The sequence below is a fragment of the Pelophylax lessonae genome (genome assembly GCF_965119305.1).
Source record: "Pelophylax lessonae genome assembly, chromosome: 2".
In the NCBI taxonomy this organism is placed as follows: Eukaryota; Metazoa; Chordata; class Amphibia; order Anura; family Ranidae; genus Pelophylax; species Pelophylax lessonae.
Window position 1 is genome coordinate 336675508 of NC_138769.1, and position 144179 is coordinate 336819686.

The following is a 144179-nucleotide window of genomic DNA, read 5'->3' on the forward strand; positions in this document are numbered from 1 at the left end:
AAGTAATGCCTTCAACTGTACATAAAGGCAACATCACTAATAAAAGTAAAATGCCTATTTATTGGAAACCAAGAGGAATTATTGTGTTCTTCCACCCCCATGGTTACATTTACCACTGACAAAACAACATGCATTCATCATGTCTTCATACAAGTACCATGTCCTCAACATTAGCTAGCTACAAACAAAACATGAATTGCTCACTTTTAGATTCGGACATACACACATATCTTACATTACTGCAATCTGAGCATCAGCTCATTGTTTTCAAACCAAAAAAAGCTCATTGTTCTGAAACTTGCCTACAGTCCAGAGTCCAACGCTTTTTACTTTTACAAATTAAAGCTTCCTGATAAAACAACCTTTCCACTTTTATATCAGTCTCTCTCCCAATTTATTAAACTAAAACAAAATCACAAGTCAACTCAGAATAGGCTTGCACAGGCATCTCAATTTAGCCAGCTTTGTATCTGATACATTTTCTACACTTTCTGAATGTGCTATGGCTTAGAATACACAAACACATCATTAAACCCAGCACAAACAATCTAGCATGATTCCGCATCGTTATTTGTATCTCTTTGCTTACACATATTGTATCCCATCCTCATCATTATTTGTTGTATCATGGTCATGTGATAGTTAGCGTTTTTGGGGTTGTATTCGATATGTGCAAAAAGAGATCACACAAATTCTTATAAGTATAACATTTATTCAAAGTAATGACATATACAGACAAAGATAATGAAAATAGGGCGCCCTCAGTTGAAGTCCGTGATGATGAAACGCGTTAGTGCGTGAGCACGCGGTTACCTTGGTTACCGACATACCTCAGGCGTCACACCCGGAAGTCATCCGCCTTGGTACCCAGCGGTCTGTAACGAATGGTGTTGGACGATCGACAGTGCGGTAACTTCTGAATACAGTTTGTCACAACGTTTGTCATTATATTTAAGCATGTGAGTGTAATTCCTAGGAGCTTTGTGTTTTCCTTTTATCTTTGAAAATAAATGAAAAACGGGGTTACGCTATGTGCTTGTGACATTCATTTTTGCATGTACGTCTTGGTGAGTGGTCAAGCAGTCCATGTTTCTGTTGGAGAGGATACCATACTGACTCCGGTTTTGAGGACCTTGCAGTGATTTTTATTTGAGCCACTGTCGGTAAGTGCCAGTATTTCCATTTGGGCGTGCACTGTGGTGAGGTGGAGGTCTTGAATCCTGTTACCTGCATGTGGTTGTGCTGCACTTCAACGGACTTTCATTAGGACTGTTGTCACCTGGATCATATTTAGAAACAATAGTGGTTCACTTACCAACGATTGTATTTATTTACATGCGTTATCGGTGTATGTACAATATGCACCTTGAGCGCCGCTAGTGGACTCATGGGGAGTTTTATTCACATTTAAAACTTTTAAAGAGTGCACCTGTTTTTTATGTTTTTACACAGTATACAAGTGATCCATATAATTCAATACCACTATAACATAGCACCCGTCACGATTGGTCTTCACCTCCAGCACCCGCACCGGGCAGGCCCTGGAGATCAAGGTCGAGATGCCCCTTGAATAGGTGGAATAGGTAGCATGAAATGCATGAGCAATAAGTGGCCGTTTTAACACCCTTGTTTTGGGATCCATCAAATGTGTCTCCTGCAAAAGAAGGACGTCTGCCTTGGAGCGTTTATAATAGTCAAATACCAGAGACCTCTTAATCTTGGAGTTCATACCCCGCACATTCCAAGTCAAAAGTTTTAATGACATGTGGAAACGTAAAAGGGCACGAAGGAGCGAAGCCCCCCAAGAGGGGATTCCCCTCTAGGACTGTCCAATACCTAAAGAACGTGTAGGCAAGGAAAACCCCCGGGGGGCCCGCCTGGTCCACACCACCGCTGAAGTTTAACCAGAAGAAGATCCGACCACCATTGCTGAAAAGAAGACGATGCTGAGAAAATAAAAACAGTACAAAATGACCACAAAATCCCACCAAAAACAATTCCCCACCCAGCTCTCCGTCATAAAAAAGGGGCAGAGAGCTTTAGCCCAAAAACAATAACAGCCCAAAAAGGCATAACTATGCCAAAATGTCTCCGTCAGTTCAGAGTCCTAGTAAGAAAAAATGCCGGGGACACAAAAAAAAGAGAAAAAAACACAAAAAGAAAAAGTTCCAAAGCGGCGGCGCCAACACATAGGATATTAATGCAGGGACAGGAAAAAAAAAGGGGAAAAACTTCTTAGAAAACCACCCAGTCCATCATCAAGCTGTCAGGTCATCAGGCCAGCGACGACCCAGGAAAAGGATCACCAGTTACAAAGTCCAAACAGCTGTAGATAAAGGCATGGGTAAGCCCCGAACACAATCAGAAAATAGGTACTCCAGCCAGAACACATTCAGACAGGTCGTCCCAAGCCATCAAGCCAAGTGGAAGCCTCCTGAGGCGAGAGAAAAAAATTAGCTTTTCCTTCATGGATCACACGAAGTTTAGCAGGATAAAGCATGCTGTAACCAAACTGCCCGTCTCTGAGCCTGCGCTTACTGCATTAAAGGCCATGCGTAACTTCTGGGTTGCAGCTGAATAATCAGGATAGATAGAGATTTTTACTCCATTATATTGAAGGTCAGGAATAGTGCGTGCAGCTCGTAGAATATTTTCCTTATCCCTGAAGTGAAGGAATTTTGCCAGCATAGATCTTGGAGGGGCCCCCGGAGGGAGAGGGCGCATAGGAACCCAATGCGCTCTTTCTATGGCAAACAGGGGGGAGAGGTGATCCGCACCTATAGCAGACTTAATCCAAGTTTCCAAAAAATCATGTCTCCCCTCAGATTTTTCAGGAAAGCCAACAAAACGAAGATTATTTCTGCGCATCCTGTCCTCTAGATCCCCCAATTTGTCAGCATGGTCCTTCAGATCCTGCGGTTGCGTGCAAACCTCAGCCTGCAAGGGGTTAACCGTATCCTCAACATCACTAATACGCTGCTCAGCAGTAGAGATCCTAGCACAAATCTTCTGGACTTCATGTTTAACTATAGATAAGTCCAGCCGGACAGTCTCTATTTGAGTGGTCAGGGAAGTTTGACAAGTTTGAATAGCTTCCATTATATGTTGCAATGTAAGACCCTCAGTAACAGAGTCCCCCATCTCTGCAGCCCCATCCTGAGCCCCACCATTGTGAGAGACCCCCACATCCTATGTCCCCTCCGCATCCCAGGGATCCGGTCCCTCAAGCAGCCCAGGAGAGGGAGCAGAATGTCCCCTAGTCGACACAGAAGAGTCAGCAAAATGTTCCCATATGGTGGCGGGGGGTCGGGACTTCGGGGGGCGGATTGCCGGGCTTACTCGATGGTGCGGGGATCCCTGAGGACGGCAGTCCGGTGGGCCCCGACTTCTCCCTGGGTGGAAGCCCGGGCTGTGAAGAAGGTCCGGCGCCATCTTGGGAGGCCTCGTGGCCCGGGCTAGGCCGAAAGACCGCGGCCGATTTTGAGCCCTGAGGGCCAATTTTGACCATGGCGGTCAGTGCAGGACGTGGTAGGCAGGTGGTACCGGCAGAATAGAGGGTTCAATCGCCAGGATCTGTGCCAGGATCAGTGAAGGATCAACAGGTGCCGCCGGAGCTCCGGAGCCGCGCTGTTCACATCTCGGCCGCTAGCCACGTCCCCCACTTATGCATTTATACATGTTGTTGATCATATCCCCCCTTAATCTCCTCTTTTCAAGAGAAAATAAATTCAGTTTCTCTAATCTTTCCCCATAGCTGAGCTCACCCATGCCTCATATCAGTTTGGTTGCCTTTCTCTGCACTTTCTCCAGCTTCCCACTATCCTTTTTGTGAACTGGTGGCCAAAACTGAAGTGTGTATTCCAGATGAGGTCTTACTAATGATTTGTACAGGGGCAAAATTATATCTATCTTTCTCTCTGGAGTCTATACTCTTTATTCATTGTTCACATGCACCTGTGAGACTTTAGCTATAGCGCTTGGAATACAGGTGTGTTTTTTCCAGTCCATAAAGTGTCCCTAAAAATTAGAAACAATCATTTTAAAATTACAGAGCTCAATTCTTTTAGGATCCGTCAGTGTATGCTATCTTGTCCATGTGCTTTATTCACCTTTATAAACATTTCTGCACAATATAAGTTTTGAGCCATTGTGCATCATTTGGGGCTGTGTCAATACCATCCCCAATTTGAACATGAGTTCCCCCATGCTCCTTTGTATACACAGAGCTGAAGAAAGTATTTATTAAATGTCTTTGTCCCCAGTCACCCACTCTAGATTATTTTGTAAAGGGCCAACATGCTCAGACCTGACCTATTTACTAAAAATACATTTGAAGAATTTTTGGGGGATAGTCCTACTATCTTTTGCACTCTGTCTTTTGTTTTGAATTTTTGCAGCCTTGATTTTTAATTTACATATTCTGTTAAATTAGTTGTAACATTTAAACGATGATAGTGTTCCTTAATTTTGTGTCATGATTGTCCCCATTGGCATAATTCCAATCAAAGCGTATTCTGATGACAACCCAAATTTGGGATTTTCTTTCACTTTCCCTCTCGGTGATAACAGCAAGCAGGACAAATAGGGGGAATCTGCCAAACCAGAGCACACAGTAACAAAAACTTGACAAGTGTTTCAATAGTATTCTTTATGTACTCTATATACACTTTGTTATATTTTAAGAAGCCTGCACAGCCTGGGACACAGAGTAAAGATGCATTGTGTAAGTCTCCTTGTTAACAACTGTTTAGCTTGTTCAATGTAAATGCTGCTGTCTTTCCCTTGACCTGGGAAGCCTAGTTGCAGCATACAGCCTCCCAGAGACATGAAGGGGTGTGCACTGCTGTACTCAGCCATGTACCAGCACGCTGCTGCTATCACAAACACAAGCATAATATATGGGCGTAAAAAAATAACATTTGTGCGTAATTACATAATTAAAAACCGCTGGTCCATTAATCTGTCAGACCACATCCCCCATGATTTAAAATAAGAAAGAACATTTTTATTACTGTGACTTTTAAGGCATTAATTCAAACACAAAGAACAACATTCTCTAACATGTCAAACAATTTATTCACAATATTTAAAAAAAAAAAAAAACATTTTAGAACATCATAAAATACATATACATTCATACCATGCCCATTCATATGCAGGGGTATTATCCAAAGGGTATACAATGTTTGAGAGGGGGAACCAAGGGAGTAGGAACCTTCCATGTTGGATACCCTCTGAATAGAAATATTGTGTACCAATGTGTATGGTGAAGGCAGAAAAAACTGTTCTTGACCACACTTTGTAGGAGTCCCAAGTTGAGTGAGCTTATTTTCACCATGGATTTGGGTCTGAAGGTCAGTACTGTCTATTCTGATCACCAGAGAGTAAAAAGAAAGACATCTGTGGTCGACTAATAGATTATCTGGACTCCTTTGAGTTTTCTTGCAGTGTATATGTGTAATATTAAATCCTCAATAAGTTAATTCTCAATAAGTATAGATCTGCTATCACAGATACCTGGTAGGAGGGTCTTATAATCCACAAAATGCATTATATATATTTCTCTATCATCCATTGACAGAAGCAGCCTCATCTTCATGAGCTGTGTGGGGTTATGCTGCCACCTGCAGGAGTAGTCTAGGCAGTACGTTAGTACAAAGTTTTTACATATACATGCCCACGGGGCTGTCCCTCCAGACATAACCCTCACAGACACAGCCCAGCACATCAGTTTGTTTCTGCCTAGAGAAGGAGTAGGACCTAGGTTTCTTCCTGGGACTCCAGTCTCAGTTTTTTGTGTTCTTTTCAGAATATTTTTCTTTTATTTCTCTTTACTCACTTGCTAGCTAGTGTTAAGGGAAGACTTTCCTGGTGATCTACAAGCAACGATGCCGGCTGGGGCTTCGCACTGGAGATACTTATGGTCCCTATAGCCTGGCCAATAAGCGTGTGCAGGTTATAGTTCCTCACTAGGCCTTGCCATGACGGTGCCCCTTTTCCGGATGGGGACGAATCTGCGAGTGGATGCCTCGCCGGGACGCGACGACCTGGAACGCCCTGAGTCGCAGAGTATCCCTCGGTTGGCAGTACCCCCACTTCCAGTGGGAGGCAGTCTGCCTGGAGCAGAGCCCACCCGGTCCATAGTATGGTGAGTAAATGTGCCCCCCTTGCTCCTGCTGGCCTTTGGGCCTTGGGGGGGATAATGCGAATTGTAACTCCTGAAAGATCCCTCTGGCCTGCCCGGTGCCCAGTCTGTGTGTCTACCCCCCCTTCCCTGTTCCTGCGGGGGGGGCTATGTGTCTGGGGTGCTTGGTGCCTTGGGGGGGGTGGCATGGTACCTTGGGCTTGCTGGTTCCTGTTGTGGATCCTGAGGCCTTCATAGTGTCGGTTCCTGGCCACATGGCTCGCCGCGGGCGCCACCATCTTAAGTGTCTTTGGGGGGAAGCAGAGTCCTAGGAGAAACGGTACGGCTGTCTCTCCTCCTGTCAGAAGGATCGGGTGTCTCGGGTGAGAGAGAGAGCTGAGCTGAGCTGCAGAGAGGATCCGGTGTGCCAAGGACCAGTGGAGATAGAGGGGCTCAGTTCCAGGAAAGCATGCCAAGTTCGTGAGTACTGTGAATTGCCCCTGTGGGTCTGCCTGAAGTGTAGAGGGGACCACTCCGGTGAAGGTCCTAGGGATCCAGGAGCCAGCTAGTGTCAGAGGGGGTGCCTAGCGAGAGGACTCTGAAGTGTTAGGGTGCCTAGCGAGAGGACCCTGAAGTGTCAGAGGGGGGGCCTAGCGAGAGGACCCTGAAGTGTCAGAGGGGGTGCCTAGCGAGAGGACCCTGAAGTGTTAGAGAGGGTGCCTAGCTAGAGGACCCTGAAGTGTCAGAGGGGATGCCTAGCGAGAGGACCCTGAAGTGTAGAGGGAGCGCCAGCGGTTGGGCCCTGAAGAGTTAAGTGTACAGTGTTAAGAGTTGCAGCAGCACAAGCAGTTACAAGGAGCTACCTCAGTCAGTGAAGGGCTGGAGGGAGCTGTTCACCGGACTATTGAGCTAAACAGTGTCAGGAGTCAAATGTCTTACCGTCCTGGATCTTCTGAGTTAATCTGAGTATTAAAGTCGAAGTTTCAGCACAGTTCAGCAGAACATTTCTGGGAGAGCGTTTGTTTGGCGACTCATTGGATGAGTTGATCAAGGGTTTGACTGGGGGGAAGAGTACTCTTCTTCTTTAATCCTCCAAGGGTAAGACTCCTCGTACTAAGCAGGGTCCCTCTTTTTCTGCTCACAAGTGTTTTTTTCGTGCCTCCGGGGCGCAAGAAAAAGGTAAGCTATTCAGAGCTTCTGGAGGGGCTAAAAAGCATTGGGGCAAGCCCAAGGCTGGTCAGTCCGGTGCTGCTGACAAGTCCTCTTCAGCATGAAGGGGCGCACTCACCCGGGTCAGGGGTGGGGGGGATGTTTGCACTTCTTCCAGGAACCCTGGACCTCCTTCATTCAGGCCGTAGTTTGGGAATCCCTGCTTTAGACAATCAGACTCTCTCTTTGTCCTTACGGACGGTACTCTCAATGGTTTGGCTGTGTCCCTGGCCCATTTTGAGATGAATCAGGCAGACGGTTGTTCAGGTTTATTCACTCAAGGGTCAGGTTCCTCCGTTCCCTGTGAAGGCTCATTCTACTAGTGCGCTGAGTGCCTCTTGGGCATTTCACCATGAGGCCTTGGTCGTACAGGTTTGTAAGGCAGCGACTTGGTCGTCTGTGCACACCTTTACCAAATTTTTCAAGGTGGATTTGTTGGTTTCTTTGAATGCCTCTTTTGGCCGCAAGATTTTGCAGGCTGCTGTTTCCTAAGAGAATGTTTTTTTTCTTATTCTCTTAGGGGTCTTTTACCTGGGTGAGTTTATGTTGTTTTGGTTGAGCTTCATGTTACCCAGTTGGCTAGGTTTAGCCTTTGGAGTTTACATTACTTTCTGGTTGCGTTTTTTCCACCCCTCATGCCTATACTGCTTTGGGACATCCCACACAGCTCATGAAGATGAGGCTGCATCTGTCAATGGACGATAGAGAAAACACGATTTTTGTAAGATCTTACAGTAAAATCATTTTATCTGATGTCCATTGACAGACGCAGCACCCGTCCCTCTAATGGGGATGGCTTTTTTGTCTTCACTGCTTGCAACTAAACTGATGTACTGGGCTATGTCTGTGAGGGTTATGTCAGGAGGGACAGCCCCGTGGACATGTATATGTAAAAACTTTGTACTAACGTACTGCCTAGACTACTCCTGCAGGTGGCAGCATAACCCCACACAGCTTATGAAGATGAGGCTGCGTCTGTCAATGGACTTTAGAGAAAAAGATTTTATGGGAAGATCTTACAAAAATCATATTTTATATACATATACATACAGTGGGGGTCGAAAGTTTGGGCACCCCAGGTAAAAATGTGTATTAATGTGCATAAAGAAGCCAAGGAAAGATGGAAAAATCTTCAAAAGGCATCAAATTACAGATTAGACATTCTAATAATATGTCAACAAAAGTTAGATTTTATTTCCATCATTTACACTTTCAAAATAACAGAAAACAAAAAAAAATGGCTTCTGCAAATGTTTGGGCACCCTGCAGAGTTAATATCTTGTACTGCCCACTTTGGCAAGTATCACAGCTTGTAAACGCTTTTTGTAGCCAGCCAAGAGTCTTTCAATTCTTGTTTGAGGTATCTTTGCCCATTCTTCCTTACAAAAGTCTTCCAGTTCTTTGAGATTTCTGGGCTGTCTGTCACTCACTGCTCTTTTAAGGTCTATCCATAGATTTTCAATTATGTTGAGGTCAGGAGATTGTGAAGGCCATGGCAAAACCTTCAGTTTATGCCTCTTGATGTAATCCCCCTTGGATTTCGAGGTGTGTTTAGGATCATTATCCATTTGTAGAAGCCATCCTCTTTTTAACTTTTAGCTTTTTCACAGATGGCATCAAGTTACCATCCAAAATTTTCTGAAATTTTACTGAATCCATTTTTCCTTCTACTCGTGAGATGTTCCCTGTGCCACTGGCTGCAATACAACCCCAAAGCATGATTGATCCACCCCCATGCTTAACAGTTGGACAGAGGTTCTTTTCATTAAATTCTGTGCCCCTTCTTCTCCAAACGTACCTTTGCTCATTCCGGCCAAAAAAGTTAAATTTTAACCTCATCGGTCCACAGAACTTGTTTCCAAAATGCATCAGGCTTGTCTATATATTCATTTGCAAAGTTCAAATGCTGATTTTTGTGGTGAGGACGTAGAAGAGGGTTTCTTCTGATGACTCTTCCATGAAGACCATATTTGTACAAGTATCTCTTTATAGTGGAATAGTGTACCACAACTCCAGTGTCTGCCAGATCTTTCCCGAGGGATCGTGCAGTCAAACTTGGGGTTTGAATTGTTTTTCTCACAATCCTACGAGCTGTTCTGTCTGATATTTTTCTTGGTCTTACAGATCTTGCTTTAACTTCCACTGTTCCTGATGACTGCCATTTCTTAATTACATTCCGAACAGAGGATATTGACATCTGAAAACGCTTTGCTATCTTCTTATAGCCTTCTCCAGCTTTGTGAGTGTCAACTATTTTTAGTTTCAGTTTTCTAGACAACTGCTTAGAAGATCCCATGGTGCTGATTGTTGGGGCAAGGTCAGATGAGTCTGGGCATTTAAAACCTTTGAGATTGACATCACCTGGTCTTCCCAGATGATGATTGAGAACAATCCATGACACTGGCAGGTCTCAGCAAAGGGGGCAGTGCATGCTATAAATTCTGCATGGTGCCCAAACTTTTGCAGATGCCATTTTTTTGTTTTCTGTAATTTTGAAAGTGTCAATGATGGAAATAAAATCTAACTTTTGTTGACATATTATAAGAATGTCTAATCTGTAAATTGATGCCTTTTGGAGATTTTTCCATCTTTCCTTGGCTTCTTTATGCACATTAATACAAATTTTTACCTGGGGTGCCCAAACTTTCGATCCCCACTGTATATGTATATATATATATATATATATATATATATATATATATATATATATATGCAGGGGCCACACAGCATGAATGAATGACACCAGAGGAAAATAATTAAGATCCGCATTGATGAGGAATGGTTATGGTCTTTGCTCAACCAAGCCACTGTGTAGACAAATTGGTATTTAATGGTGATGTTACTGGTTCTGTAGTTAAATAAATACCAAAACAGCCTTTAGGAGGTTAAGTATGTATATATATTTTATGATGTTTTAGAATTGATTATTTTAACCACTTTACCACCAGAGGATTTTGCTGTCTTACGTCCAGGCCACTTTTTGCGATTCGGCACTGTGCGACTTTAACTGACATTTGCGTGGTCATGTAACGCTGTACCCAAGCAAAATTTACGTCCTTTTTATCCCACAAACAGAGCTTTCTTTTGGTGGTATTTGATCACCTGTGCGATTTTTAATTTTTGCGCTATAAACAAAAAAAGAGCGACAATTTTTAAAAAATAACAATATTTTTCAAATTTTCTTATATGAAATCCCCCCCCAAAAATGTAAAAATCAAAATTTTTTATCATTTTAGGCCAATTTGTTTTCTGCTACATATTTTTGGTAAAAAAAATTGCAATAAGCGTATTTTGATTGGTTTGCGCAAAAGTTATTGCGTTTACTATCTAAGGGAAAGATTTCTGTAATTTTTGGTGTTTTTTTTTTTTAACGAGTAATGGCGGCAATCTGCGATTTCTTTTGCAGGACTGCGACATTGCGGCGGACAGATCGGACCCTTGACTGACATTTTTGACACTTTTGGGGGTACCAGTGACATTACTACAGTAATCAGTGCTATACATATGCACTGTTACTGTAAAAATGACACTGGCAAGGAAGGGGTTAATTTTTATTGGTGATCAAGGGGTTAATGTATGTCTGGTGCTTACTGACGTGTGTGGGGGGAGGGGACTGAGTGACACAGAGACAGATCGCGGGTTCAGCTATGTTGAACCCTAAAATCTGACCCTGTCTGTCACTTAGGAGATCCACCCGCTTGTGTTTACACAAGCGGGCGGATCTCCACACTCGATTCCCTGACGATCGGGGAAGAGCGGCGGTGATCACCGCCGCTCCTCCCCTGGCCCGGCTCCCGCAGTAACTGAATACAGCGGGAGCGAGCCTCCGGCGCCGCGCGCGTGCCGCCGAGACAGGGGAATGTCTGGTGACGTAGGTCTACGTCGCCAGATGATAACGAACCACTTTGCCGCAGTACAGTCAACGTGACTGGTCGGCAAGTGGTAAAAAATGTGAAATATTGTTTGACATTCTAGAGAATTGTTGTTCTCTGTGTTTGAATTATTGCCTTCAAAGCGTCAGTAATTAAAGAGTTCTGTCTATATATTTTTTTGCATAAGCCCTTAGGTTATACAGTAAACCCTCCTCCATTGCGGAGGTTACGTTCCAGACCCAGCCGCGAAAAGTGAAATTCCGCGAAATAGAAAAACCCTATTAAAATGCATTGTAGGCATGTTTATTTTACTGTCACTGTACGTGTAGAAGCATTTTAAGGTCTTTAAGCACACTTAAAACAATAGAAACTCATTTAAACACATAAAAGATACTAAGAGACAGAGCAAGAGCTATGGAAAACACAAAAATATTTCATTTTTAATGATTTATATAGTAAAATAACATTACAAAAAAAAACGTGAATTACCGGGACCGCAAAAACTGAACCGCGATGGAGCGGGGGATTACTGTACTTGTGTTCACTGTAACACTGGCATATAGGCCCATACAGAATGGCACAGACATTATTATCTAGAGAGGCTGTAAGCTGCACCTGGACTTACTGGGTGGGGTAAAGACACTGGCTTTTATGTTAAACAGACTCATTCCCCTGTGTGCAAGAGCCCCATAAGAGGCAGATATCAGCTTAAGTGTGTAATAGAGAGGGCATGAGGCAATGTATTTTATATAGAGGTATGAAGTAATGCATAAAAAAGAGGCTTTGTGCATTGTTAATAAATACTGTATGCAATAGGGAGGTTCGTTGTATTTGAGTAATATGGATGTATGAAGCATTGTGTGTAAGAGAGGCATGAAACACAGTGTTAAATAAAGTGTCATGTGGGACTGGATAAACCAGGTTGTTATCACACCCTGTGTATTCTAGAAGTGTGAGGTGCTGCATGTAATTTAGAAACAAGAAGCAAAACATGCCATATGGAGACATGAGACAATGCATTGCATGAGACACTGCACATACTGACCTACCCACGAGAAACATGGGTAAAGAAGTCCCAGACCTTTTTTCAAAATTGCACTGAATTGCACGTTTGCATAATTGCGCCGCAGTTGCTGATACGTGGTGGTGTCATTAAGAATTTATGGCCTCCTGGCCTCTGCTAAAGTGCACCGTATTTATCCGTGGGTTGGCAATGCGTGTTTGTAGGCAGGTTGAAACAGGTGCTGTCCTGGCTGGGAAGTTAGGGTTTAACTCCATTCATTTCTTCCTCTTTTTTTGGTGAGTTTTTGTCTGGGTTCGCCCACTGGTCCCATGTGAGGTATAAATTGGGTCAGTGGTCTGGTTCGGAGAGTTCCTTTCTTTCCTGTATGAGCAGAGGATTGGAGAGAGTTCTAGTGCAGCTGTGGGTTGTGAGACCCGTAAGAGGTTGAGACGGAGAAGGAAAACCCAGAGCAGCAGAAGGATATCATGCTTTACTGTCCACATGTAGAGACTTTTAACTTGCCATTCGCCCTGAAGACACCAGCACTGGAGCATGCCTCCAAAGGATTTACACTCGGCTACTGGGGAATTGTACTGTAAAATGCTGGACAGGTGGATGTGGACATTGGCTCAGTGCGTCCCTGCTAAATGCAGATTACAGAAAAGGTGTATATTGTTATGGAACCAGAGAGTTAACGGGTGAACAGTTGGGGAGTCAGTGTACATGGTGTATGTTCATCTTTCAGAGTAGAGGTCTGCCTTAAGGTTAAGTGTTCCCCCACGGCAGCCTTGTCCTTTTTCCAGAGAATTAATGAAGATGTCACAAAACAAAGGTACCCTATGTGTGCAGTAAACTGACCCTGTAAACAAAGTGCCTAGCATATATCCCAGAAGAACCCACCCCGGGGTAGGCCTCTCATGTGACCCACACTCGATGCCCAATGAGGTAATGGGGAACATAAAGGACATGACAAACAACAACCGCCCTACCCTTACACACTATTTTAAGCATCCCGCCCCCCCCCCCCCCCCGCAGAGATGTGAACCTAGCATCACTGTTGGTGCTTGCACCAGGTTTGAGCCATGTTAACTGAAGTGCAGATACTACTGATGCCATACATACTGAAGATTGAGCCATGCATGCTTGAGTGGAGATACCACTGGTTACTCAGATGTTGGGGAAATTAACTTTTTGTGCTAGGGGCAAATCCAATAGGTCTCTCCTGCTGCACTTTACTTAATTTATGTGCAGGAAATATGTAATTTATTGAAATGTAAGTACTATGACCTGCATGCAAAATATGTTAGCAAATTCTGGAGGTATTATTCTGCATTTTAATGTTTTAATTTGATTTGCATTAATCAGTATATTCACATGAAATTACATTATTCATCGATATAATCCTTTAGCAAGCAGCATACAAAAGCAAATTAACCCTGTTTTAGTCAAGCATGGCATGCCATTGGAAAAAAGAGCCTTTCTGATGCACTGGCAAGGGTGAAGCAATGTTTTGTTTGTGTAGCACTACCCCCATAGGAGCTTCTGAGTATGGACCTATGTTGGGTCTCCCCCTGATCATCCTGTTGCCAAATACCGGGTATTTTCATACACTGCCAGGTGCACGCACACACTTTCGCTCACTGTCAAAAATGACCAGTCTAGGGAATTTGTTTTTGGTGTTTTATTTGGAGAACTTGGATAGGAGAAGGGATTAGTGGGATACTCCAAATTCAACTATGTATAGGTGAGGACAACTCTCACTTGGCCTCATTTAGTGGAACTGAACAGCAGATCTTCTGCTTAACCATACATCACTTGCATGGGAACAGTAAGTAATTTGCTTGTGTTAGCAGCAGACTCAATAAACTCTGTGTCTTCAGGACACTAGCCAGTATCCCCTTTAGCTTACCTAGCCAGCTGACTTTCTAGCACCAAGAGGGGGGTTTTAACAGCAACAGTCTCTAGGATCCCTGTGGGAAGTCTGTACTCACAAGGCCCTGTCCGCAGGTCACCTTCCTCTGTGATACCAGATGAGATCTATGGACATCTTCCCTCAGTCAGCCCTTAAATGAGTCTATGAGTTTCAGCATCTCTGTTTCTGGCCCTCAGGTTGACCACCTGAGGCCGCATGGCAGCCTGTGCTGGGGAGAGGTGACAGCCCCTTCCACACCTGGACCCCACTCTGCAGCCGAAGACCAGGAGCCCACATGCATCTCAGATATAAGTACAGTCACCCAGCATGCACCAGGGCACCTCCCATGCCTATTGGCCAGGGAATCCCTGCTTTGATCTGCATGGTTTCCTCCCACCGTCCAATACACTGTATTACTATTGGATCAGTGTGAAACATCAAGCAATGAGATTGCCTTCATAGGTATGCACAAAACACCTGTGCATTCTTGTGTGGATAAACACGGCCTTGCACAGGCGTACACTATTGTACACCCAATGTGAACAAGGCCTTACAGAACAATTCTTGGGAGAGTTCCTTTGTTAATAGGAACTGACCTCCCAGCAGCCACCCCTGAAAGACTTTTACAAGCCTGGTGATGACGTAACAGAAAGAATTATATGCTTTTCCTTGCTACAAGTACAAGATAAAGGAAAATATGAATGCTGGGACCTGCTTGAGGATGGGTACTGAGGTAAATTTGGGTAATGCCCAGATATACACTTTAATGTAACATAAACTGTCCCTCATTTTGGTAAATCTGATTGTATAACTATATTACAACGTGTATGACAAGGTTTGTAGAAGCACTAAAAAGTACCAGTAGGCTAGTGCCTACCTTTTTAGGTCTAATCAGGTAGAATTTACAGTATGCCGATGCAGTAAATAGTCAGGTATATCATCCTACAGAAAAAAAGGCAGTTTTAAATCACTGATTTGCCAAACCATGTAGCTCTCATATTTCTTGCAGACTTGTAGGCATTTTGAGAACAGACAGTAATTCCTACACTATTACCCCCCACCTCCACCATTGGTTCTGGACCACAAGCCCACGCCGACCCACTGCTGTAGTTACTAGCAACTGTTGATATGTATGGAATCTCCCTTTGTACTCTACAATCAATATCTCACCATGTGATTGCTTAATTAGCCTATGTAACAATACTCCCCGGAAGAAGCGCATGCAGCGCGAAACATGTAGAGAATGTTAACGTAAATAGAGATGATTACCATATTACTGTGATTTAGTGACCCCACCACCAAAGTTGGAACTCATTGCTTTACCAGCCTGCAACCTAGAGGCTCTTTCTGAGTATACACGGTCTAATTACTTTCGTAGTGTCTGTATATTCAACTGTGTGGTAGTGTGGGTTGTCACACATATTGGTTCTTATACCATCAGCAATGATTTTAAATTTATGCTATTGTATATGTCTGTCTTAAATATCTATATTTTTCTATAATTTCAAATAAAACATAATTTTTTATGACGTATTGTCCTGTTGTTGTGCCAACAAAGTCCAACTATCCATACCCTTTTCATTCTGATACTTATTTAGACAATTCAAAAACTTAAAAAGCGAATGACAATCCATGAAGCTTGTATTTATGCCCTTAAAAAAATCCACCAAGGTGATCAACCAAACATGCAACCCCTCCTCAAATTGTTATCCAACTCCATGCAAATGCCTGAAACCTCACACACCAGATTTCCTCTTTTTTCTAAGTAGGTCAAAATGTGCTCCCCATGTAGGTAACTTTTTGTTTGTTGCTTCAATAATCACAGCTCAACTTGCTCCTCATCACTTTTCTATGACCACTTATTGCTAACTAGATCTAAATGAACTCTGCATACAGGCATTGAATCCGCAGGAGAGGGACACAGAGGAAGGTGATGCTGCTTGGAGATATATGACGCTTGCAAAGGCGTTAAAATCAATAGGTTAGCCGCAGTCTGATTGACAATGTCAGTGTACACCTTGCCTGTTGGAAGCCATGAGGGTCTGTTTTGCAAAAGTGCTCTGTCTGTGAAGCATTTTGTGGCCATATTTCAGCATAAGCCTCTACCTTACTTGGACTTCAGTTGTCCATATTGGGGGACACCTGGTTGGCTTCATCTTCTGCTATACCATCAACCTTTACCATCTGGCATACAACCTATACCTCCATGACAAGTGGGACATTGTCAATCAGACTGCGGCTAACCTATTGATTTTAACGTCTTTGCAAGCGTCATATATCTCATACACAGTCAACCTTAATATTATTCAGAACCACCCCTGAGGAAGAAGATTCCCAGTCTTCGAAACGCGTTGGGTTTTGGTTTCTATACTATATGGTTGGATACTGTGTTGTCATTTGCTGCTTGCATCCATCTTTTAATCTTATATTTCTTGCATATTTGTTTAATAAAATATGAGTATTTTTCATTATATTTAGTCTTTTGTGCCTATAAAATCCCACTCTAGGGGAATTTCCCAACAGCTATAAACATTGATTTTATATTTTGAAATTTCTATGTACCATTTCTTCCCCCCTTGGTGAGATAATCCCTTTTTTTTGTTAAATATTTTAAATTTGTATAATAAAATTTTGTAATTTTATTGAACATGTCTCCTCCCTGTGGACACTACAGTCATTGTAGAATATCAGGGTTTTCACCCCGGTATTTACCTAACATTTTTATCTGTATTTCTTTGGATGAGTCCCAAGCCCATTTTGTCTATTTAGTTTATAGCTTTCTATTGCTAAACACAATTACTTAATATCTCCCACATCAGCAGCATAATACCTCCTGAAACTAGCAGTGTTACACAGAGATGTGAACCTAAAAGATAAAGGCATTAGGGCAATATAGAATTGGTGCACAAAGTTCAGCGTGCCAAAGGCTGGACAATGGTTATTGAGAGGTGGGGTAGCTAAGTAAGCATCATAATTCTAATGCCCCTAGTGAGCTTCTAACTTCAGCTTGTGGTTGGGTTTTTAAGGCCAGCTTTGGAGTGGCGGTCACAAAGACAGTTTGGGACTCATCCTGCAGTACATTATACCCAGCACAACTTATGAACATTGTACCTAGAACACCCCATAGTACCAAACAACAATGCACCAGGCAAATCACACACCAGGTGGATCTGGTACATTACACTGCAGAATACTGCACCAAACATACAATATTGCAGAACTTTGTACACACATAATCTCAATCTTCAGAACATTCTGCCCAGCACATCCTAAATCAAAAAATGATACAAGATACAAACATCCTGTGGAACATTGCACCCAGTACACTTCACAGCGCAGAACATTTCACATCAAGCTCTCAAAATGGAAGGACATTGCATACAGAACATTTTGAACTAGAGAATATTGTGACCAGCATATCTCATGATGCAGAACATAACAGTCACTATCCCTGACACCCCAGCGCATTATGCACTGCAAAATTATGCTTCCACAAACTCATTCCACAAACATTGCACCCAACAAAGTATTGCATTCAGTATATCACACAACAGAACATTGCATAGCGTGCACAGCATTCAGCAGAACACTGCGCTTATAATAGGGACCCTTTTGCAGTTGAGCCATGCCTTTTCAAATGACCACTTGCCTAAATCTATGTGCACCCTAAGTTTTCCTTGGGTCTGCCCCACAATGTATCATGTTTAATAGAGTGGATGTAAGGATTAACATATATAAGATAAAAAAGGTATAATGAGCACATTGGGCCCACTGCATCAATTCCAAGAGCTAACCGCATTTTTCTAAGCCCACAGCATGGCCATTACATGTGCATAGCTCCATCTGGTGTTTGTTTGAGAGATGTTCAATACAACAACCTTAATGCAAACATACTGAGATTTGCCAAACAACCAAACGCAATTACTTACATTTATTGTGTAAATGCACTTTTTATAATGAAAGCATTGGTGGTTTTGTGTATCGTTTGTGTATTCTTGCATCACCTTCACTTACAGTCCTGGGCAATCAGCTGCAGTTTTGCAGAGATCTGACAGTAATCTACTCTAAACAAACAAACAAAAAAAGGAGTGGTTAGTGCATATCTCCCAACTATCCCTGATTTCGAGGGATTGTCCCTCATTCGGAACAAAGTCCCTCTGTCCCTCTTTCCTCCTCATTTTGGTCTGATCTATATAGTTGTATATAAAATGCACTACTTATCTATCAAAAAATGTTTTACAGTGCTAGACATCTTTAGTGCTAGAGACTTGTGCTAGACACTTTAGCACTGTGCTAGACATTTCATTCAATTTCCAAATTGCCACAATAAAGGAATAGTAGTGGTTAAAAAAAGCAATTCTGGGTTTAACCAATCTTTTTTTTTTTTTTAATCAATCCTAAAGTCCCAACTTGTTATCTAAAACTCCAGTCACATGACATGAATCTAAGATCGTCTTCCTTCTGCTCCATAGAACGGAGGGGTCTGGCCTCCAGTGCCCTCATCTCTTCTTGCCTATTGGCTGCCACTAGGGATGAACTGACGTTCAGACTGGACCTTAGCTTTTTGGGCCTTCGGATGAAATGAATGTCATGTATAATAAGGGTATTACTACTGCTATTATACATGACAGCTACCCACAGGCAACACAGAATCCCTAAAGCAGAACTTAACTGTATCTGAGCATCACAAACCAAAAACACTATTTATTGCATTTATAAAATTAAAAGCAAACTCCCCCATCCATGTCTCCATCCTTGTTTTTGTTGAGAAATCACTTTGAAAAATACTACTATGGTATTTCTAGCTGCAGTCATCTTGAGTAAGGGCAAAAGATTTATGTAGCATTTACTTCTTGGAATCCATCTGCAGTTAGCTCAGGGATGCAGGCAAGAGGGTGTGCTTAGTTGAGAAAGCCCTTCCTCCAGATGAAAGAAAAAAATGTCCATGAAGACTCCTGGAATGTATGGCATCCTTTTGGGCTTGACCAGAAACCAGGAAACAGCCTAAAAAATGTAAAAAAGCTTAAAACAAGTAAATAAAATATACTTCCCTTTATACTTGCTAAGGCTAGCCGCATAAGAATTAAAAATAGTCTGCGGGTAGGTTTGCTTATGGGAATCTGGAAGCCCCTTTTAATGATATGGTGACCCCCTGTATACTGCCCTCCTATGTGAATAAGTAAAGGGTACATAATAACCCTATTCACTCACAAAAAAAAAAAAATGTAAACAGGAAAAAAAAAACTCCACGGGGATAGTTTTTTTATAAAAAAAAAATATCCCATGATGTACATCCACTATCAATTATGTCGCTCAGCCATATAGATCCACCTTAATCATGATGCCTGACTGCTGATGACTCGCTAAAAGAAAAAAAATAGTCTATTGAGTAGAGATAAGGGGCAACAGGAATTTTCTTGGCGCCAACAAGAACATCACAACAGAAATAAAAACATGTAATCTTTATTTCAAATATCATAAAATATATTTTGTTTATATAAAGGATATATGAATAAAAATTCCCTCCTAATTGGCTGTTCTATAACCACAAATGTGATGCCAACTCGCATCAAAATTATGTTGTTACTTGATGAAGGTGGATATATAGTTAACCAGTTATCAACATTTTTCATGGCTTGTCCGATTCTTCAGGAGTATAATAAGAGACTAAAATTCTGTAACAAGAGACAAAGAACAAAATATTACTGATAGCAACTAATTTATGTATAACCATAGCTCAAAAGAGAAGATAAAGATATGCAATTGCTGGAAATTGTGGTTAATCAGGCACCCACCCCATCCAGCACCTTGGGGTGAGTGGCTGACTAACTACTATTTCTAGCAATTATATATCTATAACTTCTCTTTTGAGCTATGTACAGTATATGTATTAATTAGTTATCAGTACTATTTTGTTCTTTTTCTCTTGTTACAGAAAATGAGTCCCACCTTACACTCCTGAAGAAGCTGGCAATCTGTGAAACATGTCAAGAACTGGTTTGCTATATGTCCACCTTCATAAAGTAATAACTCCATTTTGATGGTAGTTGGCATCAATATTGTGGTTATAGAATAACCAATTAAGAGGGAATTTTTATTCATATAGTATGTCCTTTTTTACAAAAAAGTTTTTCTTTCATGATATTTGCAATAAAGAGTACATTATTTTAATTCTGTTGTAAGGTCCTCGTTGGTACCAAGAAGAATCCTGTTGCCCCCTTACCTCTACCTAATATGTTTTAGGATGTAGGTACCACAGTTCTGGGTCAACACCCACTAGTATAGAACACTTGTCTTTTGTAGAAAGAAAAAAAAAATGCAGACTGCTGGCATGTTCTGTCCCATTGCTTTACTTTTGCTTAATGACATAATGGTTTGGTGGATGACAGGTGGTGACATCATTGACCATATATGGTCATATATGGCCATATCTATATATGCTCCCTGACATCACACAAAAGCCCTCACCCCTTTGTATATATCAGCTATCATTTACCGGAACAGTTTTTTAGCAGGAGTGAAGTGACGGAACTTTATGTCTGTCAGAGGGCACTATATTTTTCTTTTTATAGTGTTGGTAATAGTGTTTGGCATTGTCATTGAGGTGCATCTGCATCACAACCATGCTGGACAACAATTGGCAGTGGATGTACATTGTGGGACTTTTTTTTGTAAGAAAAAAAAAACTGTCTATTTTTTCTTACTTTATTTTTTTTGAATTAGCAGGGATACTTTGTACCCCTTCCTTATTTACTGGTGGCCCCCTTATTTTTACAAGAGAATTCCAGATTCCGATAAGCCCCCTGTCTTGCAGACCGCCCACAACCACCAAGTCAGGGTTGTGAAGAAAAGGCCATTTTCCTCATCAACGTGGAACTAAGGTACCCCCTAAATTGAGGGCATGTAGCCTGTTATTGTTTAGTAGAGGAGGGTAACATGTTCCCTGCACTTTCCTGACTTGATTTCTTTTTGCATGGTCTTCCTCCTTAATATTCATGCCAGACATGAAGCATTTGGTATAGAATTTGGGGGGACCTCACTTGCTTTTTTTTTTTCTTTTGCAAGAGGTCTCCCTTAAAATGTATCCAAGACCTGAAGGGCCTGGTATGAACTAGGGTTGAATGCCATGCCATTTTTTTTTTCTTGTGTAGGGGCCTGCCATTGACAAGGAGTAGGTGAGGCTTAAAGAAAATCTAAACTCTAACTGGATGAATGTATCACGAACAACTGCAAAATAAAGAAATAGGAACAAATGTAATAAATAAATAAATAAAAAAAAGATGTATTTTTTTTTTATTGCTTGTCAGGTTGTTATAACCAGGGGTGGACTGACCATTTGGACATTGCCTGAGGGCCCAGGGCAGGTAGGGGGGCCCATGTAATTAGCCCTGTTACAATGTAATGTGCCCTGCTCTCATGGAATGTTTCCATTGCCCATGTAATGTGCCCCGCTCTCATGGAATGTTCTCTGTGCCCATGTAATCTGAACATTAGGCAGATAGAGAGACTGTACAGGACAGGAATTATAGGGCCATTGTTTCCACAGCCAACCCATGCTAGTCCAAATTATATTGGTAACTTTAATAATGCTGGGACTCTGATATTGCAACAGTAACGGACAGTGAGCAGATTCTGATTTCACGTGACTGGTGGTAAACTGGCCCAATAATTCCTGCCCTGTACCTGATGAACTATCAGAGTTACTATCCCAGAAGGTTTTGCCCTATATCCTATTGATATTTTTTATATGCTCAATTAGCTTATTGGGATGAGCATGTTATTTGTTTGATGTAAGCGCGGTGTCCGGCTTACCTTTTTGCACAGTGAAGACAACGTTGTCTTTTTTATTGGTGATGGTGGGTGGTTCAATATTCAAACATTCTCTTGTCTTATGTTTTTTTCTGCCCATGTAATCTGCCCTGCTCTCCTGAAATGTGTCCAATGCCCATATACAGTGCCCTGCTCTCATGGAATGTGCTCTATGCCCATGTAATGTGCCATGTGCCCTGCTCTCATGGAATGTGCCCTATGTCCATGGAATGTGCCCTGTTCCATTGTGATGTGCCCTGCTCTCATGGAATGTTCCCTGTGCCTATGTAATGTGCCCTGCTCACATGGAATGTTCCCTGTGCTGATGTTATGTGCCCTGATCTCTTGGAATGTGCCCTGTTTCCATGGAATGTGCCCTGCTCTCATGGAATGCTCCCTGTGCCCATGTAATGTGCCCTGCTCGCATGGAATGTTCCCTGTGCCTATGTAATCTTCCCTGCTCAAATTAAATGTGCCCTATGCCCCTATAATGTGTCCTGCTCTCATAGAATGTGCTCTGTGCCAATGTATGTTACCCTTTGCCAATGGAATGTGCCCTGCTCTCATGGGACGTGCCATGTGCTCATGGAATGTACCCTGTTGCAATGTAATGTGCCCTGTGCCCATGGAATATGCCCTGCTCTCATGGATTGTGCCCTTTGTCCTTATAATGTGTCCTGTTACAATGTATTGTGCCCTGCTCTCATGGAATGTTCCCTGTGCCCATGTAATGTGCCCTGCTCTCATGGAATGTGCTCTGTGTCCATGTAATGTGCCTTGTGTCCTGAAATGTGCCCTTCTCTCATGGAATGTGCGCTGTTCCCATGTAATGTGCACTTTTCCCTTATAATGTGTCCTGTTACAATGTATTGTGCCCTGCTCTCATGGAATGTTCCCTGTGCTCATGTAATGTGCCCTGCTCTCATGGAATGTGCTCTGTGTCCATGTAATGTGCTTGTGCCCTGAAATGTGCCTTGCTCTCATGGAATGTGCGCTGTTCCCATGTAATGTGCAATTTTCCCATATAATGTGCCCTGTTCCATTGTAATGTTCCCTGCTCTCATGGAATGTTACCTGTGCCTATGCAATGTGCCCTGCTCTCATGGAATGTTCCCTGGGCCCATTTAATGTGCTCTGCTCTCCTGGAATTTGCCCTATGCCCATGAAATGTACCCTGCTCTCATGGAATGTGCCCTGTGCCCATATAATGTGCCCTGTTATCCTGAAATGTGCCCTGTGCCCATGTATTGTGCCCTCCTCTCCTGAAATGTGCCCTGTGCCTATGTAACATGCCCTGCTTTCATATAATGTGTTGTGTGCCCACGTAATGTGTCTTTTTCTCAAGGAATGTGCCCATGTAATGTTCCCTGCTCTCAAAGAATGTGCCCTGCTCTCATGGAATGTGCCTTACTCTCATGTAATGTGCCCTGTGCCCATGTAATGTGCCCTGCTCTCCTGAAATGTGCCCTGTGCCCATGATATATCCCTGGCTCACCTGAAAAGTGCCCTGTGCCCATGTATTATGGCCAGCTCTCAAAAGAATGGGCCCTGTGCTCATGTAATGTGTCCTGCTCTCCTGAAATGTGCCATGAGCCCATGTAACATGCCTTGCTCTCATAGAATGTGCCCCGTGCCCATGTAATGTGCCCCACTCTCATGGAATGTGCCCTGTGCCCATTTAATGTTCCCTGCTCTCCTGAAATGTGCCCTGCCCTTATGTAACGTGCCCTGCTCTCATGTTATGTGCCTTGTGTCCTCTGCCCTGATCTCATGTATTGTATCCTAATCTCATGTAATGTGCCCTGTGTCAATGTAATGTGTCCTGCTCTAATGTAATGTGCCCTGTGCCAAGGAATTGTGCCCCGCTCCCATGTAATGTACCCTCTACATTTTAATATATATGCTATTGTCTAATGCTATTTCTAACAATACATGTTACATCAGCAGGTTGATGATCACACCAATGTTCCATGACCTGTAGGTCTGAATATTATTTCAGAGGTTCCTGAGATCCTAAACTTTTTGGCAAGGGTTCCTTAAAGGTAAAACGGTTGAGAAACCCTGCTTTATTGGGTCACAAGCTTTAAGTCTCCGCCTCTCTGGACACACTTGGCCTCCTTAGCCTCGCCCCTTTTTCCTCAGCCTATAGCAAATTGCCCAGTTTTGGTCCCTTGGAGGAAGTGCACACTGGGAGCAGCCAATATGGCAGCGCCCATAGATTCTCTGGGAGGAGAGGCAGCAGAGTTTTCAGGGTGGGATGGAGCTACAGAGCCAGATAGTGGCAGGACACTAAGCTCCGTGAATGGAGCCTCCCGGCTGCCTTCAGTAGGAGGAGACACACCAAGAAGATCGAAGGCTGCAAAATCCTGACCCAGAAACAGGGTGGGGCAGATCAGGACTACCTGGGAGAAGGAGGGGTGGAAATATATAGGTGGAGTTTTGTGTGGCTGTGGCTTGAGTGTGGGCAGGACACAGGGGGCCCCATGATCTCCTATTGCCCGGGGGCCCCCATGAGTGGTCATTCCCCCCCTGGCTATAACTGATATCATAGGAAGATCAAAGCTCATCCCTTTGATCTGCAGATAAATGAAATAGAAAAATAATGTTACTTAGTATCACTCTCACATCTAAACAGTGTTTAAAAACACTTTCACAGACAGTTCATTTCTTGACAGCAGCAGCATTTTACAGCTATTACAGCTGCTGTATTTTCCCAGCAACTCCTGAATGTCAAAATGATGGTCAAGTCACTTTGAACTGTAGCATAAAGGCAATATAAAGCTAGGCACAATCAGTTTATTTTATAATTGTAAAAAATAATAAATAAGGATTCGTTCCCACAGGTAGCCGGGGGTGGAAAACAAGTGGTTGATCCATGATTTACCATTCCCAAACTGTCCACCTGAAAGTGGACATGGTGTTGCTTTGTGCAATACACATTGACATACCAATTTAACCACTTAAGCCCCGGAAGATTTTACCCCCTTCCTGACCAGGGCCTATTTTGCGATTCGGCACTGCGTGATTTTAACGGACAATTGCGCGGTCGTGCAACGCTGTACCTAAACGAATTTGATGTCCTTTTTTTCCTGCAAACAGAGCTTTCTTTTGGTGGTATTTGATCACCTGTGCGATTTTTTGATCATGCGCTATAAACAAAAAAAGAGCGTCAATTTTGCAAAAATAACAATATTTTTCACATTTTTTTATATGAAATTACCCCAAAAAAAATGTAAAAATCAAAATTTTTTAACATTTTTGGCCAATTTGTTTTCTGCTACATATGTTTGGTAAAAAAAATCGCAAAAAGCGTATTTTGATTGGTTTGCGCAAAAGTTATCGCGTTTACTAACTAAGATTTTTGTCATTTTTGTTGTTTTTTTTTAACGCATAATGGCGGCGATCTGCAATTTTTCTGCGGTACTGTGACATTGCGTCGGACAGATTGGACCCTTGACTGACATTTTTGACACTTTTTGGGTTACCAGTGACATTTCTACAGTAATCAGTGCTATACATATGCACTGTTACTGTAAAATTACACTGGCAGTGAAGGGTTTAACTTTTTTTGAGAGGGAGGGGTGGTGTGTGTCCCTAGGGGCGTGATTCTAACTGTGATTGGCTGTGGCTTGAGGTGTAGGAACAGTGATCAACGGTCCTACTTAGTAGAACCGTATGATCACTGTTTCTACACAGGGGAGAATGACAGGCGGCTTGTTTACATCAGCCGCCTGCCTTTCTCCCTCTGCACCGACGATTGCCGAGTGATCGGCGGACATCGGGTCCGCTGGTCACACGCGCGGAGGGGTCCGTGACCACGCGGGAGCACGCGCTCGCTCCCTAGACCCTCACAGGCTAGCGACGTAGATCTACGTCACTTTGCCTGTGAGGGGCTGACTGCCGACGTAAATAGTCGTGTGGCAGTCGGCAAGTGGTTAACACTATATGCAGAATTTCAGAGGTGGCATCGCCTGTCAAAATCACCCATGTAAGTAAGTAAAGAAAAAACACAAACAGGCACCAGGAGGAGGCAGTATAGCCTCTTAAGCATCTACTTACCTCCTTTTAAAGTCCTCTGAAAAGAAATCCACTATGGATCACTTTTCAGGGGAGCAGCAAATGATACTGCTACTGTGAAAGGAGCCCTGTTTTGAAAATTATAAACACACATATTTGACAAACTCCAATAAAATAATGCATGGTTAAATATACATAATAAGTATATATCTTTTTTTGAATGGCCATCTAGGCTTCCAAATAATGTGTAAATGTATGGGTAATATCCCAATTCAGAATAAGGGCGGCTCACGCATTTCATAAAACAAATCCACTTCTTCAGGACCTGAAGTGAAAGTGTTACTGGATGACAAAGTATTGTATTGTACATGTGTTATGAAAATGTATTTCATCAACAATGATATAGTGATCTGTGTTTTAAAGTAGTACATTATAAAAGTTAAAATAGTTCTTGTAAATAATATAATTAGAAAAACCTTGAATATTGTTTCCAACAACAAAAAGAAATAGACATTGATCCCCAGAAGTCCCTATAACCTTCAGTTTACAATGGCATATGCCATTTTTCAATTCTCATTTCTTGATGTGAGCAGTTTAAAAGATGAGAACAATGTGCTGGGTATTAAATTATTTACAAAACCCACCGAGGGTAAGACTATTCAACACGCAGCAAGCTCTCATCCTGCTTATTTAATTCAAGGTATCCCGATGGGCCAATGATTATGCATTAAACATAATTGTATGATTGACTTTTTTTCGAATATGAAGCAAGCAAATTGCAAAATTGTCTCATTAGAGGGGGTTACCATAATAAATGTTTAAAAAAAGCATGCCATCATGCAAATGGTATGACACATGACCTGTTACTATTAAAAAAGGGTCTATGTGAGGTCAAAAAGGTCCACATAATCACGCAATATAACAATCAGGCTATTTTAATGAAAAGTCTGTTCAGTAAACAATAGCAAATCCTGTTTAAAGGGAAGTTGGTAAAATGTTGTTTAACAATTCATTTATATACACAATTATTTGGTTCCTTTCCATTTTACTTCAATGTATAGTGATGGTCCCTGTACCCTTTTACTTCATGGTACTCTCAGATGTGGTTTATACCCTTTTTGCCAATATAGTGATGTTCATAAACCTGTTATTCTTCCTAATATAAGTGTAGTACCCTGCACTAGGCTTGGTAAATGTCGTTTTTGGCTCTGCAGCAATTTGGAGCAGCAATTTATTTTTGAGATCTGGTCACATCTATCCCCAAACCTGGGGGTTGATTGCCTCTGCCTGCCTCTGGAAAAAGCTTCCAAAAATAGAGTAGAAGGGTCAGCCACTGGGTTATGAATATTTTCCGACCTCAGCCAATCCCTAGGAGGGGGCACTCAGAAGGTGGCTGGGGAGAAAATAAATGTTTGGGAAGGTCTATTCAGGAAGTTTCTGTCTTGGGCCCCTGGCATGGGGGGCAACTGTGTTACTGAAGAGCTGTGATGCTGGAGGACACTACTCTTGAATGCTGGGCCCCTTTTGACTGAAGAGTGTCAAATGGATACTGCCTGGAGACAGCTGTCCTTGGACACTGTGAGTAGGACCATTTTGCCAAGGACACCAGGTGTGCCTGTGCTTTGGGGGTCAGATGCCAGAGGTTGTTACAAGGACTGTGACTGCTTTCACAGAGTCTCTTACTAAGCATACGCTACAATTAGAGGGAGGGTACATGATGCCATGTGTTTATCTCAGCCTGGGACGCACATTATTTGTGGCGGGAAAGATTGCTTCCACCAAAAATAAGTGATATAACCAGTGGGGCAGACACAACAAAGGATTTAAATGATGGTGGGGAGGTGGCACTGGGCAATCTCTTTAGACAGTGATTGAGGGAGGAGATGACTCCTACCTCATTATATAACAGGACATCTCTTTGTCGGGTAAGTACTCTGTGTTCTCTCCATGTAGAGAATTTAACTTTTTCACCAATACCTTTTTTTTGTTTTGGAGATGTATTTACCCTGATTCTGCTGCCTTTTTTCTTTGTAGGATACTTCACTTGTTGGCCAAACACAGCACTTTTTCATCTATGCATAAAGAGTGGTCATCTACTATTTGATGTTATCTTTTTGGATACTTGTTGCCATATGCATGGTGCTGGCAGCTGGCTGTAAGTAAATAATGGGGGACGGGAGACCCGGGCGAGCCGCGGAAGACGACCGGTGGGACATTGTCAGGAGTCAGCTGAGAGAGCTTGGGATGGATCAAGTTACAGTTATTCCTTTTGTATCTGTTTTCCTGGATTATGGTGACAAAGTACAAGAAAGGGCACTGAGGAAGGGGAAGTGTGCTTGACCCCTAAAATACATTGGATTTATTCTGCCAAGCATCAATTTTATCTTTAAATTACATTTGACTCTTGGACATTTGTTTGTACTTTTTTGCTGCAGGCAGGGTTAAACATTTCTTTAGTCAACCCTTCCCAAATGCTCACTCATTCAGGTTATGTACTGTAGGGAGATGAGAGGTTGTATTCAGAGGTGAAAAACTGAGAGTAGAACGTAAAGGCTACTTGGAGTTATATACCTATGCCATCCCTAGACCACCATCAGTAAATCAGGTCAAAGGTAAGATTTTTCATGGGGAGTTTTCAGCCTTGAGCATGTAAAAAACACATCCCTCTTTAACCACTTTAGGACCGGAGGATTTTCCTGCTTTACGTCCAGGCCACTTTTTGCGATTCGGCACTGTGCGACTTTAACTGACAATAGCGCGGTCATGCAGCGCCATACCCAAACAAAATGTACGTTCTTTTTTTCCCACAAACAGAGCTTTCTTTTGGTGGTATTTGATCACCTCTGCTTATTTCATTTTTTGCGATATTAATAAAAAAAAGCAACAATTTTGAAAAAACAACAATATTTTTCTACTTTGACAGTTAAAAAATATCCAATATATTCAATTTTTGTCATATATTTAGGCCAAAATGTATTTAGCTACATGTCTTTGACAAAAAAATTCTCAATGAGCGTATTTTTAACCGCTTTAAGGCCGGAAGATTTTACCCCATACCTGACCAGGCCATATTTTGCGATTCTGCACTGCGTTTTTTAACGGTCAATTGCGCGGTCGTGCAAAGCTGTACCCAAATTAAATTTATGTCCTTTTTTCCCCACAAATAGAGCTTTCTTTTGGTGGAATTTGATCACCTGTGCAATTTATACTTTTTGCGCTATAAACAAAAAAAGAGCGACAATTTAAACAAAAAATACCAATATTTTTCACATTTTTTTTTATATGAAATTCCCCCCAAAAAATGTAAAAATCAAATTTTTTTTACATTTTAGGCCAATTTGTTTTCTGCTACATATGTTTGGTAAAAAATATCTCAATAAGCGTATTTTGATTGGTTTGCACAAAAGTTATTGCAGCTACTAACTACGGGAAATTTATGTCATTTTTATTTTTTTTTTAACTAGTGATGGCGGTGATCTGCGATTTTTTTTGCGGGACTGCGACATTGTGGCGGCCAGATCGGACCCCTAACTGACATTTTTGACACTTTTGGGGGTACCAGTGACATTACTACAGTAATCAGTGCTATAAATATGCACTGTAAGTAAGAATAGGGGGTGATATGTGCGCTGTCACTTGGGTATCCAAATAGGAGGAATTCCTATAGTGTGTTGCAGCTGATGAAGACTATGAGATTAGGATCAAATCCTATCCCACATGCAGCCAGCTCTAGTATTTTCACTAAATACCAATATCAATATTAAATTGCAAAATGAGTGGGCGCTAGTGGGAGGAAATCTCAAAGGGGCTCAAGCTGAGCTCCCCAATATCACACGTTCAGTGAGAACTCCTCTGATAGGATATAACAGGAATCACCATGTAAAAAATTCCATAAAATATATTAGGTTAAGTTGTATAAAACTACTACTTGAAGAGCGATAAAAGACATAAGAAGATCAGTTAGACTGTAACGAAAATATTGTAAAATCCGAATCCTAAAAAGTCAATCCAAATCCTAAAACAAATAGTGTGTCTGTCTTCAATATAAAATGGTCTAAAATAGCTGCTCCAATATATATCCAACTTCTATTCACGGATAAAGCTGCATTGACAAAGTATCACGGAAAAAATGCCAAATAGCCACATCAAGCGATTAAAGTCGCAGTATCAAGCGATCGCTATAAGAGCTAATTCAAGTAATCCAATTTCACAGTTCCCAAAATCAAAGTAAAATTCAATGTAGACTAATTCAGAATGATTGGTTATCACATTAGTCTACATTGAATTTTACTTTGATTTTGGGAACTGTGAAATTGGATTACTTGAATTAGCTCTTATAGGGATCGCTTGATACTGCGACTTTAATCTCTTGATGCGGCTATTTGGCATTTTTTCCGTGATACTTTGTCAATGCGGCTTTATCCGTGAATAGAAGTTGGATATATATTGGAGCAGCTATTTTAGACCATTTTATATTGAAGACAGACACATTATTTGTTTTAGGATTTGGATTGACTTTTTAGGATTCGGATTTTACAATATTTTCGTTACAGTCTAACTGATCTTCTTATATCTTTTATCGCTCTTCAAGTAGTAGTTTTATACAATTTATCCTAATATATTTTATGGAATTTTTTACATGGTGATTCCCGTTATATCCTATCAGAGGAGTTCTCACTGAACGTGTGATATTGGGGAGCTCAGCTTGAGCCCCTTTGTGATTTCCTCCCACTACCTCCGACTCACTTTGCAATTTTTTTTTTTTTAAATCAGAAACAAAGTTTATTGAACAAAACAGAAAATTCACAGGCTTCACATAACAAGCTCTCTTGCAAAGAGAGCATAAACAGTCAAATATAATGGACAGAACATCCCCACAAGAATGCATTCCCAGCAAAACATAGCATATCTATGCACCCAGGCATGGTTACACAACAGAGCATACAATTCCCACCCCATATCCACAATCAAAACACATAGGGCACTATTGCAATAAGCGATCCATGATGAGATCTACAGGGGCCAGGCCCGGTTGTGCCAACCACCCAGCCCAGATTTTGTCATACCTCAGTGGGACACCTCTATGCTGATAAATTAGGTGTTCACACCGTAGAGTAGTGCCAACGGCCCTCACCTACATCACCAGCGAGGGAGGGGACGGAGACGTCCAGTGCTGCAAAATAAGTTTCCGAGCCTGAAAAAAAGACCTCGACAACGCCAATCGCACGTTGACATCAGGCAAGTAGTCCTCCACCATGCCAAGGAGGCACGGCTTTGGATCCACCGGCACAGATAATGAAAATGCAGCGTTAACAGTCTGGACCACCACCGTCCAATACCTGGGGAGCTTGGGGCAACGCCACAGAAGGTGAATGAGGTCTCCACAATCCCTACTACACCTGGTGCACAAGGAGTCCGTTCTAAGACCCATCCTATAGAGACGGAGGGGGGTGCGGTGCACATGGAGGAGTATGTAAAGTTGGGAGAGACGCTGCGCAACGCTAAGGGAACATGTACGCACCGAAATTTCTCCAAGTAGTCAGTCAGCAACATAGAATAGCATTCCGAGATAAACCCTTTAGTCGTAATGCAGCGCCTCATCATAGTAAAAACTGGAGTCGGGGACAGTTCCGGGCACAGCAAGAAGGGCTGTGCTTGGATTGCGTGCTTCAGCTGTAAATATGAATACAGCATGCTCGGAGGTAAGTCATAGTCTGCACTAAGCTGGGCAAAATCCAGCAAGCGTCCCCGGAGGAACACCTGCTTAAGGTGAGTAACTCCCCGTGTCCGCCAGCGCGCCGCACATGGCAGCTTGGCCAGCTCTGGATAAGTCAAGTTATCCCAAAGTAAGCTATATTCAGTAAAGCCAGTAGCCCCCTGCAACTGTTTCGCCTTAGTCCATATTTTGTGCATTAATCTATAGGTGGGAAATAGTTTGTTAGATTTCAAGAAGAGCTGTGACTCTAGGGCCTCCCGAACCCCACGCGCTGCAACCTCATGGAGCACAACCCGAACTGTAGAGTCCCCATCGCCTTGGTCCCCCCCACGGAGGGCCCTCACCAAATGCTGCAGCTGTGCCGCCAAATAATAGATCCAAGGGTTGGGAAAGGCCAGGCCCCCCCTATCCTTGGGCCTGTACAATTGTTCAAGGCGTATTCTGGCGATACCCGACCTCCACAACAAGGAGCAGAAGATGGAGTTCACCAAACGGAACAGCCTCAAAGGGATAACTACCGGGGAATTATGAAGAAAATACAAAAGTTGGGGCATCAAAATCATCTTCACCAGATTAGCTTGACCAGCCACCGAAAGCCAGAGTTTGGACCAAATGGCCACCTTGTCCCTGAATCTCGTCAGAAGTGGGAGAGAGAGTCAGGCGACAGTAATCGGTGATGACAGCGGAGATCACTACCCCTAGGTATTTGAACTGCTGCACTACCTGCATCGGACAAAAAGTAGGCAACTGGGGATCCACCCCCTGGTCCAGCGGCAACAAGGCCGACTTGGACCAGTTGATGGTCAGACCCGAGAAGCCGCCAAACTCAGTAATGATGCGCATCGCCGCTCGAAGGGACGGTCCCGTGTCACCCAGGAGCAGCAACATGTCATCAGCATACAAAAGTATCTTTTCCTGCAGATTCCCGTACTGAAAGCCCACCACCGAGGCGCTGGCCCGAAGTCTTGCCGCCAGGGGCTCTATGGCCAGGGCAAACAGTAAGGGGGACAGAGGACATCTCTGCCTAGTCCCCCTCTCCAGGAGAAATGGTGCCGACTGTCTGCCCCCCTCTCTTATTACCGCTCGCGGAGCTCGGTAAAGAAGCCGGACCCACGCTATGAATGTAGGACCGAAACCGAACTTCTCCAGCACTGCCCAAAGATACCCCCACTCGACACTGTCGAAGGCTTTATTAGCATCAAGGGACAAGAGGGTTCGAGAGCCCACATTGTCCGCTCTACTCTGTATATTAACATATAGCCTACGGAGATTGACAGCCGTAGATTTGTTAGGCATAATCCCCGCCTGGTCATCATGAACAATGGTGGCTACCACCAGGTTCAAGAGACGAGCGAGCACCTTGGCCAGAATCTTGACGTCAGATTGTAACAAAGAGATGCGTCTATAAGAGCCGGGATCTACCGGAGGCTTATCCGGCTTCAAGATTAACGTGATACTGGCACCAGACATGGACGAGGGCAGACGACCGCTGCGCAGAGCCTCATTAAAGACCCGCAACAGTCGTGGCAGTAAGGTGTCAGGGAAGGTCTGGTAGACTTCCATGGGCAACCCATCATCCCCCGGAGCCTTAAAGGTGGGAAAAGAGCTAGCCGCCTCCCAAAGCTCCTCCAATGTAATAGGAGCATTCAATTGGATCCTATGCGCCGCCGATAAAGCGGGGAGATCAACCCCCTGAAGGTACTCAGTTAGTTCCGAGTCAGTATATGACACTCTAGAGGAGTAGAGCTCGGTATAGAAGCGAACCAACTCTGCCATAACCTGCTCCGAAGAATTAACCAGGGTGCCCGAAGGCAACCTAAGGGCCCCTATATCAGGAGCCGCAGGGCACACATTAACAAGTTTTTCCAGGAGACGGCCAGTCTGCTCCCCCTCTTCATAAAAAGTGACCTTGGAAAAAAAACGCTTGCGCTCCGCCCTATGTGAGACAAAGCTAGTCAGCGCATCCTGAGCAGACAACCAAGCTGCCCGGGACGCCTCAGTGGGTTGGCCAATATACTCCTCCTCCCGATCCCTCACATGCGCAGTCAGGTGAGCCTCCCATTCTCTAGTAGAAGATTTAACTTTGTTAATGATATCGATAAACACCCCCCTTAGATAGCACTTAAACGCGTCCCATTGAACCAGCACATCAGGGTATAAATCATTATCCAAAAAGAAGCGGGACATAGCTCTAGGTAAATCACTATCAGTGGGAAAAAGTTTTAACCAGGAGGCATTGAGACGCCCGAGACGCGAGACAGGGACGATTGAGGTCTCAACTCCAGCCAGCATATCAGGGGGGAGTGGTCAGAAACACCCCTAGGGGCATACTGTATTTTAGACACCGTTGCCAAGGACAAAGGGGTACCCACACACAAATCTATACGGGACAAGGAACCATGCGTTTTAGAGTAACATGAAAACTGGGTAGCAGCAGGGTGTCGGGTCCACCACATATCCACCCAAGACATCTCTCCCAGAAAACGGGCCAACGGGGTACCATGGGTGCCCGGCCCTACACTAGGAGGTGGGTGTCTATCTTTGGAAGGATCCAGCACCCCATTGAAGTCCCCCAGCACATACAGCAGCGCATGGGGCTTGTCCAAAGTAAATCTCACCAGCTCCCTCAGCACATGAAGCGAAAGGGGGGCGGGAAATAAACCACAGCAATAACACAGGTACGGGAACATATGGTACAGTACAAGAATATAAATCTACCCTCCAAGTCACAAAATTTGGAGATTTCCTGGTAGTCCACCGATCTATGAACCAAAATACACCCCCCCCTAGAAAAGGAGGTATGCGTGGAATGGTAGATCTGTTGGGCCCAAGCATACCATACACAGCCGATTGTGTCCACAGTAAGATGCGTCTCCTGAAGGCCAACAATCGCCAGGTGATACTTGCGCAGAACAGAGCTCACCATAGCCCTCTTCAGGGGAATCTCCCAAGCCCTGGACATTCCAGGACACTAGAGGTACACTAGACATATTCCATAGAGTATATAAGTACAGTCAGGGTAAGGAATACAATAAAAAGAGCAGCAAGCACGGGTGCAGTAGGACCCAGCACCCCGGGTCGCTCGCAGAGCAGGAAGCAGTCCCCCTCCGGAAGATGCCATCAGAAAAACATGAAGCAAAGCCTGTGTGAAAAAAAAGGGTAAAAAAACTTGTCCCAGAGTCCAGACATCCGGGCCAGAAAAAAACAAAGGAAAAGAAAAACGAAACGGTGCCAACACGGCACAGGAGTTATCCATGGAGTAGGCAACGTGCAAACACACTCCGTAAGACAGCACAGTAGGTGTCGCATACCAGTTGTATACATCACTGTCATAGGGAATGTAGAGCCATCCAGCCTTAACAGGCCAACGGTAAAAGGCAAAGGCAAAGAAAATCTCCTCCAACAGGGGAGACACAGGAAAGCATCCAAACAGCTAAGGCATCCTCAAGGATCCGCTCCCTCTCGCTGTCGGACCCGCAAGGACGGTTCGTTGACATCCAGCCACTCCGCAGCCTCACCCACGGTCTGGAAGAAGTAGGTTTGACCCCCGGCGGTCACTCTCAACCGGGCAGGGTAAAGCACCGCATATGGCAGGTGCACCTTCTGCAGGCGTTGTTTGACCTCGTGGAATTTAGCACGCTTCTTTTGCACCTCCGCCGAGAAGTCCGGATAGAGAGACACCCGGACCCCATTAAACTTAATGATGGCCTTCTCCCTTGCCAATCTGAGGGCCTTTTCACGGTCATGATAGTGTAGTAAGCGTGCCAGCATGGGACGCGGTGCGTTGCCCGGGATGGCCCGGGATGGAGTACGGTGGGCCCGCTCCACAACAAATAAAGGGGAGAAGGCATCTCTGCCAAAGGTCTCCAGAAGCCATTGTTCCACAAACTCCGTGGGGTCCCTGCCCTCCACCTTCTCCGGGAGCCCCACGATCCTGATGTTGTTACGCCTTAGGCGGTTCTCAATATCATACGTTTTATCTTGAACTGCCCGGGCTAGTGATGAAGTCGCCCGGGTCTCAGTAATAATGGAGGGTAACTTGTCTTCCACTTCACTGATGCGCCCTTCCATAGCAGTAGTCCGTTCCTGCATTTTTTAAGGTCATGCCGCAGCAGGGAAACCTCCTCAGTGAGCCCCCCTAGCCTCTCCTCAACCTTGCCAAAGGAGGCTGTGCACTGCTGCACCGCCAGCAGTATCTGGCCCAGGGTGGGCTGAGAATCGCCATCCACCACGTCCCCATCCATCCCCGGGTCTATGTCAGCAGGGGGTAAACGTGAAGCAGGGTCTACAGCTAAGTCAGTCTCCAGCATCAGGGCCGCCCCCCCTCACCACCAGCCTGGGAGCCCATCGCCTGAGCATAGGTAAGTTTATGGGTGAAATACAGCATGTCCTTGGTACCCTCTTTGCGGGGCTTGCCCTGCTTACCCCCGGGATCCTTGCCCTTGTCCGTGGTGCGCGGTGTCCCCTTCTGCGTGGAGGCCGCAGCGCCATGTTGGATCTCCAGGCCGGCAGTGTCTTCCAGGTTTTTGCGGGTCAGCATGGTGCGGAGCAAGGCACAAAAGATACCGGAGGAGTCCCCAGGGGGAGAGGAGATCGTTCGTAGCGGGTATAGAGGAGGTATGTACCGGAGGAAGGATCGATGATCAGGATATCAGCGGGAGCTCCATGATGCGTGTCCGCTCACATGCCTTGCTTGGCCACTCATTTTGCAATTTAATATAAATATGCACTGTTACTGTAAAAATGACACTGGCAGGGAAGGGGTTAACTTTAATTGGTGATCAAGGGGTTAATGTATGCCTGGTGCTTACTGACGTGTGTGGGGGAGGGGACTGTGTGACACAGGCACAGATCGCAGGTTCAGCTATGCTGAATCCTGTAATCTGTGACTGCCTGTCACATAGGAGATCCGCCCGCTTTGTTTACACAAGCAGGCGGATCTCCTCACTCGATCGCCGATGATCGGGGAAGAGCGGCGGTGATCACTGCCTCTCATCCCCTGGCCCGACTCCCGCTGTGTCTGAATACAGCAGGAGCGAGCCTCCGTCGGTGCACATGCGCCGCCCACATGGGGAGGAGTCCAGCGTCGTATACCTACGTCGCTGGACTATAACGAGCCAATTTGCCGCAGTGCGCTCCATGTGAGCGGTCGGCAAGTGGTTAAGCTCATCCCTCAGTACAGTTCTGCCTTAACTACAAATTTTCTCCGCTACAGAGCTGTCAATACAGCTAATACAGCTGTCTCCAGTAAAGAGCTACCCCCGTACAGGTCAGTAGACAGAGTGCAACAAAACTTACCTCCCTCCCCAAGCTCTTTCCTGGTACAGCTCTCCTGCAAGTACATATAGCCCCCCAGTACAGATCCCCCCTTAGTACAGCTGCCCCAGTAAAGATCTCCCCCAGTACAGTTCTTCCCCAGTGCAGCTATCCCTTAGTACAGATCTCCCTCAGTACAGATCTCCCCCAGTACAGTTCTCTCCAGTACAGATCTCTCCAGTGAAGCTCTACTCCACATGCCTTGCTTGGCCACTCATTTTGCAATTTAATATAAATATGCACTGTTACTGTAAAAATGACACTGGCAGGGAAGGGATTAACTTTAATTGGCGATCAAGGGGTTAATGTATGCCTGGTGCTTACTGACGTGTGTGGGGGAGGGGACTGTGTGACACAGGCACAGATCGCAGGTTCAGCTATGCTGAATCCTGTAATTGGTGACTGCCTGTCACATAGGAGATCCGCCCGCTTTGTGTACACAAGCGGGCGGATCTCCTCACTCGATCGCCGATGATCGGGGAAGAGCGGCGGTGATCACTTCCTCTCCTCCCCTGGCCCGACTCCCGCTGTGTCTGAATACAGCAGGAGCGAGCCTCCGGCGGTGCGTGCGCGCCGCCCACAAGGGGAGGAGTCAAGCGTCATATACCTACGACGCTGGACGATAACGAGCCAATTTGCCGCAGTGCGCTCCATGTGAGCGGTCGGCAAGTGGTTAACCTCATCCCTCAGTACAGTTCTGCCTTAACTACAAATTTTCTCCGCTACAGAGCTGTCAATATAGCTAATACAGCTGTCTCCAGTAAAGAGCTACCCCCGTACAGGTCAGTAGACAGAGTGCAACAAAACTTACCTCCCTCCCCAAGCTCTTTCCTGGTACAGCTCTCCTGCAAGTACATATAGCCCCCCAGTACAGATCCCCCCTTAGTAAAGCTGCCCCAGTAAAGATCTCCCCCAGTACAGTTCTTCCCCAGTGCAGCTATCCCTTAGTACAGATCTCCCTCAGTACAGATCTCCCCCAGTACAGTTCTCTCCAGTACAGATCTCTCCAGTGAAGCTCTACTCCACATGCCTTGCTTGGCCACTCATTTTGCAATTTAATATAAATATGCACTGTTACTGTAAAAATGACACTGGCAGGGAAGGGGTTAACTTTAATTGGTGATCAAGGGGTTAATGTATGCCTGGTGCTTACTGACGTGTGTGGGGGAGGGGACTGTGTGACACAGGCACAGATCGCAGGTTCAGCTATGCTGAATCCTGTAATCTGTGACTGCCTGTCACATAGGAGATCCGCCCGCTTTGTTTACACAAGCGGGCGGATCTCCTCACTCGATCGCCGATGATCGGGGAAGAGCGGCGGTGATCACTTCCTCTCCTCCCCTGGCCCGACTCCCGCTGTGTCTGAATACAGCGGGAGCGAGCCTCCGGCGGTGCGCGCGCGCCGCCCACAAGGGGAGGAGTCCAGCGTCGTATACCTACGTCGCTGGACGATAACGAGCCAATTTGCCGCAGTGCGCTCCATGTGAGCGGTCGGCAAGTGGTTAAGCTCTTCCCTCAGTACAGTTCTGCCTTAACTACAAATTTTCTCCGCTACAGAGCTGTCAATACAGCTAATACAGCTGTCTCCAGTAAAGAGCTACCCCCGTACAGGTCAGTAGACAGAGTGCAACAAAACTTACCTCCCTCCCCAAGCTCTTTCCTGGTACAGCTCTCCTGCAAGTACATATAGCCCCCCAGTACAGATCCCCCCTTAGTACAGCTGCCCCAGTAAAGATCTCCCCCAGTACAGTTCTTCCCCAGTGCAGCTATCCCTTAGTACAGATCTCCCTCAGTACAGATCTCCCCCAGTACAGTTCTCTCCAGTACAGATCTCTCCAGTGAAGCTCCACTCCATACAGCTCTGCCCTGTACAGATTCCCCCCAGTACAGATCCTCCTAAGTACAAATCTATTCAAGTACCGCTCCCCCCCCCCCCCCCAGTACAGATCCCTCCAGGTACAGCACTCTCTCTGTACTGCTCTCCCCCAATACAGATCTCCCCTCAGTACAGCTCTCCTCAGCACCAATCACCCTAGTACAGCTCTCCCTCTACCATTGCACTCTCACTAAAACAGCCAGTTCAGAATGAGAGGAAGTCCTCCCTTGGATGGGTCATGAGACTGGAGCCAAGGAAGAGCTAAGAAGAGCCTCCGTCATTCTGAACCGCTTGTCTCTGAAATATGACAGACGTCAGGAGCTGCTCCTGCTTTGGATGGTCAGTGGCTGAAAACACTGGCTGCTGCTGCGGACTCTCTCGGGGAGGAGGAGGTGGCGGTTGGAAAAGTTAGACCTCCTTACTCACTCCCTCCCTTATAATCATCCCTGCAACAAATAATGCTGACAATGGATGACATCTGAAAACAAATGACATAATCTTTTTGTGCAGAATTAAATATAAAGAGTTGTCATAGGGAGTACTATGATTCTTTTGTTACACTTACAAGTCACTTAACATGCATGCATTTAACATGGAAAAAGATATTTGCAGTAATGTCTGCTTTGAAAAAAGTCTTATTACACTTTAAAACATTTCCAAACCCAGACTAGCAGAAGACATTTACTTTACCAGTCTGTGCTATTTCGACAAGTCATAAGTGACAGAACAGGCATGTAGGTGGTTTGCTACTGTGATTGAAAGGATTGGAACACAAACTATAAGAGCAGAGTGAAAAGAGAGAAGAATGACAGCAGGCTGTGTAAATGTTCTCCTTCACAGAATGCTGATTTTTAAAGGATACAATTGTGAGATATAAAAGATTGATAAGGTCATTATCATACATTTTCATTCAACCCCTACAGGCAGACACCTGATAAAACTGAAGGTTAATAAGACGTGTAGCTCTATTTTAGAATACAGAACTGATGAGAAACTTGCAGATAAATGGCACATTGAAAATACCAACCAGCTACTGTACTTGTTAGCTGGGGCCTGCACTTCAACACATCTGACATTTTCATCATGGTTTTATTACATAATTCCCTTTCTGACGCTCATCATGTTTTAGGATGAAAACCCTTACCAGAGATGTATAGTAACGAAGTAGAACTACTTCAATACTGTACTTAAGTACTAAAAGGCGGTATCTGTACTTTCCTAGAGTATCATTCTTTTCTCCTACTTCCATTTTTACTTCAGTACATATTTTCGATGAGTTTAATACTTTTACTCCGATATTTTTTTATGTGCTGCATCGTTACTCGTTACAATTATAAAAATGCTACGAATCATTCCATTCCAAACCCACATTACCACTGCCCACTGTCTCTGAGACTCACAAGTCACGACCAATCCCCGACCCGATGCGATGGCTCAGGGGCAGAGACTCGCCGCCTCTGCCCTCCCTCGGCTTGGCCCGAGTCCCGCCTCCCGCTCGGCTCTCAAGTGAAGTGGTGGCGGCGAGAGAGGAGAGACACCTGCCTGCGGAGTGATCTCTCTGTTCCTTGGCTGGGGGAGGGACTGTGAGTTACTAGACTGTCTCTGGGCACTGTGCAGCGCAGCCGCCCAACGCGCGAGAACTGGATGGAGGTAGGAATATATTCTTCTTTCAGCAGGGGGGACTGGACTGGTGACTGTGGAGAGAGAGGCTGGAGGACTCGAGACAGCCTAAGGTAGGAGAAGTAAGAACTGTCTTGAAGTCAAGTCACTCACTAAGGGGATCGGATCTATTCAATGGGGGGAGGGATCTGCCCTGGCCTGCCCTACTCTAAGGGGGATCTATAATGGGAGGGGGACACAAACAGTTGTGTTTTCTGTCATCCACTTTTTTTGATGCCACATTGCCAACCAAGGACACAAATCCTTTGCAGTATGCAGATCAGACTTGTATAAAGTATTCAAAATTTCTACTTGAGTAAAAGTACAAGTGCTCGATCAAAAAGTGACTTGAGTAGAAGTGGAAGTGCTCGCAGAAAAAGTTACTTAAGTAGAAGTACTAAAGTATTCAACATTTTTTTTACTTAAGTATTGCAAGTAGTTTTTTCAAAAAATTTGCTACTTAAGTACTAAAAGTAAAAAGTACCAGTAGTTTTGAAAAAAAATTTCTACTCAAGTACTGAAAGTAGAAGTACAAGTACTGTGTTATGTAGTTATTAAAGAAAGAAGTCAAAAGTTTGAACATCATATTGTTTTTTATTATTTCAAATGATTTATTCAAATGATTAACCTAAAGGACAATCACAATTCCTTAGGCTGTAACTTTTTGTAAACAAAAAACAGATAAAGTATGTCCCTCCCTTCCCCTTTTAAAGCATCCACCTTTTAAAGCCAGGGGTGGTCTCCTTCCTGAGCTTCCTCACTCTCACAGCCAGGCAGATCACTTGAAGTTGAAGGGCCAGGGGTGGAAGGTGGTGTTTTTGGTTCGTCCATCTTTTCAGCTGATCAAAAGGCAGAACAGGAGCATGCGCAGTCTTCTTAATCGCGGTTTGATTTGATTTGCTCAATTGATGATGATGTGCCAGGCCAGCTTCATCAAACCTACAACGCTTAAAGTGAAAAATGGATCAAAAACTACTAACAAAGTGGCTGTGCTAAAAATGCTAATAAAGTGCCTGCAATTATATATATATATATATATTCTTCTTGTATTCAAAATCATCGCCCACAGTATCAAAAATAAAGTGACATGTCTGTGCTAAATGCAGTGCAAATTATTCCCACAATGTAAATTTAATTCATATAAAATATATATGACAATACCACAATAAAATAAGTTGTGATTGTGAATAAGATAGGTGCAAGTTTAAGTGTGTAAACTAAAACTGAATTCCAGTGTGCAATCTAAGAAGTGCTTGTCACTTGCTGTCAGATGCTTCCACCTTTCTGCTGTGATCTGCTCAAGTAAAGTGGTGGACTGGATAGCCTCTCTCTCTGCCTCTCACCGTAGTAGCACTGGCACTGCACTGGTTCAAAAAGCTGTCTATATTATTTTCATTATAAGAACTTGTCAGAACATGCTTCCACCACCTGTCCTTCACACTAGTAGTGCTCATTTGCTTTGCTCAAGTCAAGTGCCACTGCCAGTGGCCACTGCAGTGCGGGCACAGCCGCACAGGCGGGTGTACCCGTCATCCTGCCAGGGCCGCCAAGAAGTTCATCACCTAATCTTAAGTTATTAATATCTTATGAGGAGAGGACCTATGAGATTGAGAATTGAAATAATTAAATATATATGGCTTTTTGAACCAGTGCAGTCAGTGCCAGTGCCACCCAGACGCTATCCACCAGTGCCACCACCATTAAGTGTGTTGGTCGGTCACTCGAGCACTGAAGGAGGTGAAAGCATCTGACAAGTGAAGTGACACTTTAGATTTGCATACTGGAATTCATTTATGGACTTTTCGTTATAGATAGGTTTACACACTTCAACTTGTTGCACGCACCTGACCTAACTTATTTCATAACTTATTTTATTGTGCTTTATTGTCATATTTTATATGAATTGAATTTACTGTTACATTGTGGGAATAATTATTTTCACTGCATTTAGGCTTTAGTACATTCATGTCACTTTATTTTTGATACTGTGTGGAGTGTGGGCAGGGCACTGGGGGCAGTGATGATATTATATCGATTGCACAGGCACTTTATTCGCACAGCCAAGTTGTGTTTGTTAGTAGTTTCTTGATGCACTTTAAGCGCTGTAGCACAATTTATTTGTTTGTTTCATATTTTCTTTTTATTGGAAAGATTTGGTATAGCAGCTTTTATTATACACAGCCTTTATTTTCGTATGCGCTGATTTACAAATGACATTATTCCCCTTTTTTTGAGCTTTATGTAACCTGCCATCTACTGTTCTGGCAGTGGTAATTTTTTTAAAAGTAACGAGTAACTATGCAGCACAAAAAAAAAATACTTGAGTAGAAGTATCGAAATCATCGAAAAAATGTAGTGAAGTAAAAGTAGAAGTAGGAGAAAAAAATTCTACTCTAGGAAAGTACAGATACCGCATTTCGGTACTTAAGTACAGTACTTAAGTAGTTCTACTTCGTTACTATACATCTCTGATGCAGATGGACGGTACTATTGACAGAAGAATGTCTACAGCGCATATTTGCACATTGCCTTTATAGAATAATCCTCTCAACACTGCCTGCGTATTTCCAGTTCTATTGCCAGCAATGATATCACCCCTGAGAGACCCAGTGCCATGGAACTAGCATGTTATTAACCACTAACACCAGTGCACTTCTCCATTTACCAATTCTGCACAAATGCGCTTTTCTACCAGCCACCACAGCACCAACGCACATCTTCACTGTCCATACTACAACAATACAATTCTTTACTAACCTCCACTTTACAAGCTCCATTGACCCCTACTTCACAGACTTTCACTTTTCCATTGACTGCATCTAAAATGTGTCTCCTTTAGCTTGTGCTCTTCATAACAATTTGCCACAGATAAACAAAAATATAGCTACTGTAAACATTTTCTGCACATTTACGAGTCTGAACATTCTATAGAATCATCAGGTTATTAAAAATGTGAATCTTGCTGTTAAATGTGCAGTGAATATTGGTGACTTCATCACAGTCTACGTGCCTGGATTTACCAGAGTTACAGTATATGCAAAAACAATTGCGTACTGACCATGATACTGTTTTATTTGTACTAACATTCAAATGTTCAAGACAAGTGTAGCACCCTCCCAGGTAGGTGCTAGGCAAAGCATATGTGTGACCCTGTTCTGCTTATCAGGAGGGCCTGATCTGTTAGCCTGTCACTTGCTTCCAGGTGTGACCTGTTGAGTCTGGGGAGTCTCCCTACTGTATCCAATGAGGGACCTTGTTGGACAGTGGAGGAAACCTAACCAAGCACCCCAGGGCTTATGACTGTCCCTGTAGGTGGGCATTGCTGCAATGCATCCTGGGATCGGGAATAAATGCAAAGGGGGCATGTGACAGGGTGTCTTTTGGTGCAAGCAAAGTCCCAGGAAGATGTGGACCGCTGTCTCTCCTCCTCCTGATGTGAGGAAGGGGGTCCAGGCAGTCGGCCTAGGGACCAGGGGTTGAGCTGTGCTGAAAGGATCCAGTGTGCTGACCAAGTGGACCTGCTGGGCAGAAGACTTCTGGAAAACCAGTATCGTGAGTACTTAAGGATCTGCCCAGGGGTCTGCCTAAGAGAGGGGACCACTCCAGAGAGGTCAAAGGGATCTGCTACAAGCAAGAAGAGCCGATGCATGTCTGGCGAGTGACATGGTCCATTTTGCAGTAACTTCTATGTCGGCTAAGAGGAGAGAGAGCGGCACTGGAGGGGGTACTGCACCACGCGGGAAAGCGCATGCTGAACTGTTCTGCCTAGCAGGAGGAGCCACTGCCAAACAAGGAATGTGGGTGGAGACATCAGTCGCGCCCAGCCAATCAGGAGTGACAAGGGAAATCCATAAATTACTTCCTCCTTCGGGTGTGGCTGAGAGGGAGACACTTGCGAGGAGAAGCAACATGAAGTTTGCTGGAGAGCGAAAGTGTGCAGCCACAACTATTCCACCCATCGGCGGAGAACCTGCTGGGCAGACCCAGGAGCAGACTAAAAAGCCGAAGGCGATTGTCCTGTGGGATACAGGAGGGCGGATGGTGCCCAATGAAGGACTGGCGCTGTGCACCGGAGGATGGCGTGGACCACTTAGGCCTGGTATGTCCCCAGTGTATGAGTGTGACCATGTGGGTGCGGGCGTGGAGCCAGTGTGGACATCTCGGCTATCTGCTGCTGCGGGCGGAGAAGAGTGAAGGTCGGCCCAGACAGCTGAATGTGTTATGTAAGACAGGAGTCACTCGGGTCATGTTGGTTCTGGAATCAGGACCTCTCCGCGGAGGTGGGAGAGGAGTCATCAGGGTGCTAATGCAGCTGAAGGCCATGCAACCTGGCAGTGGTTCAGACTGTACAGCGAGAGAAACCCAGTTGCCAGACAAAAGGTGCATGCAGGTACTGAGGGCCAGGAAGTGGTCACCTGATGCGCTGAAGGTCGCCGCAGCAGTAACAAGGTCTGCTCCCATCCCCATTAAGGAGAAAAGATGGCCGGCGGCAGTCGGGGTTCCTTCGGCAAGTGTGAGTAATGAGGAGGAGGCCGGGGCCATCAATGTGGGGTCTCCAAGCTTCCAAAATAGATTTGGGTCCATTAAAGAGGGGATTGATAATTGGAAGTCTAAGGATGAGACTGAATGAGGCTGGGGATCTGAGGCCAGAAGCAGTCCGCCATGTCCTGACACAATAGAGGCGACTGATGAGGAAACCAAGGATTCTGTGGTGAGAGGAGAGCTAGCTCAAAGTTTGGGGTTCTGTGAGGCCTATGTCAGTAGGGTCCCAGACCTAACCCCGCCCACAAACTATGCCCGGGCTCGGGATCAAAACAAGGCCTATAGCTCTCTCATCAGGCACAAAGAGACCCCCTTTTCTCCAGCTGGGAGAGGAAACAGGAAGACCCTCCCCAGGTTTTCCAGGATGCAGCAGTGGCTCCAGCTAAAAGTAGCAATGGAATACGGGTATTATTATCCATATGCTCCCTGAGAGATTATGCTCGAGATTGAAGTTAAAAGAGAATCTTGGTGTGACTAAGCTATCTGGGACTTTCTGTTTGTTCCAAAGCCTTTTCGGAACTCCACCAGGACAGATCTCTGGGAGAAGTTCATATCAGTAACAACTCAATGGAACTTTGGGCAGTCCATAAATGTGGATCGGGTGGAAGTCCGCCACCCAGATGGATCAGGCCAGGCTTGGTCGGTCCGTATTCAGGACAGTCAGGGAAACGTTGTAAGGATCCCTCACCCTGAGGACTACATTTGAGGAAGGACTACTTCAGAGAAAAAAATACAATAATACAGGAATGGCTGGCTAGCCTGAAAACAAAGATTACGCAAGTCGGATTCAGTAATTGTTGTTGGGGTCCGTACCCCTCTTTCATCACCCTTTTTCCTCCCTTCTAGTCTTACAGAGGAGGATGGGGGACTGTCACGCCTGTTCACAGACTTAGAGCTCAAGATCATCCTTTTTTCAGAAAATTGAGACTGACCTGCCTTATTGTCTGCACACCCCTTGGGCCAACGGGTCATGGTCATAAAGAGGAACTCCAACCTCATGGATCCTTTGGGCTATCGGGCCGCGATCATTGGATTTCAAATATTGTTGCCATCCTAGTGGAACTATTCTTGGGCCAGTGGGCCATAAGGGAACTAAACGGGTGACCATCACTGGAATGGGAGGTGCATCCAGGAAATCTGGTGGGGGGTGCTCTGGTGTCAGAGGCTCCTAAGAAGTAGGGATGATCGAACGGTTCGGGTCGACCATCGGTTCGGCCCGAACATTGGGTGTTCGAGGTTCGGCCGAATTTAGAACTTTTTGCCCAAAAAGTTCGGAATTCGGCAACCAGAACCGCCCAAAATGCAATGCTCCAGGAAATGGGCTTTAAAAGCCCGTGATTGGACCAGAACCATTAGCAAAAGCCAATTGAGGGGGCAGGAGAATGCTAGGAATGTGATTGGAGTGACTAGGGGGTCCCTAGACCAATCATTAGTGAATACGCCCCCCAGTATATAAGATCGCCCCCGCCATATTCCTAGCATTGTTATACTGGACATGGAAGAGAGTGGAATGCTGTTCTGTTAATTTTACTTTAAAAGTGTCATTTAGCTATTTTTAGTGTGAGGAAAGGGATATCTAGTGTAGTTAGAGTGCTCCTTTACACTTAAGTTGGCTTCAAAAATTGAGTTTCTGTAGGGAAAGTGTTAAGTGTAAGGGGACCGTAGTGTAGTGTAGGGTTAACTGGCAGTGACTGCTATGGCAGGGTGACAAAACCCTTCCATAGCAGGGTGACCGCTATAGAGAAATGATCTTTTCTCTGAGTAGCTTCGGCACACCCATATGGCTTCTCACCAGCCAAGCATTTTTTATGCTGCAGGGGCTGCCACTGCCAGTGCTTTTTTGAGGACATGTTTGATGTCAAACATGACATCTGAACATGTGTATAGGGGGTATATATAGACATATATGTCTGAATATATACCCCTAGACATATATAGGTGTGATAGTAGCAGAAATAAATGCTTGCGCTAATGAAATCATTTACAGTAATATATTTCTGCTACTATCACACCTATATATGTCTAGGGGTATATATTCAGACATATATGTATATATATATACCCCCTATACACATGTTCAGATGTTTTGCCTGCCTCAAAAGAACCCAAAAAAATGCCAAAAAAACGCTAGCGTCAAAAAAAAAAAAATGCCCAGGTGTGTTTTTGCTGGCATTTTTTGGGGGGTTTTGGAGGCAGGCAAAACATCTGAACTTGTGCACAGTACCACTATGTGTATACACAAGTTCAGATGTTTTTCCTGACTGCAAAGAACCCAAAAAAATGCCTGCTTTGAAACCGGCAAGGTGTGGAGAGAAGCTAACCCCCTGAGCTGAAAGTTTTCTAATACATACAATCCTTTTTTTTTCTGGTTCTGGACATGCTACAGAGCTGAAACTTCACAGGTACACCTTTTAGACCCCCCAGACACATAGTGGTACTGTGCACAAGTTCAGATGTTTTGCCTGCCTCCAAAACCCCCCAAAAAATGCCAGCAAAAACACACCTGGGCATTTTTTGGGGTTCTTTTGAGGCAGGCAAAACATCTGAACTTGTGTATAGTGGTATATATACACACATACATATATTTATATACACACCTAGACATATATATAAAAATCAAAAAATCTCTCTTTTTTGTTAATTTTTCAATAATTGGCTTTTTTTTTAATCAAAAATGACAATTTTTAAGAACTTTTTTTTGTGTGATTTTGTGTCTGGGGGGTCTAAAAGGTGTACCTGTGAAGTTTCAGCTCTGTAGCATGTCCAGAACCAGAAAAAAAGATCATATAGGTGTTAAAGTTAAAGGAGGGTCCCGACCCACATCCCTGTTCTACTGAAAAATTATCTTTTTTTTCATGGTTCTGGACATGCTACAGAGCTGAAACTTCACATGCACACCTTTTAGACCCCCCAGATACTAAATCCAAAGTAAAAATCAAAAAATCTCTCTCTTTTTTTTTTTAATTTTTTCAATAATTGGCTTTTTTTTATCAAAAATGACAATTTTTAAGAACTTTTTTTTGTGTGATTTTGTGTCTGGGGGGTCTAAAAGGTGTACCTGTGAAGTTTCAGCTCTGTAGTATGTCCAGAACCAGAAAAAAAGATCATATAGGTGTTATTGTGTGTGATTAATAGTTAATGGGGCATGACCCAGAACCCTAGGCACTTTTTAGGGGCATTTATTGGGTTTTAGGGCTTAAAAATGGTGTTTTTTGATTACCGAAGTTCGGGTCCCATTGACTTCAATGGGGTTCTGAAATCCGAACCGAACTTTTGGAAAATTCGGGTGTTCTGGTCGAACCGAACTTTTCAAAAGTTCGATCATCCTTACTAAGAAGAAGATATCCCTGACTTGGCAGGACTATGGGTCACTCAGGCTCCAGTAACCTATCCTGTTTCAGGCAAAGAACTACGGCAGGGAAAGGCTGCCTTCACTCTTCCTTATTCAGTAATTGTTCAAGGAGCCAGTTAACCCAGAGTGTTACAGTAAAGGGGTGCCAAGTTGTTAAGCCCTGAAGATTAGGGATAAAGAGGGCGCCAGGAAGGGCCCTGAAGTTGTTCAGCCGTACAGTCTACCTCAAGTAATAGCTTGCCTTAGGACAGAATTACCTCATGAAGCTTAACGAGAACCTTTCACAGCCAAGGGCAAAGTGAAGAAGGGGCTTAGCCGTGACTAGCTCAATTACAGTGTACTCAGCATTACTCAGCGTTAACCAGCATTAACCAGCGTTAACCAGCACTTATTCAAGTCGTCCCTGCCTATTGTGCATAGTTTAGTTCAGTTGGAGTATCCCACTCATCCCTTCTCCTATCCAAGTTCCTAATAAAACATAAAAACCAAAGAAACTGGACTGGTCCTTGTCTGAGGTAAAAACACATGTCAGAATGTTCTACCATTGCTAATGGTAACCCAGGGGAACCCGTCACCAGCAGCTCCCTTGGGAGTAGTGCTACACAAGCTTTTGGGGTGTACCCCCTTTTAATGTTCAATCAGTACTAAATTACCTAGTACTGTACAGGTTGGACCTTAGAATTTTTTAATTTTAGTGCAAATAAAAGTATCAATGAGAGTATCCAATTTTTTTTTTTTTTTGCAAGTGCACTAAAATGGTTACAATCACCAGAGTTTTAGGAATATTTCTCTATATAAGTACATTGTGTGACCATACCTGCTCAAGGATCAGTAGGAAGAAGATCCTGCTTACCACAAACTTTAGTTGCCTATGCATGCTCTGAATTTCTCCTGTTCAGCCCAGCAATGGAGAAATTCATCAATTCCCCAAACTAAGCTAAGCAGCGTGGATAGAGGATCTTCAGCTGCCAGCTTTTGCATTTAGACAGCCAATGTTCCAGCAGCTGCTAAATAAATGAACACTGCTTGCATCTGATTGAAGTAGTAGGGGTAGTTGATGTGAAGGGCTTTTAGGGGTCAGGGGTAGGTAAATGAGTCTGTAGGGGATAGAGTACGTATTTGATATGACTGCAAGATTTGGGAAAAGAGACTTTTTATCAAGATAGCTGGGGGCCTCAACTTTTTAGGGACAAATGGGAGATACAGTAGTAGTGGTGCATAGAGGCTCAGGGGTAGAATCACTGTAAGGGGGCACAGAGGGGGTATTACTGTATGTGGTACACAGTAGCTTCAGGACTATATAGGGGCACAGACAGAAAGGGAAGCAGTGCATATGGGAAGAAATGTTATCATTAAACCAAATGCTCACACAATTAGTCATGCTCATTTTGTAGTGTAATGCACTTGTAAGTGAGATGTACTTTCTTCAATTTGGAAATAAGGTTATCATCTGGACTTTGTTAGCTCCTTCCTATAATATTTTTGCAACCTAACACACATGGATGTAAGTGTGCCTAATAAGTGATGCAGTCTGATGTTGTCTGTATCTGTTATGTAGTGAGTGATAACTATGCTTATTATGCACACATTAATTTGATTAAATTAGAGCGTGTAATCCTAAAACTAAAGAGCTTTAAATGATTGCGCAGCAGAATTAATTATTTACAGTTCCTAGAGGTTTGAAATAGTATGCCAGTACATCTTACAAAAGAAGCCACAAAAGGCCAATATCAGTGTAGGTGATAGTATGGTTATGTCACTTGGTGTATTACCAATTTTTGCAGCCCAATTGGGATAACACCTACTTTATACATGTTGCATGCTCTCATTAAAGTATTTGTGAGCCATAACCTTAAAAAAGCCCATGCAGTTTAACCTCTTCAAACCGACCGAACGTACATAACGTGTGGCCCTGTTTAAAACACTTACAGTGCTGAGAGCGCACTCCCTGCGGGCTCCCACCACAGGAGCCGGTGGTTAACGGAAAGCTCTTGATGAATACTAGCCACTGGGATCTTTCCAATCAAGTGACCATTGTGACAGCCAATCAAGGTGGTCACATGGCCAGAATGCCCGCCTCCTGGTGTTTAGAACCCTTTAAGGGCCAGAAGGCCACCGGCAGGAGGGGGTTAATACATAATAGCAAGGCAAACAGGTGTGTGTATAAATGTATATATATATATTTTTTAATACATTAGGTGATCACATGACCTATGTTCTCAGCTGCATGAGAGGCTTGCTTGGAGGGGCGGAGCTTGTGACTTTCCAGAGAAACAGCAGTACACTGATATTCCCAGTTATGAGCTGTACAGGGGGGTGTTTCAGCACAAGTCTTTGCCATTGGAATACGGGCAGTCTTCGTTCCCAGCACAGCCAGACAACCAGACAACTGACCACACTGGGATGGATGTGCTAACATTTCTAGTGTGGTCAGTTTGAAATAGGAAAACAGGGGGACTAGCAGGATCACCAAGTATTTCACACAAAGGAAGAAATGCAAAGATAACAGGATACTTTTTAACATATGTACATGGTGCAACAGACACATACTGTATCAGGAATTTGATATTTTGGGGTAACATACACCTTAAGCCCCGGTTCACACTTGTGCGTGTGCGGGGTTCGCATGTAATGTCGGAGCGCACTGCTCCGACATTACATGCGATCGGCTGTGCGGTGCGAGTTTAGCCATACAAACTGTATGGCTAAATTCGCATCGCACCCGCAGCAAACACGCACAGGAGGCATTTTTGCAGCCGCATCAGGATCGGATCGCACAGCAGTTCACACTTGTGCGATCCGATCCTGTGCGAACTGCACGATCGCACTGCGATATGCGATCAAACTGGGGGTGTCGTTAAGATTACATTGACACCCCCAGCGGATCGCATATGGCAGTGTGAACTGCCGGGGGTGCGTGTGCGATGCGGGAACAGGCTGCAAATTCGCAGCCTTCCCGCATCGCATAAATGTGAACCGAGCCTTAAGAGTAACTCCACTTTCGTGAGGAAAAAAATTTGCAAATATAGAAAAAATAATATAGCATATAAAATTGCGACACAAATCATATTGTAATTGAATGTTGTTAAAAATTACCTTTCCTTTTCAATCTGCAGCTGTTGTAATTTTCTGAAAATACAATGCAATATGGCTACCTGGAGGTGTTCTGTACACAGAATGTGTACTGGCCACACCCCAGAAACATAATTTCCTGCTTGTGTGATTGGCTCGCCATTTTTCCCAGAAGTCTGCCTAAGATGCAAGTCAGATTTCAAGTCAGATTTCTAGCATCCCCTGCAACAAAAAATTTATTTTTAGTGAGATACTCCCAATAGGAACCTCATCTTAAGGGATGCAGGCCCAGCAGATTTCCTCATTAGAGCTCTGCAGCTGCACAGATAATTATGAAACCACTCCCATTAGACCCACTCAGCACAGAGGCACAGAAAAACAAACAATGATTTCTTCAGAATAACAAAAGGTAGGAATCTGCCACAAATTTTGGTAAAATCCTTGTAAAGTACATTGATCACCCAGAGGGGAATGTTTTTTTCTCAACAAAAGTGGAGTTACTGTTTAACATAGCATAACTTGGGAATCTGTGTTTACCTTAGTTGACCTTGTCTGAACTGTGACAGTAAATCTCATTATCAGTTGTAAACTAGATGTGAACACTTTCTATCCTAACAAAGGCTTAAAGATTTAGAAGCTTGGCTTCTCCATTGTATATTAATGAGAGGAAACTTTACCATGACACCCTCTCCTAGGAAACATCTTAAAGGTATGAGGTTTTTTTTTTTTTTTTTTTTTTTTTTACTTTTTTATGTATGCTGTGTGAATGAGAACACATTACAAGTACACAGCAGGGTTTTCTCAAATTTGACTGCAAGTGTGAAATAATACTCAGCCAGCTCTATATTACTTTGTAAATGTAACTATGCTGTGCTGTGTTAGAGCCAACTGCTATCTCTCCTGTCTTCATGTGCTTTTCCCTTCTGTTGTGAAGTCCTTGTTAAGGGCCAGTTCATACCATGCCTGCACATGAATCGCACAGGAATGTATTGCGCGTTCCTGTGAGATTCAGAGCGCATGCAAAACGCATTCGCGACCTGCAGTGGATGTCAATAAAAACTTAACGACACCCAAAAGGCAAGTCGCAAATGCAGTGGGTTTGCCAGCACCTGCCCACCCCAGATGGCATGGTACTTTTGTACAATGTGAGCTGTTTACAGTGCATTTTAAAAAGTAGTGCATGCACTACTTTGGTGCAAGGCAGTGCCATTTTAGCCAATTCAAAATGAATGGGTTGAAATCCCACTGCACAGAACCGCATGTGCGGTCATGGTGTGAATTGGCCCTAAGAGAGTTGCCTTCAATCCATAGTTCCAGCTTCTCTTCTGCTCCAGCTAATCAGAATCCTAATTTCCTACTCTTCTCACAAGCCTATGCTACAAATTGTCTTGGTGCAGTACAATATATAGCTTCATGTGACTGCATGAGAACACTAAAAATAGGTGCAACACATGCACATTACTGCGCATGTTTGCGAGTGTTAATGTGCATTGTGTTAAGGCAGCCCATCCAAATTCATGGGCTGCCAACACCCTAAAAAACACTGCTTCACCACTTTTTGGAAAGCATGTGGTCTAGGTCTAGCATTGTTCAGTAGGCAGAGAGCACACAGAGACCAAGTTTGGCAACAGTATTACTGTATATTGTAGAAAATTTCAGCAAGTACAAAGAGGTCCGGCGGGGAGCCAAACGATACATAGCCATTTATAACTGTAACAGGGGTGTAGCAGTAGTCTGAAGACCTAGAGATGCTGACAGCATCTGCCATGAGGAGCAGAATGTGGCCAAAACCCAAAGGGGAGGCTTCCTATAAGAGGAGGGCGTAGTCCCTGTACTTTCACTACTCCTCCAGAACCTTTCCCTGATTCCAAGTACTGTCCCTGACAGATGGGTATCCTGTCCCTACATTAGCCACTCGCAAAATGCCTGCCAAGCCTTCAAAAGGGCTCCAATAGACTCTGTCATCACCCAAGATGGCCGCCAAAGTCACATTGGACATTAGCCTCCAAGCAGATAGCTGTCTCTCTGTGACCAAGGAAATCATAGAGAAGCAAAGTTCCTCACAACTTCCTCCTCCATCTGCATTACCTCTGCAGTCGAGAACATAAACAGCACGTGCCTACACTCATGAACAACACATAAATGTATGAAACATCGTTGAGGCAATGGAAAAAAAAATTTTCAAACAACATAGTCAGAGTATTTGGCAGGGATCTGCTCGTGGTTTGACCGCATTGGATTGTGAACCACACCGTCCTCTGTGGGGTCACCTTTAGAGTAGTTATCTTCTGCTTGTGATTCTGGAGCCTCGGGTGGTGGGGGTTAACAGGGCCAGCTACACGCCCTTCCCAGGTGAGTCCAGGGAGTAAGCAGGACTGGCTCCAGGAGTGGTTCCTCTGTACTGTCCCTAGGTGAGTCACTTGTGCTTTCATCTTCAGGATCAGTAGAAGCCTAAGGCCTGGGTTCATTTAAAAGGGACTTCCAGTACTGGCGAAAGATCCACAGGGTCATTGTCTCTTCTGTCTATTGCAGGTTTGGTCTCTGTGGACCTGCTCAAGAGTCTATAGCATTCCTAGCAGGGTGCGGTTTAAATGCATGCCTCCTTGCCTTGAGGGTGGCAAAGAGTGGTATGTGACTTCCGGATTTTGCACAATTCAAACAGTACTTGTGACTTGAAAATGGGCCAGTCGGACAACCCAGCTCAGTTCTAATGCCCCCAGTTTGGCTAGCTCTAGGTAGGCAAGAGTGTTATTGTCTGTGAAGACCTTTATTTCTGCCCTAATGAAGTAGTCCATGAACTTTTCCATGATGACCCAGACCACAGCCAATAATTCCAGTTGAAAGGAACTGTAAATATGGGGGTTCTGCACAATGGACTGCAGGTTAAAACTGGCGTATACTATTACTGTCTCATGTCCCTACTGCTCTTGTGTCAGGACAGCCCCCAGAGCTTGCAAGCTCCTGTCTGTATACACTCAGAAGGACTTTGAGTAATTAATGTAAGCCATCAGAGGTGCGGGTGTCCACTTTTCTTTTAGGGCGTCAAAGGCTTGCTGGTGTGGCTCTGTAACGCTCCGGCGTTTGTTTAGTGAACTGGATTTGCAGCTGCAGAATTTCCACTCAGTAGTCGTGTAGAGATGTGTTGAATCACCATATCCAACTCTCCAGACTCATCATTGTGGCCCAGCCTGCCTCAGCATGCAAATATACAGACACTCAGATAAGATGTTCCTGGAGTGATAGGTTGTATACGATAGTATAGAGGTGATGTGCTGAAAGGACAGGCGTGAGTAGTGATAGCAATGATAGGCACTCAATAGTAATGTTCAGGAGTGTTAGCAGATGGTGATAGATAGTATGCAGATAGGTTAGCAATCATGTACAAGTAACAGGTGGTAGGGGACAGCAGATGAAGTGTACAGGAATTGCTAACTTAGTGCAAGGATATAGATGGTAGTAGACTCAAGAGCTAGCAATCTATGTAACAGTGCAGATGATAGAAATAGTAATGCATAGATAGCAACAGTCCTTAGTATGCAAGAGTAGATAGTGTAAGTTGATAGGAAGGAATCCCCTGTGGGGTACTTATCACTAGTTGGTTTAGAGAGATGAGGGGTCCGGTAATGCGATAAAGATCAGGTAGCGAGATACAGGATCAGTAGCGAGATACAGGATCAAGTAGCGAGACTCCGGTCTATCCAGATACTGGGGAAATAGCTGGAGGCTTCGGCAGCGTCAGACAAGGCTGTATAACAAGCGGTTTGCACGAACACCTTGTGAGTGAAAGCCGGTGATTGAAATACCTGCTCAGAGCGGCGCCTAGTGATGACGTCATGCGGCTTAAAGAGATAGGCAGGTATATGCGTTCCACCTAGCTGAAAAGGTGGGACGCAATGCGGAAGAAATGGGCTGGAAGGGTACCGAAGGTACCAGAATCTTACAGTACCCCCCCCTTAAGGCCGGCTCTGGAAGGCCTATAGCACTGGTCTCTCCGGATATTTGGAGTGGAACCTTCGTATAAGCCTGGGAGCGTGAACGTCAGAAGTATCCAACCAGGTGTCGTCTTGGGGTCCATAGTTTTTCCATCTTATGAGATATTGGAGTTTCCCTCTGTGGATACGAGAATCCAAAATCTCCTTCATCTCAAATTCTTCTCCGCCCTCAACTTGTATTGGAGGTGGAGGCGAGATGGTAGGTCTTATTCCTTGGTTGGGAACATGTGGTTTCAGTAGCGACACGTGAAAGATGGGGTGTATTTTAAGATCTGCCGGTAAGGTGAGTTGAACTGCAGCTCTCCCAATGAGCTTCTCAATTGGGAAAGGTCCTAGAAACAAAGGCCCAAGCTTTTTACTGGGGATCTTTAACCTTAAGTTTTTCGTAGATAGCCAAACGAGATCCCCAATAGCATATTGAGGAGAAGGTCTTCTACGGAGGTCGTAGTACCTTTTTTGTTGGCTATGAGCATGTGAGATGGTGGTGTTAAGTAAACCCAGAGAGTCTTTTATTTGGGTAAGATAGTCAGAGGCTACTGGGTTACTTGATGGCAGGATGCGTGGTGGAAGAAGTGTGGGATGAAACCCATAGTTTAGGTAGAATGCTTAGTAGTACTGCGGGTTGCATTATTGTAAGCAAATTCTGCCAGAGGGAGGAGGTCCACCCAATCATCCTGTAGGTATGAGGTGTAGCAACGCAAATATTGTTCAATGCACTGGTTGACTCTTTCAGTTTGTCCATTGGTCTGAGGGTGGTAGGGAGAAGTAAGTTTTCGCTCAATTCGTAGTATATGACATAGAGCTTGCCAAAACTTGGAGATGAACTGTGAACCTCGGTCAGATAAAAGAGTCTTTGGAATTCCATGTAGCTTGAACACATGTTTCACTAGTAATTCCGCTGTTTCCTTAGATGAAGGTAGTCTGCGAATAGAAATGAAATGTGCCATCTTTGTCAGATGGTCCACTGACACTAGAATGGTAGTAAATCCTTTGGAAGGTGGTAATTCTACTATAAAGTCTAAGGACACAACTTCCCATGGAACTTTGGGTATTGGTAGACTGCAAAGTAGACCAGATGGTTTTGTGGTGTCAATTTTGGACCTTGCACAGATGTCACATGAGGAAACAAATTTTTGTACAGATGTCTTCATATCAGGCCACCAAAATTGCCTGGTGAGCAAATTGAATGTCTTAGTCATACCCATATGTCCTGCCATAGGTACGTCATGTGATAATTCCAAGATCTTGGTACGCATACCAGGAGGTATGTAGAGTTTGTCGTTAAAGTAGAGGAAGCCTTCTGCATCAGCACTTAGTTGTGGTGGTGGTGGTGAATCCAGTCCTATACTGTGCAGAATCTCTTCCTTCAAGGAACTAACAACACCAATAATACGGTCATGGGGTATTATAGGAAGTGAAGGGATTTCGGCGCAGTTATCTTCGGTTAGCCGTGATAGCGCATCCGCTTTTTTGTTTTTGTCTGCAGGCGTGTAGGTCACTAGGAAGTTGAATCTTAGGAAGAATAATGACCAACGTACCTGCCGGTGGGAAAGAGTCTTGTTGGTCTGAAGGTATTGGAGATTCTTATGATCTGTATATATGAGTATTGGCAATCGAGTACCTTCAAGTAAATGTCGCCAATTTTCTAGTGCCAGTTTTATGGCAAGCAACTCTTTTTCACCCACTGGGTAATTCACCTCTGGGCTACTTAGTGATTTAGAGAAAAAAGCAACTGGGTGGAGTGGTGAAGTATTCGTTGGTCGTTGGGAAAGAACTGCTCCTACAGCCATATTTGACGCATCTACCTCCAGGATGTATTGGAGGGATGGGTCTGGATGGCGTAGTATGGGAGCAGACGTGAAGCTTGATTTTAACAAGCGGAAAGCTTTATTTGCTTCTTCAGACCATTTGAATGGTTTCTTTACACTTGTAAGTTGTGTGAGCGGTCTCACAATAGAAGAGAAGTTCTTGATGAACTTCCTATAGAAGTTTGAAAATCCAAGGAATCGTTGTAATGCCTTACGAGTTGTTGGTACAGGCCAATACAGTATACACAATATCTTGCTCATATCCATCTTGATACCGTTCTTAGATATGATGTATCCTAGGAATAGTACTTCTTCCTTATGAAATAGGCATTTTTTCAATTTTACGTATAAATTGTGTGCGAGTAATCTGGATAGCACAAGTCTTACATGTCTTACATGTTCGGACAAGGACTGAGAATAAATGAGTATATCATCCAGATATACCACAACACAAACATCAAGTAAGTCTCTGAAGATGTCATTTATGAATCACTGAAATGCTGCGGGAGCATTACACAACCCAAAAGGCATCACTAGATATTCGAATAATCCGTATCTGGTTCTGAATGCCGTCTTCCACTCATCCCCATTACGGATTCGGATGAGGTTGTATGCCCCTTTTAGGTCCAATTTTGAAAAGTAGGTAGCTCTGCGCACTTGTTCAATGAGTTCGGGAATGAGAGGTAAAGGATAGCGATCCTTTATCGTAATGGTATTTAATTGCCTATAGTCAATAATAGGCCTGAGACTTAAATCCTTATTGCAGACAAAGAAAAGTCCTGCAGCTGTGGAAGAAGTAGAGGGTCTAATAAACCCTTTCGCTAAATTCTCATCCAAGTATTCCTTGAGATGAGAAAGTTCATCCTGAGAAAGAGGATAAACATGACCGAAAGGTAGTTTACTATTAGGGAGTAGATCAATAGAACAATCGTAGTCCCTATGGGGAGGCAATACTTGAGCATTTTTCTCAAGGAAGACTTCTGATAGATCCTGATAACATGGTGGTGGTGAAATTTCATCTGACACCATGGACAGGATTTTTTTATATGATTGGAGGTTACACGTGGTCTCGCAGTAGTGAGAGGGGAAGGTTAGAGTCCGTGTTTTCCAATCAATGGTTGGTTGATGTATGTGTAACCAGGGAAGTCCCAAAATAATGGGAAAATGTGGTGAAGGTAATACATCAAAAGTGGTGGTCTCAGCATGAGACTCGTTAGCAGTAGCAAGGAGTGCTTGTGTCTGATTGGTAATTGGACCAGAAGATAACGGAATACCGTTAATAAAACTAACAGAGACAGGTTTAGATTTTGAAATAATAGGTATTTTATTTAAAGCAACAAAACTAGTGTCAATGTAGTTCCCACAAGATCCTGTGTCGATCATAGCCTTGGTGGTGATCCTATTGTGGTCCCACTGTAAGGTCAAATGAATAAAAAGATAGGGATTAGAATAAGAAGTCGTTAATCCCCCCAGCAAGACATGTGAACACTCACCCTCTTTTTTGCGGACAAGGGGACAGACGCTTATCAAATGATCCGGGGAGGCGCAGTACATGCAGAGATTTTCATATCTTCTCCTGGCTCGTTCAGTAGACGATAATGGTGGGCGTGTGGTTCCTACCTCCATAGGAGTAGGGTCAACGGGCGAAACCCGAGAAGGATTGGATAATGGTACTCCCATTTTCTCAGCCTTTCTTTCTCGCAGTCGCCTGTCAATATTGATGCTGAGTTGTATTAAGGCATCCAAAGTGCCAGGTAAATCCGCTCGGGCGAGCTCGTCTTTAACGGCTTCTGATAACCCGAGTCTGAACAGGGTTCGCAAAGATGCATCATTCCACCCTGAATCAAGGGTCCATCTTTTGAACTCTGCTACGAAGTCTTCAACAGGTCTCTTTCCTTGTTTTAAAGCCCTCAATTGGCTGTCAGCAGTGCTCTGCCTATTTGGGTCTTCATATAAGCTAGCGAGTTCTGCTAAGAATAAAGGATAGGAGTTAAGAAGAGGGTCATTTTTCTCAAAGAGAGAGTCTGCCCAAGCCCGTGGATCACCCGACAAATATGAGATAGTGGTGCAGACTTTAATTTGGTCTGTAGTGTAAGTACGAGGTTTTAAATTAAAAAGCAATTGACATGCGTTTTTAAATTCACTAAATTTTTTCCGATCACCTGTAAACACTATAGGAGGGTTTATTTTGGGCTCATGAGGTTGAGCAGCAGTGAGCTGTGAAAGTCTGATTTTCATTTTTCACTTCGGCAAGGGAAAGGATTAATGCATCTACCTTTTGTGTTAGTTGTATCACATGAGTGGCTAATTCTGCTGAATCCATTTTTTTTTCTGGTTCGTGCAATCTGTAACGCTCCGGCGTTTGTTTAGTGAACTGGATTTGCAGCTGCAGAATTTCCACTCAGTAGTCGTGTAGAGATGTGTTGAATCACCATATCCAACTCTCCATACTCATCATTGTGGCCCAGCCTGCCTCAGCATGCAAATATACAGACACTCAGATAAGATGTTCCTGGAGTGATAGGTTGTATACGATAGTATAGAGGTGATGTGCTGAAAGGACAGGCGTGAGTAGTGATAGCAATGATAGGCACTCAATAGTAATGTTCAGGAGTGTTAGCAGATGGTGATAGATAGTATGCAGATAGGTTAGCAATCATGTACAAGTAACAGGTGGTAGGGGACAGCAGATGAAGTGTACAGGAATTGCTAACTTAGTGCAAGGATATAGATGGTAGTAGACTCAAGAGCTAGCAATCTATGTAACAGTGCAGATGATAGAAATAGTAATGCATAGATAGCAACAGTGCTTAGTATGCAAGAGTAGATAGTGTAAGTTGATAGGAAGGAATCCCCTGTGGGGTACTTATCACTAGTTGGTTTAGAGAGATGAGGGGTCCGGTAATGAGATAAAGATCAGGTAGCGAGATACAGGATCAGTAGCGAGATACAGGATCAAGTAGCGAGACTCCGGTCTATCCAGATACTGGGGAAATAGCTGGAGGCTTCGGCAGCGTCAGACAAGGCTGTATAACAAGCGGTTTGCACGAACACCTTGTGAGTGAAAGCCGGCGATTGAAATAGCCGCTCAGAGCGGCGCCTAGTGATGACGTCATGCGGCTTAAAGAGATAGGCAGGTATATGCGTTCCACCTAGCTGAAAAGGTGGGACGCAATGCTGAAGAAATGGGCTGGAAGGGTACCGAAGGTACCAGAATCTTACAGGCTCCTGCCATTGGGATGGGATTGAGGGGGAAGACCCCGCTTTTTTCTGTGTAGGCTGGTCGCTCAACAGTTGAGAGAGAGGTGCGGTGATTTGCACAAACTTGGGGATGAACCTCTGCTAATAGCCAACCAGTCCCAGGAAAGAGTGTAGCTCAGTGATAGTCTTTAAGGGAAGCCACTCCTTCACCACGGGATCTTGGCCGAATCTGAAGAAACCCCACCAGCTTCCACAACGTGCCCCAGGTATTTGATCTTTTGATAAATCAGGTGGCACTTCCTGGACTTTAATTTTGATTGGTACTGGGCCAGACAGGTAAACACGTGGCCCAGGTGTTTGATATGATCCTCAAATGATTTGTAGAAAACAATGATGTCCTCAAGATAGATTAATACAACCTTAAAATTGTACTCTCATAAACACTTTGCATTAACTGTTGGAATGTACTGGGGGTGTTGCTCAACCCGAAGGGCAAAAAATTTAATTTGAATAGTCCTAGGGGCATTGTGATGGAACAGCTTTGGCTCCCCGATTAGGTGCTTCCTTCCGCCAAACAGTGCCTCCTGTCCTCCAAACAGTCCCAGCAGACCGAGAGCCAATACAGCCCTGTTACCCCAATCATCGTATACAGACAAGATGTTGGGATAGAACCAAAGGAATGACTGTTTATTGAAACTCAGTCACATACTTTATACCCCGCAGGAGGACATTCCCCTCTTGAGGATAACAGCATGACAATGCAAACTGTAAACAGGAATAAAATTAACACAGCCAACATATCCTAAAAACATTAGGCTAATAATCAACTAGTCACCGAGGTGACTCAGTGCCCACTCAGACAATGTTGTGAATATTCAGAGATCCCACTCCAGGTCAGACTGCCTGGGATTGAGCTTGCAAAGTAGATTATACATTATCACAAATATAAACTTATAACATCTAATAATAGTTCCCTAACAAGTTAAAGTGTTTACAAGAATAATCTCATCTACAAGAGATGATCAGACAGACAGAAACAATAGAACAATGGGAAGGCACAGTGAGGAGGCACATAATAGTGAATGATACAATGCTACAAAAGACACATAACACCTTAAACAGATTATAGCAGGAGACCTCAAGAATCGGGTTGCTTTGAGCTGATGATCTTAACAACTGCTCTGAGTATCATGATCTATAGTAGTCATTGCTGGTAATGGGGTATCATATCCAAAGCATCCCGTCGGGTTGTCATCCTCTGTCCACGGGGACACTTGGGCTACATAGCAGCGGAGGGCTCTATAGTTCTCGTTCTCTCTCTACCTGAACCAGCCTGCTTAACTCAGCTGTCCATTTCTTGTGCGGTTGTTTCCCCAATAACAGCATTTGCACTTTGTACTGCAACCAGTACCTTTCCTGAATGTAGGGGAGAATCTTTCCCTGTGGCGCTGCATACGGGCTAGTGCTTCTTTCCAGAGTTTCCAACAGACAGAATCATGCCATCCAATCAAGACCTGCACTGACACTGGTCCCCTGTGCTGTATCCACATCTCTCGCAGCTTCCTTTCGAATTCCTCTTCCATAGCGGCTGGTCTCTGTACCTCTCCTCTTCTGCTATCTGGACCTTGGATCCTTAGCATCCCACCACTTGCCACCAAATGTGGCGGAACCACTTTGGCACCCTGATTAGGTGCTTCCTTTCGCCAAACAGTGCCTCCTACCCTCCAAACCATCTAAAGTAGTCTTTGCTGGTAATGGGGCATCTAGGCTCTATGTATGGATCTGGGACCTAGATTCCTAGAGTTTGTGTATTTTGGGGAGACATGGACTTGAATCACAAACAAGATCACTCCAAGGGTCCCCCAGGCATACTCCTCCCAAAGAGTAGTGTTCCCTTAAAAGCCAGAGCCCATAGTCAGTGGGTAGGAGGCTGCCCTGCAGTCCCCTCCAAAAGCTCCTGTTCCAGTTGGGTCTGTTACAGGTGTGATAAAGGCAGTCTTTTCTCTGTTTTGTTCCCTTACTGGCCAGCAGCTGCTCACCAGGTCAAGCGGAGAGAAAAACTTAGCTTATCCCAGCGTCATGAGAAACTTCTCCACTCTAGTCTTGTTGCTCATTCAGGGAGGTTATGGCAGCCTGTAACAGGGCACAGATGACTTCCACTCCTGGCTTAACCTCAGAAAGGCAGTGACCGGGCACCACATAGAGGTCTGAGATGGTGGTGTGGTTAGGCAGTGGGATCGGGAGGTCTCTAACTTGATATGCTGAACTAGCACCTTTCCTTTGTGGACTACCAGCCACTCCCCCGTACCCCCTAGGTCCTTGCGGGGCTCCACCATTAACATGGTCCTTTGCAGCTTCTTGTGAGCCCTGATGGGCAGAGACCAGGCTACCTCTTGGAGGGGTGCCAGGAGAAACCTTTTCTTGGGGGATGTATGGACAATCCCAACTTGTTTGGGCTGTCTTCTAGCTGCTCAATGATAGGCCTCAAAGTCTTGAATCACATTGAGCCAGACAGCACATTGCCGTGCACACTAGCCTGCATGTTCGAACTTGGCAAGCGAGTGGGGTAAGTCCATGTCTTTCAAGACATTCATGCCCAGTATGATGGGTACTGCTGTGCTCATTATGCTGTGAGTCACCACGACCCCTACTCATTCCACCACCTGGTCGTCTATCTGTATATTCACCCAGGTGACACATTCCACCAAGATGGGTAGATTGTTGGCCACCTTTAGGTACATCCTTCTTCTCTAGGCGTTTCCACCGATTTTGGAGGGCTACTACAAAGTGGGTGAGGCTTTCATCTTGCTGCTGCCTGCAGACAAAAAACCTCTGCCTTAGTCCTGGGACTACTACTTTTTCCCCAAACAGACCCTCAAGGCACTTCACAATCTGTTTTAGGCAGGCTTGGAAATATTCTGGTAGCACAATCTCCACTCAGCGGGCATCATCCCCTAAGGAGTTAATAGCCAGCTCTGCGATTTGCCAGGAGGTGATACAGGTTAATGGCTCTCTCCAGTTTATCCTCCAATTCTGATAGGGCAGTGACAGCAAACCTTGGCACCCCAGATGTTTTGAACTACATTTCCCATGATGCTCAACAACACTGCAGGGTGCATGAGCATCATGGGAAATGTAGTTCCAAAACATCTGGGCTGCCAAGGTTCCCCATCACTGTGATAGGGAGATGTTAACCCCATTACATTTAGGCACCAGGGCCAAGGCTGCTCCTATTAATGCCATAATTGTCCCTGCTCATCCTTCTCCACCAGTTGCAAAGAGGGACATATCCTGCCAACTGCTGTCAAGTGTGGGCTAGGTGAAGAGTTATGCAGTAGGCAGTGAGCAAACAGAGATCCAGTTCAGCAATAGTAATATATTGTAGAAAAGTTTAGCAAGTAAAAACAGGCCTGGTGGGGAGGCAACCTGTATGGAGCCACTTACAACTGTAACAAAGATGAAGAAGTAGTCCGAAGACCTGGAGATGCCGACAGCACCTGCACCGAGGAGCAGAATGTGGCCTGGCTGGTCTTAACCTAATGAGGAGGCTTTCTAGGAGAGGATGGCGTAGTCCATGCCCTTCTGCTACTCCCCCAGAACCTTTCCCTGACTTTAAATACTGTTCCTGACAGATGGATATCCTGTCCCCGCACTAGCCACTAGCAAAATGCACGCCAAGCCCAGGAAAAAAACCCCATTAATAGGCTCTGACCTCACCCAAGATGGTCACCAAAGTCACATGGGTGTCAGCATCCAGTAGGATAGCTGTATACCTGTGACAGAGAAAATCATAGAGGAACCAGATTCCCCACAACTTCCTCCCCCATCTGCATTGCCACTGTGGTTGAGCGTCACCTGCAATGGAGATCATAGACTGCACCTGCTGACAAGTAACACACCTCAATATATGGTAGTTTGTTACCTTACTGCATTGGGGTGACTCTGATAATGAATGGCACACATGTATTAGGTTTTTGCAAGTGCATTATCACAACGCAACCAAGAGTATGAATGTGCCATAACCTTTATTAAAGCGGAGTTCCGGGCACAGAATCGTTTTTTCAATGAACATACCCCTGGGACAGTCAGGGCTAGTACATTCCACAATGGCTAGCCTCTGATCTGTCCCGGTTCGCACTTACCTGCAAGAAGAATTACTCACTTTTAAAATTTCTTCTCCAGCGTTGCCATCTCTGTTGTGGGCAGCTGAAGCCAGCGCGATCCTCTTCTGCGTCCTCTTCAGCGTCTTCTTCTCCCAGAATGCGCCTTCACCGGCCCTTCTCGTCACTTCCGGTGCTGAACGTCATCGCTCCCAGGAATCAATGCGACGGCACCGGCCCCGCTCGTCATTTCCGGTGCAGCGCCACATTCCTCCACAGCTTCTGGGCATGCCCAGAAGCTGTTTAGCAGGGAATGCGGCGTTGCACCGGAAATGACGAGCGGGGTCGGTGCCATCGCATTGATTCCTGGGAGCGATGACGTTCAGCTCCCAGGAATCATTGCAAATCAGAAGTGACGGCGTGGGCCGCGGTCACAGAGGGAGTAAGTGGAAAATAGGTGAGTATTTCTATCTACAATTACAAGGTAAGTAAAAAAAAAAATTACCCTATCTAACCAATTCCTTTTCAGGTGAAGAAGAGCAAGCGGATGGACACAAAATCGATTAGGTCAATTTTGTGCCCGGAACTCCGCTTTAAGCACCACATGCCTGTCAGTTATCAAGCTTTGGTGGGATAAAGAGGTGAATTTACTAAAGGCAAAAAGACTGGGCACTTTGCAAGTGCAGTTCCACTCTGAGAGTGCAATTGCTCCAGAGCTAAGTAAACAATATAAAACTTCACTTTGCAAAGAATTCTCAATCACATGTGTAGCACCCTACAGGTAGGTGCTAGGTAAAGATATAGTGGGCCTTGTCTGCTTAATAGCAGGGCTGTGAATTGTTAGGTAGGGTGTCAGGGCTTCCAGATATGCCTGCTGAAGGGAGAAGTATCCCCACTGGCTCCTGTGAGAGGCTTCTCATAGGGCAGTGTGGGAGGCCCAATCAGGGGAAACATCCCAGCTTGTAAATACCCCAGAAGGCAGATTAGGCTACAAAGGATTCTGGGAGTGGGTATAAGTTTGGGGGAAGTGCTTGACAGGGTGTCTTTGGCGGGAGCAGAGTCCCAGGAAGGAGAGTGTGGCTGTCTCTCCTCCTGTCTGAGGAAGGTGGGTGTCTCGGGGTATCGTCTGAGTGTCCAGAGCGTGCTGAGCTGAGGGGATCCGGTGTGCCGAGAGAGCCTGCGGAGAGAGAGAGGGGTCCAGTCCCAGGAAAGCCTACACAGGTCGTGAGTACTGAGGATCGCCCCTGGGGGTCTGCCTAGTGTCAGAGGGGACCATTCCCGGAAGAGGTCCTGGGATCCAGTGCAAGCTAGTTGTAAAGGGGGTACCTAGGTTGAGGACCCCGAAGCTACAGAGGGGATGCATAGTCAGTGGACCCTGAAGAGTTCAAGGCAAAAGGGGCACCTGCGGTTGGGCCCCGAATTGTGCAGAGTGTGCCAGTGGCAAGTACAGCTATACAGAGTTCTATTTCATACTACCTCAAGCTAGTCAAAGCAATGAATAGTATTCAGTGACTTCCACAGCACAACAGTGTCAGGAGTTCTACAGTTCTCAGTCCTGGATCTTCTGGACTCATAGTCGAGGATTCAGCACTTTTGTGTTCTACAGGCTATATACAGCGTTAGTGAGCATTGGCTGGCTCTGGCTGGCGTAGAGGAAGCGCCAACGGGCATTTTTCAAGAGTAAAGTCCCACATGTAATTAGTTCAAGCCTCAAGGAGTATCCCACTCATTCCCTTCTCCCATCCCCTTAAATCAAATAAAAACCACAAACAAAGATGCCGGAGTTGTCGCTGCTTCACTTGTCACACCCAGGGTCACAGCTCACATGGGCTGGAAAGAGTACCGGTACTAATGGCAGACCCACATCAGGCCACAGGCCTTGAAACCTTGCTACACAAGGAAGAAATATAAAAAAAATTGCATATTTGCTTGCACATGATTGGATGATGGAAGTCAGCAGCACTTTCCCTCATTTACTAAACTCAGGAGGAACTACACTTACAGAATGCAACTGCACTTGCAGAGTGAATAGTCTATTTGCCTTTAGCAAATTCATGCCAAAGTCTCCATTCCTAAGTTCACATCCTAACTGGTGGGTAGACCCTTATTTCAGCTTTGCACATACCTTTAAATACTTAAGGTGACTATGTTCAGGGCTCTTTCTTGAACTCTGTCTGCTGTCGGAGCCTGCTGCTGGGAGAAAAGAGTGCTGACAGAACACTTCTTGCAGCGGGTGTGGAAGGAGGAGCAAGAATCATCATGGCACCATTAGGATCGGCCTTGGCCCTGGTGCCCAAGTTTAATGGCTACATTATTCCTCTGGCTGTATCAGGTTCCTGTCTGGCTGATCTTGGAGCTGGCTGTTAACTCCTTGGAGGATTATGCCCCCTCAAGCAGTGATGGCACTGTCTGAAGAGGATCAGGCCAACCTGAAACAAATTTTGGCGTGCCTGGAGGGTGTGTTCAAAGAAAACGTGATGGCCCTAGAGTTGAGGCAGATATTCTTTGAGGCAGCAGGCAGGTGAGAACCTCACTCACATGGTAACCTAGAAAAGAGGAATGTGCACAGCTGTGCCAATATTACCACCTCAGATCATCTACTGAGGGATTTGTGGTGGAAATGAAAGCTTGGCCAGTCAGGAGAGCCTTGCAAGATCTATCTTTATTAAAATATGCTTTTATTGCTTTTATTGCTTTATGTTTGTTTTGTTAAGGGGAAATGTGGCATACAGTAGTAGTTAGACAGACATAGCAACAGTAAACACAGGCTTATAAAAATCACATACTAAAGAAAAGCCATTCAGTTTGTTTTGAAAGCCCATCAAAAGCCCCGATGCCATAAAACAAAAACAACTAAACAGAACAACAGTTAGCTGGTGAATATACTCTTTATTTTAGTAACAAATGTCATTACAAACAATAGTACAACCTAAGAGCACCTACATAAAGACCAAATTAGTAGTGTGATGAGAGATTTCCATAAAGAAATATGAATTGTGATATTAAACATCCCCTACATCCCCTGATACAGTAAACGTCCAGCAGGACCAGATTTTGTCAAATTTTTTTGGACACCCACAGGCAGTATAGTTCAATTTATAAAGAGGTAACTCTTTGTAATCCACATATGTAATGTGGGAGGATCTGACTTTTTACACTGTAATCTTATTGCCTTCTACACATAAAAGAAAAGGAATTGCAACAACACTTTCTGTGGCTCTCACAGCAGCTCCTCTCCAAAGTCTTCAAGGAGACAGTGATTCGGGGCACATATATTAGGTAACGCTAACTTTTTCTCTAGGAATGCAGTGATGTTCGACCAGAACCCCACAAGGACTTAGTGATGCTAGTGAAGTGGCTGGTTGCTTACACTTTATCTAAGGTCCACAAGGGGAAGGTCCTGGTGCAGCTCATCAACCTGGGGATGACTTCAATTTCACTCTCAACCATGCCAACCTTGCAGACCTGTACGCAGTGCCTCATCACTGTATCTCGGAGGCTAATCCTGTTGTAGAAACCATATATAGCCTTAAAAATACATGTTTCACACTCAAGTGTGAAACATGTTTGCTGTCTTTTCTAAGAGCTATATGTGCATGTCTCATCCATACTCTTAAAGTTTTTAAAAAAAAACATGGATTTTTACCACTGGATGTGCCCCCATCTCCTTGTCTATATGCTATTCCTTGGTCACGAACCAGGCAGGCACCCGGCACTTTACAGCAGTACAAGATTACACTAGGATACCCTCGGGAGCGGTGCACCCTCTCTGCTTTCTCTGTCTAGAAACCATATGTGGCCCACTAATGGCAGCCATGACTTCCTTGGTTTGGCGTCTCAATACCAGCTACTGCTAGAACAGCTGGACGTTCCCTGCTGGGACTACCCTCTGCCACAACTGCTGCTTCATCAACTGCTGGAAAAGCACCTACTGGGAGATTCGTAGTCCTTGGGCTGCTCTCCTGGTGCTGATGTGTAAAAATAATGGAAGTTTACAGTTCTCTGTGGACCACCACAAACTAAAAGCATGTACCCACAGGGATTCATACCGATTACCCGGGGGGTGGTAATCGCTTATGACACTGGGCCAAGCCAAATACTTCTCCACCCTTGACTTGGCAAACGGCAACTGGCAAGTTCTGATGACAGATCAGGATTGCCGGTCCTTGCACATGCCAGCGTGGTGTTGGGGGTGCAGTGTGGATCTATCTCGGACACTAATGTGGCACTCTTCCCTTGGAGCAGTGGTTTCCTACCATTTCACCTTTCCACCTGGATTCCTTGTCTCCTATTGCACTTGTAAGTCACTTTGCCATAGCCTCTCCACATCCTCTTTTACTTTTCTTTCCTTGGGACTTTTTTCTTCAATCCTTTGTTCACATTGTACCAGTTCATTCATTTGGGTTCCATTCTTATTTGCTAGCACCCTGTTACTTCCACACTCCTTGCACACCCCCTTTTTTAGACCCTGCCTTTATCTAGACATCATGCCACACATATTATTAGCACTATGCACTGTTACATAAGTCTGCACTCTGTTATTTCTCTACTAGACAAACCTGGTGGCTGTAAGTCTTTCACCATTGATTTCCATTTCATTTTTATTATTTTTTATCTATTCTTTTATCTATTTTCATCCTTCTTTTCTCAGTTTTTGCCATATCCGTGCCTTGCTTGTCCGCATATGTTGTGGTCCCACAGCTCCTGGGAGAGTCACACTTCTAGCCATGCCCAGCAATTTATATCTGCATGTATTAGTAGATCTGAGCTGCATTGTAAGTTGACAAGGTTTGTTTTTTTCTCTTCCTCTTCAATACTATACTATTTTGGTATTCCTTGTTATATATACATATATCTTTTGCAGATACATATCTTATGCTTGCCCCTGATGAAGTGGAATACAGTCCACAGAAACGCGTCGGGCATAATTTGATACAATTCAGCAAAATGTATTGACAGCTATACTATACAACTGTTTGCACAATTGTGCAATTTGTTAGATGAATTTCAGCTCATATCTACAATGTTTGTCATTTAACATCATTATTTCTATTTCTGTCATATGCAATGTTATTATCATTATAATAAACATGTTTTATTGTTTAATTGGCCGTGTCACACGTCTCATCCAAAGTTTTAAACTCCCCCCTCTTTCTTATTTAGAACAGAGATGGAGGTGCTTGGTTCAATATCAGGTGCCTCATTTAAAGTCCCAAAAACCCTTCTTGTTTTGATGACAGATCAAGATCGCAAAAAAAAAACAAAAAAAAAAAAACACCCTCATTAAACCCCTGAGACTGTTCGATATTAACACAGTAATGCTCCCAGCACATTCCAGCACCAAATGGAGAGATGCTTAGGAGACTTCATCTATGAGACGGTGCTATTCTACTTGGATAATATTATCATTTTCTCAAAGACCTTCGAGGAGCATGTTAAGCATCTGGACCAGGTGTTGGTGAAAAATACCCAGAAGCTGTGCAGGGAGGACGCGTCTGCACCGGAAGTGACGAGCAGGGCCGATGCAGGGAATTTTGGGACTCCGACGTCACTGAAGAGGACACCGAAGAGGACGCTCTGGCTTCAGCTGCCCACACCTGTGATGGCAGCGCTGGACAAGACATTTTCAAGGTAAGTATTTCTTCTAAAAGGTAAGTGAACCCAGGGACAGTTCAGAGGCTATCATTGCTGAAATGCACTAGCCCTGACTGTCCCGGGGGTATTTCTATTAAAAACAAAAATTTTTGAGGCCGGAACTCCGCTTTAACAAAATATATAACCTATTGACCATGCCGACAGAGCAGCCCCCTCCTACAGTGCTTATCTAAATGAGAAGCTGACTTGAACCGTACTTTCACACTGACCCAAATATGGAATATAATTAGACTTTCCCTGAAATCCTCCATATGCACCAAAATTCAGGAAAATAATTTCAAGTTACTAACCAGGTGGTACTATACCCCCCACAAAATGCACAAACTATACCCTGGCACAACTGCAGAATGCTGGTGGTGTGGTGAGGACCACGAAACTCTGCTCCATGTCTTCTGGTCCTGTCCTAAATTATTGTCCTTCTGGACGGGTGTCAGATCCATAGAACAAAAATTCACAGACTACGACATACCTGACGACCCGGCTTTCTTTCTCTTACATGTTTCTGACATTCCTGTGAGACGATACAAAAAGTCTATCATTCGTCACCTGTTAAACGCAGCCAAAGCATGCATCCCCCTTTTGTGGAAAAACCAACATCCTCCTACAGTGGCAACTTGGCTACAAAGAGTTGAAGCTATAAATAAAATGAAAGACCTAGAACTGACTGCGCAACACAAGAGGGAGCACTACCATAAGACCTGGGAACTCTGGAATCTCTTTATTCTTTCCGGAGAGGGAATCAACTTGTTGAATTCCTGCACACTTCACATGTAGTGGGGCTAGCTGAGACTTTGGACTCCATCACCCCCTCCCCCCTTTTATTTTCTCCCCCCCCCCTTCCTTGCCTATCCTCTTCTCTGGAAAAGGAGGGGCGCAGTGAGCATAGCGAAAAACTCAGCACTTTTCTTTAATATATCTCAGAGATGGGCTATACATGGTTGGCCTCAGGGTGGATCACGTGCGGATCTTCTTGTGCCTATATCTGATATTAGACTGTAGGCCAGTTTTCTTTCCTTTGTTTTGCATATGAGCTTTGGAAATTGTGTGCTCACCTCAGCTACCTGCTGGTCACCCTCTCGACCAAGGATTGGTTGAGGCAGCCCAGAGTCTGCCTCTCCCAACCCACTACATTCCAAAACTTACTGGAATGCAGGGAGGAGTAGTTAGCAACCTAAGTAGGAAGGTGCTACAGTATAAACCTATTTTTTTTTTATTTCTCACATTATGACCATTTAAAGAAAACCTCTCGGAAATCTGGACAACTCGAACTGGGAATACGATTAAAGAAAATGATAACATGCTGCCGGTGATAGTGAAAGGGTTAAAGACAGCTCACTAGCCTTCCTTTTTGATTAGTGCAGCTTAAAGGGAAACTAACTAAAAATACACAATTACTTTATATTACATATTTGGGGGATATACTGTATAGGGTTATTAGAAAAAAAAAAGTACCTACTCACCTTTGTCCACCGCCACTTCTGGGTTGAGAACATGACCACTGACAGCTGATTTGGGGTTACAGGAGTGCAAAAGTAAGTGCACTTCTGTGTGTTATGGCTGCATAAAAGAGAGTGGACAGCAGTGAATTTCTTTTTTAAGGTTACAACCACTTTAAGGCGTCAGTATACCAAAACATTTTGAATGACTTTGTGAGAACAGTTTGGGGATGGCCTCTTCCTGTTCCAACATTACTGCGCACCAGTTCACAAAGCAAGGTGCATAAAGAAATGGATGTGCGATTATGAGGTGAAGGAGCTTGACTGGCCTGCACAGAGTCCTGACCTCAACCTGACAGAATACCTTCTCTCATCCAACAACAGTGTCTGACCTCACAAATGTGCTTCTGGAAGAATGGTCAATCATTCCAATAGACACACTCCTAAACCTTGTGGACAGCCTTCCCAGAAGAGTTGAAGCTGTTATTGCTGCAAAGGGTGGGCCAACTCAATATTGAACCCTACAGACTAAGACTGGAATGCCATTAAAGTTCATGTGCATGTAAAGGCAGGTGTACCAATACTTTTGTTAATATAGTTTATGTCCATGCCACCTTTCTTTCTTGTACGTCCCTTTTCAGGCTGCTTCTGTGCAGCCTGTGTCCTTGCTCCCCCTGCCACCATTTTAAAAACATATGCATTGTATGGCAATACACTCATCTATTAAAACTCATCTATTACATTCACCTATTAAAAAAAAAAAAAAGCCTTGGAGGATCTCTGGAAGAAGATTTTTCCCTCTTTAACAGCAAGTGAGTTTAATGCTATATGGCGCATGTGTGAGATAATGCGCATGATGCCATGAGCTTGTGTATGCGCAGTATGAGAATACTGCAGGGTCTTGCGGGATCTCACAGCTTTGGTAGGGAACTAGGGATCTCCCTAAAGTAGCTACAGATGTTGCCTTCCCAGGAGTCATCTGTTCAGCCGTCACTAGTGCCTTCAGGGTAATCAGGAAATGGACATAAAAAAGGTAAGTAAATCAAAAACAGTTTTTCTTTCAATTTAGTGTTAGATGATTTCAAATCCACATGTGGTGATGCATGCTGATGTAAAGATAAGTAAAAGCAGGAAAGGGCCATTTAAAATCTTGTATTAGATCTAAGAGCCAGTTCACACATATGCGATGTCAGCATGTGATTCGCACTGCACTCTGCTAAGCAAATCACATGCGATGTCTGTGCGTTGCAAATTCAGCCATACAGATTAGCTTCACATTTAGACCAAAGTCGCACAGGACCCTTTTTTTGGTCCGCACCAGAATCAGATCGCATAAGTGTTCACACCTATGCGATCCGATTCAAGTCCGAATTGGCAGTTCACACTGCGATATGCAAACTGATCTGGGGGTGTTGATAACTTTGTATTGACACCCCCAGTGATTCACATATGGCAGTGTGAACTGCCTGCGAGTAGAATGCGATGCGGGAACCCACAGCGGATTTGCAGGGTTCCCCCAACGCATATGCGTGAACTGGCACTCAAAACACAGATATCTAGTGCACCTTGTAACCAATAGCATGTAAACAGTTGTGGGATGGATCTTATTCTTATACAGGGAAGGAAAATTTATTTTTTATTGATATATTTCACCATTTTATTTGTGATTGTATGTAACAGTTCTAGCCACTGGATGGCAGCATTTCCCTGCAGATCCACACGTCACCCACATTGTTGTAAGACTAACATGTCTACTTCTCAACAAAGAACAAGAAAAGGCCGTTCTTATGTATTCACCACCGATACAAAATTCAAATAACATCCACCAATTTGTTTTATTAGTGTTGGGTCATTTACATTGTGTTCACATTGCTCTGCAAGATGACACAGATAAAGTAACAAGTCTGTTAAACCTGTGAGGGCTCATTCACACCAGCCCTGTAGGGCGGCATTTCACAGCATTGCCCAACACTGTCCAAACACATAGGGGTTGATTTACTAAAGGCAAATAGACTGTTTACTTTGCAAGTTGCACAGTGCAACTTCCATTCAAATATAACAGTCTATATGCCTCTAGCAAATCAACCCCATAGATGAGGACAATTTTCAACGTACTTTTCCTGCAGTTCACACCAATGCATCATAGGACATGTTGCAGTTTTGTGCAGCATGTTCTGATGAGTTGTAATACATCACGATGCAATACGATGCATCTCTCAGACACTAATTGAAAAAAAGAGCAAGCACTGTGATGCGTTTCAGCAATGCATTGCAGTGCACGCTTTATGCGCACTTCGCCCACTGGTGTGAATAAGCTCTAACACTTTCTTGCTTAAAATGTAAGCTTCACTCTTAAATCACACATCTCCAGCAATGCTAAATATATCATTAATTTTACACCTTACATAAAGTGGTGAACTCAGTGCAATATTATTGTTTAAATCACGTGTAATGAGAAATATTAGTTGCAAAACTCTCCCCATTCTCTGCTTTCATGCCTCCCAACATTCTAAGATGAGAAGGGACAAGTTTAACATGAGTATGTACTCAAAGTGGCTTAATAAAATAACAATTGCTATAGTTTCGAGGCTAAAGGTTTGGTGTAGTCAGGGCCAGTGCTAGACTATTTTGCACCCTAGGCAAGACCCGCTACTTGCACCGCTCCAAAAAAATAAAAATAAAGGCTGCAAATGCAGCCTCAACTGTCTTGAAGATAAAGTAGGGGTTTGCAGGCTAATTGGGAGAAGGAAGACCAGAGGACCAATACAATAAAATTAAATTAATTTATTAAATGTATTAAAACAGAATAGATATACACATAGGGATGTATAGAAGTACATATAAAACATCCCTTATATACAAAACATAAGTTAAAAACCACAGCACAGAAATATTTCCCTATTGGCAGCAATACATGCTTCAAGCTGATGTTGGTGCATGAAGTCTTAGATGATATTCGATTTGTAGGTCCCAATGGGCCAACTCGTTTCGCATCAGGCTTCGTCAGGGTCAGAGAGACCGAGCAATACCGGTAATTCTTGCTGTAAATGACGATTGCATGACAGGTAGAGAGAGTCACAATTCCTGAAGTTAGATAATGGTTGTGGGTGTTGAATTTTGTCTATACTGCTCCCTTATGTAAAAAAGTAAAGAACCCCCATATATTAGTGGCAATTATTCCGTCTTGTCCTTAGTGAAAGTTTGTTTCTCCTTCCTGGTTTATAGTTCTAGAGGAATAGACTAACCAGGCTCATGTGCTATAGTTCATTTCAATCCCATATGGACTCATTTGTCCGGCTCAACCATAGAGTACACCTTACTGGGGAGTGGGGAATGAACCGCACGAAGCCAGGTAATGTGCTTCCAAGCAATCCACTGTAAATATATGGAGGCAGGCCTGTGAATGGTTTAAAGTGTATACCATTCAGAAGTCATGATGCCCATTCATGACCCTTAAACAACAACCTCAGCAACGATGATCCTCCTCATACGCCTGCCTGTACAGGCATGCTTTCTCAACTCCTTGCCAACATTACCTCCACATGGAGACTGATTGGGGAGCTGGGAGGAAGTGATGTTGCATGTAGCACAGCTTGTGCAGTACCTTATTTGGCTGTCTGGATACCTCTTATTCTTTGTTTACAAATTGGCTGAAGTTTGCAGGAGATGGCTCCGTCTTCAGCTATCATCATCCATTACGCAGCGGTATGTGGAATGTCGGCACGTGGGATGGTGACAGGGCAGACCTCAGAAATTTTGGGGCCCCTTACACAGCTTTAGGTCTGGGCCCCCCTGGCCTGACTACCTTACATCAGATTTAACCCCTTTCATTAGGGTCCCCAAAGCACCCCCTCTTCAGGGTCCCCAGTGTTCTTCCTCCTTTCCTCAGTGTGCCCAGAGTAACACCCCTTACATCAGGGTCCCATGGGTCCCCTCTCCCTAAATCAGGATCCCCAGAGTTCCCTCTCCTTAAATCTGGGTCCCCAGAGTTAGCCCTTACATCAGAGACCCCACTTTGATTAGCGTTCCCAAAGTCTCCCCTAACATTAGGATTCCAAAGTCTGCCCTTACATCAAGGTCCCCATAACCCCTCTTACACCAGGGTCCCCAGAGTCCCTAGCATTTTTAAGGGCAGTTTATATGTTGTTGGCAAAAAAAGGACAAGGGTAGCTGGGCTGTGCCATAAGGGACGTCTATCAATGTAAACAAAAATGCAAGCTTTTTTGGAGGGGCTCATTATGTTTGTGTCAATGGGTAATCAGAGTATGTTCATTGGTATTGACAATGGATCTACATCACTGGACTACATGATTTGCCTGGCATTTACACCATGGAGCAGTTTTTTTTGGAGTTTTTTTTTTTTTTTTTATTTAACTAAATACTTTTCCAATGGTTTGTGTGTTTTATTTGCTATTTAGATTTTTTATTTTGTGAATAAAAACAAGAGGCACTATGTCACCCTTACTCATCACAAGAGGGCTGTGGACATCTGGGGCCTCCCTTATTTTAAAGGGGTTTGAAGATTTTGATAAGCACCCCATACAGACGCCCACATCCACCAAGGCAGAAGTGTGGAGATTAGGTCCTTGTCCCTATACCCATGTAGGTCATGTAGCTAAGAGAGGTAAAAGGGCATTTGTCCAGATAAGGGTCTGCTTTGGATTTTGTTTTTTCGAGTTGGCCCCCCTCCACATCCATAAAAAACCCTTACCTTGCAGACCTTGCATCCCTGGTGGCCAGGAAGGGCACAACTGTGATAGTGGGACTTTCCTGAAACATACCAGGCCACATGCCTTGCAGAAGAAAAACAAAAACCCATGTCCCACCCCCGAAATCTATACTAGGGATAGACCGATATGTTTTTTTCAGGGCTGATAACGATACTGATATTTTGGTCACAAAGTACCGGTATCGGCCGATATGGGCCGATATTTTGTACATTTAAAGTTTTGAAAAATAAAGAAAATATTCAACACAAATCTGGTACTGAACATGTTAATGTTTGTTTTTTAACATTTGTAACATTAAAGGCTCGTTCTTCACACCTTACCTGCATGAAAACTGATAGGAAAACCACACAGCTTTCACTTGCAGGGACATCAGTTTCACATTATGTGATTGTGAATGATTTATAAACTGCTGCAGTAGTGCATTCACTCACTGCAATTATTTTAAATCACTACTGCAGTCAGTGCAAAACTGCTAGAAAAAAAGAAAAAAAGCTAGACAGTGGATTGGAGTGGACACTAGTACTACTACACTTTTCAATACTCCTAGGTAAGTAGAACAATATTTTAGTTCAGAAAGCATAACATTTCAGCATGTTCACCTGTTAAACGGTTTCTGTTTTTTTTCATATATTGTTGCCACTTCACTACACTAACATGCTCACTTGGTACAGGAGAGGAAAGAGGAGCAGAGAGGTATATTTTAGCATGAGAGGCAAGTATTTTGTAGTGTGCCTCATTTTCTTTCCACCACTGAAGAGGATCACCACTTCTTCTGTCAATTACTGGTTCCTTCAAATAGAGATGAAGTTCATCATCCAGGCTCATAACTGCAGATTCTGAGGAATCCTTCGCATGAGGCCCCAAAAAAAAAAAAAAAACACTGAACATGCCATCAATTCGACCACGATGAAAAAGATTCTCTTCTGTGTTCATTGTCTTCTTTTTGGACATTTTTCTGTTTTTGCAGCATCCTGCTGTTCTTCCAGATTATAAAAATGTTGTTCTGGACTTTTGGCAGGAACCTCCTGCACCTCCCGTTAAATATCTTCTGTCAGCCATTGTTTTGCCTTGGCCAATACATCATCAGAAGAGAAAGCATGGTTCTTGTATTGAGGATCCAAAAAACTTTCCAGCACAACATTTTTATTCACTTCATGCTTCCCAAAACATATATCAATCAAAGCTCTCTGGCTTGACATACCATGCAACTGAGGTCTGATACATCAGCAAGCCTCATTCCTTTCCACATGTTTGCTCCACTGTCTCGAAGGAGCACAAGCATCACTCAGTCTTTGTTGACTCCCCAGTCTTCAAGCATGCCTAGAAACATTTCTCTACTGTACTCAGTGTGGGATCCTTGCATCACTTTTGTATTTAACACTAATTGCCTTTTTGTCCATCCGCTGTCAATGAAGTGGCATGTAAGATTCATTAGTGACTCTGTTTGTCCTGACCAGCAGTCGTGAATGAGAGTGAGTTGCCAGCATAGCCTTTACTTTCTCAACGACCTTTTGGTGAATCTTTCCCAGCATTTCAGTTCGATAATACTTCTCACTCTTCAGTGTGTACCTTGGCTCAACTATGGACATCAACCGCTTAAATCCAGAGTCAGATACCATTGTAAATGGCAGGTCATCAGTGACCATCATCTCTGTGATTACTATGTCCAGCAGTTGGGATCTTCCATCTGAATTTATCCACCTGTTTTTTTTCTGAAACATATCTATTATTGTTGCCTGGGATAGTTGAGGAGGTATTTCCCATTGTGATTGTGATTCATTTTGTTTCTGTGCTGCATGATACAATTCAACCAGATTAACTCTTAGATGGGCCCAAAGATTTGACGCATTTTTGTTTTTTGCAGTTACTGTTTCCATGCTTACATTGTTTGTGCATGTGTTGCATTGTCCTGGAGATGGTTGAGACGAGAAATAGTTCCAGATCACACTTTTACTTTTTCTGTCTGCATCCATCTCCATTGCAATTTGAAAGAGACAATATAAGGTTAAAAAAAAATCTGGCTGGCTGGCTGCTGGCACCCTGCTGTGGGTGCCTGGCTTGGTGGCTGGCTGTCACCCTGTTGTGGGTGGCTGGCTTGCTGGCACCCTGTTGTGGGGTGGGTGGCTGGCTGGCAACCTGCTGTGGCTGCTGGCTGGCTGTCATCCTGTTGTGGGTGGCTGGCTTGGTGTCACCCTGTTGTGGGTGGCTGGCTTGGTGTCACCCTGTTGTGGGTGGCTGGCTTGCTGGCACCCTGCTGTGGGGTGGTTGGCTGGCTAGCACCCTGTTGTGGGTGGCTGGCTTGCTTGCTGGAACCCTGTTGTGGATGGCTGCCTGCTGCCGGTCCGTGGCATGGCGATGCGGAATTGCGAATGCACAGCACAGTGCACTGTGACTGCACACTGTCCGAGGCTGTCCAAAGAGAGGGAGGTAGCCTAAGAAGGCAGAATGTGTATAATTATAGGCCCAGTGTGCGTAGACATGTCGAGCAACACACGCAATAACATCACGTGTGGGCCGCGCACAATAACGGTAATATCGGCAAGTTCAGGGGCCAATACCAATATATCAGGAAAAGGGAATATCGGCCCACCGATAATCGCTCGATCCCTAATCTATACCAGATCCCATGCAGTTAACAAACTTACAAACATAAAATGTGTAGAGTACCCTTCCCGCAAACCCATACCGGATGCTTTTCCAGGCATGCACTCTGGACCGTACCAGGCCATATGGCTTTAACATGGTGTGGGTATCTTGCCAGAGGTTTACACTTCATTTTAATAAGAATAAGGGCCTCATCTCCATATCCCTGTCCCCCAGTGGATGTGGGAGCCTGTGGGGGGGGGGGGTAGAATTTTACTCATTCATAACAAAAATGTAAATAGAAAGTAAAAGACAACCATTGTTGAAAACTGATTATGTTAAAAAATTACTTACCCTACAATGTGAATTAAATGTTAATTACATCATCAGGTGACGCAAACACAAAAAACCGAAGGCAATGAATTTCTTTCATTGTTGCTCTCACTGTAAATGACATTTCCCTGGATGACTGCAGAATGTCAGTAAAGTAAAATGTGTTGGTGGCTAACGTTATTGACCAAACATAGTCATGGCCAAAGTTGGTCAATGATGTCACCCGGGATGCCCACTGACTTCTTTACAATTTGAAACAAAATGGTGAAAGGGCAGCTAGAAGCTGTCTTTGAGTGGTGGTAGCAATACCACCACTAAATTAATGAGTTCTAAATGCAGAAACACAACACCTCCTTCCTATCTAAGTTCAGCACTAACTGTGTTCAGCAAACAACTAAATACACTATCCTGTGAAAAAATGAATAATATATAAACATTTCCCAAACCAAAATAGTATAAAGAATACAATATGGATGTGAAATATACAGTATCTTTTAATAGCAGTCTAACCATATGAAGAATGAATTGATATCAAAGTGTCCACACATTGTTCTCAGTACATTAACAAGTTTATATATGTCAATGTGATTTTTCAAAAATAGTAAACCCCTTTTCCATAAAATAGTGTAAATCTTTGCAAATCATCAAAGTGCCAAAAGACCCCCTTTCTGCTAGTAAATTTTGGCCATATTCCCCCCCCCCCTCCTCTTTTAGAACACACACAGCCAGAACAGAAACAATAAAGGTGTTCTTTTATTTTATTATTGGGAGTGGTGAACTTGGATAGGGATAGGGAGCTTGGGATACCCCAATAAACTGCAAACTGAAAAATTTGTAGACTGTCTGGACCCCAGAGACCAGAGGACCCCAGTGGGTATACCTGCTATCCGACTGACAAGTGGTGTCATAATGACGGACACCCCGGGCATCCTGACAGAATTTGTAAACTATTATTCCTCCTTGTATACCCCCATCCAAGCCTATGACCCTACTGCTTTAGATGAGCTGTTGGGGGTCCACATTGCTGGTGCTCTCAGAATCAGACAAGGATTCGCTTGAGTCTAATATCACCCCACTAGAGGTGGAGGCGGCTATTTCAGCATTTCCCCCACACTAAGCCCCTGGGCCAGACAGCCTCCAGGCCGATTTCTATAAATCCTACGCAGAACTGTTGGCTCCTAGAATTAGTAATTTTCTAACTAACTGTTCTGAACAAAAAACCCTCCCCACCTCCATGTTAGACACCTATATAGTACTACTTTTAAAACTTGGCAAAGACCCCATGGCCTGTTCGTCCTATCATCCCATTGCCCTACTAAACATGGACCTGAAAATCCTGACCAAGGTGTTGGCGACATGCTTGGCTAGGGTCATTGCTTCCTTGGTTAACATTGATTTATGCCTGGGAAATCAACGGACACAAACTTGAGGAGACTGTTCACTAACCTCCAAATATCCTCCGATGGGTCGACCACGAGGGTTTTAGTATCCATAGATATCGATAAAGCTTTTGATTCTGTGGACTGGCAATATATGCATAAGGTATTGGAGCTTATGGGCTTTGGGCCGAAGTTTCGTAGATGGATAGAAATGCTGTACTGAAGCCCTCTTGCGGCGTCCAGCTTGGTTTGTTTGTCTCTCACTTTTTTGATACAGGTTGGGGTATGAGACAGGGGTGCCCACTCTCTCTATTCCTTTTCGCCTTGGTGATAGAACCCACCGCTATTGCACTATTGTACTAGGCAGTTGGAGCTATCCGTGTAGGTTCCATAAAGTAATGCCTTGCTCTATACGCTGATGACCTACTTCTATTCCTCAAAGACCCGGGTCCATCCTTACAAGCAGCGCTAACCATTCTAAATGAGTTTGCTAAGTATTCTGGACTTAAAGTAAACTGGGGGAAATCATCCATACTGCCCTTAGATGACAATGCAAAATTGATGGTAGACCCCAACCTCCCATTACAGTGGGTCACCTCCCTCACGTATCTGGGGGGTCCAAATTACCACTAGGGTTAAAGATTATATCACTTTAAATTTTCTCCCACCGATAACACAACTTCAACAAAACATACAGGCTTGGAAAAAACTTCCCTTATCGTTGTTGGGGAGAATAAATCTTCTCAAAATTAAGGTATTGCCAGTTATATTGTACTTTCTGCGACACTCCCCAATTTGGGTACCCAAATCATTCTTCAGGAAGCTAGATAATATTATTGGATCTTTTCTCTGGTCTCCTGGATCACCTCGCATAGGACTTGTTTGCAAGATGCTGGCTAAGGACAGATGTTGGGGACTAAGCCACAGAACTGGATGCTGCACAGCTTGGTCATACGAGAGTCTGCGGCTGGCACTATACAGAGGCCTAAGGTCCTATCTTCTCTTAACCCTGACTAAGAAAGCCACCATTAGAGCATGGGCAATGGTGACAAAAATGGCATGCCCGAGCTATAATGGCATGTTGCCATCCAACCCCCCTTTGGATAAATCCTACTCTGTCACATTTTTACTCTATGCCTGACCCTGTAATCTGGGCGACCAGAGGCATCAAGACCCTGGGAGACATCACTAGGGAAGGGGATCTCTTAACATTTGACCAACTGAAGGCAAGACATGACTTACCCAACTCCCACGTGCTAAAATTTCTATAACTAAGCCATGCTTTTATTAGCCAATTCTGTGAGATGAAGAGGGAGACCCTGCCATCTGATCTCAATGACTTTTTATCAGCTGAAGACCTGGCCCAAACTCTCTCGGTTGTTTATAAAGAACTATTCAAAAAGACCCTGAGTGCTGGGACTAAATGTAGGGAAAGGTGGGCAGCAGAAGTATCAGCTATTCAGGGAGAAGACTGGGGTGACCTCTGCAAAAAACTTTCAATCACCTAGTAGCATCCAGGGACAGGCTAATTCAATTCAAATTTCTCCACAGAATTCACTACACCCCAGCCAGATTAGCAAATATCTATCCTACCTCTTCAGCGGAGTGCTGGCGTTGTTCTACTTCTCCTGCCAACGAAGACCATATTTTTTGGGGGTACCCTCAGATCCAGAATTTCTGGACTGAGGTCACTTCCTGTGCCTCTGAGGTACTAATTGTCCCTGTTCCACTGTCGGCCAGGGTTTGTCTGCTGGGCTTGGTGGAGGAGGTGGTGCCATCTGTTGCACATAGAACACTCCTAAATATTCTGCTGTTTTTTGGAAGAAGCCACTTCTGCACTTGAAAAAACAGTTAGCCCCTCCATTTCTTTTTGGAAGGGACTGGTTAACTCCATGATACCATTCTATAGGGCAACATATATATATCCAGGAGATGTGGAAAAAAATTTGATAAAGTATGGCAGTCATGGCTTAACTCAACATCTACTGTGGGGTAGTAACCTACATCAGGAATGATATCTTGAAATATAATAGCAGAGCTGGATAATCCATATTAGCTGCAGACCTGGTTGGGAGGGACACATGCCTTTTAATATAAAATACGGGAAGGCTTATAGTGAAACGGTACCAACACACATATTCAAAATATCTGGTATACTTTTCATCCTGAAAGTTGATCATATTTATATCTTTCCAGTTGATGGTCAAGCTGGTTCGGGTTGAGGGTTGGACTAGGGAGGGAGGGTGGGGAGGTATTTTTCTATTCTTCTCGTTTTATAGAATTGTTTCATGTCTAATATAGATACTGTGTCACAACCTGGGCACTTCACATCAGGTGGTGTATCTTTACTTACTCTGCCTTTAAGGTTTTATTGTTTTATACTTTCTTTGTTAGGTATGATGTGAAAATCTTAATAAAAGGAATTTAAAAAAAAAAAAAAAGATATGTTTAGAACAACCACTTTGATTAGCATATATCTGGCTGCTGTGAGCTGGCCTAACAAGACCAAACCTTCATATTATTTATATTATTATTATTCAGGATTTATATAGCGCCAACAGTTTGCGCAGCACTTTACAATGTGAGGGAAGACAATACAGTTACAATACAGTTCAAAACAGGAGGAACTATATTCCAAGATCTAATTTGTTACTAATCTAAACGGTGATGCCTATAGTTATCACTTATTGGAGAATGTGGAAACACCTCCAAGTACTGACATTCTGTTTGAATTCCCTCTTTTTAAACTATAGTTTGGACTATTTCAAACTATAATTAAAATAGAGTAGCTGACCTCACTGGAATTGAGTAAAGAAATAATAATTTTCTTAGATTTTTATGCATTTTTTCTCATCAGTATCACTTCAACTGACTTGACTGCAAATTAATTACCAGCTTGTTTGCATATAATCTTCTTTATGTTAATATAATCGTTTTGGTAATTCAACCGTCTTCTATTAATTTGTGGTAATCTCCATAACTGCCAGCAGAGGGCAATATATTATCACTGAAAAATAGCATTTGAAACTTAGAAACTGCAAAAACATTGATTTGAATGACACTTTGTGGTAATAAAAAGGACACGAAAGCACATGTAATTGATTTTTATACATAAGAGAAAAGGTATTAAAAGAAAAAAAAAACATAATGCATGTAAGATTTTAAATTTGCTACATTACATCATTTCAAAAATTTCAGTTTTCAAGAGTTTAAGGTACACTTCTTGGGAATTAGGAAATTGAGGTTTAAATTTTATCCATCCAAAATTGATATTTTAGTAATAATTGGATATCTTCAATGTCATTATTTCCAACTCTATACCTACTTTTACTAATAACTACCATGTTACTGTTGTCTTGTGTAGGTGTTCCCACCCACCTTTCTATGTTAAAGCTTCTCCTGTTGCTTTCTGCATTATACAGAAGAAATACAAATCCAGCAGGGAAAAATATTATTTAACCACTTTACCACCGGAGGATTTTGCTGTCTTCCGTCCAGGCCACTTTTTGCGATTCGGCGCTGTGCGACTTCAACTGACAATTGCGCGGTCGTGCGACGCCGTACCCAAACGAAATTTACGTCCTTTTTTTCCCACAAATAGAGCTTTCTTTTGGTGGTATTTGATCACCTGTGCGATTTTTACTTTTTGCGCTATAAACAAAAAAAGAGCGTTTATTTTGAAAAAATAACAATATTTTTAACATTTTTATATATGAAATTCCCCCCAAAAAAGATGTAAAAACCAATTTTTTAAAAAATTTTTGGCCAATTTGTTTTCTGCTACCTATGTTTGGTAAAAAAAAATAGCAATAAGCGTATTTTGATTGGTTTGCGCAAAAGTTATTGCGTTTACTAACAAAGGGAAAGATTTCTGTCATTTTTGGTGTTTTTTTTTTTAACGCGTAATGGCGGCGATCTGCGATTTTTTTTGTGGGACTGCGACATTGCGGCGGACAGATCGGACCCTTGACTGACATTTTTGACACTTTTGGGGGTACCAGTGACATTACTGCAGTAATCAGTGCTATATATATGCACTGTTACTGTAAAAATGACACTGGCAGGGAAGGGGTTAATTTTATTGGAGAGGGAGGGGTTAATGTATGCCTGGTGCTTACTGACGTGTAGGGGGGGAGGTGACTGAGTGAGTCATGGACAGATCGGATGTCCAGCTATGCTGAACAGTCCGATCTGTCACTCCCTGTCACTATGGAGATCCGTCCGCTTGTGTTTACACAGGCGGGCGGATCTCCACACTAGATCCCCGGCGATCGGGGCAGAGCAGCGGCGATCGCCGCTGCTCCTCCCCTGGCCCGACTCCCGCTGTGAATGAAAACAGCGGGAGCGAGCCTCCGGCGGCGCGCAAGCGCCGCCCAGAAGGGGGAGTGTCTGACGACGTTAATACTACGTCGTCAGACGATAACGAACCACTCTGCCGCAGTAGTATTACCGCGAGCAGACGTAAAGTGGTTAAATTGAGGAAATTTGCAATATGACAGGAGGCCAGCTGAGCTTGGGAAAAAATAAATTGTTTCAGCCCTCGTGTTTGAATACTAAAAGCCCAAAGGATTTGCTACAGGATGTCCTCAGACTTATGTCCTCAGACTGGTGTCCTCAGACTGGTGTCCTCAGACTGGTGTGGTGATGCCTAAGTTATACTACGAATGAATGGATGTCATGGTCCCACTCCCTCCCTTCCTAGTTTTTTGAAGCAGAGCGTGACAAAGAATTATGTGATGCCCCTTTGGTGAGAGTGTTGGTGTTCCATAGGTTTTGCTAGTAGGTTTGGGCCAGAGCAACATCTTCAATTTCTAGTGTTAGGAGAGACTCTGGATAAAGTGTCAAGAAACCTTTTCTCGAGTGGAAAAAATGTACTAAGGCCCTTTCCCACAAAGGTGCCCCATCCTCCCCAGTATAGGGATACAAGACATTCGGGGGAATTGATCAAAACTGGAGAACCCAGAGCCTGGAGCACCTGTGCATGGCAACCAATTGGCTTCTAGATTCAGTTTGTTTGGTTAAGCTTTGAAAAGAAAAGATAGCCACTGACTGGTTGTGTGCACATCTGCTCAAAAAGTTCAGGTATGTGAAGGAGAAAAGTTCAGGTGTGTAGAGGAAGAAGAAAAATCAAGGGTCTCAAATCCAAAGCTAAAACAACAGGATAGGGAACTTTATTATTATTTTTTTTTAAAAGAGACAGTTATTTTCCTTTGTGCCTACTGAGATTTTAAAATAACTGTCAATATTTTTTAATTGAGCCTAAGGTGTGCTAAAAAGGGGAAGAAAAGATTCACATAGTCACACTGATGATCTATTAAACTTCTCCAGACAAACATTTCCTTGTAACACATTGCGCCATATCAGGGTATACGAGTTATAAGCAGAATAATGCATGATATGTTTCATTTTGGGCCACACCATATATAATAACTTTAATGTCAGTAATTAATTCCAATTACTCATGATACCCGCTTCTTGCTTGGCGATAAGGGGATAGTTTGCAGAACAACATGCTGTAGTAATATCATTTAAATTAGAGGTCTTCCATCCCACCATTTGTTTTAATTGGGCCACTAAAAAATAGAGTTTGACAGTAAGAACCGCTTGCCCTTCTCTGTGTTTAGGCAGTTCTAATACACAGGAGGGGGATTTACTAAAACTGGAGAGTGCAAAATCTGGAGCAGCTCTGCATAGAAACCAATCAGCTTCCAGGTTTTATTATTAAAGCTTAACTGAGCAAACTGAAGTTAGAAGCTGATTGGCTACCATGCCCAGCTGTGCCAGATTTTGCATGTTCCAGTTTTATTAAACCCCCCCCCCCCCCAGAGATTTAATATGGGGAAGGTTTGCCCAGCCCCTAGAATTTAATACTAAAACCATGGATACATGCAAAGTAAAAGGGAGAACAGACTCACAAATGTCCTAAATTGAGTTTTTAAAGACAGAGTTTTAAGCCCCAAATATTAATCTGGTGCTCTTTATGGTCTGCTTTAATGAAAGGGTTAACCACTTTAAGCCCGGAAGGATTTGCCCCCTTAATGATCAATCCCTATTTTGCGATTCGGCACTGCGTTACTTTAACGGACAATTGCGCAGTTGTGCGACACTGTACCCAAATAAAATTGATGTCCTTTTTTTCCCACAAATAGAACTTTCTTTTGGTGGTATTCGATCACCTGTGTGGTTTTAATTTTTTGTGCTATAAACAAAAAAAGAGCGACAAGTTAAAAAAAAAAAAAAAAAAACAATATTTTTCACATATTTCACATATGCTATATAACATTCTCAAAAAAAAAAAAAAAAATGTAAAATCAAGATGTTTTAACATTTTAGACCAATTTGTTTTCTGCTACATATTTTTGGTAAAAAAAAATCGCAATAAACGTGTTTTGATTGCTTTGCGCAAAAGTCATCGCGTCTAATTACTATGGGAAAGATTTATGACATTTTTATTGTTTTTCTTTTTTTTTTACTTGTAATGGCGGCGATCTGGGATTTTTTGCAGGACTGCAATGTTGCGGCGGAAAGATCGGACCCCTAACTGACATTTTTGACACTTTTGGGGGTACCAGTGACATTACTACAGTAATCAGTGCTAAAAATATGCACTGTTACTGTAATAATGACACTGGCATGGAAGGAGTTAACCCTATGGCTGATCAATAGGTTAAATGTGAGCCTAGGGGAGTGATTCTAACTGTGAAGGGGCCTGGCTTGTGAAATGACCATAGAGACATGTGATCCTATATAGAAGGATCACATGAGCTCTGTGATCATTTCAGGGAGAATAACGGTTGGCTGTGTTTACAACAGCCGACCGTCCTTCTCTCTCAGCGGGGAGCGATTGCAGGTGTCAGGCGGCGATCAGAACTGCCTGACCGTGCATCGGCTTCCCCGCTGCTGAGTGGGGGGCAAAGTTTCCCGCGCACGACCGACGTAGACCTACTTCGGTTTGCGCAGGAGAGCCACCCTGCGGCAGGTGGTTATAGCATTAATACCAGCACAGTGCTTGTGCTGTGTGATTTGGCCCCATATATAACCTAACAAACCTAGCTGATCCTGCCTGGTTCTGCCCTTCCCTCTGTAAACTGACCACAGTTTTTCATGACTGCTGAGCCCTGACACCTTCATCCGCAGGTCTCCCTCTGCTCTCCCCCATTCCTTCCCTGCCTGTCAGCTTGTGAGAGTGCCGCTCTGCTCCCCTTCAGAGCGTCTCCCGGCACTCACATGACCGCTCTGCTCTCTCTACTCCATGGTTGATGTCACCGGGAGTTCTCAGTCCCTCCTTCTGTAGTTGTCAGCCTAGGAGAGGAGAGAGGTGAGGAGTCACGTGAGCGCCGGGAGTCGCTCTGATATAAGATAGAAATTGTCATCTTTATTATATAGCACAGACACTGGGACACATATCGTTATTTAACAGAGGGGATAGCATGAATATACTATAGTGGCTTTAACACCCTTTAAATGCATTTATCTGATTTAAATTTCAAATGGGCTTTAAGTTTACTTTAAATCTGTATCAGACCATCTGGTTTTATATTTCTTTATTTTTTGCCTGCATTTGCCTGCATTGAAATATTTTAAAGGACTAGTTTACTCAAAAATGATATTTTTTGTTTTTGGCAATTGGGTTAAACAGTGTATTTGTAAGATATTTGTGCTTGAGTTCCTGTGTCCATGCCCTCAGTTCTGGAGAATACAACAGACAACAGAAGATGCTGTAACACCCAAAACATCCAAGTGGAACTATAGAAAGGAGGTTTTTTTTTTTCTAGGGAATACTTGGAGCATCGGAGCCAAAGGCTGAAGCAGCCCACTATAGTCCACCTAGAACTTCAGTATTATTTTGGGTGAACTGACCATTTAATGGCTACATGTCCGTGTTGTGGGAGAAGGTATTTACTAGAAAATAAAAGCTGATCATCTTAAAGGGTAACTCCACTTTCATGGGGGAAAAAATAGCAAATAAAGAAAAAATAATATAGCGTATACAATTGCGACACAAATCATATTGTAATTGAATGTTATTAAAAATTACCTTTCCTTTTCAATTTGAAGCTGTTGTAATTTTCTGAAAATGCAATGCAATATGGCTACCTGGAGCTGTGCTGTACACAGAATGTGTATTGACCACACCTCAGAAACATCATTTCCTGCTTGTGTGATTGGCTCACTGATTTTCCCAGAAGTCTGCCTAAGATACAAGTTAGATTTCTGGCATCCCCTGCAACACAAATGTAATTTTTGTTGAGATACTCCCAAAAGGAACACGTCTAAAGGGATGCAGGCCCAGCAGATTTCCTCATTTGTGCTCTACAGCTGCACCACTCCCATTAGACCCACTCTACATGGGGGCACAGAGGAACAAACAGTGATTTCTTCAGAATAACAAAAGGTTGCTAAAATCCATGTAATATACATAGATCACCCAAAGGGGAATGTTTTTTTTCTCAACAAAAGTAGAGTTACACTTTAAATGAAATGTATCCATGTTTTTTACACTCAACTGCCTTCCTCTGGATCAATTGTGGGTATAGAACTGTGTATATGGGATTGTATGATTTTTTTTGTTTTTGTTATTGGATGAACTACATGGACTTGTGTCCTTTTTTTAACCTGACTAACTATGTAACTGTGAAATAAAGGCAAGCCCCTCCACTATTGTTTGCAAGAAAACAGTGGTTTCGCATTTTCTGACAAAACAATGTTCATTTTGCTGTATGAGCAGTATGTTCTCAGGAGGAAACTTAATGGTTCTAAATCTATAATGTTTACCGGGATATATAGTGCCATTTGACACTACTACAAAACTGCAATGGCTGCATTATTTACCTGCACTTGTGTTTAGATTATGTTTGCAATCCTCCAGTGGCCTGTGTGTTGCAGATCTACTCTTTTGGATTGGAAGGAGGGGTAAGCATCTTGCTCATTTTGAGTATGTTTTAAACATGGAGATTATACAACACTTTAAAGAATACATGGATACATTCATATCTATCATCTTGTATGGAAGCACTAAATCAGCAGACATCTGCTAATTTTTTCCATTCCTCCCTCCACCAGTCTCCCTTGGGCCGATTAGATTACTTCTGCCCATTTCCCTACTTCTTGGTAAATGAGAATATGAATACTGACAGCCCACAATGAAATACCCAGGGCTTCGACAAGATATCAACAGATCCGTGCGTTGTCACAAGGGGGCTTGCACATAACTATGCACATACTAACTGAGAAGAGTTTTCCATTCAATAAAAATATTCTAAAACTACAATTTTAAAACAAGTAGTTAAAAAGCTGAAGCTGAAAAAAAGCTCTAATATTGAAAGTAGAATGTACTGCATAGCTATATACATTTTTCCTTAACCACTTTACGACCAGTCACTGTGCCTCTACTGCGGCACAGTGGCTCGTTATCGTCCAGCGACGTAGTACTACGCCGCTGGACTCCTCCCCTTGTGGGCTGGACTCCTCCCCTTGTGGGCGGCGCTCGCGCGCCGCCGGAGGCTCGCTCCCTCTGTATTCATTCACAGCGGGAGTCGGGCCAGGGGAGGAGCAGCGGCGATCACCGCTGCTCTTCCCCGATTGTCGGGGAATCGAGTTTGGAGATCCGCCCGCTTGTGTAAACAGAGCGGTCGGATGTCCTAAGTGACAGACAGTGACAGATTGCAGGGTTCAGCATAGCTGAACATGCGATCTGTCCCTGTGTCACTCAGTCACCTCCCCCCCCCACACGTTAGTAAGCACCAGGCATACATTAACCCCTCCCTCTCCAATAAAATTAACCCCTTCCCTGCCAGTGTCATTTTTACAGTAACAATGCATATTTATAGCACTGATTACTATAGAAATGTCACTGGTACCCCCAAAAGTGTCAAAAATGTCAGTCAAGGGTCCGATCTGTCCGCCGCAATGTCGCAGTCCCGCAAAAAAAATCGCAGATCGCCGCCATTAACCGCTTGTCGACTGCTCACAGTATATTTACTGCGGCAGTCAGCCCCTCACAGGCAGAGTGACGTAGGTCTACGTCGCTCGCCTGTGAGGCTCTGGGGAGCGAGCGCGCACCCGCGGAGGCGCGCTCCCGCTCCCGCGCGGTCACGGACCCCCCCGATGTCCGCCGGTCACTCGGCGATCGGCGGGGGAGAGGGAGAATGTCAGGCAGCTTGTGTAAACAAGCCACCTGTCATTCTCCTCGCTGTAAAGACACTGATCACACGGATCTAGTATGTAGATCCGTTGATCAGTGTCCTTAGAGCTCAAGCCACAGCCAATCACAATAGAAAGCACGCCCCTAGGGATACACACAGCCCCTCCCTCCCAAATAAAGTTAACCCCTTCACTACCAGTGTATTTTTACAGTAACAGTGCATATGTATAGCACTGATTACTGTAGAAATGTCACTGGTAACCCCAAAAGTGTCAAAAATGTCAGTCAAGGGTCCGATCTGTCCGCCGCAATGTCGCAGTACCGCAAAAAAAATCGCAGATCGCCGCCATTACACGTTAAAAAAAAAAACAACAAAAATGACAAAAATCTTTCCCTTTGTTAGTAAACGCGATAACTTTTGCGCAAACCAATCAAAATACGCTTTTTGCGATTTTTTTTACCAAACATAGGTAGCATAAAACAAATTGGCCGAAAATGTTAAAAAATTTTGATTTTTACATTTTTTTTGGGGGAATTTCATATAAAAAAATGTGAAAAATATTGTTATTTTTGCAAAATGTACGCTCTTTTTTTGTTTATAGCGCAAAAAGTAAAAATCGCACGGGTGATCAAATACCACCAAAAGAAAGCTCTGTTTGTGGTAAAAAAAGGGGGTCAAATTCGTTTAGGTACAGCATCGCACGACCGCGCAATTGTCCGTTAAAGTCACGCAGTGCCGAATCGCAAAATACCCCCTGGTCGTTTAGCAGGAAAATCCTCCGGGGCTTAAGTGGTTAAAAAAAAAAAACACCAAAAATTACAGAAATCTTTCCCTTAGTTAGTAAACGCAATAACTTTTGCGCAAACCAATGAAAATACGCTTATTGTGATTTTTTTTACCAAACATAGGTAGCAGAAAACAAATTGGCCAAAAATTTAAAAAAAATTTGATTTTTACATTTTTTTTGGGGGAATTTCATATAAAAAATGTGAAAAATATTGTTATTTTTGCAAAATTTACGCTCTTTTTTTGTTTATAGCGCAAAAAGTAAAAATCGCACAGGTGATCGAATACCACCAAATGAAAGCTCTGTTTGTGGGAAAAAAAGGACGTAAATTTTGTTTTGGGTATGGCGTCGCACGACCGCGCAATTGTCAGTTAAAGTCGCACAGTGCCGAATCGCAAAAAGTGGCCTGGACGTAAGACAGCAAAATCCTCCGGTGGTAAAGTGGTTAAACACTTCTTGTCATATTGTAATTTGTAAACCGTCTCCTTTTATATAACGTGTCAACTAGAGCAAACAATAAATTACAGACTAAACTAGCTCCTTCACTTTTCAGTGACTTGAGACTTGAAGTCACATTGTACTAGCAATCTTCATTTCTTGCTGTCTTGCCTCCACTTTGCTGTCTATAGCAGTTGTGCAGTGTATTTAAAGTACAGTATATCTAAAGTAAAGACCTTATTCTTGTTTTTGACTATGTCCTTTCACAGTTCTGAAGAAATGATGGTTTATTTCAACTTATCACTATGTCCCAAATATGCAATGCAACAATAATTTGATTGAAAAAAGTGTGAATTATTAAAATACAAAAATAATAAATATCATGGTAAATATCATATAAATGTGACCAATTAATTTGCAAAATCAACATTAGTCCTTTCATTTATCACATCTTCAATCCTCCTAATAAGGCACTTTCTTGAAGATATCAGTGCATATTATGTCAAGCGTGCTCCAATATACAATTTAAATGTGCTCCACCACATTTCCCTACTGCTGCTTACCTCCAGAATATGACCTTCACTCAGGTAAGGCCACCATGCACATTTAGAGCAGTCAGGGTCAATACACAGCAGCAATCCACCAGAAGAGTCTATGCCTGGTTCAACATCCACTATGTAACTCAGGATCCAGCCCATTCAGCAGGAAAGAAAAAATACATACCCTCTCATGGTGTAGTATAAACACATTGCTTAGCTTTATTACTTTAAAAGAATAGAAAACTACTCACAAATGTATTTCACTAAAGACCCAGAGCACTAGATGAATCGCCCTTTTAAAATCATACAAACATTGTCCCCTTAAGGATAGACATAAAAAAAAAATGTAAAAATGGCCAACCTTGGACTTATGATGACATCATGTAGCCCTGTTTTGATGCATCTTATACTTCTTGTAAAAGATTTCTAAATAAGGCTTGGCCCTTATTATAATCAGGTATGCAAAGTTAGTGTTACTTTGTAAAAGTGACATGGTATGCATCCCTTTAGAAAAGGATGATGAAAGATCTAACAAATCAATGACCAATAGATTAGACATTTGAATTTATTGTATAGTTGTAAATTGCATATCTGTTAAAGAGATATTTGGAGGGTGGGGAAGTGTCAGCTCCATTTGACAATTGGCCCTAGGCATTTACAACTCCATACCAACAGGGATCAACACATTGTGGGATACCAGCTGTGTTAAATTGATAATAATATAATTCCTACTGACCTACACCATAATAATGGGACTCTAACTAGCAGGTGACCAATGGACCAAGGTCTATAAATCACCCCTTATTCTGGAGAATGTATCATCATTCCCATGTCTGTTGTTAAGGTGCCCCTGACTCCCTGAACAACCCTTCTGAACGCCCCCCGTAGTCACTTAGGGGATTAATGTTGCAGTTCCGTGTGGGGTCTCTCTCTCCCCCCCCCTCTGACCTCTGGAGCAGGTGCATCAAAAGCACTATTTTCTCCTGATGAAGCGACTGCGTCACGAAACATGTAGAGCCAATCATCCTGGTGTAACAAAATCCTAGCACCTGGAGAGACTTGAAGCATGTAGTATGTGCATCCTAACAAGCCTCCCGGTGTGCGGTATACATGCATTACACCATGTTTGAAATATATATTCTTTTTGTAACCAATATTATTTTATGGAACTTGTTAATATTGTTTAAGAATAAAATATGGAATTTTTAAGAAATTAATTGGTGTATGGGTCTTCAAAGTCCATTTTGTTTTTAAAATTCTCTAAAGCATGCACAATATTGGGATGTGGCGCTGATTAAGATTGTGCGTGCTCATGGTAGCACCCAGTGGGCACTATGCCTATATAAATTCTCATTAAAGAGATATTATCAAATTTCTATGTTATACACAATGTCTGGGTTCAGGGTAGTCAACACTCTCTTTCTTTTTTCTGAATTGTTGTTTTAGTTAGTTCTCTTTCTTGAACTACAGTATGTGGCAAATTACTATGTTAGAACATAGACTCAAACAGAAAACACCTTTTTTTGGAAATAAAATGTTTTTCTCTCCCAAAAAAAATTAAGTGAATAGAAAAAAGAGAAAAAAGGGATTAGTATTCAGTGGCATTTCACCAAAAAGTAAACTCCTATAGCAGGAAGTGTTCTAAAGTGTATTTACACTTTTACAGGAACAGCTACTTTTTTCGATACATGTTCTAATTCATATTGCATAACCTTTTTTAGATATTCTGTTCTGGAAATTCCAGCACTGTAAAATCCTACCAGTTAGCTTTGTTTATGAGGGGGCTGGGCAGCTGTGTTGTCATAATTACCCTGTCTGTATTTTGCAAGAACAACTTATTTATAAGTTGTAAACTACTGTATATTTGGACACTATACTTCCTAACAAAGGGTTAAAGGTTTAGTAGCTTGGCTTTTTACATTGTATGTTAACCACTTACGGAATGCCCGCCGCAGTTTTACCTCGCTACTTTGCTGTTAAATACCGGGGTTATGGCAGCAGATAGCTTCTATAACCCCGGTATTTTTTTTATAGGGGCGGCGGTCCTCTGTCACATAAAAGTGGTCCCAGCAGCGGTTTTCGCTGCAGGATCACTTTTATGGGTGGTGGGAGAGGTCCCTCTCTGCTTCCCGGTCGTTTTCCCCTGCTTACCAGAGCCGTTGGTAGCGGGGAAATAGATCTGGTTCTTTCCCCTCCGCTTCCCGGTCGTTTTCCCCGCTTACCAGAGCCGTTGGTAGCGGGGAAATAGATCTGGTTCTTTCCCCTCCTAGGCAGGAAATCAAGTGAGGGCAAGCTGGCCCCCACTTGACTTTTTGACTTTGGAGGACCGGAGCAACGTCATACGCCGCTTCCTCCCAAGGACCTTAAAGGGCCTCCCCTGCTTATTTCTATTACAAGGGATGTTTACATTCCTTGTTATAGGAATAAAAGTGATTAAAAATGTTTTAAAGGGACAGTGTAAAAATAAAAAAAATAAAAGGTAAAATAAAAAGGAAATAAAAAATTTAAAGAGTCCCGTCCCTCTGAGCTTGCACACAGAAGCGAACGCAAATGCAAGTAGCGCCCACATATGTAAACAGTGTTCAAACCACACATGTGAGGTATCACCGTGATCATTAGAGTGAGAGCAATAATTCTAGCTCTAGACCTCCTCTGCAACTCTAAACTGGTAACCTGTAGACATTTTTAAAGCGTCGCCATTCCACGAGCGTGCAAAATTTTAAAGCACGACATGTTGGGTATTTACTCAGGGTAACATTATCTTTCATATTATAGAAAGAAAATTGGGCTAACTTTACTGTTTTCTTATTTTAAAATTCACAAAAGTGCATTTTTTCCCCAAAAAATTGCGTTTGTAAAACCGCTGTGCAAATACGGTGTGACATAAACTATTGCAACGATCTCCATTTTATTCACTAGGGTCTCTGCTAAAAACATTTTTTTATAATGTTTGGGGGTTCTAAGTAATTTTCTAGCAAAAAATACTGATTTTAACTTTTAAACAACAAGTGTCAGAAATAGGCCTGGTCCTTAAGTGGTTAATGAGAGGAGACAGCCTGTCCTTACGGACAGAATCACTTTGACTTTGTTCAAAAACTCTAAGCCTCCGTTCACATTAGGTCGCTCCGACTTAGGGGGCGACCTGTGAAGTCGCGTGCAGCGCGACTTCGGCGCGACTTGCACGGACTTCACATAATGGAAGTCAATGCAAGTCGCCTCCAGGTCGCCCCAAAGTAGTACAGGACTTGTGTCGCTCCTATTAGAACGGCTCCTGTATTACACAATAGGAGCGTGAGGACCGCGACTTGTCAGGCTGACAAGTCGCGGTCCAAGTCGTACCAGTGTGAATGCGGTCTTAACGGTAAGAAATATTTATTTACTTATTTTTTTTTTTTTAAGTGTACTGTGTGAATAGCAACACATAACAAAACATATAAACGGGGTTTTCTCAAATGTGAAAAAGTGGAAATTTCCTTTAAATATGACTTGTATCTCTATGAAGACTTCTGGGAAACATAGTGCACCATTCACATAAGCAAGAAATTCAATCTCTAGAGGCATTCTGTGACCCAACAGTCTTTGATTGTCTCTAGATTTCCACATTGTAAAAAAACAATATCTTTTTTTTATTTTATTTTTTATTTTTTTGCAAAGTAGAGCAATTGCAGATTGAAAATGGATAGGTGATTTTTAATATCAACAAATTACAAAACAGCTTATGTACCAATTATTTGCTATTTTTCCTTTAATCTAATCTGAAGCTGGACAGCCATACAGTTTAATTTTCAGTTTAAAACAAATGTGTGAACTGTTTTACCTCATAGACAATTTGCAATTAAGCTCAGCCAGTCTTGATATTCAAAATACTTTTTTCTTATTTAAAATGTAATTAACTTATCCTTTTTTTCATTTTGGTCTATTTATTTACAATTGATAAAACTGGGGTTTAACTGTTTGATTAGTGCAAAAAAAAAAAAAAAAATGGAATTATTTTTTTTTCATCCAGGCAGAATCATTGAGATTATAAGTTTTGTGCTCTATACCTGTCCAAACTGCTATTACATAATTCTCTAAGAACTACAGAACCATGCCCCTCTGTCAGTGTTGGGGTAGTTACTCAAAAAATGTAACTTAGGGCACACCCTAATTGGATACCTCATGGCCCAGATGGCTGCTGTCTGTGGACACATGACCTATAAAATAAAAAATGTAACTAGTTACTAGTTACTTCTGTAAATTGTAATGAGATTAATTTACTAGTTACTGCATTTGAAAAATAACTTCACTACTTATTACTTTACTATCCTCTTTCTTAATTGACCGTGTAGAAGAAGATACATGACACTCTTTCTGCATAGAGTTTATTGTATACACACAGGCTTTGGGAAACATGAGAACAAAACCTGAAAAAACTGAATAAAACATAAAGTGCAACAAAAAGTCATAAACTTCATCCCTCTCTATTCTTCGAAATAACGATTGTATCGCACGGCTTGGGTAACGCAGGAAAGCGCATTCCTATAGCCTAGTAAAGTAGTGTAGTTACCTCCTATAGCCTAGTAAAGTAGTGTAGTTACCAATATTAGTATTGTAACTAGTTACGTTACTTCGTTACCAAAAAAGTAATGTAGTTACTGTAATCAGTTACTTTGTAACTCGTTACCCCCAACACTGCCCTCTGTGTTATGAACAATAGGAGAAGGAGTTCTGCAGTTTCATCTCTTTTTCTGTTGTCCTGATACAGAAAGGTGAGTATTGTCATCCTAGGACTGGAAATATGTTACTGGCAAAATCATCAGGTAAAAGAAAATAAGCATTTACATTTTTGTCTTTGGGTTTAGTCACCTGACTTCACATTGCTGAGATCATCTATGTAAGCCACCTAAAAGTCCACAATTTGTACAAGAAAATGTCATGAATGCAGTGTAAATTGCAGAGCAGACCTGTCTGGTACATGGTCCTCCTACATTGGTGGGCAGTATGAAGAAGAATGTCTACTTACATGGGTGGTAACTGGGAAAGAGAATTTTATTCTTCCACCTACCATTCCACTGATCACCTTATTCTGGTGATCAGCAGAAGAATACAAGGGAGATAAAATGACGTTGGTAGCCGTGGGAGAGTAATGCACCCTCATAAATTCATGGTTAGTGTGGTTACTTACCTGAAATCCTTTGTGTATGTGTGCATGTGTGTAGCCGTTATCCCCTTAGCTGAGGTTGATAGTGCTAGCACATCAGGACATATAGTAGCCAAACAACAGTGCAGAACTTACAACTGCTGTCCTTTGGCCCTAGATCTTCCACCTTTTCTTCTAGTAAAAATATAGTGTGATTTCATTATTTTTTTTGTGTATTTTTCAAGACTTTTATTACCACATTTTTTTGGGTAACTAAGGCAGATTATAACTCTCCACACATAAAAAATTTTACTGCACAACTTTTCCATTTTATTAAGACACTATAATTATGTTTGTGCTACGAAGCATGGCGACATTATTAAACATTTTATGTACTTTTAATACAACGATGCAAAAATAAACAAATTATACAAAAACTAAGGGGCAGATTTATAAAACAGTGAATGTTACATTCATCAAACATTCAGCGCAGGTAAATCTTCCTGGTCAATGTTCTTCAATATAGATAGGTTGATTCACCACCGGTAAATATTTGATGAATGTCACATTCAGTGCTTTATACATTTTCCTATTAAAAAGTTTACGTATTATTATGAAACAAAATCATCAAAAAAGATGAAAAACAAATAAATACAGAAAGGAGTTAATAGATGATTAACACCCCGTTACACTACGGCGGATCCGACTCCGGGGCGACCTGTGAAGTCGCGTGCAGCGCGACTTCGGCACGACTTGCACGGACTTCATAAAATGAATGTCTATGCAAGTCGCTCCAGGTCGCCCCGAAGTAGTACAGGAACCTTTTACTAAGGTTCGCTCCTGTGTCGCTCCTATTAGAACCGTTCCTGTTCTACACAATTGGAGCGCGACAGACCGCGACTTGTCAGGCTGACAAGTCGCGGTCCAAGTCGGATCAGTGTGAATGGACTCTTAAAATGAAAGCTTTTCTTACAAAAACAAACATTTTAACAATGTTGTTACAACTGCTACATGATAAAACCCTAGAAATAATGTATGCAGATGTCTTTTATACAAGGAGACACTCCTGAGATGCAGCAGCTGTAAAAATGGAATGGATGGTCAAGATGGAATGGATGGCCCACCATACTCTATATTGTTAGTAAATGCAAAAGAGGTTGTACAGAAATTGTAAAACTTGTGGTCTTATTAATAGTTAAAATTTCAAAAAGGTTAATACATAAAAAGGCTAAAGAATAGTTTCTTGTCCATACCAGTGATGAACGAGGGGTAAACTCACATCGTGCTGCCAACAACATTTGACAAACCGCAGTTGTAGATGCCACAAACGTGTGTCCACAGTAGTGTCACTAACCTACTGTGATAGCGCTCTCACCCTCATTGCGGTTTGATGATAAAGGAGAGCTGTCAAGCTGCAGATGTAACAGTTACAGTTCTTTAGAACCTGTCACTGGGCAACCGACCCCCCACCAATTCGTAAGGCGTGGGAAGGTGCATTATATTTTATAATGCTACAGCAGAACCTCCCACAACATCAAATTTCCACATACAGTCATATTTTGATTTTATAACATGCCACAATCTAGTGACCCATAGTTGATTGGGCCTCATTCTGTCATAACTTGCGCAGGATCAAGTTTGGTAATATTTTTATGTGTATTTTCCTTAGGAGATATAATGGATCAAACTAGTTTTCTGTATCGTATAACTTGCTCATGTTTAATCTTGGATTGTTAAGGATTTTCTTCGAAACTTTGATATATTCCTAATATCAATGTAGCAATATCAGATCAGGATTTATGAAGTATCTGTAAACTTTGCTCTGCAATATCCAGACAAGAATTCAGATTCCCTTAATTGCCTGCTAAGTTTTTTCCAAACACCATAATCCAGCTCTGCTAATAGAAGTTAGACCTGATATGGTGACTTCAAAATGTGTAATTAGAGATCTCCGAGGCTTTACTGACTCTGGCCAAAAAAAGTGTTTTATTTTCATTTGAGCAGCTTAAATATGTGGCCACTTATGAAATATATGGCCTAATAGCTTGTATAACTCAGGCCTGAGTAAACATGCTGTGATGGGATATATGAAAGACCTCATTAGCAGATATCTGGTTATTATTGGTCTGCTAAGTAATGTTACTGCAGAATTTTTTTATGCCAATTTCTGAGGCTGAATAGAAGTCCTGAAGTCTCCAGACCTGGTAATTTGAGCACATATTTCTCAAATAGCTTGTTTGTTATAATGGAATTCAAGAGGCCTGCGAGGATAAATACATTCTTACACAAAAAATTATTGTTTTGATGGTTTAACCACTTGCCGACTGCTCACGTTGAGCCTACTGAGGTAAAGTGGTTAGTTATCGTCCAGCGACGTACACCTACATCGCTGGACTCCTCCCCTTGTGGGCGCCGCACGCGCGCCGCCAGAGGCTCGCTCCCGCTGTATTCAGTCACAGCGGGAGTCGGGGATTGAGTGTGGAGATCCGCCCGCTTGTGTAAACAAAGCGGGTGGATCTCCTAAGTGACAGGCAGGGACAGATTGCAGGATTCAGCATAGCTGAACCTGCGATCTGTGCCTGCCTGTCACTTAGGAGATCCACCCGCACACGTCAGTAAGCACCATGCATACATTAACCCTTGATCACCAATAAAAGTTAACCCTTTCCCTGCCAGTGTCATTTTTACAGTAACAGTGCATTTTTATAGCACTGATTGCTGTAGTAATGTCACTGGTACCCCCAAAATGTCATAAATGTCAGTCAAGGGTCCGATCTGTCCGCCGCAATGTCGTAGTCCCGCAAAAAAAATTGCAGATCGCCGCCAGATCGCCGCCATTACTAGTTAAAAAAAAACAATAAAAATGACATAAATTTTCCGTAGTTAGTAGCTGCGATAACTTTTCCGCAAACCAATCAAAATACGCTTATTGCAATTTTTTTTTACCAAAAATATGTAGCAGAAAACAATTTGGCCTAAAATGTTTAAAAATTTAGATTTTTCCTTTTTTTTGTGAAAAATATTGTTATTTTTTCAAGATTGTCACTATTTTTTTGTTTATAGTGCAAAAAAGTAAAAATCGCACAGGTGATCAAATATCACCAAAAGAAAGCTCTGTTTGTGGGAAAAAAAGGACATAAATTTCGTTTGGGTATAGCGTTGCATGACCGCGCAATTTTCAGTTAAAGTCGCACAGTGCCGAATCGCAAAAAGTGGCCTGGACGTAAAGAAGGAAAATCCTCCGGTGGTAAAGTGGTTAAATTTAAAGAGGAAGTAAACCCTCCTCTGTAACTTGTACCTATAGGTAAGCCTATGATAAGGCTTACCTATAGGTACTGTAAATATCTCCTAAACATTAGGGATGATCGAACTTTTGAAAAGTTCGGTTCGGCCAGAACATCCGAACTTCCCGAAAGTTCGGCCCGGATTTCAGAACCCCATTGAAATCAATGGGACCCCAACTTCGGTAATCAAAAAACACAATTTTTAAGCCCTAAAACCCAATAAATGCCCCTAAAAAGTCCCTAGGGTTCTGGGTCATGCCCCATTAACTATTAATCACACAAAAAAAAGTTCTTAAAAATTGTCATTTTTGATAAAAAAGCCAATTATTGAAAAAAAAAAAAAGAGAGATTTTTTGATGTCCAGAACCATAAAAAAAAAAGGATTGTTTGTATTAGAACACTTTCAGCACAGGGGGTTAGCTTCTCTTCTCGGTTTTCACACCTTGCCGGTTTAATAGCAGGCATTTTTTTGGGTTCTTTGCAGTCAGGAAAAACATCTGAACTTGTGTATAGTGGTACTGTGCACAAGTTCAGATGTTTTGCCTGCCTCCAAAAACCCCCAAAAAATGCCAGCAAAAACACACCTGGGCATTTTTTTTTTTTGACGCTAGCGTTTTTTTGCCATTTTTTGGGGTTCTTTTGAGGTTTTGTCACCCTTCCATAGCAGTCACTGTCAGTTAACCCTACACTACACTACGGTCCCCTTACACTTAACACTTTCCCTACAGAAACTAAATTTTTGAAGCTAACTTAAGTGTAAAGGAGCACTCTAACTACACTAGATATCCCTTTCCTCACACTAATAAATGCTAAATGACACTTTTAAAGTAAAATTAACAGAACTGCTTCCACTCTCTTCCATGTCCAGTATAACAATGCTAGGAATATGGCGGGGGCTATCTTATATACTGGGGGGCGTATTCACTAATGATTGGTCTAGGGACCACCTAGTCACTGCAATCACATTCCTAGCATTCTCCTGCCCCCTCAATTGGCTTTTGCTAATGGTTCTGGTCCAATCACGGGCTTTTAAAGCCCATTTCCTGAAGCATTGCATTTTGGTCGGTTCTGTTGCCGAATTCTGAACTTTTTGGGCAAAAAGTTCTAAATTCGGCCGAACCTCGAACACCCAATGTTCGAGCCGAACCGATGGTGGACCCGAACCGTTCGATCACCCCTACTAAGCATGTACCGTTTAGGAGATATTTACCTTACATGCAGCCACTGACGTCACTGGCTGCATGTAAACTCTGTGCCGTGAGCGTCTGTTCAGAGCTCTGTGCCGTGAGCGTCGGCACCCGCGCATGGGAGTGACGTCACCGCGGCTCCGACTAGACATGTCACCTGTCATACAGGTGAGCGGACGGCACGGCGGGGGCTCGTTCTAAGGTAAGTATTTCATGATGAGCTAGTATGCGATGCATACTAGCTCATTATGTGTTTCTCTTGCAGCTTGCAAAAAGAAAAAAAAAAATTTTTGGGGTTTACAACCTCTTTAATAGAATATGGTAGAACTGTAAATTCCCAGGACGACACCCCATTAGAACTTAGCTTTTGGGGGTCCTTGACCCCATTATCATCACAATAGCAACCAATCAGATTCTAGTATTTATTTTTCTAGGGCAGGTTTGAAAACTACAGACCATGTCTATCTGTCTGGCTGGTGCCTTTGAACAAGACACACTTTTTTTTCTAGTAGTTTTCAGACATCAAGCCCACTTTGTTCTGTTGTATTTCTGCTGCACATGAAAATCACTTGAGACCTTGTATAGGCATACATATTTAAGTTATCTCTCCAGTGCTGTTTAAGTTAGAGAATATGCTATTTTTTGCTTTCTGCTAATGCCTTAAATAGTGGTAGTGATCTATAAGTATGAAAATTAGATGCAAAGCACCCCCTTATTATTGACAATGTTAAAGGGGTGTCCCACTTTCAGCAAGGGAGTTTCTACATCAGAACAGTGAAAAAGCATCTTTGAAGCTTTCAGTGGGTTTGCTGCTGCTCAGAATACTTTGTTGTACTGCAGTTTCAGTCTCACTAAATTCATCCTTAGAAACAGCTCATCACCAGGGGTTCAGGCAGAGTGCCCCCACACATTTGCTTATTTCTTAAAGAGAAGGGGCTTACCATTTTTTTTTAAGTTAAACATTAAAAATAACATTACATAATAAAATATCTGAATGCATTTATGCTTGTAAATGTAGTATAAATTAAGGCCCCTTTCACACTTGTGCGACTTGTCATGCGATTTGGGACTGCAAAATCGCATGACAAGTCGTTCTCCATTATTTCCAATGAGCCCCATTCATATCAGTGTGACTTGAAGTCGCAACGACTTCAAAGTAGTCCCTGCACTATTTTGGCACGATTTTGAGGCCAAAGAAATTCAAGCCCCGTCAAAATCGCGGCAAAAGTCGTGGCAAAAAGTCGCAGCAAAATCACGGTAAATTGCGCAACTTTGAAGTCGCACAAGTGTGAAAGGGGCCTTCGGCAGTTTTAACTGTAATATACAACATCTATTCAAACAGTAAGCACCTGGGTCTTGCACTAGGATGCAGCGAATGTACCTGATAGGGTCACAGACCACGCTTGCTATGTTGTGTCAGGGGATGCCTGAACGATTAATTTAGTCAGCTAAATAGACTGAATTTTTTGACTTAATTAATTATTTTGAGTTTGTTTTTAGCCAAGCAGAATTCTTTCAAATAACACAACAGATTAATGTGAGTATGGACTAGAGATGACAATAAATATATTTATTTACAAAAAAATCACTTTACAAACAGTTTGATTAATAGATGGAGACAGAAATTGTTTACTGTAAGGTACATACTGATAAAACAATAATGATTTTGCCCTCCTTTAGATATCCTAACCTATTAGATAAAATTTGGCAGATAATGATCTGCGCTGGACTAACATGACCCCTGAACCCACTGCAGTCAAATTACTGGGTGAAATTTGTCTAGAGTTATGGCAATCAGGCAACTTAAAATCACTAAATTGTGGGATGTTAGGAGTACTAATGGCGTAGCAAATCAACTATCATGAAATACTTGCACATAGAGAAATCAATAAAAAGTATGGAAAATATAGTTACTCTTTTAACCACTTGACCTCCTGAATATTTACCCCCCCTTTATGACCAGGCCATTTTTTGCGATACAGCAATGCATTACTTTAACTGACAATTGCGCATTCATTCGACGCCGTACCCAAATAAAACGTATGTCATTTTTTCCCACAAATAGAGCTTTCTTTTCGTGGTATTTGATCACTACTGCAATTTTTTTTTTTTTTGCGCTATAAACAAAAAAAAAGACTGGCAACTTTGAAAAAAAAAAAAAAAACATATCTTTTACTCTTTTACACATTCAATAAAAAAATTTAAAAAATCTAATTTCTTCATAAATTTAGGCTAAAATGCATTCTGCTATATGTTTTTGGTAAACAAAAAAATACCAATAGGCGTATATTGATTGGTTTATGTGAAGGTTATAGTGGCTACATACTTTGGGATATATTAATGGAATTTTTTTTTTTTATACTAGTAATGGGGGCCATCAGTGTCTTGTAGTGGGACTTCAATACTGCGGTGGACAATCAGACACTAACTGACACTTTGCGGGAATCAGTGGCACTAATACAGTGATTAGTGCTAAAAATATGCACTGTTACTGTACTAATGACACTGCCTGGGAAGGGGTTAAACATCTAAGATGATCAAGGGGTTAAATGTGTGCCTAACCAGTGCTTGTGTTTACCATGTATGCTGCTTTCACTAGGGGAAGAGATGGATTCTAGTCCCTGCTTTGCAGAGACACAGAATGCATCTCTTCCCCCCTGTCAGAACAGGGATCTTCCATGTTTACATAGGCAGATTCCTGTTCTTTGATGTTTACCGATTATCGGCAGGTGTCGGAGGACATTGAAAGCCCGATCCTCGCAGATCGGCTTCCGCTGTAAATTATCACAGCAGAAGCAGCCTGCTGGCGGTGCAGGCACACCCCCTGCAAGTGGAAGTGCAGGCTCCCATATATATACTTGATACTGTGCAGAGCTGCCACCCTGTAGCAGTATAAGTGCTATTGGGAGGTCAGCAAGTGGTTAAAATGGCTAATTGCTTTAAAATGGTAATTGTCAGACACTAAGATGGCTGCTGATTACTGGTTGTAGTTTGCCTTCCCAAAATGGCATCTAACTATGCTGGAGCTGTGTCCTGGCATCACTGAGGTGTCAGATGATAGGGTGTCTCAGATGATTTGTGTGTAGTCTGATGAGGTTCTCTGAGTGTGTTCTTTTGCCATCTTATTGAGTGGCAAAACAATACGCTCATAAAATTGAACTACACCTGGCCCAGAAAGTGGAACCTTCTCTTTATTGTTCAATTTGTTAAATAACTAAACCTGTATTTATTTTTGTATTACCTCCCTTAACCACTTTACCACCGGAGGATTTTGCTGTCTTCCGTCCAGGCCACTTTTTGCGATTCGGCGCTGTGCGACTTTAACTGACAATTGCGCGGTCGTGCGACGCCGTACCCAAACGAAATTTACGTCCTTTTTTTCCCACAAACAGAGCTTTCTTTTGGTGGTATTTGATCACCTGTGCGATTTTTACTTTTTGCGCTATAAACAAAAAAAGAGCGTTTATTTTGAAAAAATAACAATATTTTTCACATTTTTTTATATGAAATTCCCCCCCAAAAAAATGTAAAAATCAAATTTTTTTAAAATTTTTGGCCAATTTGTTTTCTGCTACCTATGTTTGGTAAAAAAAATCACAATAAGCGTATTTTGATTGGTTTGCGCAAAAGTTATTTACTAACTACGGGAAAGATTTCTGTCATTTTTGGTGTTTTTTTTTTAACGCGTAATGGCGGCGATCTGCGATTTTTTTTGCGGGACTGCGACATTGCGGCGGACAGATCGGACCTTTGACTGACATTTTTGACACTTTTGGGGGTACCAGTGACATTACTGCAGTAATCAGTGCTATATATATGCACTGTTACTGTAAAAATGACACTGGCAGTGAAGGGGTTAATTTTATTGGAGAGGGAGGGGTTAATGTATGCCTGGTGCTTACTGACGTGTGGGGGGGGAGATGACTTTGTGAGACAGGGACAAATCGGATGTCCAGCTATGCTGAACACTCCGATCTGTCACTCCTTGTCACTATGGAGATCCGCCCGCTGTGTTTACAGACTCGATCCCCGACGATCGGCGATCGCCGCTGCTCCTCCCCTGGCCCGACTCCCGCTGTGAATGAAAACAGCGGGAGCGCGCCTCCGGCGGCACGCGAGCGCCGCCTACAGGGGGAGGAGTCCAGCGACGTAGGTCTACGTCGCTGGACGGGATCGTGGCAAAGTGCCGCAGTAGCCTCCATGTGAGCGGAGGTAAAGTGGTTAACCATCAGGTGGCATCCTCGGATAAGAATTTACTATATTGAGTGTAAATGGAGACTTCCCAATGATTAACCCTGATATGATAAATTCATGCACAGCTGTCAGTTTCTCTGCAATATATATATAACGCTTTGGAGGGTCTGACTTCCTATTTTAGGGTAGCAGCAAATAAATGTAAAATTGTAACTATAGATATTGCATGATTTTATACAAATATTAATGATATAAATAAAATTTCCACACTATAAACTATAATTTGAATATGGAAGCGTATGACACGCACATACGTTCCTAACAATATTGATTACCATCAGATAAACATATGATGGTATTAAGAACCCTTTTCATGAGCTATTTTGTAAGAATTTTTTGTATACAATTACATTGATACAATTCAACATTATGTTACCCTCTAAAGTCCTATATTTATATAGAGTATATGTTCACAATAATTATAGTATTTTGTCCAGTAAATTAATTTATAACCCATTGGCTTGTAAGTAGGCATACATAGATACTGTATATGTTTAAATACAGTGTCATGAAAGTGTTGACCTTTATGACTTGCAATATAGAGCTTATGAACTGACTTATATAATTATTTGAGTTAGTGCAATAGTTATAATTAGGCCATTTCTGTGAGAGGGCTAAAAAAAAAATAAATATGTATATTTCTTCCCATAACAGTTCTGACACGCTCTATCTAAAATAAAAAAAAAATATGACTACAAACAATCTTTCACATAATACATTTGGTTTTGCCTATGTTTTTTTTACTTATGCCAGTGGTGCTTCAGGAGTCTCAAGAAAAAAATGAGATGCAGATATTTTGGAGACCTTATAGGGTGAAAAAATAATGTACCTGCAAAATTGGCATTTTATTGAAGGATAACAGTCCTCCATTACATTGTCATCCTAGAACAGAAAGTGTTAGAACAACAGAACCGTCATCCCTCTTCTTTTCTTCATAACACAGGAGAGGGTATTCTGTATTCCACAGAAATGAACTGTGAAAGAAATGACAAGGGACCAGTTGCTCTTCCAGGTCACCAGATATATCATTTAATTTGGAACACCAGATATTCAATTCTGTTTCGGTCCAGTCAATTGATGGGCTACATTGTTCTGGTAGGCCAATGGCAAATGCTTTTTCTGTTCTGCATAGAATAATAGGGTAAAAAAGGGAATACTGAAGCAACATGTTTAAAATTAGCATTTACGAGTCACATGGATTATATAAGCATCTTAGTTATATTTTATTATAGCCCATTAAGAGTTCTTCATCTTTTGTACATCTAGAAGTAGTGGGAGAGTGCTGTGCCCTGCCACATTTCAACATAGTTATATTTTATTATAGCCCATTAAGAGTTCTTCATCTTTTGTACATCTAGAAGCAGTGAGAGAGTGCTGTGCCCTGCCATGGTGGAATAAGGAGTATATTTCACACAGAGATCCCTCCGATGATGATTGATGGGTTCCAGAATTTCTATTCTGAATGGAGCAAACTTGTTTTGCGGTTTTCTCTGGGATTGGTAACTTCATCAGTGTTCTGTAATCTGGAGGCTTCAAAGAGTCTTGGGAGTGATAACGTTTCTAACCCCCTGTCCATGTTTCATGGGAGACCAGCTGCCCTATGGTACAGGGGTGCACAGCCTTTATAATTAAAATGCTGACTCTGTTTTAGGGCTGCTTTTCCCTGTAGACAAGCTTCTGCAGGAACTGTGTATTTGTGTAAAAGACACTAGGAAAGTTGTCTACCCTGGCCTCAAGAAATGGTGGCCAGACATAACCAGGTCTCACCAGGAGATGGTGTGTCTTTAGGCAAGAGCCTGTACTGCGCACGCAGATACGCTTTTCATGAGTCCTAGAGCTGATTGAGACAAAGTGGAAAGTCTGTGCGGAGACAGATTCAGGGACTATAAAGTCTTGATAACCAAGAGACTGGAAAACTTTTCTTCTAAATAAAAGTGGGCCAAAAGCACTGAAAACGTACTTCCCTTGCTGGTCTGAATTTGATAGAAAGCACTACACTTGAGTGAAACCCCACAATATCACAACAGGTTCAGTAGAATTGAACTCAATCTGCATGCATACTGCACATACACCTTGGGGTTGATTTACTAAAACCGGAGAGTGCAAAATCTGGTACAGCTGTGCATGATAGCCAATCAGCTTCTAAGTTCAGCTTGTTCAACTAAGCTTTGACAAAAATAGAAGGGGAGATGAGGGGAGAGTGTCTGTAAAAGTGGTGAAGACAAGATACTTCAAGAACCACTTCACAGACCACAAACCCCAACAAAAGGATAGATCAGATATAGGCTCCAACAAATGCACTGTGCAAGCTGAGTTGTAGTGAAAAATTTATCTAACTTTTATTAAAGCACTTGTGCCTGGTGTCCCACAATATTATTCCCAGGGGTCTGAGGGAAAGGGTGACTCCTGCCCAGCACCTTCATACTCCCAGATTTCTGACATTATGGAAGGAAGACTGTATTGCCCGGGGAGTTCATATAATGAAGCTCATCATTGATGAGGAGAAGCTTCAATTACAGGAGCTACAGGCAGAGCTAGTTAAGAGCTCATCAGCTTTAGAACCCTATCAGGAGAAGGAGGAATTCATAAAACTTAACGAGTCACTTAAGAAAGAGGTTGAAAGGACTCAAAAAAATCTAAAAACGACAAAACAACACAAATTTAGGCAAAACTTGGCAGACTGCGAACGTGAGGATCTATTTGACCCTACACTTGTGAGGAGTAGGAGTAGATCTCGTGGTAATCAAAGACAAAGGAGACGATATAGCAAATTCAGGGGCTATTCCTCAGGAAGTGACACAGATGACAAGTCTGTCTCTTTTTTATTACCAGGGACAGAGGAGGACGACAGTGGGGGCCCAGTGCAACAAACAGACAATCCTCAAGTGACACACAGAGAGAGGCCCAACCAAAAAGTAAAAAACAAACAAATACAATCAAAAACAGCACAGCCCAGAGCCACACGCTCCAGTCAGAGGCAACAGCGATAGACCAGCTAGGTACTGACCTTAAGGTTGTTAATCTTTCCAAATTCAATTTGGAAAAACGTCATATTGATCTTCTAAGTAAGGGCCTTTCGTTCTCTCCTACATCTGCCATGTGCGAATTCGAAGTCTTTAAAGATATTAATTTATTTCTGAGACGGGTCATTTTTCAAATGTGGCACTTGGTGTCTAACACTGAGGCCAATCAGGACTCATTACTTACTGAACAAGACAATGAGGCTTTGGAGGTCCTCACTTAGCTCCTCCTGGAGAACAATTCGTCAGATGGGGAATCTGATGATTCCCACATGATTAGACGTGATGCTAATATTCGTATCCGTTCTACTAAGATGCCCCCTTTCTCTAAATATAAAAATATTAAAATCTTTATAGATTTAATACAAAATGACTTGAGGAAAATCAACTGGGGAGACAGTAAGAGAGCAGATAATCTTACCAAATTGGAAAGACGGGCACTTAGAGAATTGGAGACAGCACCCAATTTGGTAATTAGGTGCAGCGACAAGGGTGGTAATGTTGTTCTACTTGATGAGGAATATTATGAAAGGGAAGTATTGCGTCAACTAAATGACATAGATACCTATCTCAAATTGGAAAATAATCCTTTCCCCTCCCATTGTCGCTGCACTTAATGATAAAATTATCCTGGCGAAAGAAGTTAACCTTATCAGTAAAAAAGCGGCTGACCATCTCCTTGTCAAGACGTATAACGTGCCAACCTTCTATATTATCCCAAAATTGCACAAGTCGGTGACCCATCCACCAGGGCGGCCGATTGTCTCTGCTGTCGGTGGTCCCCTAGAGAAGGTTGGCAAGTTTGTGGATGCCTTGATCAAGGAGATGGTATTTGAACTCCCCTCCTATGTGCAGGACACTCGGGTTGTTCTTGGTAGAATAGCAGACATCATTGTTCCCCCTGAGGTCATACTGGTGGGAATTGATGTTGAAGGTCTATATACCTCAATACCCCATCAGTGTGGTCTACAGGCAGTACATCATTTCTTGCAAAACAAATTTCCTAATCTGGGAGCTCATAATGAGTTCGTCATTGAATTGTTGCAGTTCATGCTTGAAAACAACTGTTTTCAGTTTCTCTCTTCCTTCTTCCAACAGACCAGGGGCACTTCTATGGGAGCACCGTGGGCTCCGGCCTACGCCTGCCTCCATTTAGGCCTCTGGGAGGAGCAGGAAGTATATCCATCCCCGATGTACCTCAGCCATTCCCTCCTATGGCTGAGGTACATCGATGATGTACTGCTCCTCTGGGGAGGGACCATGAGGGAACTGGAGACATTTGTTGAAGCTTTGAACTGCAACAATAGGAATATTAAATTGACCTATACAGCGACGACCAACAACTTACCCTTCTTAGATCTTTTGATTTCCCGTATGGGCTCCACTTTAAAAACGACCACTTTTCGCAAGGCCACTTCGGCCAACACACTGCTTCTGGCGCAAAGTCATCATCCACGCTCCCTAATCAATGGTACCGGTGGGCCAGTTCCTCCGCCTTAAGCGGAATTGTACGGAGGAGGCCGATTATCAAATCGAAGCTAGGGATCTCCACCGATGGTTCAATGAACGTGGCTATTCCCACAACATTCTTAAACGGGCTCGTAAAAAAGTGGGACCTAGGAAGAGGTCAGAGTTACTCATCAAGAGGGATGACTCTTTATCTCCGCCAGGTCCATCCAAACAAACCTATCCTAGGATCATTACTCTATATGGTTCTCAATGGAACCAGGTTCGTGATGTGATCACCAAACACTGGCAGGTTCTAACTATATCACCTCTTATTGAAAAAGTAGTTGGCCCCCGTCCTCTGATTACTGCCAAACGTGCCAAAAATCTCAAAGACACTTTAGTGCACTCAGAGTTTGTACGTACTAAAACCCCACGAACTTGGTTGACTTCCTTACCCCCTGTCAAAGGGATGTTTGCATGCGGAAAATGTTCTATCTGCAAACAAGCAATAAACTCAAAAACGTTTTTTAGCTGCGACATGAGCCAGGAATTCACAATTAACAGCTTTATTAACTGCCAAACGGAAAGGGTGATCTATCAGATCATATGTCCCTGCAATAAGTCCTACATAGGGAAGACGAAACGTCAGCTTAGGACTAGGATCCTGGAACATATGTCAGACATCAGGAATAAGGTCGACAAAAAGACGATACCTCTGCATTTTCTGGAGTACCACAGTGCGAACCCTGATGGACTTTTGTTCCGGGGGATCTATGCGTTAAAACTTCCAGCTAGACGTGGTGACTTCGACACTGTGCTACTCCAGAAAGAAAAACTCTGGATATTTAAAATGGGTTCTTTAGCCCCTGTAGGGCTGAATGTCGAATTTAGTCTGAGGCCTTCCTAATTAGCTCCGATGAAACCGACATGATTCGGTGAAACGCGTCAGCTTTCACAGTTGGACTTTTCACCATGACCTAACACCTCCATCTTGTGTGTATGTGACCCCCTGTGCTCCGGCTTGGCCACGGATCCCTGGGTACGCTGCTCGCCGACACCGGATGTGACGCAAGACCGTCCGCCACGGACTTGTCTGTCACCACCTGCAGATTTGGCTTGAGCAAGCGCTAAACCGGACCACGCCGCTGGAAGCCTTCACAAGCAGCCGGGTCACCGCAATTTTACACACGGAGGTATGGATTTTTCCCATTTACTTTAAAGCATTTATATTCTTTGGCTTGGTGACACAAAAGACGTTTTTGCCCATTTCCCCATCACCTTTGGGATATACTTACATTCTAATTACTTGACCGATCAGCAACCGCCCTATAGGCACTGCTCTACCTACATAGAGGAATCTTTCACCTGCTGCCATTGCATCGGCCTTGCTTTGAATGGACAAAACCACCTATTGAAATCTACATCTTTCAGCCAGTATCCACTTACCATACAGTAGTAATCGGTTAATCATCTGCATCCTCACTGTCTGGATCCATATTGTTTGAAGAGGCCCTTCCTCGGATTGATCCATTGGTGATCACACACCCGGTATACTACATATTATCCTTTCAATTTTTTCTTCATGGAGTTCCTATTTAGGAACACGGCAGGAAATTTGTAATCAGTCCATTGGAGGTGGCCTTCACTTTGTAGTTCACCATCAGAATTTGCATTTCTCATTCACGATTTACCGGTTAGGTCTGCTTTGTGATATTGTCCACTGTTTGTACATGTTTTTATATTTTTAATGTGTATTGTGTTCATGCATGTTCTTGTTTGTCCACCAGGCACAAGTGCTTTAATAAAAGTTAGATACATTTTTCACTACAACTCAGCTTGCACAGTGCATTTGTTGGAGCCTATATCTGATCTATCCTTTTGTTGGGGCTTGTGGTCTGTGAAGTGGTTCTTGAAGTATCTTGTCTTCACCACTTTTACAGACACTCTCCCCTCATCTCCCCTTCTATATGCATTTATTTTTGATCAATAGGCATCCCATTAGCTACGTTTCAGCTGAGTGACCATTGATTCTCTACGTTATATAATACTCATCTAGAGGCCTCTATAGGAACCAACCTATTTTTGTTTCTTAAGCTTTGACAAAAATGCCTGAAAGCTGATTAGCTAATTAGTAAATCAACTCCTTTGCATATACCTTTTCAAAGCAAAGCTTTCTGTTCCTTAAATTCTGCTGTTGATTTCAATAGGTGATGTTACCTGCACATGCACAGCTTATCCTACATTCATGGCACACTATTTGTGCTGTGATCTTAAGTGTGCCTTGCTATGATGATGTACTTTTCTATCTCCAGCATAGGTATTTGTTCTCATGTGTTTGAATAAAGTGCCTTACTTTCTGTCTGCTCCTTACTTTGGACTGCTCATGTGCAAGATTGTAAGATGGTGTCTATGAAGGATGGACACACAGTTTTATGAAAAGGAGGACAGTTCCAAAAATGGTGCCGGCTACAGAAGCAGCAGGGGTAAAACAGCAAATAGTGAAATAGAAAGAATGCATAATAATAAACCTACTAGTCATATGTGGAACTTTTTCAATGGGCTTGAGTGTTTTCTAGAATTGTACTTTAGGATGTAATTCCCCTTTCATCACTGTTATTTTGTCATCAGTAATGTTTTTAAATAGTACATTTCCAGTGTCTTTATCTGCCTAACTAAAATCCATATCTCCAACAAACTACATGTTCTCAAAAAGGATCATGATTCAGGGGCTGATATACATGACAAAGTGATATACAATATTTTTCTCTTTTTAGGTCCTCTAGTAGCACATGCTGATTTGAAGGCTTTTTATAGTATGTGTTTGGCCATTGAATGTGACAAATGTTGTGGAGCTTTTATAAAGTGGTGCCAACATTGTTGACTGTACCTCTCACCTAATTCAGGGCTTGCAAAACACATAATAAGAAGTGCTATGGGAGCTCATTAGGTCTTGTGGTGGCATGTGACAACCATGAGTTCTTTCCTCTGAACCATCCACCATCACGGCTGAGTGAGCTACAGTCTGTGCCAGGTATCCCTAAAGAGAACAGAATTCTTTCTAGGTGAAGAAATCTCCCTATAAACACTAGTCCATGGAAAAAGAAAACAGAGAAAAAAAAATGAAACTTCTAAAGCGCAATAATTATGTGATTAAAATGACCGAAAATCTTTTAATACATTAATATAAAACATTATGTCAAACACATTTCTGTGGGGCTGCAGTACAAAATAATTGCTCCCCTTACATGACATTAACTATACCTTGCTTAAAATTGTATGATGACCTACAAAATAATGCAAGGGCATAAAAATACTCCAGAAGGGAAAATCGCCTTTTGCCTGAAGCCTGCTTTTGAAATCAATCTACAAACTGTGAGTGTTGCAGGAGCACAGGTCTTTTCCTTTTACCTTTCAAATTCCCTAAACTCTTTTTGCTGTTCACAGAAATGAATCCATAAGGACAGATAAAGACCTGCTCCTGCCATTCAACAAAAGGATTCTGCATTGTCTAATGGCAAAGATGGGGCTTTTCTTACATTGAATGTAGGAAATATTCTCAGCCAGGCCTATGTGGACAGTGCACCTGGCAAGGAAAAGTTCTTCAGAGCACTTAAAACCTAATGGAAAATGGAAAATATTATTGCAAGTACATGTTATTGTGCAGCACTTCATTTGATTAATTTAAACATAAAACACAAAGCATAACATGCAAAACCCTATAGACAATAACACAAGGATTGGAATACATCTACCCATTCATAGTGTTTCCTCTTAAGAAGGTGAAGAAAACTTAGCAACCTTTTTGCAAAGTGAAATAAAATACAAAACCGAAAAGGGTTTTTAGTTACCCATGACTGCATTTTATCTATTGGAAGCTAAAAGATCCATGTATTGTCAAGTAATAGTGCCCTCTTGAGTATTTGAATTCCCACACCATATCTCCAAACATTGTTAAATTTATTCATGTATCTCCTATTTTTATAGATGACCTTTTGAAACGCCAGTGTATTGTTCACCTGAGATTTCTATTTTGCAATTGCTGGAAGTGAAGAACTCAGCCAATCAATGGAAATAGACTTCCAAACAAAGATAAGGGACTTACACAAACATTTTTGGAATGATAGTTCCATGTGTCCTCCTAAAAAAATGACCTTTCAAAGGAGTACTAGGAAAACTGCACAGTAGCAAATTAGATAACAAGAACCTACCAGAGGGTTCAGTATTTTGGTTTAATGAGATAAATTCAAATTAAATACCAAGTCTGCTCCATGTTCAGTAAATGTTTTACCCATATATAGAACGCTTTACAGGTATCAGATATGCTTGGCAGTAATATACAGATGAACCATGTTTTCGGAGATACCAAGAGTTGTACACAACAAATATCTTCACAATCATCTTAGGTTATGGAATACAGGCAGTCCCCGACTTACGAACATGCGAGTTGCGAACGACTCCTACTTACGAACGGGGGCCGCGTGACGCCACTGCCGGCTTCTTCCGGTTTCTTTCTCTCGCTCCTGTGCCAGAGACACAATGCACGCTGCAGTACTTCATGTACTGTATGCCCCACATACAGGACTGCCCAGAAGCATCTCACTCACATCCCACTACTGTCTGGAACCTGTGGAACTGGTGAGATTACAGTACTAATCTGTACCCACTACCTGTACCACTGTATTGGGAGCATGCCCTGTTCTTGTACTTCTATGATACTGTAGCAGGACTGTGTTACAGTACAGTATCATCCCTGTGACCCAGCATGAGCTCATGTGGACCTCCCATTCAATTGTGTGTGCTTTGAAACCATTTTTTATTGATATACTGAAGTTGGTCAGTACTGTATGATGTTTGTACTGCTGTCTGTATTCTCATGATTTTTTTTGGCTGGAGTTACACTTAAAAATGTACATGTTCCGACTTACAAACAAATTCAACTTAAGAACAAACCTACAGTACCTATTGGGACCGCCTGTACAAAGCTTCCAAGCATTCCTCTCCAATGTGACCAGTCTCAGTGTTGTCTCAGTGTGATCTTGTTATCCCTGTAGATGGTTTATACCCTGGTTCATTACATCACCAAAATAAAAGTATCACTGAAGTAATCACATGACAAGGGATAAAATTTATACACAAAAAACAGTGTATGAGCCACAGTGTTGCCAAAGTTGCAGGGAAACCACCTTTACAACTTTGTGGGTCTTAGAAAAATGATAATAGCTACAGACTAAGATTAAAAGGTAATTTGTATAGCATTAACTTGCAGAATGGCTTGTGAATTCATGGGATTGTACACCCCATTAACACACATCATACCATAATAACATATCCAAAAAATAAAATAAACACAAAGGAAGGATTGTGGAAAAGTTTGGGCTGTGGCCCCTTTATTGGGTTTAAAACAATTTTAATTATGAAATTAATTTTAGCCTTTAATTCCAAACAGAACTGCTGTTAACCATTAATAGACCAACATGCTTAGTCACTAAGACTCAAGCAGCAATATCTTATACCAACTAAATAACAGTTTACCAACCACTGTCTGCCCACAAAGTGGGCGGCATTACTCAAACAGATGGACCTTCAATATCAAACACAACTGTTGTTAACAGTGTAGCTACTGACTTTTAATAAAAACACACTCACCTGTCCCATGATCCAGCAATGCGGCCGACAGAAGCCTCAGTTCTCTCCCTCTTCTCCCCGCTGCGCCGGCATCACTAGTGTGGGCATCCGGCTGTGACAGCTTGTGGCTTCACAGCTGGATGCACATTGCACATTGCGTGAGTTGCGCTGCGAGTCCTGAGTGGACAGGCAATCTTCTGGGACCTGTGAGGAGTCCCAGGAGATTGCAGGAAGGGAGGGGAGAGGAGAACTTCTGCTCAAGTTGCCTAGGCTAAGTGGGAGCGGGCGTCATTACCCAAAAAGATGGACCTTCAATATTAACATAACATAGAACATTATATATATAACATTAACATAGAACTGTTGTTAACCTATATCAGACCAACATGCTTAGTCATTAGGACTTAAGCAGCAATATCTTATACCAACCAAATAACAGTGTACCAACCACTGTCCACCCACAAAGTGGGCAACATTACCCAAAAAGGTGGACCTTTAATATCAAACAGAACTGTTGTTAACCTATACATGACCAACATGCTTAGTCATTAAGACTTAAGCAGTAATATCTTATACCAACCAAATAATAGCGTACCAACCTGTGTCTACCCACTAAGTTGGTGATATTACCCACATAAAGGTGGACTGCAGCGAGGGTAAATAACAAAGGTGAGGGAGGAGGTGGGAGAGCAGGTCAAAAGATCAAGAAGGAAGACTGAGAAGAATCCAGAGGTGAGTTCAGCTGACAGACCTGTCTAGGTTACATTAATTTGCTAGATGTTTCCCACCAAAAGATTTGTCACCTATCCAGTGCTCAGCAGCTGAGGTAAATCTTCCTAGCTTGTCACCTGAAACACAAAACAGAAAGAACCAACAAAGCGGCCATAGAGAGTCAGGTACCTAACAATCATAATAGCCCTCTACTAAGAGTAAAATGTATTTATAAAACAAATGGGTGTTAGGGGTAACAATCCCATGGGGCCACTTCTCTATTTTTTTCTGTTGTGGCCCTGACATTTTATGGCATACCAATTTTATAAAGACAGAGAAGTAGAAGCGATGTTTATTTTTTTTTTTTTTACTAGAATGGTCATAAAGATTATAATTTGTGCATTTAAGATCCACCCCTTGATATTTAGCAGCAGCTGGCATAGTATCATAGTAGATGTTTTCTTTTCTGTTCCACTCTTCATGGATGAGACAATGAAGTATGCTGTTTACATAATGTAATGGCAGGTGTAGGGAATAAATGCAAGAGCGTGAAATAGGAAGACATTTTCTTAATAACTACACTGTTACCAGGCTAGTGACACAGCTTGTGCGTCAGCAATCAGCAGAGAAATAGCATTTATGTACAAAGCAGCATGGTTTATATTACTCTGCTAATGGAACCCCTAATGTATCACGCACATTGTGCATCTAAAATGATGTCTGTATCCTTGTATCATGCAGTTTTGCTTCTAGCAATAACAAAAGACATGTTATGTTTAAGATTTGAAAGTTCGGTTGGCTGAATAAACAAGAGGCACATATGAGTTTTTAGTTCAAGACATCCATTAATTCCAAGAAATATCTAATTACTGCAAACTATTACATCTTTAATATAAATGATCATGATGCCTGTCAAACAGGCAGGTATGTGTGTATGTTATATGAACATAAAGAAATTATAAAATACAAACATGTAGTCTACCATTGCACATTTCTATTGGTTTTCAGTCCAGATTTCTTGGATTCTGCATTCTTATGGGATGACCCTGGGTAAATAGCAAATGGAGTAAATATGTAATTGCCACTAAAGTGTAAATTGTTGATACGAAGTATGAATGTGGTAATACATCCTAAATAAAACATGGAACACCAGAGCAGATGAAACAAATGGCAAAAAAGCATATTACATGTACTCCCTAATAGTGCATACAATGTATAATAAATCAGAGCAGCCACTACGTTAAAGCCAGTTCACCAAAAGCGTGAGGGGGGGGGGATGTGGGGGCAGAATATCAGACTTTACTTGTACCACAAGGAGGACTATACACAAATGTTAATCTTTCAAAATTTATTGTACAATATCTTAAAAAAGACTTTGTTGAAAATTAAAAAAAAACATAGCTCTTGTAGAGTATATACCAAGCAATCTAATAGTCACTGTATCTATGCTGTATATTTCAAGAGGTCGACGTGTTTTGTATATAATTGCTTCATCAGGACCTAGGTAACTTGGCAGCACAGATAATTGTCCTAAGTAACAAAAGAGAGACACATAATATTCAACAATTTTACATATATAAAAATGAGTCATGGGCTGTGTCACTGCATTGACTTACAAAACACCTTCAGAGCTCCAATAATGATGGCTGGATAGCAGCGTCTGTAAAATGTCAGGCGATTTTGCAAATATTGCATATGATTCCTTTATTGGAAATACTGACGTATAGACCTTTATAAGGTAAAAAAAAAAATACCAATATAGCATCAAAAAGCCATTTCTCCAAAATCTCACGGAACTATATACGTATCCACTTGCTAGCTATTATCCACTTACATGGTATTCAATCTTTATATATTAAGCCAGTCTGATGTACTAATATCTAATCTGATTTCCAAATGATCGATTTTTGGAAAGTAGACAGTTTGAGGCATTTGGTAAGAGGCATGGTGAGTTTTTGACGTTGTAATATTTCTTTTTTCAGAACTTTATTTTTTACATACTGTCCTCAGTGCAGTACAGGGTCATCATATGGCTGGTGTGATCAAGGAAACTGACTGATGACAGTATGTTTAAAAGAAAAAAAAATATTTAACGTTTTTAACTGTGACGAGACCCTTGCTCACTCGCTTCCGCTCTCCCGACACTCCTCTGTTTCTAGTGAGTCAGCTTGCAGATCGCAACTTCTGATGGTTCAGTCAACCAAGGATCCGGGATCCGAACTACAGCTACGTGCCATCTGGAATCCATTAGAACAAACACCAAGCAGGCTGTATGTAAGTTCAAACAGGAAGACAATTTATTGGAAGAACATAGCACACTTTTATACAGAATTTGGAACATCCTGCCCCCAACAACCGCCCTCCTATTGGTCAATTGCAAAGTACCTGCAGTTCCCCTTCAGGTCCTCCTTAGCCATGCAAATGAGGACTTGAAAATGAGTCAGCAGGGATTGGTCCAGCTTGGATAGCTTGACCAGAAAGACTGTTATGTGTAATGAGACAGAAGCCCCAGGGGGCAATCAATGTACACAATAGCCAGACACAGAACAATGGTTCCCTAACGAGCCCCCAATACACATTACTCTGAGTGTCAATACATCCCTTAGCAGACAACAGGTGAGTTCATTAGCACACCTGACAATAGGTGAATGGAAAGCCACCTCAGACAAAAGCAACATTGTTAGACAGTCCGTCTCCTCATTGAACTTCCTGGAATGACCATATTAGGAGTTGTACTTCCTGGCCAAAGACCTCATGGCAAATGGGTCAATATTTCTACATGGAGACCTTGCTGACAAATATGAAGCAATCCAAACCATCACCCATCTGTCCTTAAATTCCAGTGACGGTAAACACTGTCACATTAACATTTTTTTTTTAATTTTTTGTTTACATTTTTTAAATATTTTTACATACTTTCATTAGAGTAGTTTAGTGTCACTATAATAATACTGTACTTTTTTGAGGGGTTGATCCAGGATTTTTTTTACTCTTTGTTTGCTGTTACAATGATTAACATTGTAACAGCAAAATTTTCAACTGTTTTGAATGGTGGGCTACATTTAATCACATGGTACAGGGTGCTGTGATTGGCCCAGGTACTATGTCATAGCTGTGGACCAATCACAGCATAAAAAAACAGCGGAATCTGCGGAATCAGCGGGTAGCGGAATCTGCAATTCGAGGGAGGGTTAAGGGAGCGACTCGCTGCCCACTAAATTGGAGTAGGCTGGATGAAATACATGTACGTGATCCAGTCTGTTTGTGCCTCCCGCTCATAGTAAAGGGACTTTGGGAGGTTGTAAAGTGGTGAAGATAAGAGATTCTCATTTACAAAAAAATGTAAACAGTAGATAATGACACCACACTTTTTGACAAGTCCTTTCATACAAAATAAAAATCTGAAAAAATGTACCATGATGTACACCTATCATCAATCATAGCATCCAGCAAACATTTTGGATGATGCTTGCCAACCCTCCAAAAGAAAAAACTCCAGCTGACACAATCTGCTACCCTCGCTCGCTTGTGCTCCTGGCCCTATCACTTAAAGCGGTAGTAAACTCATACAAAAAAAAAAAAAAAACCTGCAAGACACAGGCATAATGAGCTAGTATGCATCGCATACTAGCTCATTATGAAACACTTACCTTAGAACGAAGCCCCGACACGGACCCCCGGACACCGCTGTGGGAGCTGACATGATCCCTCGGCATCTCTTCTGGGCTTGGCGGCTCCGGCGCTGTGATTGGCCAGAGCCGCAATGACGTCACTCCCTCGCATGCGTGCGGGAGTCATTTTCCGACAGTTCCCGGCAGTTCCCGGCAAGGAAATCTGAAGGTCCCCCCGGTCCTTCAGAGCGCATGCGCCGCACGTGCCAGCGGCTGCATGCAAAGCAAAGAGAGATATTAATTGTACCTACAGGTAAGCCTTATTATAGGCTTATCTGTAGTTAAAAGTAAAAAAAAGCGGTATACTACCGCTTTAATGAAAACAGTGGGGTCTCTCAGGTGATACAATGTGGCCATATTTGTTCAGTGATATTAGCACTATCCCTGCTCCAGGTGAATGAATAAAGTTGAGTAACATCACTGGTTGTCAAGGACATGTTTGGTGCCGCTACAATATGATGTTCGCCTCCTGCTGAACAGCAAAAGGTCTTCCATTCAAACGAACACCCATTCACCCAAAGTTTATTCCAATCTGTGATTGGACTGAACCTTGAGCTCATTCCTATGTTTTACCATGTATTGTATAACTATTTGCGTATTAGTATTACTAAATATTGCTTAGCTATGAAGGCATCTTCTGGTTTCAGTTTCTGCTATTGAATTATATGATGTTTTTGAATATTATTAATATTTTTGGTTCATGTGGTGGGATATTTAGTCTATTTAACCTCCCTGGCGGTATGATTCTTTTGGATTTTAGGTGCTGAAAGCGGTACCATTATTTTGCATGTAATTCTTGTGAATGAGCAGCCCAAACCAACTGTATACATTTATTATATATATTATATATATATATATATATATGTATGTATACATATATTATGTATACATATATTATATATATATATACGTATATATATATATATATATATATATATATATATATATATATATATGTATATAATGTATACAGTTGGTTTGGGCTGCTCATTCACAAGAATTACGTATATATATATATATATATATATATATATTTATATATATATATATATACAACATATATATGTATATATGTATATGTATGTATGTATGTATATATATATATATATATATATGTATATGTGTATATATATATACGTATATATATATATATATATATATATATATATATATATATATATATATATATATATATATATACTGTGTATATATATATATATATATATATATATATATATATATATATATATATATACTGTGTATATATATATATATATATATATATATATATATATATATATATATATATATATATATATGTATATACATATATTTACATAAAAAGTACAGTAAAACTGCAGGAAAGGGCACTGGGGGGCAATGTAATGTGATTTTATTTTATTTTGAACGGTATCAGTGTGTTTGGTGCATTTTACATTTGAATTTGCTGCCGGTTCCACCCCCCGGCGGACGTCACGTCGCCGGAGACGGAAGCCGGGGCTCGCAGACGATCGGGAGGAAGCTCCGCCGCCGCACACCGCTCGCAGTCTTCGCTGGATCCCGGAGAAAAGGTAAGTAAAACCTCCTCCAGCATCCAGCGATCTTCTTAGCGCTACCCCGAGTGTGACTCGGGGTTACCGCTTTTGGCACTAAAATCTTACCCCGAGTCACACTCGGGAATACCGCTAGGAAGGTTAAACAGGGCTATTAGGGATTTATGGAAGATGGCAGGCGGCAGAATTGGTCCAGCTTTGCTTGTTATCTCTGGTGGTGTTGGGGTTTCTTGCCTGACTTAGTCATGGCCGGCTTTTGATCTGGCTGTATTACTTTCATACGTCAGTTTTTATATGCTGTTTTTATATGACACTATTGGTTTCAATAAACTCTGATGATGGATTATAATTGAGTCTCCTAGTGCTCACTAGACAGGGCACTGAATTTTGGATACCTACCAGAGGTTGCCTGCCCCTGTAAGCGCTTCTCCTCTACTGTGTGCTTAGATGCTGCAACCCTTTCTTGGGCCCTTCTGGTAGCACAAACAAACTCTTGATCGTACGAATCCGAGCGGATTTCTCCAGGTAAAACTTAAGTGCACGCATTACATCAAGGGAATGCGACAACTTTTCCTCCTCTGAGTGAGGATCTGGAAAAAAGGAAGGTGGTACAATGTTCTGATTCAAATGAAAGGCAGACACCACCTTGGGCAAAAAACCTGGGTGTGGATGTAGAATCACCCTATCTAGATGAAAAATCAAGAATGGCTCTTTACAAGAAAGAGCTGCTAGTTCCGATACCTTTCTGGCCGAAATTATCACAATCAAAAAGACCAGATTTCTGGTCAAAGAAAGCAAGGGGACCTGCCCTAGAGGTTCAAAAGGCTGTTTTTGTAAAACTGCCAGCACCAAATTTAAGTCCCAAGGACACAATGGGGGCTTTACAGGCGGAAGCAAACGTAACATTCCCTGGATGAAGGTCTGCACCAATGAATGGGAAGCAATCGGTTCTTGGAAGAAAACTGACAAGGCTGAAATTTTCCCTTTAATAGTGCTCAAGTCTAATTTCATATCTACCCTTGCTTGAAGGAAAGCTAGAATTTTCCCGATGATATATTTGCGGGGATTCCATTGCCTGGCTTCACACAAGGCAATGTAGGATTTCCAGACCCTGTAATAAATATTTCTAGAGGCTGGTTTCCTAGCGTTTATTAGTGTATAAACTGCAGGGCCAGATACACCCCTCTCCTTCAAGATTAAGGCTTTGATAGCCAAGTCGTCAAATTTGGAGACTGTACAGCAGGATAAAATATCGAACCTTGAGAGAGTAGGTCCGGACACAGTGGAAGAACTTAAGGCCTTATCACTGCCAACCTTTGGATTTGTGCATACCAAACCCTCCTCGGCCATGACGGAGCTACCAGATTACTGGTTTCCTCTCTAGCTGGATGCTAGACCAGGGAATTCTTCCCCTTGAGGAGTCACTACTGTAAAGCATCCACCCCGACTGCGAGTGGATCCCTAGTCCTGGACACAAATCTCTTCAACTTGTCATTGAACCTGGATGCCAACAGATCTACGTCTGGGATCCCCCAGTGTAGGCAGGTCGATTGAGAAATCTTGGGATGTAAGGACCATTCCCCTGGAAACAACTGTTGACAGCTCAAAGAATCTGCCTGCCAGTTCTCTATTCCTTGAATAAACACTGCTGTCAGGCATGGCACAAACTTCTCTGTCCAGGACAGGATGATATTCACCTCTTTCTGGGCTGACTGACTCCTTGTGCAGCCTTGTTGGTTGACATAAGCCCCAGCCGTGGCATTGTCGTATTGCACCCTGACAGGGTGACCCCGAAGTCTGGGCGTCCAGTATTTAAAAGCCCAGCTGACTGCTCGAATTTACAGAATGTTGATGGGGAGACTGCTCTCTACCCAAGACCATTTCCTCTGGACAGGGGCTTTCTCCAGAACCCGCTCCCCAGCTGGAGAGACTGGCATCTGTACTCACGACTTTCCAGGTCACTGGAAGAAAGGATTTCCCCTTCATCAGATTTCTGGTCAACAACCACCAATTCAGACTCCGACGTACCCTTGGTACCAGAGACATGGACCAGTCCAGAGACTGAACCCTTCCGGTCCATGTAGACAGAATATTGTTCTGTAAGGGTCTGGCATGGAATTGAGCATAGGGAATAGCCTCGAATATGGACACCATCTTCCCAAGTAACATCATGCAAAGACGAATAGAAGGATTTCTCAGCCTTACTATGGACTGAACCTGATCCTTCAGGTCTGAGACTTTTCTTGCTGGCAAGAATATATTTGCCTGTACAGCGTCCACAAGAAGACCCAGGTATTCCAGGCACTGGACCGGCTGTAATGCTGACTTTGCTAAGTTCAGTATCCAACCGACATTTCGGCTTAGAGCCGACGCTGATCGATCTATTAGTATTAGATGGTCCAAATATCCTATTATAGATATCCCTCGGGACCTTACAACAGCCAATACTGGAGCTAGGATCTTTGTGAACACTCTTGGAGCTGTGGCTAACCTGATGGGCAGGGCCACAAACTGAAAATTATGGTTTCCTATCGCAAAACGTAGAAACCTTTAAAGGGCCTGGAATATAGGCATGTGAAGATATGCCTCCTTGATGTCTATGGATGCTACAAATTCTTCTCCCTGCAGGGAGGCTATGACTGACCAAATTGACTCCATGCGAAAAGTATGAACGTTCAGAAACTGGTTTAAAGCTTTGAGATTCAGAACTGCAGCAGCCTTCCCCCCCACCTAAGTGAGTGGGGGTGTCCCTTCACAGAGTAGGCCTAGAGGAAGACTTGGCTGATCTCTGGGCCCAGGGCTTTTTCTGACGCTGCCCTAAAGGTTTGGTCCCAGACCCAGATGGTTGAGGCTGTCGCCACCATCTGGAATTAAAAGCACTTGTAGTATGAGTGCTGGGGATCTTAAAAGAGGGACGCTTGCTCTTCCTTTTCACAGGTAGCAACGTACTCTCCCCCCCCCCTCCCCCGAGATCTTTTGGATATACTTATGTTTTGGATTGGGACCAAAACAGTCCGAGATTGGATCTTTAAAAACCTGGGCATTATCCACAGAGCAGGTAAAACTCTTGTTAACCGAAGAAATGGCAGCATCCACAGTGGGTATTTTCCATTTCTTAGTAAACATTTCCTCCATAGGATACAATAGTGAAAACCTTTTACGAGGAACAAAAAATCCTATCAGGACAATCCCAATCATTATACATTTCTTGCTCCAAGAGCGGATGTATGGGAAAAGTCTAAGGACTATGAGGAGGGCGCAATGAGCCTAAAGAGGAAAAATAGACTTCAGCTGTCTCTAAGGGAGGAAATTTGTATCCAGACCGGACCATTTCAGTAAGAGACTGAATTAACAATCTCTGGACTTGAGAGGCTCATAGAGACTCCTCTGACCCTGACTCCCCAGAAGTGGAAACCTCAGCTTGACCTTCAATAGGGTCACCATCAGCTACTTCTTCCACATCCTCTGCCCAATCCTTAACTTATTCAGGGGGTGTCTCAGGTGAGGGGAATCTATCACATTTCCTCCATCCTTGTAATGCTGCAATCATGGCAGCAATCCTACCCTCAAGGCTGGCTAATGCCGATGCCAAATCGTCCTTAGTGACGTAGGTTGCGGCAGAAGTACTTGGGGTAGCTACTATGCCTGACAACCGTAATGGCTCAGATTGGCTAGTCGCCTCTGGCTCTTCAGGAGGAATAGACACAGTGGAAGCATGGCTAGGACCTTCAAGGCTTGATGGTGGCATCAAAGTGCCTCTTCCAACTGTGGCCCCCCCAACCCTTTTTTGGGCAGACATTGCTTTATAGCAAGACAAACTTGAGGTACTAACTTAAGTGTTCTCAAGGCCTGTGCCAAGCTTATACAGCTTATCACACAGCACTAATTATCCCAAGATACAGCACCTGTTTTGTGCCAGTAACATACACCCACAGTGACTCACGCAACCCAGCTGCTGCTGCTCTGTGTCCCCTTCAGCCTCTCAGAAGTTACCGCGTTGCAAGCAGTTCCTTCTAAATTGTGCCCATTTATGCTGTATAGCACATGCGCAGTTTGGTACGTGCGTACATGTGCACGTCAATTGCATTCATACACACCCTCCATGCGGCGTATGCCTGTTTTAAATAGCGAAGATTCTCGCACACGTGCGAATAGGCCTTCGCCACATACACGCTATCTATCAAGGCAGGAGACGAACATGCGGGCGCTTATGCGCCAAGGCAAAAACAGCAACCACATGGGGTGAGAGCAGCTTAGGCAGAATCTTGTTTGACACGGGTGATACCCTTCAGGTGATCAGCCCAGGGCAAGAAAACAGTGTGATAACAAAAGGCAAAGAAATACTGTTTTAAACAAACTGCATCAATCCTACAACTGCACAAGCTCATATAATCACAACTGATATCCCTAAGGAACAGCCAGAGCTTTCAACAAGATGTATTTTGCATAGCTTAACATCCACAGTCACATGCACGTTGGTTTGTCATATTTGATACCTATCAGGTTAACAGCACAGGGTGAAAATAGTGTGTCAGAAAAACAAGCACAGAAATAATGCTTAACTGGATATATTTTGCAAAACTTAACATCCATAGTCTCATTATGCAGAGACTCACATGGCACTCAGACTCTGTTATCTTTTTAAAGGGAACAGTGCATACAATATTTACAATCTGCAATTATGCCATTAATTTTTACCTTCAAAGTTTGCTTTATGTGTAAATATTTTAAATTGGACTCACCAGTCCCACCACAGGATTCTGCTTTGAAACAGGAATCCAATCTTCACCCATCATGGCAAACTTTGTCTTTGAGACCTTCAAGGACTGGGTCTCCTTGTTTTAGAAGGGCCATAACCTTGGACCTGTAGAGCACCCTGCACGGAGCGCCTTTGGGGTTTGGTATTGCAAGGGTCCTATCCCAGGGTCTAGTGCCTAAAAAGGAAAGCATTACAGGCAAAACCTCGTATCTGCTCCCCGAGATTCAAGTACCATCTTTTTAGTCCATTGACTGTTTAGAATGGATCTGATAGCTAACCCCTTAGATTCAGTGATATTTGATTGGGGTATGTATAGGGATGCACCGAAATGAAAATTTTGGACCGAAACCGAAACCGAAAATGCAGGATGCCCTTGGCCGAAAACCGAAACCGAAACCGAAAATGACTTTTTCCCCCAAAATTTTTTTAAAATGGATAGAACAGGGGCATACACCAAAAACAGGCAGCGACGTACACCTGTCGCTGCCACCCTGTCACAGTATATGTACTGTGATGGGTTGGCAATAGGTTAATTTAATTACCAATGGTATTTGTATTATGCAGCATGAGGGGGTTAATGTATTGTCACTGCTGGTCACTCATCTATTAGTGACCGACCAGTGGCAGGTAATTAACCCCTTTGTGCTGCATTAGTGCAACCAGTGTTAATTAACACTGATACTGGTTGCACTAATGCAGCACAAAGGGGTTAATTACCTGCCTGGTCGGTCACTAATAGATGAGTGACCTGCAGTGACAACACATTAACCCCCTCATGCTGCATAATACTAATATCATTGGTAAGCTGCCTCAGCTCCCCCCCATCTCCCCCCACTCCCACTGCCTCAGCGTCCTCCTCCTCGGGTGTCCTGCATTCAAAAGTCCCGCCTCTGGCCGGCGGCACCGCCTCTCAATGACGTCCCTACTACGATCTGTGCATTATGAATGGACATACCAGGTCGGGGGGCGGGGCGAGCGGCCGCTATAGAGAGAACTAATGTGATCCTTCCCTGTCAGCTCAGCACGTCTATGTGTGAATGAGAACAGAACTGAGCTGACACCGGGGGCGGGGGGGGCGGGGGGGCGGGCGGAGCGGCCGCTATTAGCTATAACTATGTGAGAGCTTCTCTTCCTTGTCAGCGGAGATACATGCCTGTCAGTGAAGTGAAGCTCTCACATAGTCACAGCTAATAGCGGCCGCTCCGCCCGCCCCCCCGCCCGGTGTCAGCTCAGTTCTGTTCTCATTCACACATAGACGTGCTGAGCTGACAGGAAGGATCCCATTAGTTCTCTCTATAGCGGCCGCTCGCCCCGCCCCCCGGCCTGGTATGTCCATTCATAATGCACAGATTGTAGTAGGGACGTCACTGAGAGGCGGACGGCCGGCCAGAGGCGGGACTTTTAAAACCTGCCCTGCGCTGCGCCCTCCTCCTTCCCCACGGCGGCCATATTTTATTTTCGGCACTGTTAACCCATTATCGGCCGAAATGAGAGAGGCTCATTTTCGGCCGATAATTTCGGTGGCCGAAATTTCGGTGCATCCCTAGGTATGTAGCATAATCTTCTTTCTTCTTCTTTAAAACATAAGAAATATGTGGAGCGACTCTCCACAGTGACCATTACCTTTGGACAGTGGTGAAAAAACTGAGGTACTTCCTGTGTAGGAGGGGTTATAAAGGGGGACATCCTTTCTGAATGGTTGCCAGTGTCCTTCACCTATAGGTGGCTATTTTACCCATATGTTATGATTTATGGCTCTGTGTCCCGTGATATATGAAGAGAAAAGTGTTTTCTATTGTTAGCTCCATCTAGTGTCCATAATATGTTTTTTTCTATTGTCAGCTCCAACTAGTGTCCATTAGGGATGATCGAACAGTTCGGGTCGACCATTGGTTCGGCCCGAACATTGGGTGTTCGAGGTTCGGCCGAATTTAGAACTTTTTGCCCAAAAAGTTTGGAATTCGGCAACCAGAACCGACCAAAATGCAATGGTTCAGGAAATGGGCTTTAAAAGCCTGTGATTGGACCAGAACCATTAGCAAAAGCCAATTGAGGGGGCAGGAGAATGCTAGGAATGTGATTGGAGTGACTAGGGGGTCCATAGTCCAATCATTAGTGAATACGCCCCCCAGTATATAAGATAGCCCCCGCCAAATTCCTAGCATTCTTATACGGGACATGGAAGAGAGTGGAATGCTGTTCTGTTACTTCTGTTACAAAGTGTTACAAAGTGCCATTTAGCAATTTTTAGTGTGAGGAAAGGGATATCTAGTGTAGTTAGAGTGCTCTTTTACACTTTAGTTAGCTTTAATTTATTCAGTTTCTGTAGGGAAAGTGTTAAGTGTAAGGGGACCGTAGTGTAGTGTAGGGTTAACTGACAGTGACTGCTATGGCAGGGTGACAAAACCCTTCCATATCAGGGTGACCGCTATAGAGAAAAGCAAGTTTCTCTCAAGTCACTTTTGCTTCTGTAATATGGCTTCGCCGCCGCCAGCATTCTTTTTGGCTGCAGGCGTTGCTAGTGATTTTTTGAGCACATGTTTGGAGTCAGACATGACATCTGAACATGTGTATAGGGGGTATATATATGCCCAAAAAAACGTTAGCGTCAAAAAAAAAAAACGCCCAGGTGTGTTGTTGCAGGCATTTTTTTGGTGTTTTTGGAGGCAGGCTAAACATCTAAACTTGTGTATAGGGGTATATATACACACATACTTATATGTATATACACACCTAGACATATATAGGTGTGATAGTAGCAGAAATATATGCTTGCGCTAATGAAATCATTTACACTAATATAGTTACGCTCCTATAACACCTATATATGTCTAAGTGTAAAATACATATAAGTATGTGTGTGTACACAAGTTCAGATGTTTTGCCTGCCTCCAAAAACCCCAAAAAAATGCCTGCAACAACACACCTGGGCGTATTTTTTTTTTTACGCTAGCGTTTTTTGGGGTTCTTTGGAGGCAGGCAAAACATCTGAACTTGTGTATAGTGGTATATATATATATACCACTATACACAAGTTCAGATGTTTTTCCTGACTCCAAAGAACCCAAAAAATGCCCAAAAAAACGCTTGCTACTAAACCGGCAATGTGTGAAAAGCGAGAAGCCAACAACCTGTGTTCTAAGTGACAAAATACAAATCTTTTTTTATGGTTCTGTACATGCTACAGAGCTGAAACTTCACAGGTACACTTTTTAGACCCCCCAGATACTAAATCCAAAGATTTTGTTTTTTTTTTAATTTTTGTTTATTTTTTTTATTTTTTCAATAATTGGCTCCCTATCAAAAATCTATTAAAAAATGACAATTTTTAAGAACTTTTTTGTGCGATTTTGTGTTTGGTGGGTCTAAAATGTGTACCTGTGAAGTTTCAGCTCTGTAGCATGTCCAGAACCAGAAAAAAAAAGATCATATAGGTGTAAAAGGAGGGTCCCACCATCCCTGCTCTACAGAAAAAGTATCCTTTTTTCTGGTTCTGGACATGCTACAGAGCTGAAACTTCACAGGTACACCTTTTAGACCCCCCAGATACTAAATCCAAAGTCAAAAAATCAAATTTTTTTAATTTTTTCAATAATTGGCTCTCTATCAAAAATGACAATGAGAACTTTTTGTTGTGTGATTAATAGTCCCTGGGGTATGACCCAGAACCCTAGGCACTTTTTAGGGGCATTTATTGGGTTTTAAGGCTTCAAAATTGTGTTTTTTGATTACCGAAGTTCGGGTCCCATTGATTTCAATGGGGTTCTGAAATCCGGGCCGAACTTTCGGAAAGTTCGGATGTTCTGGCCGAACCGAACTTTTGAAAAGTTCGATCATTCATCCCTAGTGTCCATTATGTGGTATTTTCCCAAACCATTCTATTTTTAATGACTAACATTTGACCTGAAATAAAATTGCCTATCCATAATAATAATTTTTGCTCCAATTCAATAAGAATTAATGTACATGTGATTTTACAGGCTGCATAGCTCTGCAAATTTCTTTTATAAATACATCCCTAAGCCGTGCAGCAATTTGGCTGGGTATTTACAATTCTAAAATTTATTTAAATGTAACCCTAGTTTTTCTGAAATAGATATCCAGAGAAATTCAAAGATTTTGTATTTCTTCTTATTATTTTTTTAATTTAGTGTAAATTCTCTCGCTCATAAAATCTATACTTATAATTCTGTTGTCCTTTGGTAGAACATGTCAGCACTTCTGTTACCATATTTTACTTTTTAAGAAATCCTTTTGATTCCACCTATGCCTACAATAAATGCTCGCTTGCTACTGTTCTGTAATGTATAACAATGCAGCAATGCAACAAAATTTCCAAATAACTCTGTCAGAACTATGCTATTTTTATTGTACATAATTTTTCTGTAGAATTCTGTCTTGAAAGCCAACCAGTATTTCAGACATAGAAAGCTGTAGTTAATTTACAGAATGCAATTTTAATCCCCAGGGTCATGTATATACATTTTCTGGTGTAAATGATGATCTCCTACCTTGTCATTTCATTATACTTTGCCAAAAGGCCTTAGAAAAGAAGTGATATTGATGAATGTAACATCAATCCATATACTTATAGGAAGTTCAGTCATGCAAAATGAATAGATGAAAACCGGATATTTTGTTCAACTAGCCTAGCTCACTATAAAGGCTTGTTAGCAACACTGCTGATTTCATCTGGTTTCCATGCATTTTAAATGAATGGAAATTTTGTCTGAAAGTAAAATATACAGACCCACGTCTCAAACTTGTTTTAGAAAATAAATGGAGAAGTTATCTAAAAAGAAAAACAACTAATATAATTGCAAAATGTCAAAATGAAACCAGTCATGAGAGAAACATAAAGGTTGCCATTTCTCTGAAAATGCTAGTTGCCTGGATGTCATGGTGCTCTGCTAGCTTTCTCAGGATATGTAGATAGATAAAGACTTAAAGATTTCTAAAGTAGCTCTGGTATATCAAGGTATTGTTGGCCCATTAAGGGTGGGGGGCTCAGTACACACTCCAGTTTTAAGAAGACCTCACTCACACTGCTGTGCTGCTGTAATCCGCCCTATCTTCTCTTTTTACAGGGAGAAGAGAAGGAGGATTCCTACCAGCTGCAGCTGCAACCCAAGGAGGCTGGGTGCTGCAAGAATTCATGGAGTATGTAGTTCTGAGGCAGGCATAGCCTAGCAAGAAGGGACTGAGTGAGACTACAAGTACCAGAAAAGACAGTGAACTGTAAAAGCCTGCACTAAGGGGGGGGGGAGTGGCATGTGGAAAGTGGGTGGAAAGGGTGTAATGGCTGAAGCTCCTGTACCTCCCAAGAGGGTACTGGGCTTTATCAAGAGAACAGTGTTTGCTGTGGAGAGCGTTAACCCAGATAGAAGCCATTCTGCTGTGATTTTATGGAGTCAAGCACTGCCGTGACTGCTGCATTCCAAGTCTGCTGCCATTTCTTCAAGGACTGTGCAATTGAATCAAGAGCTTCTGTTCTAGATAAGAAGGACATTTCTTCGTGGCAGACCCCAGAGTGGTTAGAGGTTCTTGGCCACCATCCTTTTTACATTGCTGCTTAACGGGAGAGCGCTACTCCTTTCTGGGGCCTACAGGGATTTGTCCTTTGGATAGTTTTCCCTTTCTTGTTGAAATCACAAAACTCCAATTAGAGCACTCCAAAGTTGACTTTGGGCCCCAATGAAAGCCACCAAGAGGTATTCAACAATGAGCAGTGGGAGGGCGACATAGTTAAAGAACCCCCCTAAGTCTGGGTCTCAATTTTGCCTCTTGAACTAGTTTATTTTGAACCCACAGTTCATGCTTCTGGTATCATTCTGTTTACAAAGTATGCTGATTGTGCAACTGTTTACTGACATGGTTTTCCCAATGTTTATGTTTTTATTGTCTTACTCTGCGGGGCTATTTTCTCACACAAAGAAACCTTCTTGCTGCTTCGGTGTGTTAAATCATGTGGTACTGTCCAGTGAGTCGCCTGCACCAGGAACAGGGCAACTCAAACATCAACAGCTCCATGGGCGTCCGCAGAACTTTTTTTCGGGGGGGGGGGGGGGGGCAACATTTTAAGGTCACCCATGCTCCGTCCCTTTTCAACAATGTCATTATACTTATTTTGAGTATTTATTTTTAAAGAGCAAACAGCAGCATTTATTTTTAAAGCATTTTTTAAAAGCAAAAACAAATGATCCCGTTCCCTCAGGCATGTTATACAGGGCTTTGCTGTATCATTTTGCCCCTTCTATCACCTAAAATACTTGGCTGATCCTGCCTGGCTATGTCCTCCCCTCTGTAAGCTGACCACGGTATACCATGGCGGCTGAGCCCTGACACTATGGTCAGTTTACGTGCCTCCGTCATCCTGTGTGCCCCTGTGTCTGTGTTTTATAAAAATAAGCCATACTTTACAGGTTTTCAGAACGCCACTCACGTGACCCAACACCTCTCTCCTCCTCTCTGCCTCCTCCCCTTCCGACTGACATCAGTGAGGAATCCTCAGCCCTGCCCGCTGCAGGCAGCTGTCAGACAGAGAGAAGAGAGAGCTGATGGGTCACGTGAGTGGCGCTCGACCCTCTGAAAACTGGTAAAGAACAGCTTATTTTTAAAAACACAGACACAGGGGCACACATGATTATTAAACAGACCAGACAGGATGGTATAAAGTGGCTTAACAATTACTTGAAAGGGGAACTTAAGATTCCAGGAGGGGGCATTTGCCCCCCCCCCCCGCCCCCTGCCCCTACCTGCAGATGCCTATGAGCAGCTCCTTTGGGAGTAAGTGCTACATTGACTTTTCTTATATGGTTACTTGTTCCATGTTAGAGACTCTGGAAGATCTGAAGCCAATGAGTCAGCATAACAGCCAGGCAGCTAGCATTTTCAGAAAAAGGTAGCCATGGCAGGCCCTAAATTTCTCTTATGGCAAATTAACTTTAGAAAATACTCTTTTCAGTTTGGCTTAGCACATAGTAAAGCTTAACTCCAGCAAACACCTTTTTGCAGTTTTGGATAGAATGGTCTCTGTGACCCTCCCTCTAGAAATTTATTTTTGCTTTCTGTGTGTTCACCAGGACAGGAAGTGAATTAAAATATTTAGAATGGGGATAAATATGTAAAAAGCTAATAGACTCTCCAATAGCTAATTCCTAAAGCTATCTAATTATATACATGGAGTGCTTCTTTTTATCGCAATAGAACACAACATTTTCCTAAAAAGCTTTAAAAAATGTCAAAGTAGAGAGCACCAAAACACATGAAAACAAATTCCCACTTTCCTATCCTCCCTTCCCCCTCTCCCACAAAATTGGCTAGCTTTAGGGCACTATCAGAGCACCTGAATATAAAACATATTGAAAGAGTTGTGTAGTGTGGGTATTTTATTGTGGTCTGCATGTTCTACCTGCAGTGTATCAGTCATTGTAAAATTTACAGCCCATTGAGTACTACATGCATAAGGAAACACAGGACAATGCGCCAGGTAGTTGGGCAGGAGTAACACCTCATTGTGAAAAGTCACAGGCAAAAACCCCACACTCATTGTTGGTAGAAGGTATTTGAGCACTCAAATTGAAAAAGCCAAAGCATGGCCTCTCTCCTTCCATGAGCTGTGACTATAGGTTCAGCATAGGTTCAGGTCCTGCTTTTTTTAGACCACCAACTCCACCGGTTCATGGCCTGTGCTACATCATAGAAGCAGGTACCCAGACCCTATTTTTTGGCCAGAAGACCATGTCTTCCCTCCACCAGCAGGACCACACTGTCAGTGTAAGAGTCCTTATGACCACTGACTAGTAGTTCAGCAAGCATGGGCAGAAATTACATATTTCTTTTACTGCAGGAAGGTTGCAGGATGGGGCACATGGCTGCAGCTGGTGGTGCCACCCTGTGTCTTGCACTTTAATAAAGGTAAAAATGCAGTTACCTTCCCTCCCTTTTCTTCAGTGGACTTAGGCGGTCACTAGGCCCCTATATAAACAGGGTTACCAACAGAAATTGTAAAATGTAGAATTCAACATTCCAGTGTCATTTATTTCAAGAAAAAAAGCCCACAACATATTGTTTTGTCTATGTTCTCAATATTACATTTCTTGCATTCAAACTGCATTTTGAACAGGAATACCAACATTTTTTTTTTAACAGGAATTTTTTTTATTGAAGAAACAGTTTTACAAAACAGTGTTATGTGTGGCACAAGTACAAAGATGGAATTCATACATTGTAAAAAATATTTGATGTACCTACAAGTCTGAGAGAAGTACATACAGTACATCTCAAATAGCCAGAGGTTAAGCACAATATTAAGCAAGAGTTAGTTAAAACCACAAATCAAAACTTTCTAAAGAAATAGATCTACAGGGGGCAAATATCATGGGAAGGAAAGTCTCAGGACCTGAAGAGGGGATGGGGAGTGAGGAAAGGGAAAGTAGGGTTGAGACACACAAAACCCATATTCAATACAAAGTATAATCATTGCAGGCACATTAGGAAGATTTTAGCCTGGAAACCATTAGTCAATAGCCAGTCCCTTAGAGATAGTGGCAATGTAGACTGGTCAAACCAATAGCGTCCGCCCATGGTCTCCAGATTTTTAGAATCTTTTTGGGCAGTTTCATCCTGTATATATAAATTTATAAGGAGGCAATGCCTGATTCATCTTAGCTCTCCATTGATGGAGCATAGGGGAGTCCACCAATTTCCCTTTAGCTAGTAATGTCTTCCTAGCATAAAAGACTGCATAGAAGAGAAAACACCTTTAAAGGAGGGAAGTGGCAACCTTATCACACAGGCCCAAGTGGAAAAGTATGGGGTCAATCAGGATTGTTAGCACAGTAATCGCATTGGGATCAGTCACCATCTCCCTCCAAAAAACTGTATGCAAGGGCTGGACCAAACTTTATGTGACACGCTGTTAGAGTACAGTTCCCTACCCCTAAGAAAGTGCCTACCTCCGACCTGCTTTTAGGGCAGTGGTTATCAACCGAGGGGTAAATAGTCTCTGAGGTGTATACTAGACACAATGAAGGAACTTCATTTGAAATTATCTGTCCCTGGCAGAGATCATAAGGGGTATATATTGCTGTACTTCTGCTTCCCACTCATTAACAGTGAGGGTGGGGAGATCTCCCTGCCAGGTACAATATAGCTGAGTTGGTCACATCCTTCTCCTAAATCTACAGATAGAAGGAGGCAAGGACTCGCTAGGCATTGGCACAAGTGAGAAATCGTTCCACTGAAAGACAGGAGAAAGATGACAAGAGTAAAGGAACTGTGCTCCTGATTACTCACAGCAGAAGCCAAGCTGCAGGTTCACGGGCACTGTATGTCTGCCAGTAGCCGCTGATCATTGGGCAGAGACACAGAACGGAGCTCTGCCTATGTATACAAGGCAGAACTCTGTTCTGACAGGGGGAATTGATTTATTTTGTGTCTCTGCAAAGCAGGGAATAAAATCCATCTCTTCCTTTAGAAAAGCAGCACACATAGTACAGAAAAACACTGGCTAGGCGCACAGTTAACCCTTTGATCGCCATAGATGTTTAACCCTTTCCCAGCCGGTGTCATTAGTACAGTGACAGTGCATATTTGTAGCACTGATCACTGTACTAATGTCACTGGTTCAAAGTGTCAAAAATGTCAGATGGTCCGCTGCCATATCGCAGTCCTGCTATAAGTCGGTAATTGCCACCATTACTAGTATAAAAAAATAAATAAATAAAAATTCCAGTATACCGTATTTTCCGGCGTATAAGACGACTGGGCGTATAAGACGACCCCCCTAATTTTCAAGTTAAAACATAGGTTTTGGGCTATACTCGCCGTATAAGACTACCCCCCTTCTGAAGCAAGGCAACACCATTGAAAAACATCAGATTTCTCATAGATCTCCAAGGTACCCTAGTACTGTAATACATGTAATCTCTCATAATATCTCCAAGGTACCCTAAGTATTACCAGTAGATGTAATCTCAAGATGCTGGCTGTGCGGGAATCCTGTACCGGTATACCGTATGTACCGTAGCTTCGGCTACATACAGTATACCGCGCTGAGCCAATCAGGGAGAGCAATGTATTCTATTATTTAATGCAAAGCCTGCTTGGATTGGCAGTGTCAGAGAGGCGGGCTGATTTTACTCCGCCAATCCGAGCAGGCTTTGCATTCAATAATAGAATACATCGCTTTCCCCGATTGGCTCAGCGCGGTACACTGTATGTAGCTTGAGCTACGGTACATACGGTATACCAGTACAGGATTCCCATACAGCCAACGTCTTGAGAGATGACATCTACCGGTAATACTTATACTTAGGTTACCTTGGAGATATTATACTCTGCATATAAGACGACCCCCCATTTTTGGGGGATTTTTTTGAGGTTCAAAAGTAGTCTTATATGCCAGAAAATACAGTATATATCATAGTTTGTAGAGGCTATAACTTTTGCACAACCAATTAATATATACTTACTGGAACTTTTTAACCAAAAATATGTAGCAGAATACATTTTGCCCTAAATGTTTGAAGAAATTAGATTTTTTCAATTTTCTTATTCAATATGTTTTATAGCAGAAAGTAAAAAATATTGTTTTTTTTTTTTTTTCAAAATTGTTGTTATTTTTTATTTAGTTTATAGCACAAAAAATAAAAAAACGCAGTGGTGATTAAATACCACCAAAAGAAAGCTCTACTAGTGGGAAAATAATGACACAAATTTTATTTGGGTACAGTGTTACATGACCGTGCAATTTTCAGTTAAATTAACGCAGTGCGGTATTGCAAAAAATGGCCTGGTCATAGAAGGGAGTAAATCTTCTAGAGGTCAAGTGGTTAAATTGTGTTTTTGTACATTTAAAAGTGTATTAAACTGTATTTTATATATAAAAAATTGCGTTTGAAAATCTGCTGTGCAGATATCGTGTGAAATAAAAATATGCAACACCCACCATTTTATTCTGTAGGACCTCTGCTTAAAAAATATACAATGCTTGGGGGTTTTAAGTAGTTTTCTAGTAATAAAAAAAAAAATATATATATATATATATATATATATATATATATATACAGTATATGATTTTTACATGTAGGAGAGGAATTTTAGAATTGATCCTAACTGGCAGTGGTAATAGTGTAATTTATTGGCAAAACAAATATTGTAGGAAGCATGTTCCCAGATTTAATTTATTTGTGCTCGGGCCCCAATTGGAATGAAAACTCTAACAACCATTTGTAACTGGACAGTACGTACAGTATCTTTTATTTCCATACAAGACACCCCAAATATTGTACTGAGTATGTTCCCAGTATTATTTTATTTGTGTACAAGGCACAATTTGAATAGGACCAATAAAAGCCATTCATGAATGTGCAAATTACCTTTACAGTTTCATTTAATCCCAGAAGAAACATTGTACTGACTGCATTCCCAACTATAATGTATTTGAGCTCCAGTCCCAATTTGAAGAGGACCACAACGCAAATCTAGAATTCAACATTACAGTGTAAGGTATTCTCCAAAAACGCCTCAAAATATTGTAGTGAGAATGTTTCCCAGTATTCATTTATTTATTCTTAAGCCCCAATTTAATTAGGACCACCCAAAGTCACATTACAGTATCATTTATTCTCAGAAAAAAAACGATACATAGACTGACGAAACGGCGTCGGGTGGTGTTTGAGATACGTCATTTCGGGTCAGCTGGAACACAGGTGGAGCGCTAACTGGTGATTCCTATACAATACATGCTGACTCCTGTCTTCTTTGATGTAAGTGCAATACAACCTTCTTTTTTAAATAAATGATTTGAATTACTGCACCATGAGAGTATTCCTTCCTCCCCCTATCTACAGTATATGGCCATACTGGAGCTTTAAATACGCTATTTATATACATATTGAAAGGATGACAGCAGCGGTTTGAACTCCTTCCTGTGACCCCATGTATGACATCTTAGATTTTCCCATATGCGCAATTTGACTCCCTGTAATAGGGGTCAATCAAGTTAGGTGAGTGTATAGTGCGTCTGCATGCTGGTGGAGAAGAACCTTTCCTAACAAAGCGAAGAATATTTAAACTATTTATAATTTAGCATATGATCTCTTGGATTCCTTTTCATGTTAGGGCTCTTCCTTTTTTGGACTTCAGCCGTCCACGAGCACCATGCTGGGGAGTACATCTCTCTGACAGATTCCCGCTGGAACACCATCTTGTCACAGTATTTGATGATCCTCTCAAACCATTGGTTTTTAATCGGCAAACAGTGTAAACTACACAGTACGCAGTGGATGTAAGTGCTCAGCAATTCTTCTACTAATATGATATATTTGGATATATGTGTTCTGGCATTATGTAATAATGGATGAACATATGTACCAATTACAGTCTATATGATTTAATCATAGAAGTATTAGCTACAGATGTCAGACCTACCCCTGAGGAAGACATTTTGTTGCTACGAAATGCATTGGGTATCGTTCGCTGTATAGTCTGACAACCACCTGCACTATGTGTATTATGGAATGTACTGTTTGCATGTTTGTAAAATGTCTCAATATTTTTTGATATTTGTTTAATAGAGTTTTATCACATTTACTTTTTGTGACCTTTATGTGAGTGCCTTTAAAGTCCCACCACCAGGGGAAAAGTCTCTTTCCTATTGCTGTGTGTGCTTATGCTTCTGATCTCCTTACTGACCTGGCCTGCCCTTGGATACCTCTTGTCTCTCTGCCAGCTCTAACCTCGGATTGCCCACGGATCTGCTCTTGTATCCTGTCTTGTGTATTACTTTGGTTTGCCTGACCACATCTCTGTTTTTCTGTCTGCTGACCACTGGCTTACCGACCTCGGCATCCGTCCCTGACTACGCCTCCTGCTTCACCCTGTCTGCTTTGATCTGGTGTCTACCTGCAGTACCCAGCCTGCTGTACCTACCTGCAGGACTTACCTGCTGTTCCAGCCTGCAATACTTACTTGCTGTATCCAGCCCACTGCACTTTCCACTGAAACCTGTTTCCTGCTGTACCATGTTGTGTGCTCTGTACCCTGCTATGTGCCCTGCTGTGCTCTGTACCATATTGTTGGCCCTGCTGTGTGCCCTGTTTCATGCTGTGTGCCCTGTACCATGTTGTGTGCCCTGTACCCTGCTATGTGCCCTGCTGTGCTCTGTACCATATTGTGTGTTTTGTACCCTGCTGTGTGTTCTGCTTTGCCCTGCACCATGTTGTGTGCCCTTTACCATGTTGTGTGCCATGTACCCTACTGTGTGCCCTGTACCATGCTGTGTGCCTTGTACCATGCTGTGTATTCTGCTTGAGTGCCCTGTACCATGTTGTGTGCCCTACATAATGCTCAGTACTCTGAACCACGCTGTGTGCCCTGTATTGTGCTATGTGCCCTGCACCATGTTTTTTTTTTGGCCCTACTGGGCATCCTGTTTCATGCTGTGTACCCTGTTTTATGCTGTGGGCCCTGTACCATGTTATGTACCCTGCTGTGTGCCCTGTACCATGTTGTGTGCCCTGTACCCTGCTATGTGCCACACTGTGCCCTGTACCATGTTGTGTGCCCTGTATAATGTTGTGTGCCCAGTACCATGTTATGTGCCCTGTACCCTGCTATGTGCCACACTGTGCCCTGTACCATGTTGTGTGCCCTTTACCATGCTGTGCTCTTGTACTATGCTCTGTGCCCGGCCGTGTGCCCTGTACCCTGCTGTGGGCCCTGTACCTTGCTTTGTGCCTCATGATGTGTCCTGCTGTGTGCCATATGTTATACTGTTTAACCCATGGTGTGCCCCATGCCCTGCCATGAGTCCCATGATGCGCCTCGTGTTGTGATTTGTGCCCCATGATGTGCTCAATGCTCTTTTGTGTGCCCTATGCCCTGCTTAGTGCCCCATGTTCTGCTGTGTGCCCTGTGATGTGCCCCAAGCCCTGCAGTGTGTCCTATGCTCTGCTGTGTGCCCTAAGATGTGCCCCATGTTCTGCTGTATGCCTCATAATGTGCCCTGCTATCGCCCCTGTATTGTGTCCTGACCTCCTGTGCTCTGTCCTGTTCCCCCCTGTACACTGCTTATCTCAAGTTAAACCCAGAATAGAGCATCTGTTCAGAAGAAAAAAAACACACATTTCACAAAAAATAGGTATGTTCTAATATTTATTTCTAATATTTAATGCTATTTATTAAAATAATTGTTGTTATATCACAGCTCTCTAATCACACCAATGTTCTGTGAGCTGTAGATCTGAATGCTAGTTTAGGGGTTCCCCGAGATCTCAAACCTTTTACCAGGGATGTAAGAAAAGAAACGGCCGCACATCCAGGAATTCCAATTGCCTTTAATTTCCAAAGTGATGACACCAAAGACACCAACATAGGGTCACGTAGACGTGTTTCACACATACATCTTGTGCTTAATCATTTTACCAGGGGTTCCTTGACAGTAAAAAGGTTGAGAAACACTGATCTACAGTATGTGGTCTTTTATTTAACTCTCCAATATATTCCCAACTATAGAAGTTAAACTAACAGGTCTATAGTTACTTGGTAAAGACTTTGACCCCTTTTTAAATATAGGCACCATGTTGGCCTTTTGCCAATCCAGTGGTACTATTCCAGGTATTAAAGAGTCCTGGAAAAATTAGAAACAAATGCTTTGAAATGACAGAGGTCAATTCTTTTAGGATCCATGGGTGTATGCCATCTGGTCCAGGTGCTTTATTCACCTTTATTCTGCCTAAATATTTTTGGACCATATCAATTTTGAGCCATTGTGGATCATTTGGGGCTGTGCCAATAACATCCCCATTATGGACATGAGCCCCCCATGCTCCTTTGTATACACACAGGTGAGGAAGGCATTTAATACATTTCTCTTCTCTTTGTCCCCAGTCACTCACTCTAGATTTTTTTTTTGTAAAGGGCCTACGTGCCCAGACCTGACCTTTTTTCTTTTAATATATTTGAAGAATTGTGCGGGGGCTGGTACACGTGTAACATGTTACACCCTGAATATAGTGACTTTTCCTTTAAATTTACCTCTTTGAAATTTTTTACTTTTTAAACATATTTTAACAGGCAAACTGTAGATCTTTGTGCAGACAGTGCCTGCAGATAAAGGTAAAAAACACATGAAAATGTTCCCTTATTCTACAAAATTATTAAAAATAAATGGAAGTAATGAACTGCCCATTAAAAAAAAAAAACCCTGCAGAATTACAATGGGAATCAATTCAGGGCTTTGACTAGAACAATCCATAACCCTCTATTTCTTCTTTTTGAGCCATTCCTTGGTGGATTGGCTAGTGTGATTTCTATTATTATCATGTTGAAAGACCCATTTCCAGTTCAACTTTACCTTTGAACAGATGGACTCACATTCTCATCAAACACACTTTAATATAACCTCACTGTAATCTTTCTCTAATGTTGTATTTGGACAGAAAAGGTTTTTTTCTGAACACACTACTCATGTGGTTTAAATTATTGCAATTTCTTTTTGATTATACATGCATACACTCTGACCCCAATTGTTGCAAAAGTTATAAATGCAATGACATTTTGGGGTTCTTGGAGACTTTTTTTTTATTAGCATCAAATGATCAGCTCTTGGGCTGAATTTGCTGAGCTAGAAAATTCTAGACAAAGTGACAGAGTGTTTGAAATCTTTACCACTTGTAGATTTTTTTTTTATACTGTGAAATGATTGATTTTAAATAATTTAGCAATTTTGTAAAATCCTTTGCCAGACTCTTAGGTAATTTACAACTTTCTTCTGATGGCCTTCAAGAGCTCTTTTGATCATTGCATGATGACGCCATACATGACAACCTGTCAATACATGGGAACACCAAACCCTAGATACATGAAGTTTAAATAAGACAGGTTCCACCTACATACTCCATAATGAGGTTCTCATCATTGGCACCTAATCTGCAACATCCAATTCTAATTTCAATGATTTGAATTGATGGAAAATGCATGGTTGAACTTACTTTTCCAAATAACAAATCTGCATTTTTATTATTTAGATAATGAAAATAAATACATAATTTTAAGTGTAATTCAAGTATATCACCTTTATGTGTAGGTGGTGCTTTAGTCAAGTTCTACTGTTTGCCTGTTCAAATATGTTTAAAATAAAAATCACAATTTTCATTGGGTTCCATAGTTTCATAGTTGGTAGGGTTGAATAAAGACTCCAGTTCATGTACCTGTGTGTGTGTGTCTACCATTCCCCATGATCCTGTTTTTTGTGTTCAGTAGATGCCCATTTAAAAGTTTTTGAAATTAGTTACACTTCCTGCTGAAACCACCAATTGTGGAAGGGAGTTTCATATCCTTATCCCTCTAACAGCAAAAACCCTTTACATTATTTAAGGTTGAACCACTTCTCATCCAACTTGTGTCTTGTGTGAGACTGAATAGTTTACTCCCAGTGTTGGAATCACCATAAAAATATTTGTATATTGCTATCATATCCCCTCTTAAGTGTCTCTTTTCTAAGGAGCATACATTTATTGTTTGTAATTGTTCCTAATAACTGAGGTCTCCCAGCCCCCCCCCCCCCCCAATACCTTTCTTTGCCCTTCTCTGGACTCTCTTTAGTTCCAGCATGCCCCTCCTAAGGGCTGGTGACCAGAACCAGGCAGTATACTCAAGATGCAGAATTAATTTAATGCATACTAATATTCTACTGGCCTTGCTTGATGCAGCTTGATATTGCATGCTATTGCTTAGTCTGTCATCAACTAGGAGCCCCAGATCTTTTTCCATCCTTGATTCTACCAGAGGTTCTCCCCTAGTGTGTAGTGCGCATTTATCATTTTAGCTCCCAAGTGCATTACTTTACATTTGCTTATATTGAGCCTCATTTGCCATGTGTTTGCCCACCCTCTACTTTATCACGGCCTTCCTTTAGAGTTGCTATATCCTGTTG